Raw genomic sequence first — 144179 nt, 5'->3', positions numbered from 1 at the left:
GGGTATGAAATATCACTCAGAGACTTCCTGGCCTGATTCAGCCCTCTGATTATTACCCACTGCTGATACTCCAGGCTGGCAGTGATGAGATTGCAAAGAGGAGTGCCAAGGCGATTAAAAGGGACTTTAGGGCACTGGGTCAAGTGGTCAATAGGACAAGGGCACAGGTAGTGTTCTGGTCAGTCCCTTTGATGGCAGAGAAAAATGATGAAAGAAATAGGAGAATTCACATCATTAACAAGTGGCTCGAGGCTTGGTGTCATCAGCAAAATTTCGGATTCTTTGATCATGGGGCAACTTTTACGGCACCTGCTCTACTGGAACCAGATGGGATACATCTCTCTGTTAAGGGAAGAAGATTTTTAGCTCATGAACTGGCAGACCTTGTTGAGAGGGCTTTTAACTAGGTCTGAAGGGGGAAGGGGATGCATCTGGGCTGTCTGGAAGCAGGCCCAAGGGTGGTAAGCCTGAGTTAGGAGAGAAATCAGTAGCCCAGCTGAGGTGCATGTATACCAATGCATGCAGCATGGGTAAGAAACAAGAAGCGCTGGAAGCCATGATGCAACAGCAGAACTATGATGTAGTCACCATCACAGAAACATGGTGGAATGACTCACATAGTTGGAGCACCACACTGGAGGGCTACAAGCTCTTCAGAAGAGACGGGAAAGGGAGAAGAGGTGGAGGGGTGGCCCTTTATACTAAGGAGGCTTTTGATGCCATAGGTATTGAAACTTACAAATATGGAGTTGAATGCCTATGGGTAAGAATTAAGGGGAAGACCAAGAAGGCTGATATCCTACTGGGAGTCTGTTATCATCCACCCAACCAGGAAGAAGAGGTGGACAACTTACTCTATAAGCAGCTGGAGAATGTTTCAGGATCACCAGCCCTTGTTCTTGTAGGTGACGTCAACCTACCAGACATCTGCTGGGAACTTAATACAGCAGAAAAGGGGCAGTCCAGTAAATTTTTAGAGTGCATGGAGGACAACTTTTTATTGTAGCTAGTGAGTGAGCCCACCAGGGGAGGGACTATGCTAGACCTGTTGTTTGCAAATAGAGATGGGCTGATGGGAGATATGGTGGTTGGAGGCTGCTTGGGGCACAGTGATCATATAGTTATAGAGTTGTCGATACTTGATGAAATCAGGATGAACGTTAATAAGACTTTTACATTAGAGTTATGGAGGGCAGACTTTGGCCACTTTAGGAGACTTATTCAGAGGGTTCCTTGGGAAGTAATCCTTAAAAACAAAGGAGTCCAGAAAAGGTGGGTGTGCTTCAAAACAGAGATGTTGAGGGCACAGGAACAGACTGTCCCTATGTGCCGAAAGATGAGTCGATGGGGCCAACATCCAGCCTGGATGGGCAAGGAGGTTTCGAAGGAACTTAAGAATAAAAAGTGGATGTATCATCTTTGGAAGGAGGGTCAGGTCTCTCAGGAAGTATTTAAGGGGGCTGTTAGAGCATGTAGAAAAAAATCAGGGAGGCCAAAGCTCAGTTCAAACTTAATTTGGCAAATTGGTAAAGGATAATAAAAAATGTTTTTACAAATATATTAATGGTAAAAAGAAGGGTAAGACCAACCTTTGTTCTCTACTGGATGAGGGAGGGAACTTGGTAACTTCAGATGCGGAGAAGGCAGAAGTGCTTAACGCCTTCTTTGCCTCAGTCTTTAGTGGGAAGACAGCTTGTCCCCAGGACAACTGTCCTCTTGGGTTGGTTGATGGTGCCAGGGAACAGAATGGTTCCCCCATTATCCAGGAGGAGGCAGTTAGAGAACTGCTGAGCTGCTTGGATGTTCATAAATCTATGGGACCAGATGGGATCCATCCCAGGGTGATGAAGGAGTTGGCAGATGAGCTTGCAAAGCTGCTCTCCATCATTTACCAACAGTCCTGGCTCACTGGTGAGGTTCCAGATGACTGGAAGCTGGCCAATGTGACACCCATTCACAAAAAGGGTGGGAAGGAGGATCCTGGTAATTATAGGCCAGTTAGCCTGACCTCAGTACCCAGTAAGGTAATGGAACAGTTTATATTGAGTATCATCATGCAGCACTTACAGGATGGCCAGGGTATCAGACCCGGCCAGCATGGGTTTAGGAGGGGTAGGTCATGTTTGACCAACCTGGTCTCCTTTTATGACCAGGTGACCCACCCGGTGGATGCAGAAAAGGCTGTGGCTGTTATCTGTTTGGACTTCAGCAAGGCCTTTGACATGGTCTCCCACAGCATACTCCTGGAGAAGCTGGCAGCCCGAAGCTTGGACAGGAGCACTGTTTGCTGGGTTAAGAACTGTCTGGATGGCTGGGCCCAGAGAGTGATGGTGAACAGTGCTGCATCCAGCTGGTGGCCAGTCACCAGTGGTGGCCGTCAGGGGTCTGTGCTGGGGCCAGTTCTGTTCAATATTTTTATTGATGACATAGATGAGGGCATTGAGTCTTTCATTAGTAAATTTGCAGACGACACTAAGCTGGGAGCATGTGTCAATCTGTTGGAAGGTAGGAGGGCTCTCCAGAGAGATCTGGAATGGTTGGATGGATGGATGGATGGATGGATGGATGGATGGATGGATGGATGGATGGAATCCAATAAGATGACGTTTAATAAGTCCAAGTGGCGAGTCCTGCATTTTGGCCACAATAACCCCCTGCAGTGTTATAGGCTGGGGACAGTGTGGCTGGACAGTGCCCAGGCAGAAAGGGACCTGGGGGTACTGGTCGACAGCCAACTGAACATGAGCCAGCATTGTGCCCTGGTGGCCTAGAAGGCCAACGGCATCCTGGCCTGTATCAGGAATAGTGTGGCCAGCAGGAGCAGGGAGGTCATCCTTCCCCTGTACTCGGCAGTGGTGAGGCCGCACCTTGAGTACTGTGTCCAGTTCTGGGCCCCTCAGTTTCGGAAGGATTTTGAGAGGCTTGAGCACAACCAGAGGAGGGCTATGAGGTTGGTGAGGGGCTTGGAACAGAAGCCCTATGAGGAACAACTGAGGGAGCTGAGGTTGTTTAGCCTGGAGAAAAGGAGACTCAGAGGCGACCTTATCACTCTCTACAGCTTCCTGAAAGATGGTTGTAGTCAGGTGGGGGTTGGTCTCTTTCTCCAGGCTGCAACTGACAGAATGAGAGGACACAGTCTCAAGCTGCACCAAGGGAAATTTAGGTTGGACATTAGGAATAAGTTTTTTACAGAAAGGATGATAAAGTACTGGAATGGTCTGCCCGGGGAGGTGGTGGAGTCACCATCCCTGGAAGTGTTTAAAAAAAGACTGTTTGTGGCATTTGGTGCCATGGTTTAGTTGCTTTGTCAGGGAATGGGTTCGACTCGATGATCTTGAAGGTCTCTTCCAACCTAGTGATTCTGTGATTCTGTAACCACTTCCTTTATATAGAAAAGGTTACCACTGACATAAAAACCCTAACCCTCTCTCATCTTAAAGCAAAACACTAAAAATGCCTAAATTCTTCTGTTAAACATGCTATCCTTAAAATATAATAACCTAAAAGTCTCCATACACTCCACAGCTTTAAATTAACAAGTTTCAGTTGCAGAGTTTTCTAAGTACTTGACTCTTGTCACTTCTGTTTACAATGTCCATAAAATAATTTTCAAACCAAACAACACTAACTACTACTTTTCATATTTTTGCATAGCTAAATCGTTCATACCAACTCCTGTTGAAATTAATAGCAAGTTTCTAAATATTCCAAGTCTGTCCCTGCTATCACCAACTCACCATAACCAGATGTACTAACACAGGTAAAGTGTGCCTTTGACAAACAGAGAGGGGGAGATGCATATATTTCCACAAATGCCAGTATTCAATGGGTAACAACACTCTGTACCGGCTAGAAACCTTAGGAATAACAGCTCACCTGTGATTTCACCTAGACCTCAAAAATCAGACACTTAACAAACATTAAATACTACCCTTAGCAGTTTTTAATGTTTGTTGTAGTGTGTTGTTAAGTTTTTTATATTGCTCCCCCGTTTTATGTATTGTTTCCCCCCTTTCCAATGTAAAATGGTTCTGCCCTCCCCAGTTTTCCCGCCATAGCCCTCCTGACAGTTTTGTTGCTATGGTTACCCCTGCCCCTGGTTTTGTCAGTCAGCTAAGTTATGTGATTTCTCCTCCCTCATTTCTCCTTATAAGTGAACTTTTTCTCCTCCCTGGGCCCAGTCAATCACCCCCCACTCCTCCTAACTTTACAGAATCTTCTCCTCTCTGGGGGTTGTGGTTGGCTGTGGTCCCGGGGCCCCTCCTTTACTTTGTGTGTATTGGTTTCCCCTTTATGTCAATTATGTTAAGTTCATCCCTCCACCCTTCATGATTGGTTTAATGTAAATCCCTCCTTTGCACACCCACCCCCTTTATAACCTTGTGTCATTCCCATTTCTTGGTCTCTCCCTGGGGTTCTTCCTTCGGATCCTTCCCTGTGGTTACTTCTTGGATGTCATCTTGGCTCTTTCATTAAACCAGATTTAACCCCACCGAGAGTCCAGCTCCTTCTTTCGCAGTTGCCTAGGCGGTGAGACCAGTCCGTAGTGTGAGCACAGCCCGAGGCCCTCAGATGCCTAGGGGTGCTCGCACTGAATTGCAGCAGGGTGTCGGCCTGCCCACTGCTAGCCGGACACTGACCATCCCAGGTCAGATACACCCTCGCCGCAAATGTTACCTCTGATAGTTTTAAAGTTTTGTTTGCAATGCTCTAGTTATAAGTTTCAAGTAATTAACCTGCAGCGTGCCCCCTAGTAACATTGTACTTTAATAGCTCCTAGACATGATAGTAAAAAACTTATGGAACACACCAATAGCTAGAAAGATTGAGTGTAGCAAAAAGTTTTATATTTTAAAACAGAAAAGGCAAAATTATCACGACATAAGATGGACTGTATGCCTTATAAGAGGAAGAGAGGATTGGCTACAGAGAGCCAGTCCCAGATATGAATGCAAGCAGGTAGCTATTGGTCAATAGCTGTGTGGTAACCAATGAGTCAAACTCAGATTCTTTTGAATAGCCTATAAAAAGGGCTGTGTACACCAATAAAGTCTCTCTGCTTCATGAAAACCCCGATATGTGTCATTTCTCTGTCCCTATGCACCACGACACCAGGGGATATCTTCTGCTAATGGACCATCAAGTCTCACTGCATGACTGATAAAATTACATCACCCCATTGTGAGATGTTCCACCCAGGGGGAGGAACCAAGCATTCCTACCTGGATATAATTTGATATTTGGAACACCATGAGCAGCCTTATCCACAGGATTCCCAGAGGAGAAGAGCTCCATAATCACCACTGGACCTTCAAAGGAAGAGCAGCCCCTTCTACAGTATCACCGCTTCAACAGAACCACATCTATCCCTTCAACAGGACTGCTACCACCACCCTGACCAACAGGGTGTCAGGTTGTATCCTGACTGTCAGTTTAAGCCAGTGTTCTTTGCCTTTATTTTAATTTTCCTATTAAATTGCAGTTCTGACTTGGAATCCTCTGCTGGTTTGTTTTCAAAGTAGTACAAAGATGTAGGAAGATAAGCTGATGGAATTTCTGACTGACAGACATATAATTTTACAAACTATAAAAGCTACACAAAACTTTCACAAAGCAGAAGTTTTCTGCACAGTAATATGTAGGGCTGCTTCCCAAAGTTTGGATGCAAACTCCATGGTTACTTTTCCAGAAATTGAGTGAAAGGACTTTATGCGTACTCCATCATCAATTTGGTGGTAAGTTACATTAACTCCTAATCTATACTAATTCTTTGCTAGCTGTAATATAGGTACGTTTTATAATGCACTGTTATTTGTATCTGCTAGAAGTTCTTTGTTTTATTCTGTGTAGTAAGTCTGTTTAAAGTCTTCTGTCTGCTAATCTTGTGTCTATTCAATAAATAATTCATTTTACAATAGCGTTAATTGGCCATTCTTAAGAACTTGTGAGTGAGATCAATTTGAGGAGCAGGCCGCCTCAGAGCCACTGCCAGAAATCTAAGCCTAAGGCAGGATTTGTGTAAAAGCTCTTGTCTCCATTCATAACACTGTCTAATAGTTTATTATCTTTCTTTTATTGTGGTGACCAAAACTGCTAACAATATTCAATGTGAGGCTGCACCAGTGCAGAGCAGAGCGTGACAATCCCCTTCCTTGATTGGCTGTCTTGGTGCCCCCCAGGACACAGTTGGCTCTCCTGGCTGCCAGGGCAGTGCTGACTCATATTCAGCTTTCTGTTGACCAGGACCGCCAGGTCTTGTCATTATGTGCTATCATCACTTAAACTCCCACACTATGCACCAGTGTCTGGTCCCAGAGTCCTGTTGGACAAAAGTATTATTTCTTCCAGCTTTGAAACCATCAGGCCAAATAACCTATATCCTATCTACACCATCAGGATGAAAAAGTGTTCCAGCAAGAATATAGTAGTATTTTCACTGATCCTTAGTGAGAAGCACGTATTCAAGCATTGCACAACACAGCATCCAGATGGCACCTCACTAGCCACCTGATGCCTTAAGTTTTAGCTTTCATATTTTTCAGATTCTGTGCTGCCTTGGTGTGTAACTCTGAACTTCATATTAAGTGTTAGTAAGTTCTCTTCACAGGGTAGTTAGACTAAACAATCCTTTTCCAGCTTGAGAATAAAGGACAACTGTTACAGCCTCAGGCACAAAATCATAAACAATGGCAAATTGAAGACAGCAAACCAGGAAGATGGGACTTCATAACATGAAGCTGTAATTGGACAATTAACCCCAATATGTAAATGGACCAAAACTTATAAAAGTGTGAAAACTCGTGACCCTTTGTCCATCTTGTGACCATCTTGAGTCCATCTTGGGTGTTAGCCCTGGCCAGGCTCTTGTACTGCCCAAGGTGTATCCTTTAAGGCTTTTTGATAAATACCTACCATATTAACTCTGTCTAGTCTCTGTTCTAGATCAGCCTCTTTAGGCATCACACCAACACAGTTATTTGAAGCATGGCATCCAAATTGCATTTGAACTGGCAATTTGAGAACCCGGATATGCCAAAGCATTTGCTTATGTAGAAATAACAACTGACAGCCTTTGCATTGAGACTGATATATCATGACCAGGCCACAGACCACTAGATCTCTCATCTGCTCAGAGTCTGGTGCGACTGCTGCTAGTATGCTCTGCTTAGTCCCCCTGGCACAAGTCATGCTCTAAGCAGGATGATTCAAGTGAAGCAGTATTGTGGAATGTCCCTGTTCCTAAAAGACAGGAATTTGATCTTACCCTTCTTGTGTTGCTAATAACTCCTCCCTTGACCCAAACTCTGAGTCTACCCCTGTGATACCCTATAAAAACCCCACCACCCTTCCTTTGCCCCATCTTTCTGTCTACATCCCGTCCTTCCTCCCTGGGGGTAATAAATGGATTCTTGAGCTTTCTGAAATGAGGACCTGGCTCGTTTGTTCCCATGCCTGGCGCCAGCAGCTGCACCCTCCCTGGACACGACGAACCCAGTTGCAACGCACTGCAACAAATGGTGGAGAATGCGGGCAGCCAGTGAGAACAGAACTACCGGCACCCCGTAAGTCTTGCAGGACTCCCATCTTAAAAGGGACATGAAGGTAAAAAGCTTATGGGGAGGGGAATCCCCAGTAAGGGCACCAGCTTACTGGGACCGGGCAATGGGACTGACATCTACCGTCACTCAGCGAGATGCTTATGAACGGTTTAAGTTTTTTCGTTCTTCATGGGAGGGAGTTTTTAAGAGCTACAAGCGGCTAGTCTGCCTGCAAAAAGGAGCATTCCGTGGACTCTTGTCAACTTTCCCGACACATCAGCTGCATCTTATGGATGGTAAAAGCCCTGGAGGGTTCTTATGGACAGGTATGGATGATTGCATACAGCGTGGTGATGCTCTGAATCTGTAGTCCCCCCTCCTGTAAACCCCCATGTTTTTCAGTTTCTGTGAAGCTGCCCATATGTGATAGGTGAGTGAGTAATGTGATGATTGACTCTCACAATTAACAGACAAATATCATCTGTATAGGTTAAGAAAGGTTTTATAGATTTATTGTTATGTTTTACCCCTTCATGTTGTTATCAAGAGACAGCCAGGGTTGGGACATCTGGGAAGGTCAGCTTGTCACTATGGCGACAGCTGACCTCCAATCAGGATTTGAGGAAGAGAACTCCACCACTGGACAGCGAAGAAGGGGTTGATGGACAGAACTTTGGGAAGGGTTAAAGGTTTAAAAGGTGAAACCTCCATTGTGTGGGTGAGCATACGGTCAGGAAAATCCTTTGCTCCCGGCACCGTAACTTTTTCTCTATTCAGTCTTCTGTTGTATTTTTGATAAGGTTTAATAAACCTTTCTAGAATTATGAAAAGCGAGTAGCCATTTCTCATACATATCTTTCCGTACCCTTTTGTTCCTAAGAGTGCGGCAAGGAGTGAAAACTGCCAGGATGGCATGGAGTTGCTACCGTCTCTCTGTCATTCTGTGTCCCTCTCTGCCACCCTATCCCCCTTTCCCTGAAGGCAGAACAAGGGACGGAATCCGTCCAGAAGTGACACAAAAGTGCTACCGTCCTTTCGCTGTCCTGTGTCCTCCTTCGCCCCCTGTCTTTCCATATCCCCTGTTCTCTACTCTGGAAGGTGATGGCTGCGCTGTCCCGGGCCCTCTTTCTAAAAATGGCGCTTACTACGCTGTTTAAGGGTTCCCTTTTTCCCACCTAAGTCCTTCTTTTCCAATCCTGAACTTCCCCTTCCCCCCTACCTACCTCCTCCCTCTTTGTGCCACCCCTCTGCAGTTGGCCCCGCCCCAGGCCCACATGGCAGGGCTGCTCAACCCTGTGAAGAAATCAGCCAGCCTTGCCACCGCACCCCCAGCGCTGGCCCCGCTCCAAGCCCTACGTCTGGGACCCTCGCCGCTTCCCTCGCTTTGCAGTCATCATCATTCAAGATAACAACACCCATAACACCAGTACTAAAGCCGAGACCAAACACTAAAGACTGTGCCCCTCATAAAGAGAAGATCAAAGAAATGCACCCCTTCTGGTGAGAAGATCAAAAGGTAGAAGAGATTAAACTGTTAACTCATTAAGTAAAAATGCCTTCATTTAATCAAGTATCATCATTTCTGTTACTTTATCCTTTATGATTAAGTCTCAAATGCTTTTCTATTCCTTGGTTATTTAGCTTAATAATATTCAGTTTGGTTGTGTAAATTATTAAGCCATATTCCCGAGAATCCCCTTATGATAAGTTATTCAACATGCATTAATCAGTTTAAAAATGGGGGAATTGTGGAATGCCCCTGTTCCTAAGAGACAGGAATTTGATCTTACCCTTCTTGTGTTGCTAATAACTCCTCCCTTGACCCGAACCCTCACTACACCCCTGTGATACCCTATGAAAACCCCACGACCCTTCCTTTGCCCCATCTTTTCGTCTAGATCCCGCTCTTCCTCTCTGGGGGTAATAAATAGATTCTCAAGCTTTCTGAAATGAGGACCCATCTTGTTTGTTCCCATGCCCAGCGCCGGCAGCTGCACTCTCCCTGGACATGATGAACCAAGTTGCAATGCACTGCAATACAGGATCACCTCTATGCACTAATCTCACAGCCCAAATTACTCAAGTGTTGCAAATACTCATCTTATTAGACCTACTGACATACTAAGTGGTGTTGTTCAAAACAACACCTCCCCTTATAAGACATCTCCCCTTGAAGAGACTTCTTGTTTGTCTGAAATTGATACTAGCCACTGAGAATACAAACACACATTGTGGTACTTACATAGCAACACTGTTTTGGTACAGAAATGGACTCACACTGAAGAAGTTTGCGGAGAACTGTCTCCTATGGGAGAGACCCCACAGTGCAGCAGGGGAATGACTCCTCTCCCTGAGCAGTGGGAGAAACCACAGGTGATAAATGGACCATAACCCCCATTCCCTGTCTTCTTGCCTGGCTGGGGAAGGAGGAATGGTGGAGGGAAGGCGTTTTTAAGGGTTTATTTTACTTCTCATTACCCTGCTCTGATTTTGTTAGCAATAAATTCAATTAATATCTTTAATTTTTGTCTGTTTTGTCTGTGACAGAATTTGGGGAGTGATTTCTCCCAGTCTTTATCTCAACCCACAAATCCTTTGTTAGATTTTCTCTCCCCTATGCAACTGGGTAGGGGAGTGAGCGAGCGGCTTTGGTGCGTGCCAGGCATGTGGACTGCATCAATCCACTACATGAAGTTAAAATCTGACCTAGAAAGACAAGAATCCTTTTATTTTTGTAAACCGATGACCCTTCCGCTTGAACACACTGATGGGTAAGAGCGCAAATTGTGTTTAATGAAAGATTCTAAAGCAATTAGAAAAACCTATGTAGAGGAAGTATTATACAAGCTACAGTTGTATAGTCACATCTTAAAGTGGAGCAATGAAATGGGGTTTTTTTAACTGTTATTTAATATGGCTGTTACCCACTTCATCTTTTGCGTTAGTTTAAAACAATCTGGGTTTTTTTTAGTGGGCAGGGGAAGCTACAGAGGCACCTTCTGAGAGAGATGCTCGAAACTTCTACTATGCCCAGTAGAGCCAATCCCTGAAGGCTCTGACAATAGACATGTTGCTGGCCCAATTAGAGAAGTTGATAAAGCCTCTGTGATGACATATTTAAGAAGGAAAAAGATGTGCACAGTCCTTTTCAACTAACTAACTAATTCAACTAGTTGACAAGTGTCTGTTAAGGAAGGCAGGAGCCTCCCTTGAAATGGAAAATGTAAAACCCCTCCTTCCGAAATATGATTTTGAAATTAGGGAGCACTCAGGAAAAAATATGGGAATAGGAATAACAGCTGTTTATTAGGAAAATTAAAAATACAAATGCAATTGTACAAACAAAAGAAAAACAAATGACAGAGTCAGAATACAACCTAACATGCTGTTGGTCAGGATTTTGGTAGCAGTCCAATTAAATGGTGGCTGCAGTCCTCCTGGAGTGACAGATGTGGTTCTGTTGAAGCAGTGATCTTGTAGAAGTGTGTAGTTTTCCTCTGAAAGTCCAGTGGTGTAGATGGCCCTCGTCTTCCTCTGGGAATCCAGTGGGATAAGGCTGTCTGTGGTGTTCTAAATCTCAGATTATATCCAGGTAGGAATGCTTGGCTCCTCCCCCTGGGCAGAGCATCTCACAATGGGATTATGTAATTTTATCAGTCATGCAGTGAGACTCAATGGCCCATTAACAGAGGATATTTCCCCAGAGAGAGGATTGGTTGTGGAAGAGATAAAGAAAACTGCCGAATTAACAGAAGATAATTGCCCCACCTCTATCAGATGGCAATAGGTTACACACCCCCGGCCACATCTTGCAACCTAAGACATTATCCACCCCTTATTCTATTAATATCTGCATCATACCCAAATCAATAAACTCTACACAATGAAACCTTATACACAGTTCTCACTTAAGACTAGGTTTCCCTGTGGTACACAACGGGCTTCTCCATCTTTCTGCATTACCCACCAAGTGTAACCAGGTCCTTGAGCAAAAACAATGCCATGGATGGGTTTACATTTGCTTGAGGTGGGACTAATCCAAACAGTCTTTCCTAAAATACCATTCACTAGTACATGGACTTTATCTCCATCGACTGTGTGCAAGGGTTCAGACAGGACAGGACCAGCTCAATTGATGGACCCTTGGGTGTTGACCATTCAGGTAGCTTTTGCTAAGTTCATTTCCCAATTCCTAAAGGTACCCCTGCCAAGTGCCTTCAGGATAGTCTTAAGTAGTCCATTCCACCGTTCAACTTTCCCAGCAGCTGGTGCATAAGGGATATGATATACCCATTCAATACCATGTTCTCTGGCCCAGGTGTTTATAAGGCCATTCTTGAAATGGGTCCTGTTGTCTGACTCAATTCTCTCAGGGGTGCCATGTCTCCACAGGACTTGCTTTTCCAGGTGCAGATGCTGTTCTGAGCAGTAGTATGAGACACAGGGTAGGTCTCCAGCCATCCAGTAGTGACTTCCAACATGGTCAGCACATAGCGCTTGCCTCAGTGTATGTGGGGCAGTGTGATGTAGTCAGTCTCTCAGGCTTCCCCATACATATATTTGGACCACCACCCCACCATACCATAGGGGCTTCACCTACTTGGCCAGCTTGATCTCAGCACATGTCTCACAGTCATGGAAAACCCGAGAAATACTGTCCATGTTTAGATTCCCCCCTCTGTCTCATGCCCACTTACAGGTAGCATCTCTGCCCTGATGACCTGAGGCATCATGGGCCCATTGAGCTAGGAACAACTCTCCCTTGTGTTACCAATCTAAGTCTATCTTTGACATCTATATCTTTGCAACCTGATCTACCTGCTTGTTGTTTTGGTGTTCCTCATTAGCCCAACTCTTGGGGACATGGGCATCTACATGACGGACTTTCACAGGTAGTTTCTCTACCCTGGTAACGATGTCTTTCCAGTCATCAGCAGTCCAGATAGGTTTTCCTCTACACTGCCAGTTGGCCTTTTTTCACCTCTCCAGCCAGCCCCAAAGAACATTGGCTACCATTCATAAATTGGTATAAAGGTATAGCTTTGGCCATTTCTCTCTTTCTGCAATGTCCAGAGCCAGCTGATCAGCGTTGAGTTCAGCAAGTTGACTAGATTCACCTTCTCCTTCAGTAGCTTGTGCAACCTGTTGTGTTTGACCCCATACGGCTGCTCTCCATTTTCATTTCACCTGTACGATGTGACAGGAATCGTCAGTGGAAAGAGTGTATTGTGTTTCTTCTGCTGGTAGTAGGTTGTATGGTGGAGCTTCTTCAGCCCATATCACTTGTCCCTGCTCTTCTTCATCAGTGAGACCAAAGTTTTCACCTTCAGGCCAATTTGTAATTACCTCCATAATCTCAGGGCAATTCAGTTTTCCAATACAGGTGTGCTGTATGATGAGAGCAATCCACTTGCTTCAGGTGGCATTGGTGCCATAGTGGGTAGAGGGAACCTTTGCTTTGAACATCTACCCCAGCACCGGTAGTCGAGGTAGCAGGAGGAGTTGTGCTTCCATGCCAATCACCTCCGAGGTAGCTTGAACTCCTTCATAGGCTGCTAAGACTTCCTTCCCTGTGGGAGTGTAGTTGGCTTCGGCTCCTCTCTAACTTCAGCTCCAGAATCCCAATGGTCAGCCTGGAGTCTCCCCAGGCACCTTCTGCCACAGGCTCCAGGACAAGTCACTGTTCCCGGCTGCAGAGTAGAGCACATTCTTCACCTCTGGTCCCGTCCTCACTGGGCCAAGCACTACTGCATGAGCGATCTCCCGCTTGATCTGGGCAAAAGCTTGTTGCTGCTCAGGGCCCCAGTGGAAATCATTCTTCTTGCAGGTAACCAGGTAGAGAGGGCTCACAATCTGGCTGTATTCAGGAATGTGCATTCTCCAAAAACTTATGATGCCTACAAAAGCCTGTGTTTCCTTCCTGCTGGTCAGTGGAGACATTGCTGTGATCTTATTGATGACCTCAGTGGGAATCTAACACCATCCATCTTGCAACTTTACCCTCAAGAACTGGATCTCTCAGGCAGGTCCTTTGACTTTCCTCTTCTTAATGGCGTGGCCGGCTTCCAGTAGAATCTGGATGATCCTCTCTCCTTTCTCAAATATTTCCATTGATGTGTTCCCCCACACAATGATGTCATCAATACACTGCAGACGTTTGGGAGCTTCACCCTTTTCCAGTGCAGTCTGGGTCAGTCCATGGCAGACGGTGGGACTGTGTTTTCACTCCTGGGGCAGCTGGTTCCAAGTGTACTGTACATCCCTCCAGATGAAAGCAATTTGAGGTCTGCATTCTGTGGCCATAGGAATGGAGAAAAATGCATTAGCAATGTCAATAGTGGCATACCACTTTGCTGCCTTGGAATCCAGATCGTACTGGAGTTCCAGCATGTCTAGCACAGCAGCGCTCAGCCGCGGAGTCACTTCATTCAATGCACGATAGTCTAGAGTCAATCTCCATTCTCCTTCAGATTTCTGCATAGGCCAAATGAGGCTGTTGAAGGGTGAGTGGGCCTTACTGACCACTCCTTGGCTCTCCAGCTCACGGAGCATTTTGTGGATGGGGATCACAGCATCTCAATTCCTCCGATACTGCCGGCAGTGCACCGTCAAGGTGGCAATTGGTACTCATTGCTCTTCCACCCTCAGGAGTCCTACTGCAGATGGGTTTTCTGATAGTCTAGGCAAGGTGTTGAACTGTTTAATGTCCTGTGCTGTTGCATTGTGATTTCAGGGTTTACCTTGGAACCTCGGGTCTCTCCCCTGATAATTCCCTGCCAGGTGTGTCAGTCACCTCTCCTTTCCCCTGCTGAGTACTGTCTGTCAATCTCGGCATTCCAGAAAGGCGTCAAGTGACTGGCAGATTCAAAAGATGCCCTCTACCCCTGGGGGGACATTGGGCCATCCAGGTGTCCTTTGTCCTTTAAGACCTCCTCTCATGTACCTGGTTGGTGGGCTTCCTACCCCTTCCCTCCCCATCTCCCTGGGGTTAAAAGAGCCAGCAACCATGTGGTTCGGAGAGCTCTGTTGGAGCTGTTGCTGGGTTCCGAGGCCTGTGGATCTGAATAAAACTCTGGATCAAAACCCTCCATCAGAACCAACTCCTTTCCTTTGCTATCACCTTAAAGCTTCTCTGTCAGAGGTAAACTTGAGGAGCAGACCCTGTTATGGGGGAAGCTCCATCCTGCAGCCACCGGAGCTCCTGCATACCTGGACTTGTCTCCAAGCACCCAGCTGCAGTACAGAGCTATCCAAAGGTGTCTCTGGGGTGAAACACCACAGTTACCACTATTTGGTTAAGCACCAAGGGTCAGACAAGCTCAGGCACATCCCATCCAGCTATATTGGTATTATTCCGATACCCTGCCTCTACAGTAGCTCTTCCAAAAGCCCACCTGAGTCCCTTTGGGTCTTTGCAATAGCCATTCTGAAGGAAGACTGTTATGAACAAAAATTCGGTTAATGTTTTTTTTATGAGAAAAAGTTTCAAAAAGGCAGCCAGATCACTGGCCCTGCCCAAGTTCTGTGTGTTTTGTTATTGTAATCACGGGTCGTTGAGGCTAATCACTCCTTTTGTATCAGCAGAGCCTTGCCCGAGGCTAAGTTGTACCTTTCTCATAGTGAAGACACCTGAGAAGGTGGGGGGGGTTATGCAAAGTGACTCCAAGAGCACAATGCAGCATGGGTCCCCCACTGTACTGAGAAGACCCCAAAAACAACGAGCCAAATAAGAGTTGAGAGACTGGAGTGATGTCTGGATGTGAGGAGCAGAGCGCTAGGCCTGCAGAGATGCGGGAAACCTTCATCGTTCCTCACCCTGTCTTCGAGATCCCCCGGGCCAGGTCTGGGAGGGAGCGAGACCCGGACCGAAGCACCATCTGACGGGGACATCACGCCCTAAAGGCTCCCACGAGGACCGGATTCCCCCAGCCCTGCCCCTAGTGGACAGAGCTGTGCATATCCTCCTCCTCTGAGTCACCCTGGGAGACAACGGACGCTGCAGACCCGTCGAGCCGCCCAATCCTGAGCTGATCACTTTTAATAAAGGCATTAAAAAGGAGAAGAAGTCCCCTGGCCCTGTTTATTTCAGCTGGGGACTCTCGTCCGGAAAAGCCACGCCGCAAGAAGACTCAGGACTGGCCATCTTGGATCTTCAGAGGACAGCTGGCTACCAGGACCAGAGAGGGATCGGCTCAGGACAGCGACGCAGAGGAACACCGGAGCACCGGACTGGTGAGAAATCCGGTGGCAGGAGTGGGAGATGTGCACATGTGTGTGTGAGGGAGACAAGGGCCGGCAGCTGGACCTTCGAAGTGAGAGGGACCCCTCAGTACCGCGTTTCCTGACTCCTGCGAAGGGGCAGGCCAGAAACAGGGGAAAGCGAGTGGAATTAGCGTGAGTGAAGTCATCTCCCAAGGGGGAATAAAGGGCCCCCCCACTCCAGGCGTGCGGAATGAATTACTGTGTATGAGTGGCACGCACCCCAAAGTCCTGACAAAGGGAGGTCAGGCACTTTTGTAAGTCTCGAGAAGGATTCGAGTAAGATTTGTCAGTCCCGAGAAGGATTCGGGTGTTTCACAAGCCCTGCAGGCAAAGTAAGTCCTGACAAAGGGAGTCAGGCACAAACCCCAGCGAAGGAGGCTGTGGTTTGCTTTTAAGTCCGGATACGGTGAAGCCTAAAAATTGGCGGGTTAGGCGAACTAAAAAAACAGGCAGTTGTTTTTCCTGACTGAGGGAGTCAGGCACGACAGGGATTCTTGGCCGAGGCTTCGTGTGTTCAAGTCCCGATAGATGTAAGACCTGATGTTGGGAAGTTGGGCAATCAAGAGATTGGGCAGTTGTTTCAGTATAAAGTCCTGAGCATCAGGCAGAAATTTGAAGTTCAGTGGAGGAGGCTGAAGCTCCTCAAACAAGGTTTTTTTGAAATTCCCGGTCAGTAGAGGCACCTTTGGGACTTTTTTATTGAGACCTGAAAAATGGGATGTTGTAATAGTAAAAAGACCGGCAAGAGACTGAGGTATATACATCCCAATAGTCCCTTAGGAGAACTGTTAGAAAAATGGGATTCTATAGAGGCCACGGAGGGATTAGATAAAGTGAAAATGATCCATTATTGTATGGAAGTGTGGCCAGAATTAGAGTTGCAAGGAGGATGGCCTTGGTGTGGGACGAAGGATAAGTGGATGTGCCAACAATTAAATAATTATCTGACAGCTCGAAGAGATACTGATCCTGAAAAATTATTGTATGTGGCTTGCTGGTTAAAGAGTGCTGTAGGGGATGAAGGGGTGCGAATTTGTAAGGTACAGAGGAAAAAAGAGGGGAATAAACGAGGGGAAGTTAGAACTAGTAAAAGATGGAACCCCCTGGATTATTTGCCTCCTTCTGCCCCTCCACTTTATAATCCTCTTCTTCAAGCACCTCAAATGGCAGGTCCGGTTCCTCCCCCGGCTGCCATCTCATTACCACCTGCTCAAATATCTCCTTCTACCTCTTCAGCTTCTGCTATGATGAACCCAGTATCTCCTCCACTTCCTTCTGCACCACCACAAGTGCCTACTCCACCTTCTGCATTCTCCACCCCTTCTCCAGCTCCGCTTAATATCTACTCAGGTCCCTTTCCCCCTCCTATTGCTGTCCCTTTACCTCCTTCTACCTGGGAAACAAATGCCTCCTCGCCCGATAGACAGCTATCAGCAAATACACCTGCTGATGGGCAGAACGTTCAGGGTAACCCAGATGTCCCTCAAAGTAGTTTGGCATCTGAAGATGGGCCGTACTGTAGCACCAGATCCAAGACCTCCAAGGCGAAGAGACTCTTTCCCCTCAGAGAGGTTCCTATGGGAGGAGTAGCAGGAGGTGTTGGCTTTGTGAATGCTCCCCTAACTGCTTCTGAGGTGAGAAGATTCAAGAAAGAGTTGGGGCATTTAGTTGAGGACCCAGTGGGCATAGCCAACCAAGTGGATCAATTTCTAGGTCCAAATATCTACACTTGGGGGGAGATGAATTCCATCCTGAGTATATTATTTTCCCCAGAAGAGGTCCAGATGATTAGGGTGGCTGGCATAAGAATATGGGAGAAAGATAACAGTCCAGGACCCCAGGTGCCAACAGGTGAACAGAAATTGCCACTAACAGAGCCCAACTGGAACCCTAATCAGGAGGAGGGGAGGAAGGCCATGAGGGAATATAGGTCTTTGATAATACGGGGGATCAAAGAGTCAGTTCCCAAAGGAACTAATACCCAATTGGCATTTGAGGGTACACAGGAGAAAGATGAAGCTCCTGCTGCCTGGCTTAATCGCCTAAGGCGGAACTTTCAGTTGTACTCTAGAATAGACCCAGACACCCCAGAAGGTCAAATGCTACTAAAAGTCCAATTTGTTACCAAATCTTGGCTTGATGTAAGGAGAAAATTGGAAAAGATGGAAGATTGGCAAGAGAAGGACATAAATGAGTTATTAAGAGAGGCATTGAATGTGTATTTAAGGAGGGAGGAAGATAAAGCAAAGGCCAAGGCTAAGATCATGGTTGCTGTAGCTAGAGAAAGTGCAGGGTGGGCGGGTCCACCACCAGGAGGAGGCAAGGATAGGCCAGTACTGTCAGGTGCAAGAGGGATGGAGAGACCTCAAGGCTCTTCGAGAGAACGACATTGCTCTTACTGTGGAAAGGCAGGACACGTTAGGAGGTTTTGTAGAAAGCTCAGTCTCGATGTGGCAATAGCCAGGGAACAAGATAATTTAGGGAAGATCCTCAGAGGTGACGATTAGAGGGTCAGGGGCTTTACACTACAGGGGACCCGATGCAACATCTAGAAGAGCCCTTGGTAAACTTTAAAGTGGGACCCCTAAATGAAGAATTAGAATAGATACAGGAGCAGATAAGTCCTGTCTCAACAAAGTAACATCTGAAGTTAGACAAAAACAGCTAGGTAGAAAGGATATCCAATACCACAAAAACTGGCCAGTAATACTTAACTTGTAATAAGTGATGTGAAAGTAAAAGGTACCTTATTGTTGTCTTGTTGTGTGTGTGAGAGTGAGTCACAAAGTCAGCCTCAACTTCCTGGGCAGGTGGGAAGGGGGCAGTGGAAGTGTGTGTATGTGTGACCTGCAAACCAGGCTTGTGTCCCCCGGGCGGGTGGGGGCTGTGACCAAAAAATGGGTGTGACCTGCAAACCAGACTAGTGCTCCCCAGATGTGTGAGGGAGCCGTAGCTGTAAGAGCGTGAGTGACACGCAGACAGCCTCACAGGTGAATGTGCACCAGAGGCAACCAGAGCCAGGGCCCTTCCAAGAGGCCCAGGGATACTGAGACCTGTGGGCCAACCCCAAGGTGAGGGGAGCCACAGTGATTTTCAAGCAATAATGATCCAGTTTGTGTCTTGAGGGTGTGAAGGAATGTGTGAGAATGAATATAGACAAATTAGAATAGAGGTAATGTAGATTGTGCATTACAAGTTTTACCACATCTCCTTAGAGGGAAGTGTACTGTGTAGAAGAATGGTGTAAAAAAAATATATTTAAGTGTAAGGGGTTGAAAGAAGTATTTAAGCTGTAAGTGAAAGTAAGAAACAGAAGCAAGAGATAAATAGATAACATCTTGAAAAATAGAACAGAAAACCAGTGACTTAAATTCACAGAAAAATAGGGGAATAAAAATACTTTGGGAGTTAAGTTAGCTGAGAAATACAACTCCTTGCAAAATACAGAGTATGTAGAAGTTGATGAGAGAAACATGCAAGCTATGGAAAAAGAGAAATTAACCAATAACATTAAACAGAGAAAATGAGTTTTTATAAAATCATTAAATAGCAGACCATTAAAGCCTGTGTTTGAAAGTCCGTTTCAGGTACTCTTCCTTACTAATTCGACGGTGCAGACCAAAAGGAAAAGGTTGGACTCACATCACTCTCACCCCCTGGCATTGGACCAGGATTCAACATCAGTTTTTTTTCCCTCTGGCATTCTGGCATTGGACCGGACTGCACCCCATTCTTCCTCTGGCATTGGACCGGACTCCACCCCTTTCTCCGTCTGGCATTGGGCCAGAGTCCCAGTTTTTCCCTCTGGCATTGGACCAGAGTCCACATCACTCTCACCCCCCGGCGCTGGACAAGATTAATCTGCTTCACAAGCTAAATCACCTGAGTACACTGTGATTTAAAGTTGACTCTCAGAAGGAAGAGTCAAAAAGACTGAACTGTGTGGGAAAAAAAAATTGGTATCAGAGTTCTAATATTGCTTAAAATGTTTTAAGACTGTTCTGTGTAAACTATGTTGGTAAAAAGTTTTAAGACTGTAAATAAGTAATTCTGGTTAATTCCCCAATTTATTTCTAAAGACTCCAGGTTAATCCTCTACAGAACACTCCCCTGGGGGAAGCCAAAATTGGTAGGGAACAGACCAAGAGAGGTTTAACCAGAGAAACGGGTAGAAGGGACTCTAAAGAGCTTGGAAGCTTCTCCTCAGTAAAATTCCCCAAGAGGCAAGGCCGGGTGGGCAGGCTGTGTGAGATGACCCATACCGGACTCTTGGGAAGGGTAGTACTGATGGCTCTGATGGCTGGTGGTGCTCAGGGGAGCCCAGCTGAGCCGTGCAATGAATGCTACCAACCCCTCTATGAGGAGGAAGTGAGCTCATTGTTGAGAGCCCACATCAGTTCTAACCCTGATTGTGTTAACCTCTCCCAATTGGTCCTTTATCAGAAAAATAAGAGAGTGTATTGGATAGCATACAATACTGCCACTTTTAGGCAGCCACTTCTAGGAGAGTGCCCTATAGGGGAAGCCTGGTTGTGCTTTGAATGTGATGCTGCTGAAACAAGCTCAGCAGATCTAGTAAAAAGCAAAGAAATGGTGAAAATGGTAAGAAAAATTGTTTGTTACAAGTATCTATATGAGTATACTGGAAAAGAGATAAACTCCTTTTGGAACACATTTCAGGGGAGCCTTAAACCCCTAGATTTGATCTTGTCTGGCAGCTGCGCCGCTAGAGTGATAAAACCAATTTTCTTATTACCCAAAGAAATTGGATCAAGTTTGGGAGTTCCTATATATAATGATTTGGGAGAAATTAAACAGAACACGCACAGTAAAATAGAAATTGAGAAAATCCAAAATTGTAAAAGCCAAATTCGGATCCCAATATCTATGTTAAACAAAGTTATCTGGCTCCAGGCAGTATTAAAAATAAAGAATTCAATTATTAGGAACATTTCCAACGAAATAAAAAGGTTACCATGTGTAAATAATGAGGAACAAACTCCTACACTTGATCCCAGTGGGTGGGAGAACCTAAAGATTTTCAAAAAGGATGTATGGGAAAATACTTTTTCTCACTGTGTGTGTACTTGGAGGATTGCTCTTTTTACTATGCTTATTTATCTGTTTTAGTAGAATAGTACTTGCCGTGCAGACCAACCTGAAGAAACCAAGGACAGTAACAAGGTTAAGTAACCATGATTACCAAAGTGCACAAGAGATTTATAGTAGATTCAAAACAAAAATTGTGAGTTGATGCGAGCTTAGAATTTAAGCTCGATCAAAGAAAAAGAGGGGGGACTGTTATGAACAAAAATTCGGTTAATGTTTTTTTTATGAGAAAAAGTTTCAAAAAGGCAGCCAGATCACTGGCCCTGCCCAAGTTCTGTGTGTTTTGTTATTGTAATCACGGGTCGTTGAGGCTAATCACTCCTTTTGTATCAGCAGAGCCTTGCCCGAGGCTAAGTTGTACCTTTCTCATAGTGAAGACACCTGAGAAGGTGGGGGGGGTTATGCAAAGTGACTCCAAGAGCACAATGCAGCATGGGTCCCCCACTGTACTGAGAAGACCCCAAAAACAACGAGCCAAATAAGAGTTGAGAGACTGGAGTGATGTCTGGATGTGAGGAGCAGAGCGCTAGGCCTGCAGAGATGCGGGAAGCCTTCATCGTTCCTCACCCTGTCTTCGAGATCCCCCGGGCCAGGTCTGGGAGGGAGCGAGACCCGGACCGAAGCACCATCTGACGGGGACATCACGCCCTAAAGGCTCCCACGAGGACCGGATTCCCCCAGCCCTGCCCCTAGTGGACAGAGCTGTGCATATCCTCCTCCTCTGAGTCACCCTGGGAGACGACGGGATGCTGCAGACCCGTCGAGCCGCCCAATCCTGAGCTGATCACTTTTAATAAAGGCATTAAAAAGGAGAAGAAGTCTCCTGGCCCTGTTTATTTCAGCGACTATGCCCAGAATACACGGGGCCTCTGGGCCGGCCACAATAGGATGTTTTTGCCACTCCTTCCCAGTCAGGCTCACCTCAGCTTCTAACAGGGTCAATTGCTGTGATCTCCCTATCACCCCAGCAATGGAAACAGGTTCTGCCCCAACATGTCCCAATGGCATTAGGTTACTACAGGCACCAGCATCAACTATGACTTCATATTTTTCTGGCTCTGGTGTGCCAGGCCATCAGATCAACACAGTCCAAAAGACCTGGTTTTCCCATGCCTCTTCCTGGCTAGAGGCAGGGCCCCTCTAATCCTGGTTATTATTTCTTTCCTGGGTGTACATACTAGAGGTTCCTTCAAGGGAATCTGACAGATCATACCCAGCAGCTCAGTCATGGGAGTTTGAGGCTGCCTTTACTTTAGTGGAACTCCTTCGATTAGTGTTTCCCTCCATGAGTTGACGCACCTATACTGCCAGGACAGAAGTAGGTTTCCCATCCCACCTCCCCATGGTCACACAGGAAGAACCACAGGTCAGCTTGTGGGGTGTATCCTTTCTCTCTAGCTGGGGGACGTTGGGCTCTGACTTTGGGGCCTGTGACTCGCACTGGTGCCATATGGGAACTGTTCCTCCTCACCTCCTCCCTCACCACCTCTCTCCTCCTTTTTGCGGTCCTTAACCATGTCAGAAACATGAATCTGCATTGGGCCATTGATCATACTCTCAATTTCCAAGCTTGTTGGCAACAGAACCTACTGTCTCTCAGTTGGTATTGGCATCAATCGTTGCAATGAAGGTGGTGTATTGAGATGGCCCTAGATTTGCCATATTCCACAAGATTTGTCCTGTGCACCTGGCCTTGTCAGGGTCATTATCATGCTGTCCATCTCTCCCAAAGCATACCTCCAATATTGCCACTTCTCTCAGCTGTTGGATCCCTTCCCTCCAGGGTCTTCCAGCACATTCTATGGTGGTGCTCCTGCATTCTCTCCCTGTGGAAAAACCTTTCTCTTACACTCATTAAAAGCTGCTCCCAGAGGGAAAGGGACCCTGGTTCCCTTACAAAAATCTGATTAATACATGAGTCTGGGGTCAAGGGTCCCAAATTCCTTGCCTCACCACCATCCAGTTGCACACTTGCACCCATAAGGTCCCAGAGCTGGAGTAAGCCGGTTGTATAAGCCTCACATCCCTGTCGTACAGTGTCTTGGTGCAGATTATGGAGACTTTCATACATCAGGGACTTGGTGATGATCTCAACTGTTGGCTCCCCTGTGGGTTGTGAGGGCCCTCTTTTGTTATCCTTATCTGGGTGCTTTGATTTCATCTTGGACTTCCTCATTTCCACAGGGGCAACTACTGCTGGCTGTGACTGCCCTTGCAGTTCAGCTGGAACCTGGATGGTTGTAACATCTGTGGGTTCTACTGCTGCACCATTAGACTCTCCTTCTTTGAGGTAGGGGAAGTGTTTCTAACCAGCTGAGGAAATGTACTCCTTCAGCATTTGGCTCATTTCACGTATCTCCTTCACCAGAACCCCCACTCAATCCGGGTGGTTCATTTCTGAGGTGGGCTGTGGGGCAGGGTCAGGCTCTGGGACAGCAGCATCCTTAGTCCCCAGGGCAGTGTCAGGTTTTGGGGCAGCATCCCTGTTTTCTGGGGTAGGTGTCAGGGTGGTTATTCAAGTCAATCTTCACTTATCTCTGAATGCTAAATAGAACAGGCCTATCAGCAACACTAGCCATTGTATATCATTAGCGTTTAGAGAAGATTTGAACCCTTCAAAAACTGGTGGGGCAGATGCAAAGAGCTGGGTGAAGGGTTGGGAGAAATTTTCACCCAGTGCCATTTCCTCCCAGTAAGTACCATTATTAAAGTAACCCCCAAAAAAATACAGTTAGTGTGTGATAGCGCTGAATCCATGTGCCCGCCTTCCAGAGGAAGTTACAAATCCATTAGTTCCTCACCTTAGTAACGCATAAAGCAAAGTGGATAACAGCCACAGCAGTCTTAGTTATAGGACCCATGTTTAGATAAGGGCCTGCAAATGGGAGAAATATAGCCACAACCACGTGCCACCCAAACCAGGGTAAGCTAGACCACATGGTGACACTTAACGAGGTTTCTATATCAGCACAAAAAAATAGATTATTTAAGAACTGTTATTCCCTTTTTGTTTCTATGCCCTCGAGCCCCACATTAGGTGCCAAAATCTGTCTTGGTTTGAAAAGACAGGTGTCTGCTAAGGAAGGAAGAAGCCTCCCTTGAAATGGAAAATTTAAACCCTCTCCCTCCAAATTATTATAATTTTGAAATAAGGGGCTCTCAGGCAAAGATATGGGAATAGGAATAACAGTTCTTTATTAGGAAAATTAAAAATACAAATGCAATAGTACAAAAAACCTCAAAACAATACTGACAGAGTGAGAATACGACCTGACACCCTGTTGTTGGTCAGAGTATTGGTAGCAGTCCGATTAAATGGTGGCTGCAGTCCTCCTGGAGTGACAGATGTGGTTCTGTTGAAGCAGTGATCCTATAGAAGGGTGTTGTTTTCCTCTGGAGACCCAGTGGTGGTATAGATGGGTCTGGGAATCCAGTGGAGAAGAAAGCTGCTCCTCTGGGAATCCAGTGGGAAAAGGCTGGCTCTGGTGTTCTAAATCCCAGATTATATCCAGGTAGGAATGCTTGGTTCCTCCCTCTGGGCAGAGCATCTCACAATGGGATGATGTAATTTTATCAGTAATGCAATGAGACTCAATGGCCCATTAACAGAAGATATTTCCTGGAGGAAGGATTGGTTGTGGAGTAAAGAAAACTGCCCAATTAACAGAAGATAACTGCCCCACCTCTAACAGATGGTAATAGAATACACACCCCCAGCTACATTTTGCAACCTAAGACAGCTGCTCTAAACCTTTTGCCACAGTTCTCTGATTTTCTGAAGTTGCCAATAAAGTTTTTCTTCTTGTTTTGACCTCTTGAGACTATCTTGTTGGTATTTCTCCCATGCATGTAACTCAGAGTACATGAAAAAAAAACATAAGCCCTTTTAAGTGCCTCATCAAGTGACAATTTTGTTGTCTTAAAGTAGCAGAATTGAAACATTTCAGATAAAACCAGTTACTAGTTATAAATGGGGAACAGTTTTGAAACCAAGTGGAACTTAGTTTTCGTGGTCACAAAACACACATAATTCTCAGAAATTGCAAGTAGGAGCTTTCAAGTTATATAGTGACAGTGAGAATACAACTATATTAACATACTGCACTTGATATAACAAACCTTTTGTGCAATAGATGAGAGCTGTATTTCTAGATGGTACCTATTACTGAAACTTAAGCTTGAATTTCCAATTATCCAAATGACAAGAGCATTTGAAGTTACACGCTTAGGCATAGTTATAGGTGTATGCTAAGAATACCTTCCAAAACAGGAAAAGTGTTCCTTCCTCTCCATCCATACCTTATGTTCCCATCTTCATCTCCATCTGAACACAGTCCTGAGTAGGTGCTTTAGGTGGCTCTGCTTGAGCAGGGTTTTGGACATGACCATCTCCAGAGGTCCCTTCCAGCCTCAATCATTCTGTGATTGAACAACAGTCCTCTAACCTCCAATAAGCAGCTCAATAATAAGTATAAGAGATACATCAACTATATTGACTGATTCTATCAGCCTGCCAGAGACACTGAACTGATAAAAAACAGGTAGCTGTTCAACTAGATGCTTTACAGCAAGCCAAAATTCACTCGGTCAAAATAATTCTTAACAACCCTGGAGAAAACTGAAAAGAATTGTCTTGCTAATTACTTTAGACATAATAAGCCAAGGAAGTTGCTCTACTACTCCTCAGAAACAATACTATGGCAGTGTCACTGGTATCATTAGGAACAGAAAGTACACAGAAGAGTAGACAAGTTAAGCAGCCAGCTTACAGTACCATTTATTTTGATTTTGTTATTTTGAAGCCAGGAGCATGTTCCACCACAGCATACTGTTTTGAGAAATATTTAAGACAGATTGAATTCTAGCTCTGAGCAGTGTCTTTGCTAGTCTGGTTTAGGAAGCAAAAGAGAAGTAAAAATAGACTCAGAAGACAAGCAGATCAGAATGTTCATAGATACAAGAGAACAAGTGGTAAAAAGCCGGCAGATAGTAAATAAATAAATTCATTATCTTGCTGCAGGATCACTGGGCCACAAAGGAGACCATATAAAAATTGAGTTTTGATTGGTCATTTTTATTAATCCTTAACCACGTATTTAAGTGAGGCATTTCTTATTCTGTAGTTCAACTTTTTACTTGCAAGATTGAATAAAAAGCTGAAAGAAAAATGGAATTCCCCAGGACTCTCTTATCAGAAAAATTACCCAGAAAGATCAATGCTAAGTTTCTATAGCATGAAAAATTGTGTTAGAAATTTCACATGAACTGCCCTGTACTGCATTGAATGATTGCTGATTTGAAGAAGATACATGACATACAACAAACTGGACTTTAATGTTCCACAGAAATATTAATCCTCAAGAGATAAGCACATATACAGGTAAATAATTTTTATTATACCAATAATCTTCATGACACTATGCATCTCAAATGTGGAAGAAAATATTCTCTTCACTTGCCTGCTGAACCAGATTAGTCTAATTTAGGAAAAAATTCACTGCTGAGCAAAAAGCATAGTTCTATGATATATTAAAAGCTTCACTTTCAATCCAGCTGTTCACGTGACTTCCATAGAAAGGAGCTACAAATCTAGTGTCCACTTCAGTAAACATCAAATCAGTATAACAACTGCAGTTCAGCTTTGATTTTGAAGGGGGAAGTGAGGGGAAGGAGAAGGTATTATTCTGTCATGAGCTGAACAGATTAGTTTCTATGGACTATCTAGGCTGAGACATGAGTCAGCAGCAATAGTAGGATTCATCTTATTGAAGAGACAGGAATACCAAATTTTACTTACCATGAGACTCAGATCCCAACTTCTTAGAAGCCATTTAGAACCTGAAAAACATTTTAAAACAGCTTTAACAACATGTAGTACAGCATAAGCCTATGCAATTCTACACTGTCTTATCTCTAGATTAAGGGACATGTTGCAGACACTTGCTGTGTATCCTGTTCCCAAGACAGATAAGAAAAAACATTTTATAGCTCTGAAAATGAATTAGGCAAATAACTTAGCCCAGGGTATGACAATCTAACTGGCAAAATGAAGAAGAAAGGTCAAAACAGAGCCAAGAAGCAGCTAGGTTGATCAGAAAGGCAGTTTTCCAGATCACAGTGCTCAGAGGCTGCTCTGTCCCAGCACCATAAAGAACACCCTGCCTCCCCTAGCATTAAGACTAGCCCTTCCTACCGGAAATACCACACTTATTCTCTTCAGTTTAATCCTCACTGCTCTAAAAAGGGATACTATCATACTAGGTATGCAGTCAGCCAGCATGGCACTTGTCTTGACACAGTGGATAATGCACAACAGAGCTATATAATAAATGGTACCATTAGGAAGATATTTTTGGATACACACAAGAAAACAATGTTAACAAGAGGCCTCATTCACTGCCCACAGAATTTTATTAGCAGCTTAAAATTTGGATGCAAATCCTACATGGTCAAGATGTTAAACACAGAAGCGCCTAGCCAGCTTTTAACAGTCAGCCTGTCCTGTGAAAGAGCTGATCCAGCATGCTCATGGTGTGTTCAATAACATAATTGGTTCTTTTGCTATATTAGAAATACATCACAATACCTTTCTTAAGATACCACAGCATAATTCTTCAAATAAATTATTTTTAAAGTCCTCCTTGTGGCATTATACGTAACAAAGAATCAGAGTTTCCCTTTGTTTCTGAAGCCTTCCAGCTATATGAAATATCCAACAGCCATTTTTCCAAAACATTATCTGGTTGTTGTGGTTTAACGTAGTTTGGTTTTTAGTTAAGGAAAAAATCCATGAGCTACAGAAGTGATTCCCTGTAAGGACCTTGGCAGCTTCCTTCAGACCTGAAAGAACCAACCAGACAGCTAGTTTTGAATATTGACACCCTGTTAAAATCACTTAAGAGAGCTGAATATGGTTCTGTGAAATCGCATTTAAAAATGAACAAACACCGGGAAAAACTCTCTTGCTTCCAGTTTTTGAACAGGTAACTGGACGCTGGCCGAGCTAGGCTCTGCTCCGCGGCACAGCCTGGCCAGCTCAGCCCGTGTCACAGCTCAGCTGAGATTCTGCCACGAGCAAGTTCCAACCACGGGTGATGGGCCAGGCCGGCTCTGCTCGGCTTCGGGTGGAACCAAACCGGGCCCTGTTCCAGCCGTGAGCTGCCGAGCTATTCTGCTGGCACCGTGGAAAATCATGCGGCTAAGAACAGAGGCGGCCCAGCAGCCCCACGCAGAAAGCAGCCCCGCGGCTGGAACTGAACGCGGCAAGGGCCGGAAAACAGCCATGCAGTCAAAGCAGCCGCTGCCCGGCAGAGATCACATGACCACCCACAGGGCTGGGTGAGACATTAACTCATTCAGTGCACAGATGAAACTTGCAGACATCAATCCTCTCTCGAGTGAGAGAAAAAGGACATGGGGAAGACACGTAAAGAAAACAAAATGGAGACACCGAGGTCAGTGAAAAAGGAGTCAAATCCCAGATGGGAGGAGAATGAGGAGATGCCTTAGTCTTGGGCTGAAATTCTCTTGTAAGGCTTTGGTGAAGATATAATTAATACGCAACACTTTTTTCCTGTAATTCATGAAATGCATTGGGGGGATGTAGCATTCTAGTCATAGCCGTGAGCAGAAGCACCAGTGTTGAAGCAAGCAGATGTTGAAGTAGCTGTGATCTAATGAAAAGCTTGAACAGAGAGAGATGAGAAACCTGGCCTCAGGGATGGGAGAAGAAAACCTCTGTTCCCAGAGATAAAACAAAAAAACTTTTGTTTCTATACTAGAACAGCTCATCCTTAAAATTGCACCCCAATAAGCTGAGATAACCCATGGTGGTAGTTGCGGGAAGACTACCAAACCATGGGAGGGACTTCACCACTGCAGATTTCTGGCCGGCTGCTATTCGTGAAAATTAAAAGCATGAGAGAACTGTTTCTTGTGGAAAAGTCTCCATGGTATGGCATGAGAGGCTGCTCTCCCTAAGTAAACTGAAGAAAGATTATTTTAGAAGTGGTAAACTGACTGAAAATACCAAATTTTGTCTCTTTACATTGTCAGTGGGAAAAGAAAGAGGAGTTGGGGGGAGAAGAAGTGTTCTGAAATTTATTCTGATTTATTATTTTTCTTTTAGTTCTGTTAATAAAGTTTTCTTTATACCCTTTAAAGTTTTGAGCCTGCTTTGCTCTCCTCCTAATCCTTATCTCGCAGCAGAAAATGAGTAAATAATTCTAGTGGGTGCACTGGCGTTTGGCCAGTGCTAGACCCACTACACTGGTACACCCCACCAGCAGCAGACAGCACTCAAAGCACAACGTGGAGCAGATCTAACATTCACATCCATCATTCCCCTACCAAGATCTTACTCTTAGCCTCATTGTTTCCATTGCTGATTCTAACTACTTATGTTACCTTAAAGGGTGTCATAAGGTGAGGATTATACAGACATCTTAGCTATTCCTCCTGATAGCTGCTGACACATCTGGACGCAGGAAGAGCCAGTTTCAAGTACTTTAGGAAAGCCCCTTTTGCTGTGCTCTGTGGAATCCTCTGAATCCCTCCCCCTCAGGGAAATCCCCAGGGCCTTGCCTTGGAATAATATACCATAGTTTTCCTCACCTAGGCTAAAGAGAGGACCTAGCCCATGGTGCTCTGCAGCACTACTGCAGATCTACATTAGATTGCTTCCCTCATTGGCCAGTCGACACTGCCCACCCCAATTATTCATCCCTCATTCCCCCTGCAGGTTGCTGCCCTTTACCCTGTCCTTTGCACTGCCCTGTGCCCTCAGGTCATTGGTCACTGACCCCATACTTAAGTCTGTGCAAACCACACGGTTTTGTCTTTGCCCCTGATCCCTTCAGCACACTTTGGAATAAACCTTCACTGGAATACATTATACAAAGATCCTTCTTGCCTTTCCTCTGCTGAGCCATCTGTGGCGTGTGTGTGTGCATGGACTTGAAATGGCTGTTCTGGTGGTCTTACTCTGAGCGGCTTCTGAAGGAGACACTTCAAAGAAGGTTGCAGCATTTCTACCACCCTGCCACTCTGCAACAGTGCTCAAGTCCCTTTCAACATTTTGTTGAAATCAATAGGTGAACCAACCATATTGGCTAATGGAATTTCAACACACAGCTAAAGCCAAAGCTGTATGGAGATTACCTGGGTGCAACCAGACTGTGAAACACAGTGAGCAGGAGCTGGGCCATGGTCAAGTGAGTCATGCTGGACAGCTCCAGGTGTACCTTGTACATAAAAGTGTCATTCTGCTCAACATTTGTCAGGTTCCTCTCAGCACATCTCACCATCTCGGTCAACATTGGCGTTACGTCCAAAACCAATCCACTAAAGCCAGAGAACTGGTTTCAGCACTAGCTGGCAACTGCTTCTCAGAAGCAAACAAAACATAGCAGTTTCAAAGGCAGAAGAAAAAGGTGGTGAAACAGTGCTGAGCCTGCCACCTCAGGAAGGATGTTATGGGCAAAGCCACAAGACCACCCAGTACAGTTGCATGTCAACCACTAGAGATGAATGGGCTTTATTAGTCCCAGTGCCACAGAGGGGGAGATCAGACTGCAGACTACAGCACCCTGAATACCTTGAATACTACCTACACATGAAATAGGCTTCACCTTTCAGACACAGATCACACTGTCAGACAAGCTGCTACATTGCTAGTTCCTCTGTATGAGAGTAGCAATTAAGATGCCAACTTGATATGTTATTATCAAAAAAGCCAGGCCACATGTGAAATCATACAGACTCCATGTACCTCACTGGTCTTCTGTATGTCATTGGAGACTGTGAGGCACTGTCTGCAAGCATGTACTATGGCTGCCAATTGTTCACTACTATTATAGCAGAGTTGAACTTGGGAGAAGGCCTCTACACACTTTCTTTAATTTCTCCATGTTTGTCTTGCTTCTAGTTTTTACCTCAGACTGAAAAGCAAGTGCTACTTTTCTAAAGGATTTCATTTTTTTAATGAAAGTAACCTACTCACTTTGGCAACTCAATTGACAAGGAAGTTTTTTCAATGCAGAACCAGTTATCTACAGGCAATAGGGTTTATGCTGTCTACCTCATTTACCAGAAGTCTCTTACTCCAGACTGTACCTACATAAAGGACATTGAAAAGAAAATTCAAAGAGATAATTTTTACAATGGTAATTTATAACCCTTCTGTCGCAGACATCTTTTTCACAGAAATCCTTTCTTTCAGATTTCTGCGTCTTCTGGAGGGCAGAGGCCTCAGAAGAGAATGTAAACAATTGTTATCAGCTGCTGTGGAATGCAATGGGATGCACCTTGATTGGCTCATTTTCTATGTTTATAATTAAGGGCCAATCACCAGTGCAAGCTAGGGGACTGAGTCCCTGGACACAACTTTGTTTTAGATTCTTGCTTTCTATTCTTAGCTCTAGCAAGCATCTAGCAAGCATCTGCAACTTCTCTCTTTATTCTATTTAGTATAGTCATAATGTATTATATATGATATATCAATAAATCCAGCCTTCAGATCAAGAAACAAGATTCACCGTCTCTCTCTCACCTCCAGCGACCCACACAGGGCGTTGTAATACCCTTCTCCAGTAGGCCATTGCAAGGACATTTTCAGTTTACCATCTCACACACTGATCTTGGGCAACAGAACATTAAGTCACCATGACAAAATCAATTTACTCCAGGGACACTAGTAGCAATGCATAAAAATCCTGCAAAGATAAAGATGTGCACATCTAGCATCCAGGGAGGTTTTAAGTAGTATATCAATCTGGAGCTGCATAAATCCTTGGATGCATCCTCAGTGTCAAAATATCCCACATAAACAATAAGTATCTTGCTTTTGTCAGCAATCTTTTAGTAAAATCCTAGTGCAGACCAGGCATCTGCATTAAGTTTAAGGCACAGTGGGAAAAAAATATTCCTCTGCCATATTCAACACCTTATTTTAACTACAGAACTAGCTAAGGCACATAAATAGCAAACTAATCATGAAATGTACCATTTCTAGAGAGACAATCACACTGTAGATTCAAGTAACATTTGAGTTTATATCACGCTAGCTCTTCCTGATGCGCTGTGTGTGTACTTCTTAAGAGACCATTACTGCAGAAGGTACTGTCAAAATTGTTAAACACTGCACACAGTAACACTAGAACAGGCTGCCAGCCACATTTCATCACATTTCCAAAAAACTTTTAGTTAAAATAGTGTCTTACAACTAATCAGATTTGATAGGCTATTCAGAGACCACTATCATAAGCATCTTGCTGTTGCTCTGTCTTGCTGGCTTGGAGGGAAAAAAAAAAATTAAAAATTGTAGCCAGTTAGAAAGTTACTGATGTTGCTACTATGCTTCTGGGTCTGAACTATATTTGCTTTAGTCAAAGTTGCTACACTGTGCAGTAAAGGTTTGTTTACATTTGTTACTGCTCCTTTAGAAATTTAAAGGACTTGCTCCCAAAGCCTTACTCCAAATGAGTTAATGGAAGACTGCAGCCCTATCATTGTTGCCTCTGGAGAACAAAGTCCAGAACAGGATGCTGAAGGGCATCTGTGGGAATGGCACATAGGGGAACAAATTTTGGTCTGATGCTTTACTGCATGTTTTAAGTTGACAAAGAACATAAAACACCTTTCCTGATCTAGGGAAACAAGTTAGCTGCATAGTACTACAAGGTTTTCTTAAAGCCACCTACAAGCTCACTCCTATAAATGCAGACATCCTTAGCCTCATTCTCTCATTCTTGGTTCTGGCTAATTATCTGAAGAGGAGATCAGGAATACAGGTGCCTAAAATTATAAGCAACTTTAATGTCAGCAGCCACCAAGGCAACCTCTTCCCTTCCTGTATGTTCATTTTCCACTTAACACTGAGTCAACAGGGCAACATTTTTAAAACCAGACAATCAGAGGAACATGGCATACCAAAGCCCAAGATGAGAGCAGAGGATCTCAGAGTTATGATGATAAAAGGGGAGGAGGGGGACTCATACAGGGAAGCAACCACAAAAACAAACAAAAAACATACAGATGCAGAAACAGAGAAGTGACAAGACAGAACTGATGACAGAAACAACTGGCACAAAGAGAGAGATGACAAGTTGGAAAGGCTTGAAGGGACAACACAGGTAACCAAGACAGCCCACCTGACATGTCACCACTTAAACCTGAATGACTATTTACTTGTGCTGCCAGATAACAAGGAGAACATAGAGAAGTGTGACTTGGTACAGGCAAGGTATCAAAGGGAGAGTCTCATAAACAGATGAAGAAAAAATTTACTACCACGAGAAGCTGCTAGGAAGTTGGGGTATTTTTCAATTATAATTTTATTTTGATGTTCTTTCTACTGGTGTTTTCCTTGAAGTTTATATCTACATTCCTTTCCTACTGAAAGAGTTCTGACTGGTCAAATTGGAAGCATCCTATTGATAATGGTACCTGAAACACCTTTCTCAGTGATAACTCAAGCCAATTTAACTATTTGTTGAGAAGAATTGGTCTTTTGTTGCTATATCCTTCATTTTGGGGTGCAACTGTGTCTAGATTCCAGACCATATGAATTTTCTGAAGTAACTCCCACCTTCTGAGGAAAGTATTATGGGTCAGAGGAAATCAAAGTGCCCCAAGTTATCAACTATAATCAATGTAGCACATCTGTGATTTTCAGAGAAAAAAATCTTGCAATTTCCATTTTGCCTTCTGATACTCATTGTGTAGCCTAAGAACACACAACTGAGGATGCACCATTCACTCTGAAAACTACAAAAATACCCAAAAACCCCCAACTTTAAAGAGATTATTTTTTGCTGCCTATATTACATTCATTAACTATTACTGATTGTACAGTGAAAAGCACTTTAATTCCAGTGATTGATTTCTAATGCACCACAGGTATTTCAGATTTAGACAGTGGTTTAAGTTTTTACTGCAACTACTTGTTTCAGTGCAAGTGAAAGGCTAAACCAACATCAGCATTCTGTATATAATGCAAGACAGAGCAACAAGATGTTTGTAACAGTGGTCCCTGAATAGCCTTTCAAATCTGATTAGTTGCAAGACACTATTTTAATTAAGTTTTTTGAAAAGGAGGTGATGAAATGTGGCTGGCAGCCTGTTCTAGTGTTACTGTGTGCAATGCTTAAAAATTCTGTTTGCTGTATATACAACAAAACCAGAAGTAGACAGTGCCTGTTGCTAAGATAAAACAAAAGTCAAGGTTCTATCAAAGCATTCCACTTATGTAAGCATTCCATTATTGCTACACAATTGAAGTCTCTAAAACCAACAGTAAAAAGCTGATCAGTCTACTACAGTGCAAAACGGATTCTGTTTTCATTTATTGCAGTCTCCAAATGGATGACATCAGCCCAAAATCTGCAGCAACTGCTTCTACTTTGTACCTCTTACAATTCTGCAAACAAGCAGAGTCATCTACATGGAGATACTCCCCTTTCATAAAGCAGTGATATTGAACCACTGATAATAGCTCTTTGGATAAAGTAATTGTACAGGTATATTTGACACATTGCAACTACACCTCCTGCAGAAAAAAAAAGCAAACATCACTATGACCAGTCTTAACAGAAAAAAAAAAAGTTTAAAATTCATTTACTGCAATCCAAGAGATAAAGTACATTAAGGTTCTTGGTCTATTTTAAGATCAACAAGAACAAACCAGGCCATCCTTGAAAAAAATGCTGGTAGGAAGTTTCCATTCAATTTTCACTATTTGCTAGTGTGGAGGCCCTAGGGGGAATCCCCTAAGTTAGGGAGACACAAGAAGCTTCCCTCAAAGCTGTTACATCCCATTGGATCCTTCCCCTGTTCCTATGTCTGTTCCTATGTCCCTGAGCCACTCCTCCCTATTCCCTGATTGGCCCTTATCTTTGTACTGCCCCCAGACCAGGGTCAGCTCCCGGCCCCTCGAGGGAGAGAGCTGGACCCTGAATGTGTGTGCCTTGGACCCGAACATCTCACCGTGTGGCTGAAATTAAACATCTGTGGATATTATGCAAAGGCCCTTTTTGCTTCTTTACCTTGGACTTTACTAGCAGCAATTCAGGCTGCTACATGCTGGTTGAAGCAAATTTAATGACATGTCTCCATCTTATGGGATACAAGTGGTCACCTTACATTTAACCAAATGCAGAGTAGGGGTTACACTGACAACAGTGGAGTAGGGAAGGGATTAGATCTCTGTGGCATACACACTCTATGGATCAAAAACCCAAGCAATTGTAACAAGAGATCTAAGTTGGAAGGACAGTCCATAACATCAAACTAATTCAGTTATTTCCAGTGCAATGACTGAGGAGCAGAAGCACAGGAATCAGTAAAATAGCACTTTTAAAAATGTTTCCAGAATACATGAGTAGGAAAGACATGGAGAAGAGAGCCACTGAAGAGTAGGTCTGCATGCAGATCACATTATTGGATTACAAGATGACACTCTAGTGAGGGCAATAACATCCATATATAGGACTTCACATGCAGATGTTGGATAGCATCTTCCTAGCAGTGACAAACATTAGGAGAAATCAATTCTTCAAATTGTGCCATTGCTTAGCATGACATAATGGGCAACTAGATCTTCTGCTTCAGTACATATCGGTCAATGGGAAGTTAAAACAGAAGGCAGCCCTTCCATACACTCTCAGAGAAGCATGGCATCTCTCACTCTCTTGTTCCATATGGCTTCATTACATTAACGTTAGACACCTGTAGTTATGCAGCTATCTTCATGTCATGTCCCACTTTGGTCATATCGTCTCTCACAGAATCCTTCTGGACAAACTGTCCAGCACACAGCTGGATAAACACACCATGTGATGGGTGAGCAACTGGCTCACAGGTCAGGAACAAAGGGTTTTAGTGAATGAGGTGACATTAGACTTGTGACCTGTCACTAGTGGGGTTCCACAGGGCTCAATTTTAGGCCCTGTCCTCTTCAACATCTTCATAAATGACTTGGACACAGGACTGGAAGGGGTACTAAGCAAGTTTGCATACGATACAAAACTGGGAGGAGCTGTTGACTACCTCAAAGGCAGGGAGGCCCTGCAGAGAGACCATGACAAATTAGAGGTCTGAGCAATCACCAACTATATGAAGATCAACAAGGAAAAGTGCTGGATTCTGTACCTGGGATGAGACAACCCTGGGGAATGAGACGCTGGAAAGCAGAGCCATGAAGAGGGACCTGAGGGTCCTGACTGATGGCAAGTTGAATATGAATCAGCAGTGCCCTGGCAGCCAGAAGGGCCAACCATGTCCTTGGGGTGCATCAGGCACAGTATCACCAGCTGGTCAAGGGAGGTGATTGCCCTGCTCTGCTCTGCATTGGTGTGGCCTAACCTTGAATATCATGAGCAGTTTTAGCCACCACAATATAAGAAAGGTATTAAACTATTGGAGAGTATCCAAAGGAGGGCTGTGAAGATGGTGAAGGGCCTTGAGAGGAAGATGTACGAGGAGGGGCTGAGGGGAGACCTCATTGAGTGGGGGCCTGAATATATGTATAGTTATGGAGAGAGTCCCTGTTAAGATCTATGTGTGGGTCCTAGTTACTCCAAACGAGCTACAGCTGCAAAGTCCTTAGTTGGGCAGCAGCTGTGGCTTGTAAAGGTAACTGGAATAAATAGGGGTGGGTCGAGAGCCTAGGAGGAGCTCCTGAGAAAACACATGAAGGACTGTGCTGCAGAGAAGAACAGCTTGCTACAGTATGGGACTTGAGAAATATGAATACAACATCATTGCAGTCTACAACTTCCTTGTGAGGGGAAGAAGAAGGGCAGACACTGATCTCTTCTCTCTGGTGCCTGGTGACAGGACCTGAGGGAGTGGCCTGAAGTTGTGTCAGGGAAGGTTTAGGTTGGATATTAGAAAAAGGTTCTTGACCCAGAGGGTGGTTGGGCACTAAAACAGGCTCCCCAGTGAAGTGGTCACAGCATCAAGCCTGACAGACTTCAAGAAGTGTTTGGACAATATTCTCAGGTACAGGGTGTGACTCTCAGGGATGGTCCTGTGCAGGACTGGGAGTTGGATTTGATGATCCTTTTGGGTCCCTTCCAACTCAGCATATTCTGTGATTAAAGACACTGCACTTGCTAAAAGTACATACTATTTGGGCTGTTTAAGGATTTAAGGCTCTTAACTGATAATAGACAGCTCTATTCCTCCTTCAAGATCCTGATGGCATATTTGGGACATAAGTTAATTTGCCATACATTTCACCCAAAAATAAGGGGAAAATGCTACAAGGGTAAGAAAACACAGTACACTAATGCATCAATTTTCAATCACCAAATGACTTACCAGCCATATAAGTTTCCAATGAAGCTGAAGCTTTTATACCACACAAACCTCTAGAACTACAAGTTTCAGAGGCAAGAACATAAGAAAATTAAAATATACTTATAGACAGCCTCATGGTCAAAGCAGATAAGTGCAAGCTTTTTCTTTGGCCAGAGACTGATGTGTCGAACAAGAGTCTAGAAGTTGCACCTATTCTAAATTCCCATTTAACTGTTGCAGCAAATGGGTGACTTTGTTAAAATGGACCCTTTCCAAAAAGAGAGCCCTGTCACAAGAGAAAAGAATCTGCAACTAATATCTAAGGCTGGCCTGACTTCCAAACACAACATATAAGGAGATAACACAGGTTCTGACAACTCCAAGAACAGATGTGGATTTAGTGTAGTTCCTACTATTGACTGCTACCCAAGCAATTTAAAGATCATCTAAATAGATAAGCAGAAAAGAAAAAAGAGTTTACATCTCGTTTTGGCCTCGAGATCAGCTTCCCTAATGTAGAAGATACATCACCACCAAGAAATGGGTGTCATGGTTTAAGCCCAACTGGCAACAAAAGTACCACACAGCTGCTTGCTCACTTCTACCCCACCCTTGTGGGAACAGGAGGGGAATGAGAAAAAAAAAAAAAAACAAAAAACAAACTCATAGGTTGAGATAAGAACAGTGTAATAACTGAAACAAAGTTTATAATTATATTCATTAAAATGGAGAGGAAAGTGAAAGATAAACCCCAAGAAAAATGACTGATGCGCAATTGCTCTCTATCTACTGACTGATACACAGCCCATCCCTGAACATCAATCAACCTTTGGGTAAATCCTTGTAGTGGGTTGACCCTTGCTGGATGCCAGGCACCCACCAAAGCTGCTCTCCCACTCCCCTCCACACTGGGACAGGGGAGAGAAAATATAATGAAGGGTTCATGAGTTGAGGCAAGGACCAGGAGGTCCCTAAATACCATCATGGGCAAAAAAGGCCCTAATTAGAGATATTAATTGAATGTATTGCTACCAAAAACAGGGCAGGATAATGAGAAGTAAAATAAACTTTTAAGAACACCTCCTCCCCATCCCTCCCTCCTTCCCAGCTCTACCTCCTCCCTAAGCAGCACAGGGAGACAGGGAATGGGGGTTATGGTCATTTCATCACCCATTGTTTCTCCCACTGCTCAGGGAGATGAGTCCTTCCTTGGCTCCACTGTGGAGTCCCTCCCACAGGAGACAGTTCTCCACAAACTTCTCCAGCATGAGCCCATACCACAGGCAACAGTCCTCCCCAAACTGCTGCAGCATGGGACACTCTTCCATGGGGTGCAATCCTTCAACGACAGGCTACTCTATCATGGGCCACACTCTCCACAGGCCTCCCACAGGGTCACAGCCTTCTCTCAGGCATCCCCCTGCTCTGGCCGTGGGTCTCCTCCATGGGTTGCAGGTGGATCTCTGCATTCCCATGTATCTCCATGGGCTGCAGGGGGACAGCTGCTTCACCTGGTCTTCACCATGGGCTGCAGAGGAATCTCAGCTCTAGCACCTGGAGCAGCTCCTGCCCCTCCTTCTCCACTGACCTTGGTGTCTGCAGAGTTGTTCTTCTCACATGTTCTCACCCCATTCTTATTTGTCTGCAATTAGAACTGCACAATCACTTTTTTTCTTTCATCTTAAATGTTATCATGGAGGTGGTACCACCGCTGTCCCAGCTGTGCTCCCTCCCAGCTCTTTGCACAGCTCCACTCTGACAGAGCATGAGGCACTGAAAAGCCCTTGACTCAGGGTAAGCCCTGCTCAGCAACAGCCAGAACATCAGTGTGTTATCAGCATTATTCCCATACTGAATCCAAAGCACAGCACTGTACCAGCTAAGAAGAAAAAAGGAACTCTATCCTGACTGAAACCAGGACAGGGTGGTAAACTAGACCATTTCCCCCTCCTTGAAATACAATGGCAGCAACACAGACATTTGCATGATAAACCATGCCAGAAAATATAAATATGCTGTGCAATTCTTACATTTTAGGGAAAAAAAAGGAAGAAAATATGATCTAGCACTCATACTACTAGTGAGGGCTATAATAATCTAACAATGCAGTAATGAAACAAGTCCTAAATTTGATGAGCACAGCAACTGCTTTTAACTACTATTTTCCTATATCTTAAGTCTTGAATAGCAAATGCTTACCAGTTCTGAGAGCTTAAAATAATCAGATGGAAAGCATTTAGTAATTATAAACAAATTTAGCTACTTCAACTTAATTAGCATAAGACTTAATACTGCTCTGAATGAGTAAAATATTTAACAATGCTTTAACAATTTACAGAGTGTTTATAAACTAGGAATCTAGTTTTAATTTAGAGTTCAGAATTGATGAAACAAATCAAGTTAAACAAAAAAGCACAATCTCTATGTCTAGATTAAGCATGCTGCTAACACTTAGCATAACTGGTCATATGCATACTCTTAGAAATCCAACCTCACAAACTCAGGGAACAAACTTCACCAGTCATTTCAGTCATGACTTCATCTGCTGCTAGCCTAGAGATGCCAAATGGTGCAAGCACAAACATATACATTAGGAAAGGGCTTAAATCAAATCTTTCACATAATCTAGTAGATAGTTATCATGAATGCTGATCTTCAGCAACATAAACCAGACTAACCAGGAGCTCATAACTCTTTACTAGCTTCCATGAAAACATCTACTAATAGCTAAGCAGCTTAAGTATATTCAGACCATCTTCCAGCCGAAGAACTGACTGCTTCTTGTATAGGACTCATGTTCTTCTGATATGCCCACTTAAAATGTTACTCTGGTGTAAGAATTTCTGATACAAAATGTAGTTGAGAAAACATAAGCTCAGAATTTCCATTTTAACTCAGTTAGTTAAAAACTGTAGCACTACTAACGCAACATTGGCATTTTGAACCAATCTGCTTTCCCCTCCAGAAAAGATTTAAACCAATGTCAGAGAAATTATATTCTGCTTCCCCTTTTAAACACTTCCATGTTTCAAGTACATTGCAAGCTTAAAGGATTCCAAAAAGACCTTGTAGCCTTACAAAAAAGGGAAAACACACAAAAAAACCCCCCATCATTATCAAGTCTGGACATTAAAGCTGTTCTTTCAAAATTTCCCAACCACAGGAAAGAGAGTATTTCTTCACATTAAAGAAAATGCCTTCCCTATGCAAGCAAGGATTTGGAATAAATCTGATCATTTAAGCGAGGGAAAAGTCCCAACGTTCAGTTTCTCTTAGGAGACCTCATACAAGACTATACTGACTGCAAAAGGTCATTAGGGACACAGAACCCAAGGTTATTCAAACCAAGTCATGGGGTCAAAGCATGAAGCAATGAACTTGCTTACTAGAGAAGATTACCTACCTAAGTAGTTAACACACAACAACTGTGGGCTCACCCTTCTTTACCTTTTCTTCAAAAAATCGTTTTTAAAAACCTCTTTCAGAGCTTTTCAATTACAGCTCCATTAGACCTTCTTTACACTGACATTGATCTGAATTGCACAGATCAATTTTAAATAGATAGTCATGCCTTTAGGCATCATTGTAAAACAACAGCTGAAGCTTTGGAATTTATGATTGGAAAGACTGGGAGTTATTATGTTAGAAACAAAATGCCAGAGAAGGCTGGATAGCAGTTTTGTCTAATAAGTAAAATTAATCTGTTAGAAATTTAGTTTATCAAAATATTTAACCCAGCACTAAGTGTAAAATACGAGAACAAGTTGATGTCAAAAACTTATGATATAGACTGGAAATTGACAACAATATTGAATGTCCTGAATTATCAATCCCTAAAGTTTGTGGAAACAACACAAAATCATAACCTTATACAATTAAAAAAGAGAATAACTAAGATGATAAGTTCTGTGACATTATAGGACTTTTGCCACCAGCACCAGCCAAAACAGCTATGGCTGCCAGTGTGACAGAATTAGATGTAGTCTGCTGGATTGGTTCAGAAACCCGACTCCTATTCTGTTAGAGATTTTTGTCTCTAGGATAAGTACCAGGCACTGCAAAACACCATGTAAACAATGGAGATCGAACTTTTCCACGTGGTTTTGATGATTTTTTATCATTAATTTTTTAATCCATCAACATAAACTATACAGTAAGTCTCCCACCTAATCAGTGTACTCTTACAGTAGTCTGAAAATTGAAGTTTAATTCACTAAAGAGAAACTAACATTTATTCATTCACATATCTTATACATAAGATTTCCTTGGTTTTCCTTTTGAAGTTTCAAGTATTATAATAATGATGAAGAAAAAGAGAAAGGGGAATAAAACCCAAGAGAAACTGCACGGTTCAATTACCACCCACTGACCCATATCCAGCCAGTCCCCGAGAAGCGATTGGTAGCTCCCAGCCAACTCCCTCAGTTTATATAATGAGAATGACATTCTATGGAATGGAATATCCCTTTGGCCAGTTCAGGTCAGCTGTCTTGGCCATGCTCCCTCCCAGCTCCTTGTGCACCCACCCACTGGCAGAGCCTGAGACACTAAAAAGCCCTTGACTCAGGGTAAGCACCACTTAGCAACAACCAAAACATCAGTGTGCTATCAGCATTATTCCCATACTGAATCCAAAACCCAGCACTGTACCAGCTACTGAGAAGAAAATTAACTTTATCCCAGCTGAAACTAGGACAGTCTAAAAAGTTTAAATCACCCAATTGCAATGGTGATCTAAAGTATCAGTGACACTTTTGAATCACAGCTCTGCATGTACAAAAACCTGAAGTCAGTACAGTTGGTGGTACTGTAACGTAACGCCATCCTGGCACACGGCCTTGAAGAAATCGGTCCAACGGTGTTGTTACCACACATACCGTCTCAGTCTCATTCCCTTCCCCATAGCTAGTACAGCACCTCCATTAAAGGGTAACTTCAAAAGCAATACAGAGAGGCCGTGAGGGCGGAGCAAGACCATGCAGTAACGCAGCGCTCACAGGCTCGACCCCCTCCACAGCCAGGGGAGCAGCCCCCAAACATGCAAACCCCGGTCCTGAGAGGCCAGCGGCCCCGTAGCCGCCCCGCCTGCACGTCACATCAGCTAAATCACGGTGGGGTCGCGGATGGTCCCTCGCCCCGGACAAGGAGAAGCGGTAGCGACATTTAACCCGGCAGCGGGGCGGAGGGCCCGAGGAGCGGCCGGCTGCGCCCCTCACCCAGACCAGCATCTGCATTTCCATTCCCTACCGGCCCGCTCGTTACCTGCGCGGCACCTGGCGGTTCCAGCTGTCCCTGCGGTCACTGCCCACCACCCGCCAGTACGAAACGCGCACCGCATCACCACCCCCAACCCCTCAACCAGGAGAGGCCATGTTGTCTACCTACCCTCCACCTCGCCTCCTCAACGACACGCTGACGTCACACCGCGAGGTCACCTACTCCTTCCCAGCCAATCAGGAGGTGCTCACGGTGACATCACCTCAGCGGAAGAGGGGTGGGACGAGGATACTTTTATTTCCTTCTGCCTAGAGCGATGTGGAGGTTTTTGTGTCTGTTTCTGTCTGTTTCCGGCCCCGGCCCTGTCCGGGCGTTCCTCTAGCACTTCCTGTCCCTCTCCTAGCTGGGCACAGCGACAGACTCCTCCAGGATGGATGAAGGTGGCGAGCCGGGCCCTAAGGGGACATTTTGCTCCATGCGTCTCAGCCTCTTTCTTTAGCAGAGATGGCTGCCTCGACACCTGCCCTTGGTCCCGTCACGAGGGGCTGCATGCCCGCCCGGCAGAGCTGAAGAGGCACTCCTGCTGGATGCCCTGGAGCATAGCACTTTCCCCCAAGAGCAGCTTTGGCAGCAGGTGTTCAGTCTTTTGAGAGGGCCTTGGTACAAAATTAAGGCTTTTTGTTCAAAATGCAGGCGGTAGTTATGTGTGTGAGGGAGGATGTAGAGAGGAGCACTAATCATGGTAAATCACGACTGAAAACAGCTAAAGACTATTATCCCTTACGTGGTTTATCCTCAGGGAAAGCTAGAAAAGCTAGAAAGCCTGATAGGTTCTTTTCTAGGTTGTTTTGGTTTTTTTTTTCAATTTGACTTTTTGCAGCACCCTTGTCTTTGACGTTTGTTAGGTGAAAAGACACCAAAAAAAGGCATAAAAGAAATGCCATATTTTTCAGGAAAATAGTATGTTTACTGATTTTGTGTGACTTGAGACACCAGAGGGTTTCAGGTGGTCAGGAGCTGGCTTGCTTTTCAGTCTGCCTGTACATCACACTTTATTTCCCTGTTTTTCTTTTCTCCACAGTGTTGCTCATTGGTGATCATTTGGTTTGGGTTACTCTTAATTTTTGCCTCTATAAGCATAGGAAAAAGTTAATGATCCATGTGAACATAAGGAAAAGCACACATCCATCCACATCAGTTTTAAGGCAGCATAATCATACAAATATTTGTATGCCCTTTATTTCCCCTATAATAAGGGAGTTTCTTGGTGGAGAAGAGTACCTCAAAGTTTGACTAAGCACCTCATTGTGCACTGGGCTCTTGTATTCACTCAGAGAAGCCAGATGATAAAGCCAAGCTACTTAAAAGGGTCTCTTTAAGGAAAACCTGGGATGAAGTTTTGCAAAGTGAAGCCAGTGCCAGGCATTATTTCCTCTGGTCTAGCTGTGGAAGGGGAGGAGGAGGTGTTTTATGATTGTTGTATGGAAAATCATGCTATGAAAAGCCAGTGTCCATAAAGGAGACAGAGGAGTCTTGCAACTTTATTTGAATAAAGAGAGAGAGTCCACTGGAGCACATGCCTGTTATAGATACAAGTTATAATATTTGCAAATATTTGCAAATTTGCTTTTTGCAAATATTAAAATGGATTCTATGTGTGTGATGTTAAAGTAACTTTGTTATAAAGATATATTTTTTATTTCTGTTGTTAATTAAGCTTAATGAAATAGCTGATATAAGTATGCTTGTGTTAAAATGCCTGCTTGGATGGGATAACATCCAATGAACATATGAAGAAGACACCTGCTACAGATATGCCAACTATCAGCACTCACTGTCTGAAGACAGTGTGGACCAAGGCCCAAAAACTGGAGATGATAAGAGTGGACTGAAAACCACAACCAAGGAATATGCATGCTCTAAAAGGGCAGACCCAAGGAGGAGTCATGCTGAACAGTTCTTGGAACATGTAAACTAGTTTGGGGAAAAAGTTTACTATGCATAAGGGTCTATGAATATGTAACAGGCTGATGTAATTAGAAATTAGAATATATAAAGGGTGTTTCCAAGCTAGCAGGTGTGGTCTTGGCTAAGTGCCAAGATGCACTCAGCCAACCTAATACCCTTTGCTCTGTGGTCCTTGTCTCCAATTGTCCTTTATTAAACTTTTTAGATTTTCACATGCCCGTGGGGTTTTCTCTCTCTGGGTTTTGGTGGGCACAGCCTCCTTTTATCCTAAATTCCTGGCTGCATGTTGCCCCCTCTTCCTTTCCCCACTGGCTGAGGTACTAGGAAGGTACTGAAGCAGAGTGGAAATTTTTCAGAGTAGAAATCCATTTCAGATTTAGGTGAAATGTGCCTCTTTGAATTATTAAGTCTGTATCATAGCTGTTTGGTCTGCGTTCAAGACTGCCTGTTCTCGCAAAAAAATTATGCTCGAAAAACTGCCTCAGCCGAAGGACTGAGATAAGAGGGGGACCCCATGAACTTTGAAACAGACGGAGACCAGGGCTGAGGCTGCAGGAGCCTGGGCAGGATGACCCAGGAGTTCTTTCTGTACTTTCTGAAAAAAAAAACCAAAAAAACTAGCTGCAAGTGTAACGTGAAATCAGTTAAATGAATATGTATAAACCTATTGTGAAATTCTATGCATATGAATCAGAGTAAGGGACATAAAAAAGGATTGGGAGTTCTCAGGGGTGTTCATGTCCTTTAGGGGGAACAACGATCCCCAGTTCCGTCCAGCACTGTAATAAACATACCGGCTTTACAACTTTTACAAAGTTGTGGAGTTAGATTTTTTCTTTCTGCAAATCAGTAGAGCCTTCCCGAACCACCTACCTCATATTCCCCCTTGAACCTACTGTTTTACCCCAAAGTTCAGAAGTTCAGCCTTGTGTAGACCCCACTTGTCTGTTTCAGAAGCCAAGCTGTCTGGGCCCTGTAACAAACCTGCTGCCCTAAGTTAGTAGAGACATAAAGACCCATTTCAAAGACGTTAACACCCACACCTTCACCCACAGAATTGTTTGTAAAGACATTGGCACACATCTTCCCGATCACTGTGGTCAGATTTTCCCACAGGAGATATGTAGAACTTCAGATTGTGCATGTTACAATCAACAGGAATATGCTCACAGGCTGTCTCAGTAAAAGATCACTGTGCTGGTTTGGGCTGGGGTAGAATTAATTTGCGACACAGTAGCTAGAAACAGTGTTGATTATACAGGGCCTCTCCTATGCTTAAATTGACAGGGCCCGGGGAGGCCGCCAGCGAGAGCCGCCGATTCGTGCAGGGCAGCGGGGAACGGACAAGTGGCGAAGCTGGGAAGCTTCGCTCCGAGCTCCGCTGTGGGCGCCGCCCCGCCCCCGACGGGGCCACGCTGCCTGGCAGCCACAGAGGGTGGGCAAGCTCGCCGCTATCCTTCCTACGGTTGCTAGGAAACGAGACTCGGGAGGGGTGGGACAGCCGTCGCAGAGGCACGGTGTGACTGTCGTAAAAACATCTCGGAGAAAATGTCGTGAAGCGCAGTCGGGACGGTCTGTGACGAAGAGAGTGACCGGGCCTGGCTCCCGGCACTTATTTGCCCCGTACCCCGGTGGCCCCCTCCTCCTCTTGCTCCATGTGGTGCCCAGGTTGGGCTCTCGGCTTCTCCTCCTCCTCCTCCTCCTCCTCCTCCTCCTCCTCCTCCTCCTCCTCCTCCTCCTCCTTCTTCTTCTTCTTCTTCTTCTTCTTCTTCTTCTTCTTCTTCTTCTTCTTCTTCTTCTTCTCCTACTCCTATGGCCCGGAAAACAGTTAGCAGGAAGCGGAAAGCGGCGACGGCTGCCGCCGGGGGGCTCCAGGGGGAGCAGGTAGGCTGAGGGGCGGGAATGGGTGTATGAGGGCAGAAGTCTATATGGCGGTGCCTGGGGTGACCCTGACTGGGGGTCGCCGTGTCCCGGTGCCCGGTTGAGGTAGGGGCAAAGGGCGGGGTCTTTCGGTGCCTTGGGAAGGTGTCCTCGGGGGGAGATGGTGGGAAGGAGTAGTCCCGGCCACGGTGGCTGTCGGTGAGATACAGCGGGCAGCCTCCCCCCGTCTCTGCTCTCTGCCCCGGTAGCTCCGGGAGCTCTCTGTTCGGCCCGTAACCGCCGAGTCCCCGCCGCCCCAGAGCTGAGCGTTACTGCGAGGCAACGCCAGGCCGGGCCGGAGGAGGCCGATGAACGGCGCGGTCAATATCAGATGGCCCCCGCGGTGTCACCTCTAAACCTGCCGAGCTCACGCCAGGAGGCTGTCGGGGCTTTTCCGTTTAAAGTGCTTCTTGGCTTCCTCTTGTTTCTATAAGCTTTTGGTGTCCCAACGGTGCCGAGCCGGGGTGGATTGTTTTCAGTATTATGGCAGTGTTACTTCTTTAGCAAATATTTATGCTTGATTTTATGTTGCTGAAGGCTTTATCACAATTTATGAGTTAATCTTCGTGTATGGTATTATATGGGTAGTGTGGAAGGCTTTAGTATTTTGCTGAGAATATATTTGAATTTAGATGGCTTGTGTCTTAAGTTTGTTCTAGTCGCTTTATCTAAGTTTAATGCTTCTTTTCCACAGTATGGGTGGGATCACTCGGTTCACAAAAGGAAAAGACTCCACCGGGTGAAAAGGTCTGTGGTGTACTACCTGAAAGGTAGAGAGGTCAGGATGCAGAATGAGTCCAGCTATCACCGCTTGTTGCATGGATATGCAGCCCAGCAGCTTCCCAGCCTCTTGAAGGAGAGAGAATTTCACCTTGGAATCCTTAATAAAGTATTTGCCTCCCAGTGGCTGAACCATCGGCAAGTGGTGTGTGGGACAAAATGCAACACAGTAAGTGCCACCTATCTTTTGCTTCTTGCTGTTAATTATTCTACCCCCAAATGACACCATAACTGAAGTATGTAGATAGCCAAGGAATATATTAGGAAATAATTAGGTGTGGATTCCAATTTGTGCACAATTAATTTTGAATAAAGGTAATGCTTAATGATCACCCATTCTCATCTGAAAACATGGCACTATGCGTATGGTCTGAAACCTGAACATGAGGCATGCAGGATCTCATGCAGGATCTGTCTAATCCACATAGAGCGATTAACAACTCTTTGCAGCATGGCAAGCAACATTAGGGTTTGATCTTTCTTCCTGTCCTGCAAATGTAAAGTTAATGAATGATGTTAGCTTTGCTAAATGGTAGCTAACATGCCTGGCAAAACTTGCTAGTAAGACTCTATTTTTATTGTGCTCAGTCTTTTACCATTTGGTTTTATGTATGGTTCTGTGCTTCTGACTTGGGTCTGGAGCATCTCTCTTATGAGGAGAGACTGTGGGAGCTGGGCCTGTTTAGTCTAGAGAAGAGAAGACCGAGAGGGGATCTCAATTAATGCATATAAATATCTCAAAGGCAGGTGCCAAGAGGATGGTGCCAGACTCTTTTCAGTGATGCCCAGTAACAGGATGAGGAGCAATGGCCATAAACTTCAACACAAGAAGTTGTACCTCAACATGAGGAAGAACTTCTTTATGTTGAGGGTTGCAGAGCACTGGAACAGGCTGCCCAGGGAGGTCACAAAGTCTCCCCCTCTGGAGACATTCAAGACCCACCTGGACATGTTCCTGTGTCACCTGCTCTGGGTGGCTGTGCCTTAGCAGGGGGTTGGACTGGATGATCTCCAGAAGTTCCTTCCATCCCTAATGATTCTGTGACTTCAAAAAGTTGCTACAAAACTAAAAACTATGGTTAAACTCCAGATATTCTTCAAAGTAGCTAGAAATGTTCCAAACTGAAAAAAAAAAAAAATAGATCTTCAGGAATATTCTTCTGCTTTTCCAGTTTGTAATTTTTTTTCCCACTCTAAATCTGTTTTTAGTGTTTAAATAACTTCCCTTGCTGATGTATCTTTACATGCTTTAGCAAAATTGGAAATCTGTTCGGACTGTGTTATTGTGGCAGGGCATCCTCAACACGGGGAATAAAGAGCCTTGACTCCGTGATTGCAGAAGGCTGAACAAATGCTTTATTAAGCTAAGCTATGCTATACTATACTATACTATACCATACTATACTACACTACACTACACTACACTACACTACACTAATACTATACTACTACTATACTAAAGAGAAACCCGTGACCCTTACAAACAATCACAACACAGCTTTGACCTAATCGGTTAATCAATCAAAACCACCATCACCAGAGTAGGATTAAGAAGCTTCCTTTTGGTAAACAATCTCCATAACACATTCCACATGTGCACAACAACAGGTGCAGAGATTAAGATAAGAATTGTTTTTCTCTGAGCTTTCTCACAGCCTTCCCCGGGAAAAATCCTGGGAAAGTTGTGCCTGCTGCTCTCTGTGAAGAGAGCTATGGCCACACTCTGTCATGTTTCAGATTTCATATTTCCAAAGCATCCCTTTATAGGAAAATATTAAAATAATATAGTATGTGATTAATAAATGGAGGACATCATGCTCCTTAGGTAATGCTCTCTCTGCTGGAGTTAGTGGCCCAACTTAATTGGCTGAGGTTTCAATATCATATATGAAATTCTAATTGACTAAGTGCAAAATCCCAAACCTGTTCTTTGCAGGTTCATTAGTGCCACAAAAATGAATTGAGCATTGTAGAGAATGTATAGATCAAGCAGCTCTAAAATCTCAAAGTATATAACTAGGTGTGATTATTTCTTTGCCTAAAGTTTTGGTTTTTTGGGATTTTTTTTGTTGATTTTTTTTTTTTTTGTGAAAGCCACACTCAATGATCTGACCTGCAAGGGACAGTGTTTTTTGGTTTTGTTTGTTTTGTTTTTTCATTTCAGATGTTCTGTTATTATTCATAGTTACATAGCAGGAGGCTTTCATGCAGTAGGTCTTGAGAAGCAAGGCCTAGCTGTATAAACAAAACAGTCTTTTGACAGGAATTAAGTCTGAAATAGAATCTCTTCCTTCAGTTTCCATGTGTGTTCATTGCCTCGGTCTCAAGAGTATTTGGTTTTCTGTGAACTGCATGTGATACCCATGTCTATCTTCATAATCTGGTAGTTTCTGTGCCAAGTATAGTGTGGGTGGTAGAGATGCCCTTTAGCAAGCAAAGTCTCTCACTTCTCCATCCTTTGTCATCTGTCAACATGTGCTGTCTCCCAACCTCCTGAAATTAAATGTGGAGGTGTTTTGCGGAGAAAAGAAGAAACCTCACAACTTTATAAAAGTTGTAAAGTTCGGTATGCTTTATTACGACACGTGCCGGACGCAAGCCTCCCCAATAGGCAAGCGTACCTCTGAAGACCTCGGGTCTTCTTTTATCCCCCTCCCAAATGCATATGCATACAGTTTCACAATAAGTTCATACATATTCATTCCGCGTGACATTTAGCACTAGTTCTTCTTTATCAGAGGAATTCCTAGGTCTGGGGCAGATCGACCTTGCGGTAATTTCTGTTTTCCTTTCTCTGTCTCCTTGCTGTCTCTGGAATGCGGCCTTTCCTTCAGCTTTTGGCCCCACAGACCTCTCACCTCTTCCCGGCACTTCACCTAATTCAGAATGGATCCCCACTTTGTCTCATTCCCCCCTTTCCTAGGAAATAAGTAAATTCTTTTACTTAAGGAAAACCCCGCGACAATAGGTGTCTTTTAACGCTTCACCATGCACGTTTGACAAAGATGTTAGTACAGCTATTCGTTGTAGCATCCTACAGTTCCAAATTAACAATGTAATAGATAGTCCTAAACTTATCCCAACTAATATTCGTAAAACTACAATGGGGTGACACAACTTATTAAAGATTCCATTCGCAGTTGGTGACCACCCAAAGATCACATCCCACCAGTGATGATCCATATTTTGTTTTATTCTCTGTAGAACCCTGGTTATCTCCTTTGTATCGTGTTGGACAGTAATTAAGGTTTTCTTTCCACTTTCTTGGATTTCCTTCAGGATTTCCAATAAGTCTTGGTGCTCAATTGATTGTTTCACTAATGTAAGGTTCATCCCAATAGGGGTAGGTGGTAGTCTGTGATACATTGTGTAATTAGCTTTAATCAGCTGGTGGGATGTCACTGGGGCCAAGTACGAAAAATCACACCCCATAATCTTAACAAAATTACAAATACAGAAGTTAGAATGATTTTTACTAGACAGAATGACATCATTGCTATCAATATTTACTGCAGCACAGGCAGTCCTTAGACACACACACCCTTTTCCAGTATATACGAGCACAGTTCTCTGGTCAGTGACTGGATGAATTTCAAAGTGACAAATACTCTGTTCACTGTCCAAACACACATTCTGAGCATTAATAGTATTGCCTTCGCAAATGAATCCCATCTGTTCTCTAGTAATGCAGGATTCTAAGTTTACTGTCTGCCACTTTCCATTCATCTTTCGTGCCCATACTCTATGTTCTGAGGGATAGAGTATGGTTTTTTCATGGTTTAATCCTAGGGCGATGATGGGATGGATAACATAAACAGTGGCATTACGTATGGTAAGCACAAAGGCAGTTGCCACATTAGAAACAGGATCATAGGTGAAATTCACCATAGTCCACCAGGACTGAAATTTCCTTTCAAAATCAATTGCATTGTCCCACACAACCTTCCGAATTTCAGCTGGAAAATTACCTTCACCCCCTTCCCGTATGATCAGAGCTGCTGTTGCCTGCATCCATAACTGTGCTTGTATACAACTGAAAGCTAAGGACACATTATCTTGAACTGTACCAAGTGCTTCTACTATCAGTTTGTGGTCTTGGTCCCCGGCCGTTTCCCATTTTGACAGAACTTTCGAAATCTGCCACTGGCTAGTTCCTAATGCCAATAGAGATGACTGCAAGGGTTGCTTCAATTTTGTTAGGCTACCTGCTGCAGTGGCCAGTCTATTCATCAGTATTTCTGAATCAATTCCATTTAAAACTCCTAATCCTGTCCCTAATATGCCAATTAGATCCCTTCTTGTTCTGTTTCTGAGGTATGCCTGTTTTTGTAACCATGCTGTCCAGCCCCCAAATGAAGTTTTTAGGAAGGAGGAGCAGGCTGGTTGGATTTTTGAGATGTTAATTTGCATTATCAACTCCACACGTTTGAGAGACCATTCTGGATTGAATAATAGTTGCTGCTCACCCACATTCCTTACTACATAGGGGCCTACCCCATACACCTCAGGTTCAAGTTTGGGTTGAGTCTGAACTATTTGAGTCTTGGTGTGGGCTGTATAGGGTTCTGCTGTGGTAAAAGGTGTAGTATCTATTTTGAATTTAAATGAAAGCCCGATATCTTCCTGTGCCCAAAGGCAAGTTATTTCTACAGGCTGTATTAAGGTGAAATTACACCAGCAGTCTGATTCATTTAGGCTATCACAGATTTTCTGGCGTTCATGTACACCAGGAGAGGTTGAGACACTAATCTCATTTGGTCTCTCGTAAGCTGTCCCATTTATCATCCGGCATCCTACCTTAATTTCTTCTCCTCTGATCCCTTGAAGTGTCCACAGCCTCCGTTCCTGCCATTCCTGCTCCCCATATACCTGATCTCCATGAATTACCACAGTGGATAGGTTTAAATCCTTTATCTCAGAAGGTTTTCCCATGGATCCAGTATACTGATTAAACGCCTGGGACCAAGGCCATTCAGCATTGCTCTGAATAAAAGTACTTTCAAGTTCTAAAACCTTAGTTATGATTACATACAAAACAATTCTACAAACTAAAATATGAGCTACTCCCGACCGCAATATACTCATTTTGCCCGAGTAAGTTTTAGTCTCAGTTCATCGTCTCCTGGCGTCACTCCTCAAGAGGTTTCTGGGCCTTCTTCACCCGAGAGTGATGAATCCAGGCGTTCTGCTCCTTGATTTTGATTGCAGTGAAGGTGGTGAGAAGCACTTGGAATGGTCCTTCCCACTGTGGTTCCAAGGTCTTTTCTGTAAGAGACTTAACATATACATAATCTCCAGGTTGTATATTATGTACTGGCCCATCTAATTCCCTGCTCCGAGTTCCAGCCACATGTTTCTCAATTTCCTTGAGCTGTTTGTTTAAAGCCACCATGTAGGTGGCTAGTGTTACCTCTCCAATATGGGTGGACACTCCCTTTTGTATTCCATATGGTCTTCCATAGAGTATTTCAAAAGGGCTTAACTTTTCTTTAGCTCGAGGTTTCGTTCGAATTCGCAACAGTGCTATTGGAAGAGCCTGGGGCCAAGGTAGATTAGCTTCCTGCCCCAGTCTTATGATTTGCTGTTTAATCAAATGATTCATCTTCTCCACCTGGCCGCTTGATTGGGGGCGGTATGGAGTGTGGAGTTCCCAGTCTATGCCTAGGTGGCTACTAATCTGTTGTACTATTTTGGAAATGAAATGTGATCCTCTATCTGAGGATATTGTGGCTGGAACTCCGAAGCGTGGTATTATTTCTTGTAATAATACTCTGGTCACCTCTCGAGCTTTGACAGTTCTGGTGGGGAACGCTTCTGGCCACCCTGAAAATGTATCTGTCAATACCAGCAAATACCGATACCCCCCTTTCCTTGGGAGTTCTGAAAAGTCAATTTGCCACTGCTGTCCAGGCCCATGGCCTCTCCCAATCTGACCGAGTTTCGGTCTGGGGGTGTTTTTGGGGTTAGTCTGGAGGCAAAGATCACACTGTCGGGTCACCTGAGTAATAGTGGCATATAAATTCCTAGCAACAATTCTTTCAATCAGATAGGTGTATAGGGCATCTATTCCCCAGTGCGTTTTCTGGTGTTCCTCCTTTACTAGTGACCACAATAGATGGGAAGGGATTACCAGCTTCTTTTCAATGGTAGCCCACCCTTCTTGGTTATACGTCCCTTTTTGATCTTCAATTAATTTCCTATCTCTCTTGTTGTATTCTGGCTTACCTTCAAGGGAGATTTGTCCATCTGGAATAAGGGCTCCTTCAGTAGCTACCTCACCTTTTGCTGCTTCTTTTGCCTCTCTATCCGCCAGCTCATTTCCTTCTTCCAATTCTGAGCTCACTTTTTGGTGTGCCTTCCCATTCAAATGCAAAAATTTTTTGGCTGGCTTCATGGATGGGGAGGCAAAAGAAGGCATCCTTTAGATCTAAAACAGTAAACCAGGTTAGCTCAGGTGTTAGGCAAGTTAATAAAGTGTATGGATTGGCTACCACCGGATACAGATCTTCTGTTATTTTATTGACAGCCCTCAAATCCTGTACTATCCGGTATGACCCATCAGGTTTCCGAACAGGTAAGATGGGGGTATTGAAATCAGATTGGCATTCTTTCAGTAATCATAACCGCAGAAAATTTTCAATTATTGGGCTGATTCCTTCCCTATCCTCTTTCTTTAGGGGGTACTGCTTGATTCTCACTGGTTGCGCCCCCTCCTTGAGTTTGATTATTATGGGAGAGGCATTTTTCGCCCTCCCTGGCACATCAGAGGCCCACACCCCAGGAAATACCTGACTCAGTATTTCTTCATCAATTTCTTCCTTAATGCCAATAGCTGTCAGAGTTAAACTTAATAACTCTATGTATTTTTGATCATTTACCTCCAGAGTAATTTCCCCCTTTTTGAATGTAATGGTTGCTTGTAACTGTTCCAATAAATCTCTCCCTAAGAGTGCTCTTGGTGAGTTAGGCATGTACAAGAATTTATTAATACCCCATTGTTTTCCCAATTTATACCTCAAAGGTTTACAAAAATATGCCCTTTCAGACTGGCCAGTTGCCCCCTGCACTACAACATAATCATTTTCCACAGGTACTAAAGCCTTATTTAGAACTGAATATGTAGCCCCCGTGTCAACCAAAAATTCCACCCTTCTCCCTTCTTCCCCCAGCCTCATTGTTATAACCAGTGGATCCGCTGGGGTAGAATCCCCTGGTCCTCCTCAGTTGTCTTGTACGCGTGCAGCCATCTGCTGGTTAATCCTTCTTCGTTCTGGGCATTGGCCTTTCCAGTGACCAATTCTTTTGCAGATTGCACACTGGTTCCTGTCCAGCTGAGGTGGTCCCTGTCTCGGCGGTCTCTGGTTGTATTTCCTCTGCCTTTCCTCCTGTACCACTGCCACCAACCTTTTCATTCCCTGTTTATATCCTTCCTCCCGGTTACTAAATACTCTCCAGGCTTCCTCTAACAAGGCTTCGAGATTCCTCCCATCTGGTCCCCGAATTTTCTGAAGTTTACGTCTGATATCTCCAGCAGACTGCCCCAAAAATGAATTAACTAGTTGATTTATCCCTATCTCAGACTCCGGATCTAATGATGTATGACAACGCATAGCATCCCTCAAACGCTCTAGGAATTCAGATGGAGTCTCAGAAGGCCCCTGCTTAAGGGAATATAAGGCAGACCAGTTTATGGTTTTTGGAATAGCTCTTTCTACCCCTGTTGCTATCCACTCTTGATACTCTGTTAATTTCTTTACCTCTGCCGACACATTAGGATCCCATTCTGGATCTTGGAGGGGGAAATGTTCTTTTACGTCCAGCTGTGTGGCCTTACAGTAATCCTCTGCCAAATTCCCTGCTGTCTTTAAGATCAGCTGTTTCTCAGTCTCAGTGAAAGCATCTAGTAGCAGCTGGATGTCAGCCCAGTCTGGATTGTGTTGTTTGATAACATATCGTAAGCGTTTGGCAGTGAGTATCGGGTCAACACGATAATTCCTTGCAATCCTTTCCCATGCTTCTAAATCAAGGGTGGTAAATGGCACTTTGATCATCAATTTGGTCCCTTCTGGTCCCACTGCCTGTCACAGAGGGGCCTGTAGCACTACTTGCCTCCTAGTTCTAGATGCAATTGGACTCCCACGCGTAGGGTGGGTTCTAGTAGATGTGCCCTCCCCACCTGAGTCCTCCTCCTTTTTGGGGAAGTTCCCTTCCTCCTCATCCTCGGTTTCAGCCTCAATCTCCTCCGCCTCCCCCCCCCGGGGAGGAGCTGGAGGACCTTTCACCCACTCAAATGAGTCTCGTTCTTGCTCCTCAGAACGATAGACCTTATCCGATCTCATACACCGTTGTCCTATACTGCATGCTGAACAACAGCGTTTGATTTGCCCTCTCTTTGCCTTGTTATCTTTTTCGAGGGCCAAGACCAGTGGGTCTGAGGGTGATTTAATCCCACAGTCCTTTTGCCACTCTTGGTGATTCCTTAAAACAAAAAACATATCAGCATATGAAACCTCATCCCATTTACCTTCCCGTCTTAAAAACAACATTAACTGCAGTAAAGTATTATAGTCTAGGGTTCCAGTGGGTGGCCACCTTGCTCTGTCCCCTAACCTGTACAAGGGCCACCAGCGTGTGCAATACTGGATTAAATCCTTTTTATTCTCAGAGCCCCCCCGGCTAGTGATTTCCTTCCAGTGGGCCAAGATGCACCCTAAGGGGCTAGCCCGTGGAACTTCCTTGCTCTGGTTGGTTCCCATTATTTCCTTCTTGCCCTCTCTCGCTTCCACCCAAATCTCTTTTCACAGGACTTCACAGTAGCTTCCCAGTCCTCCTCCCACACACTCCAAGTGGCAGGTACCAGATGCGATTTTCCACACAAAAGCTTTAAGATCTTAGACTCTGAATCAGTTTGATGAGAAACCTCTAACTTACACTTGGGGCAAGTGCCCCGTCGCCTGCTGGAACAGCAATACCAGCGTTTCCCACAAACTATGCACTCTAATAACACCCACACAGCGTGCCAGCCCCTTGATGCACCAAAGGCTACTGGAAATTTCCCGCAAAGGCAAGCTATTCCATTTATTACAGGGAGCTCTAAATCCTCTACGGCAAGCTGTTCCCAGTCCAGACTTACGAGAGTGCCAGCTGAAGTCCGGTAGAGCCCCTCTAAATGAACTCGTTCGTCTCCCCTATCTATCCAATAATTCACCGGATTCACAAACTCCCAGGGGTCGAGTCCAAACCACTGAGGCAGAGGAACCCCTCGGGTTCGTCTAGCCACGGTGAGAGTGTACACAACCTACACCACAATTTACCACCTTTATTCAACAACCGTTCTCACCCACACTTTTCTACAGTTTACTCTGTTTTCCTCTGTTTTCTCTGTCGGGCGCTCCCCGCCCCCACAGCCTGCTCCGGCCGATGTTTACTCAGCCTCTCCAGCGGCGGGTAGGGCTTCCCCCCCCCGCGCAGCCTGCTTCGGCCGGCACTTACTCTGCCTTTCCGGCGGTGGGTAGGACTCCCCCCCCGCACAGTAGAGCACTATGGATCTGCTCTCTTTTATACAACATACACTTTATACACTTGCACGATTACAAACACAGCGCGCTGATCACACAATGCAACATACAGCCACACAGTGTCCGGACACCACTCACACACACAGGCAAAGAAAACATATGCGGGTCCAGCTCTGCCCTATCAGAACAATGGACCCCAATACACGCATACACGGGTTCACCCAGCCCACCCCCAGAGCTGCTAGCGGTTCCGCTCTATCAGAATCGATGAACCCCGTCTCTAATACAGTTTTCAGCTGCTCTATCAGCTGAACTCAGCTGCTCTATCAGCTGATCCCAGACGTCTCTGGGTCTCTGGGTGATTTACTCTCTTGCTCTTCTTCCTCCCCCCCGGGGGCCCCTCAGTACATACCGTATCTTCCTCTGCAGGCCAGCAGGTCCTTGTCTGTCCCAGCAGGAGGCAAGCCGAGACGAGCGGAGCCCCACCAGGAAAATCCTGGGGCGCGCCTAGGAGTCCGTCGGTCCCCTCCCTGCCCCTGCGGGGACAGAGATGGAGACGAAAAGTATCTCCTTCTCCTGCCTGGCTCGCCAAGAATGTTTTGCGGAGAAAAGATGAAACCTCACAACTTCGTAAAAGTTGTAAAGTTCGGTATGCTTTATTACGACACGTGCCGGACGCAAGCCTCCCCAATAGGCAAGCGTACCTCTGAAGACCTCGGGTCTTCTTTTATCCCCCTCCCAAATGCATATGCATACAGTTTCACAATAAGTTCATACATATTCATTCCGCGTGACATTTAGCACTAGTTCTTCTTTATCAGAGGAATTCCTAGGTCTGGGGCAGATCGACCTTGCGGTAATTTCTGTTTTCCTTTCTCTGTCTCCTTGCTGTCTCTGGAATGCGGCCTTTCCTTCAGCTTTTGGCCCCACAGACCTCTCACCTCTTCCCGGCACTTCACCTAATTCAGAATGGATCCCCACTTCGTCTCAGAGGGCAAGACACAAAAACTGACAAATGTGATTTTGGCACTGAACAATTATATCAAAGTGTGTGCCCATTAGATAGTGCTTCAGAGTTTCACATCAAGATGGATTGTCTGATTGTGTGATCTTGTCTCCAGAAATGTAGTTCAGTCAGTCAATTTGTTACCAAATGTCTGAAAACCGGAATGAGATTCCTTAACACCAGCTTTTTGTGTTAAAGAGGGCATCATTTATTCATGCGCCTGGAAGGGCATGGAGGATCACTCCTTCCTAACATGCCCCCCTGATTTCTACAAATGTGTTGCTAATATACAGTCACTACATGCATATTATAATTTGCCCATTACCATAAAAATCCTCCCCAAGTTCCCAAACTCAGTCCTTGTTTTGGCTGTAGCTGTATTCTTAAACCAGATGTCTCCTCTTTATCTTCTAAGGTCCTTGCTTGGAGAACAATTTCTGCATTCCTTGCTTCTCTGCTAAAGATCCACAGACTGTCTTCTCTGCTAAAAGTTAACAGTCACAGTGTCTTTCTACTAAAAGCTCACAGTTACAGTAGAAATTGAATTAACCTTCTTGGTATCAAATTCACTGGCTTCTTTTACCACTGCCCACTTCTCAGACGTTTCTTTATATCATGAATTGTTTCTCTGCACTCTTTCAAGTACGACATGTGAGGCCATTACCCACTTGCATTGCCTGTACAGCACAACCTGTGAGTAGGTTTTGTGCTAAGATCAGTGCACGTTCTGATCTCCACCAGAAAGCAGGCATACGTTTGATATCTTAGTGTTTAAAGAGTCCATGTTTCTTTTGGGTTTGGCATTTTATCAGTAAATATGTATTGCTGCAGAACAGAAGCCAAGCATTCTGTTAACGTAGAAAAAAGAGGTGTTTATTGTTATAAATGATCAAATTGTGAGCCAAAATTATCAAAAATTTAGTAAAGATTTATTAATTTGTCTGTGAGACCAAAGTTTGGTCTTCGAAACCACCACAGCCAAAGAGACAGCGTTGAGCCCGGGGTCGACACCAGGTGAACCTGGATCTGACCTCCAGAGTGTCAGAGTCTCCCCCTCGGTTCACAAATGCTGCCTCTTGCATCGAGGTTTTATACAGTTTATTTTGCCCGAGGCAAAGATGACCAAATTTCCTTTGTATCTCTTCACATGCATGGCTGTTTTTTTCCATGTGCAGAGCTGGACAAAAGCTAGGTCCAGGTGTATATTCAGTGACAATAGGCTCCGGGAAGCCATGTATTCAGATGTATCAGGGTGGAGTCGTTGACTATCTTGATAGATGCAATCGGCAAGGGATAATCGCTTTCCACTGGCTCCCAACAACTGGGGAAACCAACGATCATCATCGATCATTCTCCTGGGAGCCTCTATTCTTACATTAAGGTGTCGATTGTTATCTCAACGTGCTTCTGGGAACTAGTTGAATCTGAATAAGACAGCTGCTCCCAGCCGAGGTGGTCAAAAGACATGGTTTGGATTTCACAATATTTTATACATTATTAGCATGAATTATCCCTACCATATATTACATTTATAATCTAAATAAAAGTAAAGACTAAGAAAAATCAAAAAGTGCTACTCAGTGTGACCAGTGGGGGTATTGATATAATGACACTGTAAGCGTTGTCTTGCTTCTGTTAGCAAAAAGCAAATCTGAAGGAAAACAATAACATCGTTTTCCAGCTTGGCTGAGGGTGAAATTTTTGTCTGAAGTTGTACTTTTGCAGAATAGGATGTTCCCACATGCTAGTTCTTGCTGGCACCAATGTGTGTATGGCTGGGGAATCAGCTGGATCAGCTTCCTGCTTTGTGCAGATGGACTTTCTTGTAGGGTTAGTTTTACTGAGACAGATATGCAGCTGATCTTGTAGCTATCTGAGGGCTAGTTGCTGTCATGAAACTGTTTGGGTGGATGAAGAGGCAAGTGGATTCTCAAAGATTGGCTTAAGCCAATTGTGAAACTTCATCACAGTTTATTTTCTCTTAGTGACTCAATTTTTAGCAGGTCAATGTGTTATTCTTGGGTTTCTTTCAAATGGTAATATGAATTACAAGAATGTGCCTGTGATTTCTGAGAGCTGTATGTGAGAGCCGGGACACAGAGCATGTAAAGTACTTCCTGTATGAGGACTAAGCAGTCTTTTTCATGCATGTTCTTTATGTTTTGTAAATCTATGTCCATCCTGCTTGCATTATAAAAAATGCTGTAGCTCAAGGTGACACCCTTTGTTTGGTTGATTTGTATGATCAACTAAAAGATAGGGCTGCCTGTTCATCTGCTCTTGTGTATGCAGGGGCAGCAACAGAGGACACAAGAGTCTAAGTGCTGCCTTGAAATGACATTTAGTAGGGCTAGGGTTTAATTTTGCTGTATAAAGTCAATGCTTTCCGTTAAAGATGCATGGGAAAGGCGCTTATATTTAATTAATTGGTAACTTTGTTGGGTTCCTGTTTCTCCCCTCCCCTAAACTGTTGTCTCCAAAAGGCAGGTCATAAAATGGAATTATACTTGATGAAAGAGCCTGGCAAACTGTTCTGATCACAGTACTGTATATAAATTAAGGATGGATTTTCCAGTTCACACTTTGGTTTATAGATACTTGATTCCTTGCCACAGTCTTTACTTTTGGCAAGCTGATTAAGGAAGTTCCTTAGTTAATGAAGCAGGGCAGTTTCTAACTTGACTGTAAGCAGTTTGAACAGGGCATAGCTGCAGTGTTGCCTTTTTCCCAACCTGGAAATGAAACTCAAGATAATTTTAGTAAGGGGGAAATATAAAAGGGGATCTTTATTTGAAGGCCTTCAGAGGCAGTTATGGAAAGATGTCCACAAAAGCCCACCCCTCCCAGCGGTGAGTACCTATTTATACGTTTTAGGAAATTAGCATAATTGATAAAAAGCACCAATTAGGAGGGCAAGTGGTATAGGGGCCTGAGTAAATATATGTATTGCAGTAAAAGATCTCTGTATTGTATAAGTGACCCTGCCCCGATTCTAGTTATTGTAAATGGGCTGCAGCTGTTATGTCCTTAATTGGGCAGCAGCTGTAGCCCATGGAGGTAGCTGGGATAAAAGGGGGTGGGGTGGTCAGGGAGAGCCTTGGAGGAGCCCTGATGAAGAAGCAGGAGCAACACTGCTGTTGTTGGGAATTTAGCTGACTAGAGGCTGGAAAAGTACAAAGCCGTGGCTAATTCCAAATCCTGCACCTGCAAGATAGTGTGTCCTTGGGCCTAGCTGAGTATGATAAAGAAATGGACAGCGAGATGTGAGAAGTAGAGAACGTAGGCCCAAAGGAATGAGGAAGAGTTAATGGTATAGTTTAACCAATAGATTGCTTGGCTTACAGAATATTCATAAGCTTATTATTTGCTGTATAAGTGTTTGATGCTTTCTTCAATAAACTGGACCTGTGATGAACCATCTGGTGTCCTGGTCCCCTTCCTTCGACATGCTGTGAAGAGCTGCTGGTGAGAAAACCACTCAGAAGGTATGGGACTCTAAAAATATGATAATAACAATATGAATACAACAAAGTGGTGATTCAATTTCCCCCCAGGTTAAGCCTCTTCTCTGGAGTTCCCCCCTCAGCACTAGCTGTACTTTGTTCATGAAAATGTATCTCTGAGAGTTGTTCTTGGCCTTGATTCCCAGGAAGAACCAAGATAGCAATGGGGCCTTGTCCCCCCCGGGGCTTGGAGCTCTGGAATTTGTTTTGTCTTTCTGCCTAGGGAAAGGCCATAGAAAAGTACTGGGAAAACAAGTCACTAATACAATAGGCTACAAAGCTACAAATATATGTGTGAAGAATACAGAAAACATAAAAGAAAAGGGTAAAACCCAAACAGCATCAGCAGAGTAATTGGATGGGGATCTGTCGTGGTTTGACACAGGCACCCATGAAAGTCACTCGTTCACCCTCCCCTGCCACATCTGGGCAGAGGAGAGAAAATTTAATGAAGGGTTCATGAATTGAGATAAGGACCTGGAGAAAACAATTCAAGGGAAAAACAGGCTCAACTTAAACTTGCAAAGTGAATTTATTACTAACAAAATCAGAGGAGGATAATGAGAAGTAAAATAAGCCCTTAAAACACCTTTTCCCTCCAGCCCCTCCCTCCTTCCTACCAACAGTGCAGGGAGACAGGGCAAGGGGGTTTTGGTCAGTTTGTCACCTGAAGATTTTCTTCCACTGCTCTGAGAGGAGTCCTTCCTCTGTAAGGCCATGGGGTCCCTCCCACCGGAGACAGTTCTCCGTGACCTTCGGTCACTATAGGACATGAAATAAAACGACACGCATGCTGGAACCTCCAAGGTAAAAAAAAGTCTTGAAATAAACAGGGCCAGGAGACTTCTCCTTTGTAATGCCTTTATTAAAAGTGATCAGCTCAGGATTTGGTGGCTCGACGGGTCTGCAGCATCCGTCATCTCTCCCAGGGTGACTTAGAGGAGGAGGATAAGCACAGCTCTGTCCACTATGGGCAGAGCTGGGGGATCCAGTCCTTGTGGGAGCCTTTAGGGCGCGGTGGTCCCCGACAGGTCTTCCTGCTTTTGCTGGTTGTCTTAGCAGGCCCTCATCTCCGGGGACTACTCCCTTGGTCAGGGCGAGAGGCTCCGAAGGTGTTCCGCATCTCTGCAGGCTCAGCACTCGGCTCCTCACGTCCAGACATCACTCCAGTCTCTCAACTCTTATTTGGCTCGTTGTTTTTGGGGTTTTCTCCGTGGGTTTGGAGTCGGGGGTCACACAAAGAATGCTGGTCTTGGAGACACTTTGCATAACCCCTCCCCTCTAGGTCTCTTCTCCTCACTGTTTGGAAAGGTCCCCACCCTTCACTGCCTCAGAGAAGGGCCATTACCTCGCCCTAGCCAGGGCTTTTACTAATACAAAAACAACGACCCGTAATTACCATAACACAGGCAGCAGCCCAGCAGTAGTGGTATCTTTTTTTCTCACAGAAAAAAATCAACTGAATTTTTGTTCATAACAGTCCCCCCTCTTTTACTTTGATCGAGCTTAAATTCTAAGGTCGCATCAACTTGCAATTTTTTTTGTTTTTAATCTACTATAAATCTCTTGTGCACTTTGGTAATCATGGTTACTTAACCTTGTTACCTTCCTTGGTTTCTTCAGGTTGGTCTGCACGGCCAGTACTATTTTACTAAAACAGATAAATAAGCATAGTAAAAAGAGCAATCCTCCAAGTACACACACAGCGAGAAAAACTACCTTTTCCCATACATCCTTTTTGAAAATCTTCAGGTTCTCCCACCCACTGGGATCAAGTGTAGGAGTTTGTTCTTGATTATTTACACATGCTAATCTTTTTATTTTGTTTGAAATGTTCCTAATAATTAAATTCTTTATTTTTAATACTCCCTGGAGCCAGATAACTTTGTTTAACATAGATATTGGGATCCGAATTTGGCTTTTACAATTTTGGATTTTCTCCATTTCTATTTCACTTTGGCTGTTTTGTTTAATTCCCAAATCATTATATATGGGAACTCCCAAACTTGATCCAGTTTCTTTGGGTAATAAGAAAATTGGTTTTATCACTCTAGCGGCGCAGCTGCCAGACAAGATCAAATCTAGGGGTTTAAGGCTCCCCTGAAATGTGTTCCAAAAGGGGTTTATCTCTTTTCCAGTACACTCATATAAATACTTGTAACAAACAATTTTTCTTACCATTTTCACCATTTCTTTGCTTTTTACTAGTTCTGCTGAGCTTGTTTCAGCAGCATCACATTCAAAGCACAACCAGGCTTCCCCTATAGGGCACTCTCCTAGGAGTGGCTGCCTAAAAGTGGCAGTATTGTATGCTCTCCAATACACTCTCTTATTTTTCTGATAAAGGACCAATTGGGAGAGGTTAACACAATCTGGGTTAGAACTGATGTGGACTCTCGACAAGGAGCTCACTTCCTCCTCATAGAGGGGTTGGTAGCACTCACTGCATGGCTCAGCTGGGCTCCCCAGAGCATCACCAGCAATCAGAGCCATCATTACTGCCCTTCCCAAGAGTCCGGTATGGGTCATCTCACACAGCCTGCCCACCCGGCCTTGCCTCTTGGGGAATTTTACTGAGGAGAAGCTTCCAAGCTCTTTAGAGTCCCTTCTACCCGTTTCTCTGGTTAAACCTCTCTTGGTCTGTTCCCTAACAATTTTGGTTTCCCCCAGGGGAGTGTTCTGTAGAGGATTAACCTGGAGTCTTTAGAATTAAATTGGGGAACTTAACCAGAATTACTTATTTACAGTCTTAAAACTTTTTACCAACATAGTTTACACAGAACAGTCTTGAAACATTTTAAGCAATGTTAGAACTCTTGATACCATTTTTTTTCCACACAGTTCAGTCTTTTTGACTCTTCCTTCTGAGAGTCAACTTTAAATCACAGTATACTCAGGTGAATTAACTTGTGATGTGGATGAATCCTTATCCAATGCCCGGAGGTGAGTGGTGTCGACTCTGGCCCAATGCCAGAGGGAAAAACTGGGAGTCTGGCCCAATGCCAGAAGGAGGATAGGGTGCAGTCTGGTCCAGTGCCAGAGGGAGAATGGGGTGCAGTCCGGTCCAATGCCAGAATGCCAGAGGGAAAAAAACTGATGTTGAATCCTGGTCCAATGCCAGGGGGTGAGAGGGATGTGAGTCCAACCTTTTCCTTTTGGTCTGCACCGTTGAATTAGTAATGAAGAGTACCTGAAACGGGCTTTCAAACACAGGCATTAATGGTCTGCTATTTAATGATTTTATCAAAACTCATTTTCTCTGTTTAATGTTATTGGTTAATTTCTCTTTTTCCATAGCTTGCGTGTTTCTCTCATCAACTTCTACATACTCTGTATTTTGCATGCAGTTGTATTTCTGTTAACTAACTTAACTCCCAGAGTGCTTTTATTCTCTTATATCTCTGTGTATTTAATTCACTGGTTTTCTGTTCTATTTTTCAAGATCTTATCTATTTATCTCTTGCTTCTGTTTCTTACTTTCACTTAGAGCTTAAATACTACTTTTCTTTCAACTCCTTACACTTCGTCTATATTCACACTCATTTCTCATTCATTATCACCCACTCCTTCACCCCCTCAAGACACAAACTCGATGATTATTGCTAGATAATCACTGGTCCCTGTAGCCCCCCTCACCTTGGGGTTGGCCCACAGGTCTCAGTATCCCTGGGCCTCTTGGAAGGGCCCTGGCTCTGGTTGCCTCTGGTGCACATTCACCTGTGAGGCTGTCTGCATGTCACTCACGCTCTTACAGCTACGGCTCCCTCACACATCTGGGGAGCACTAGTCTGGTTTGCAGGTCACACACACTCACTTCAGTCACAGCCCCCACCTGCCCGGGGAACAGTATCCTGGTATTGCAGGTCACACACACACACTTCCACTGCCCCCTTCCCACCTGCCTGGGAAGTTGAGGCTGACTTTGCTTGTGACTCACTCTCACACACACAAGACAACAATAAGGTACCTTTTACTTTCACATCACTTATTACAAGTTAAGTATTACTGGCCAGTTTTGGTGCTATTGGATATCCTTTCTACTTAGCTGTTTTTGTCTAACTTCAGATGATTTTTCACTATACTATACTATACTATACTATACTATACTATACTATACTATACTATACTATACTTCTTAGTACTTTGTTGAGACAGGACTTATCTGCTCCTGTATCTACTCAAAAATTCAAATTCTTCATTTAGGGGGCCCATCTGAAAGTTTACCAAGGACTCTTCTAGATATTGCATCGGGTCCCCTATAGTGTAAAGCCCCTGACACTCTAATCGTCACCTCTGAGGATCTTCCCTAAATTATCTTGTTCCCTGGCTATTGCCGCATCGAAACTTATCTTTCTACAAAACCTCCTAACGTGTCCTGCCTTTCCACAGTAAGAGCAATGTCGTTCTCTCAAAGGGACTTGAGGTCTCTCCATCCCTCTTGCACCTGACAGTACTGGCCTATCCTTGCCTCCTCCCGGTGGTGGACCCGCCCACCCTGCACTTTCTCTAGCTACAGCAACCATGATCTTAGCCTTGGCCTTTGCTTTATCTTCCTCCCTCCTTAAATACACATTCAATGCCTCTCTTAATAACTCATTTATGTCCTTCTCTTGCCAATCTTCCATCTTTTCCAATTTTCTCCTTATATCAGGCCAAGATTTGGTAACAAATTGGACTCATAGTAGCATTTGACCTTCTAGGGTGTCTGGGTGTATTCTATAGTACAACTGAAAGTTCCGTCTTAGGCGATTAAGCCAGGCAGCAGGAGCTTCATCCTTCTCTTGTGTATCCTCAAATGCCAATTGGGTGTTAGTTCCTTTGGGAACTGACTCTTTGATCCCCCGTATCATCAAAGACCTATATTCCCTCATGGCCTTCCTCCCCTCCTCCTGGTTAGGGTTCCAGCTGGGCTCTGTTAGTGGCAATTTCTGTTCACCTGTTGGCACCTGGGGTCCTGGACTGTTATCTTTCTCCCATATGCTTATGCCAGCCGCCCTAATCATCTGGACCTCTTCTGGGGAAAATAATATACTCAGGATGGAATTCATCTCCCCCCAAGTGTAGATATTTGGACCTAGAAATTGATCCACTTGGTTGGCTATGCCCACTGGGTCCTCAACTAAATGCCCCAACTCTTTCTTGAATCCTCTCACCTCAGAAGCAGTTAGGGGAGCATTCACAAAGCCAACACCTCCCGCTACTCCTCCCATAGGAACCTCTCTGAGGGGAAAGAGTCTCTCTGCCTTGGAGGTCTTGGATCTGGTGCTACAGTATGGCCCATCTTCAGATGACAAACTACTTTGAGGGACATCTGGGTTACCCTGAACGTTCTGCCCATCAGCAGGTGTATTTGCTGATAGCTGTTTACTGGGCGAGGAGGCATTTGTGTCCCAACTAGGAGGAGGTAGAGGGACAGCAATAGGAGGGGGAGAAGAGCCTGAGTGGATATTAAGTGGAGCTGGAGAAGGGGTGGAGAATGCAGCAGGTGTAGCAGGCACTTGTGGTGGTGCAGAAGGAACTGGAGGAGCTGAAGGGGATGGTGAGGGAGTGGTTGCTGGAGGAGATACTGGGTTTATCATAGCGGAAGCTGAAGAGGTAGAAGGAGGAGTTTGAGCAGCCGGGGGAAGAACCGGACCTGCCATTTGAGGTGCTTGAAGAAGAGGATTATAAAGTGGAGGGGCAGAAGCAGGCAAATAATCCAGGGGGTCCCATCTTTTACTAGTTCTATCATCCCCTCCTTCATTCCCCTCTTTCTTCCTCTGTACCTTACAAATTCGCATCCCTTCATCTTCAACAGCGCTTTTTACCCAGCAAGATACATACAATAATTTCTCAGGATCAGTATTGCCTCGAGCTGTCAGATAATTATTTAATTGTTGGCACATCCACTTATCCTTTGTCCCACACCAAGGCCATCCTCCTTGCACCTCTAATTCTGGCCACACTTCCATACAATAATGGATCATTTTCACTTTATCTAATCCCTCCGTGGCCTCTATAGAATCCCATTTTACTAACAGTTCTCCTAAGGGACTATTGGGATGTATATACTTCACTCTCTTGCCGCTCTTTTGACTATTACAACCTACCATTTTACAGGTCTCAACAGTAAAAAGTCCCAAACTTGCCTTAACTGACCGGTAATTTAAAAAAAAACCCTTGTTTGAGGAGCTTTAGCCTCCTCCACTGAACTTCAAATTTCTGCCTGATGCTCAGGACTTTATACTGAAACAACCGCCCGATCTCTTGATTGCCCAACTTTCCCAACGTCAGGTCTTACATCTATCGGGACTTGAACACATGAAGCCTCGGCCTTAAGAAACCGGGTCATGCCTGACAACTGCCTGATTTTTAGTTTGCCTAACCTTCTAATTTTTAGGCTTCACCGTATCAGGACTTAAAAGCAAACCACAGCCTTCTTCGCTGGGGTTTGTGCCTGACTCCTTTGTCAGGACTTACTTTGCCTGCAGGGCTTGTGAGCTACCCGAATCCTTCTCGGGACTGACAAATCTTACTCAAATCCTTCTCGAGACTTACAAATCTGCCTGACTTCCCTCTGTCAGGACTTACTTTAGGTGCGTGCCACTCAAACACAAATATTCCCTCCGCACACCCAGAGCGGGGCGGCCCTTTATTCCCCCTTGAGAGACGACTCACTCACACTAATTCCACGTCCTTCCCCCTGTTCCCGGCTTGCCCCTTCGCAGGAGTCAGGAAACGCGGTACTAAGGGGTCCACTCTCAGGTCGAGGGTCCGGCTGCCGGCCCTCGTGTCACTCACACACACATGTGCACGTCTCCCACTCCTGCCACCGGATTTCTCACCAGTCCGGTGCTCCGGTGCTCCTCTGCGTCGCTGCTTCTGAGCCGATCTCTCTGGTCCTGGTAGCCAGCTGTCCTCTGAAGATCCAAGATGGCCAGTGCTGAGTCCTCTTGCGGCGTGGCTATTCCGGACGAGAGTCCCCAGCTGAAATAAACAGGGCCAGGAGACTTCTTCTCCTTTTTAATGCCTTTATTAAAAGTGATCAGCTCAGGATTTGGCGGCTCGACGGGTCTGCAGCGTCCGTTGTCTCTCCCAGGGCGACTCAGAGGAGGAGGATAAGCACAGCTCTGTCCACTACGGGCAGAGCTGGGGGATCCAGTCCTTGTGGGAGCCTTTAGGGCGCGGTGGTCCCCGACAGGTCTTCCTGCTTTTGCTGGTTGTCTTAGCAGGCCCTCATCTCCGGGGACTACTCCCTTGGTCAGGGCGAGAGGCTCCGAAGGTGTTCCGCATCTCTGCAGGCTCAGCACTCGGCTCCTCACGTCCAGACATCACTCCAGTCTCTCAACTCTTATTTGGCTCGTTGTTTTTGGGGTTTTCTCCGTGGGTTTGGAGTCGGGGGTCCCACAAAGAATGCTGGTCTTGGAGTCACTTTGCATAACCCCTCCCCTCTAGGTCTCTTCTCCTCACTGTTTGGGAAGGTCCCCACCCTTCACTGCCTCAGAGAAGGGCCATTACCTCGCCCTAGCCAGGGCTTTTACTAATACAAAAACAACCATTAACGACAACGACGCATAATTACCATAACACAGGCAGCAGCCCAGCAGTAGTGGTATCTTTTTTTCTCACTGAAAAAAATCAACTGGATTTTTGTTCGTAACAGTCTTATAAATGATCAATCGAAAAGCCAAATTATCAAATTACGAAATATTTTGTTTTCCACAACCAAAATATGGTCCTCAGTTAGATTGTGCCTGGGCCAGTCTGACCCTCGCTGCTGGGCCAAAGGCAGCAACTGCGGTGTATCACCCCAGAGATACCTTGGCTTGCTGGTGGTTGCAGCTGGGCACTGAACAAGTCCAGGCTTGTTGGAACCCCGTTTACCTCAAGAGGAGTAGCTTCAGGTGATGGTGAAGAGAAAAAGGAGATGGATTCTGCTGGAGGGTTTAATGTCCAGAGGTTTATTCCATGGTTACAGAGGTCTGAACGTGAGGACCTGCTCCAACAGAACCCAGACCGCATGGTCTGATCACCCTTTTAAGCTCAGGGATGGGGGAGGGGAGGTGCAGGTGAGCCACCAACCAGGTGAGAGGGGCAGGGTCTCAGGGGAAGATGACACCCAGACAGGCCAATGACCCCTGGGCCTGAGTGGCATCCTTTGAACTTGACCAACCACACGACGCCTTGCTGGAATGTTAAGTCTGAGTGACAGGACTCACTCAGCATGGGGGTAAGGGGGAAGGGAGAGAGTATAGGCACACCTGGGAAAATGACCTGGAAGGCCAAAATGGGACAATACAGCACACCACAACATCTCCCCCTAGTTTTGTTTAAAAAGAAGAGGACTGTGTTTGTGGTGCAGAATGATTGCCAAACCATGGTTGGTAAATCAGTTCTTCCTCTACAGGAGGGTCAGTGTATTCCACTGAGGCTTCCAGGTCATCCATTGGAGCACTGAGGGCTTCCAAATGGTAGACCTCAGGAGGGGGAGATGAGCTTGAAATTAACTTGAGAACCATGCGTTTGATTAGTCCAAAAACAATGCTAACAACCACAATAAATATAACTAAAATAAACAGCACTAAAACACAGTTTTCAGAATAGATCCCAACCAGCCTGAGAGTCCCCAGCCTTTGAACAGTCCATTCAGCCCGTTGTCAGTTTCTCTGTTGAAGTCCGGGAGCTTTTGCCAAGGTAGTCCATATGTGGTTTGGGCTGAGGGACTATGCAGGAGATCGCAGGTGGGATGATCACGAGTAGGACGAGAAGCAGGCTCGGTCTCACGGCATCTCGAGGCTACACACGAACAGTGGGATCTAAACTGGTACAAAAACTTGAAACAAACATACATTATAAACTATTCCAGATAGGAGGCTTAAATGGAATTTCCTCCAGAGAACACGTGCGGCGTTTTCTTCTCCAGGCAGCATGAGCAACCTGGGGTGCTTCTGTAGATTTCTCTGAGACCTTGGGAACATAGGGCTTTACCCATTTGGAAGGAACCCACCTTAAACCAGAGGGGGTGGACACACAGGCATATCCACGTCCCCAAGTAACCAATTTGTAGGGTCCCACCATTTTCCAAGTCTCAGGGTCCTTTACTAAAACTGGAGGTTTTTCTTTCATTAACTTATGATTGCTCCCCCCAAAGTGGCGTAGGATGGGTGGGTTCAGGCTGTCAAAAGAACAATTCAGAAAATTTATTGTGAATAGCGCCCTGGATAACCAGATGTGGGGAGGTTCCACCTTCAGAACCTGTTGTTGCTGGTCCAGGACCCTTTTAATATCACGGTGAGTTCTTTCTACAATGGCTTGACCTGTAGGGGAGTAGGGGATGCCAGTTTTGTGCTCTACTGCCCATTGCTGCAGGAAGCTCCCGAATTCCTTGGATTTGTAAGCAGGCCCATTATCAGTTTTCAGCTCCTTGGGGATGCCCATGAAAGAAAAAGCCTGTAAGAGGTGCTTAATAGCATCAATAGATGATTCTCCTGTGTGGGCAGAAGCATAGACCGCTCCAGAAAAGGTATCTACACTAACATGAACATATTTCTGCCGTCCAAAAGACTGTATGTGTGTTACATCTGTTTGCCACAGTTCACAACTGTTCAGTCCCCTTGGGTTTGCTCCCGTACTCACTGTAGGGAGTGCATGTTGTTGGCAATTTGGGCATGTGGCCACAATCGCTTTGGCCTGTTCTCGAGTGATGATAAACTGACGAACCAGGCCAGGTGCATTTTGGTGGAAAAGCTGGTGGCTGATTTTTGCCTGTTCAAAAACATTTGGGAGAGTGGCCATCACTGCAGGTGCAGCAAGAGCATCTGCCCTTCTGTTGCCTTCAGCGATAAACCCTGGCAAGTCAGTGTGTGACCTGACATGCATCACATAAAATGGTTGCTCTCGGTGAGTGACTAACTTTACCAGTTTTGAGAGCAATTCGAAAAGTGTGATGTTAGACACTTCTTGCAGTATTGCTTGATCTGCCCTGGATACTACTCCTGCCACGTATGCAGAGTCTGTAATCAGATTAAATGGTTCTGAGAGCCTTTCAAAGGCCCTAACAACCGCAGCCAATTCAGCAACCTGAGGTGAACCTTCCACCTCAGCAATGTCTGTCTCCCACTGCTGGGTTTGAGGATCCTTCCAAGTCATAACGGACTTGTGGGACCTCCCGGATGCATCTGTGAAGACAGTTAGAGCCCTTTTTAAAGGTCTCCGACTTAGAGCACTTCTCAGTTTTAAGGTAAATTGAACATCTTGTTCGAACAATTTGTGAGCGGGCCGCGCTACCGAAATTTGTCCTGAGTAGGAATCCAGAGCAAACTGCAACACTTCATTTTCTTGAAACAATTGTTCCAGTATTTTCATAGTATTTTGACCTGATTTTAACTCAACTGGAATGTGAATGCACTTAAAATCACATCCTGCTAACTCCCTGATCCGGGTCCTTGCTTTTCGGATCAGTTCCGCTACCAGCTCCTGAGGCTTTGTCAGTCTCTTGGACCTTTTGTGACTGAGGAAAACCCATTCTATGATCAAGAGAGTGTCCCTCTGGTCCCGGTCCTTTTTAGGTGTGTTCTTTGCCTTAGGTGTTTGTTTTTCCTCCCACTGGAAAATAATTCCATGGAGGTGTGGCAACTTACCTAGAATGATAAATTTGAATGGCAGGTCAGGCCGGCATCGGTTGGCCTGTCTTGTGGACATAGCAATCTGAACCTTTTCTAGAGCTTTCCGTGCCTCTGGGGTAATGGACCTAGGAGCACCTGGGTCCTCTCCCCCTTTCAATAAATTGAAAAGAGGGGCAAGGTCTTCATTAGTCAGACCGAGCCATGGTCTTACCCAATTCAAAGACCCACACAACTTGTGGACATCCACAAGGGTCTTGATCCTTGGATTGATTTCTAGTTTTTGAGGAACAATTGTCTTATTTCCAGTTTCTAAGCCCAAATACTTCCAAGGTGGCATCTGTTGAATTTTCTTTTCCTGGAGCTCGAACCCTGCAACAATCAATGCATCGATCGTTAGGTCAAGCGCATGTGTGAGTAAATCATCATTGGGGGCACACACAAGGATATCATCCATATAATGATAGATAGTGGCCTTCTCTGCGGCTGCACATACTGGGGAAAGCAGGGAAGACACATACCACTGGCAGATAGCTGGAGATACCTTTAATCCCTGAGGAAGAACTGTCCAATGGTACCTTTTCATAGGGGATTCCATATTAATAGAAGGAACTGAGAATGCAAAACACGGTGCATCGTCAGGGTGCAAGGGGATTTGGAAAAAACAATCTTTAATATCAATAACAGCTAATTTCCAATCTTGGGGAAGCATTGTTGGGGATGGCATACCAGGCTGGGGAGAACCCATATCTTCAATTACATTATTAATTTGTCGGAGGTCGCAGAGGAGTCGCCATCTCTTTTTGTCAGCTTTTTGGATGACAAACACTGGAGAGTTCCATGGGGACATGGTCTCCACAAGGTGGCCCTTTTTTAGTTGCTCTTGCACTAGTTCCTCAAGCACCTTTATTTTTTGTTTACTGAGCGGCCACTGTTTTACATCAACTGGTTTGTCTGTTTTCCACTTCAGTTTTTGGGTGAGGCGCTGTTGTTCAATGGCTGCTTTACAAATATGCTGTGGAGAGTCTGGAATATCAATTGTGACACCCCACTGGGCCATCAAATCTCTCCCTAACAAAGGTTCTGAATAATCCAACACAAACGGACGGATATTTGCCAATTGTCCGTTTGGTCCCTCAAATTGAATAATGCTTTTGGATTGTCTTGCCAATTGCAGGCCTCCTACACCTCGAAGATGACCGGCAACATTTTGCAAAGGCCAATGTGCTGGCCAGTCTTGTACTGGAATCACTGTGCAGTCTGCACCTGTGTCTACAAGCATCTCAATGCGTTTAGACTCCCCACCCCCACTGACATTACACCATAATTGGGTTTGTCTTTCCCAATAACTTGTACTCGGGCAACTGTGGGCCCTTGTTTTTTGATATTTTCAGGTAAAGATGGCACAGGGATAGCTTGCGCAACAATTTGTCCCTTGGGAAGAAACACGGGTGGGTGGAAACAATGCAGGCCGAGAACAAATTGCTCAGGATCTAAAGTTGTCATTCCTGGAGCAATTTCGATCTCTTGTGGTGTGTGTTTGGTGTCCCCAATGACGATGTACTTACAACGAATCCGGTTCCAAGTACCTTTCTGTTCAGGATTTACAGACACAAAATGCCAATCAGTGTCCTCCAGATGGAGTGACTCAGTCAGCTGCAACCTGTAAGGCTCATTGACAGAAGACGTGGTTAACACAGCATCACCTAAATCATACACAGTCTTTGAAGCACCTGCTTCACTTACACAAACATTAATATTATCGCACGCTTGATTTGTTTTGCTACCCTTATTCCCTTGGCCTGCTCTTTTTGTGTCTGCACGCCTGGCAGGCGGGCGCTCCCCTTTCAGTTTTTTTGTTGTTGTTGACCCCCAGGGAGGGCTTGTAGTTCTCCTCCCCTGCCATTTCGAAATTCATCAAATTCCCTTTTCAGGGGGCACTGGTTACTCCAGTGCCCTAGGTTGTTACAAAGTAGGCATGGTTTTGTGGGCTCAGCCATTGCTGGTCTCCGCTGCTGCCCAGGGTACTGCTGTGCTGAGGGGAAAGGCGCAGGGCTGGCAACGGCGACACGCTGGGGTGGTCTTGGCAGCAGCCTTAGTCTGGTGTCTTCAGCCACACTCATCAGAGGCACTTTCCTGTTACAGACTAGAAGCATGTCCTTTAACGTAGGGGTAGGTTCGAGAGGAAGGCTCAGGATTGCCGCTTGACACTGTTTATTTGCATTTGTAAATGCCATTTCTTCTAAAATTGCTTCCCTAGCATTCTCTTTTTTAACTTGTATTTCAATGGCTCTAGTTAACCTTTCTACAAATTTCAAAAAAGGCTCTGATGGTAGCTGTTTAATTTTACTATAGGGCTCAAAAGGCCCCTCAGGTTGTAGGGAAAAGAATGCTTTTTCAGCTGCTTCTTTTACTTTCTCGAGAGTTTCTGCAGGAATTGCAGTAGCTTGGATTGAGGGAGAAGACCATTGGCCCTCACCACAGAGGTGCTCAATGGTGATAGGGTTACCACTGTTGTCTTTGGCTGTGTTTGGATCAGCATGCAAGCCTGGGAGAGCATCATTCAGCATTTGTTTCCATGCTATTTCCCATAATTTGAATTCTGTGGAGGTCATGAGACAGGAAAAAAGCTGTTTTAAATCATGTGGAATCACTACAGTCCTACTCAATTCAGAATTTAAAAGGCCACGGAAATATGGACTGTGTGGACCATATTCTTTATGAGACTTACAGATCTCTTTAATCAATTGTCGTCCAAAAGGACTCCAATTAGCAGTTGGAGCTGCTCCCCCCTGAGCTGCAGGCTGAAAGGTAACAGGAGCCAGTGACAACATGGGACTATGCATTGAATCTGCTGTTCCCTGCTCTGTATCCCTTGAAACAGAAGCATTGGGATCACAGCTACAGGTTTGGGGGATGGCAGTGGGTGTGTCCCCACCGTGGGAACCCGGGGAGGGGGCGGAGACGCAACGGGTACAGGGGGTGGGGACAGGGGGCCGGCAAGGGGCGGGGAAACCGTGGGAGCAAGGGGCGGGGTCAAGGGGCTGGCAGGGGGCGGGGACACCTGGTGACATCACGTCAGCAGACGCCCCCTGGGAGGAGTAGAGGGGTGGAGCTGAGGGTATTGCAGGAAAGGGAGGGGGAGGGGGGAAGGTGTCACAAGGAACAGGAGGAGAGGGGGATGGGGCTGGAGTTTCGGGATGCTTAAGAGGATTTTGGGAAGAAGAAGACCAGGTTTGGGAAGATGCCACGTGGCATCCACCATCTTGTGGACCCCCTAGGGACTGGGGGCCATTTTGGACATCACTGCTCTCAGGAAAGCTAACTCGTGCTGTGGGTTTCAGAGGAGGGGACACAGGGGATTGGGAAAGGTTCCACGCAGCCTGGCCAGGGCCTTGTGAACAGGGCAACTCAGGCATTTCAACAGACTTTGGGCGTCGACTTCCCAATGAGTTTGATCTGTTTAAAATACCAAGTTTTGGGGAAAGATGTTTAGGGGTTTTAGAATTAGGAGAGGGAGAAACAGGGAGAGCAGAGGTACATGGCTTTACATTTGGCTTTTTCTCCATTTCCTTTTGTTTGAGCAATGCTGTTCGAATTTGTAAACTCCAAAACACAAATTTAGCTGAGGGGGCATTGCCAGATTGTCCTAAGGTTATCAATTCATTCCCAACTTTATCCCAGAATTGAATATTGTGGATTTCTTCAGGGGAGATTTGTGGGAAGTGGAGGAAAAGCCATCTTATAAACTGTTTCAATTTTCCCTTTGAAAACTTAACATTACCACTGTCTAAAATGCTAACAATATTATAAAACACTCCTTTTTGTACAATGCTGAGTTTCAAACCCATGTTAGATGTAAAAAGCAAAGTACTAAATCCCGCCAGACCAAAAACAAAGCTAAAATCAGCTACCGATTTAAAAAAAAAAACCACAGATGGAAAGCGATAACGAGCCGACAAAAGCTTCACAATGCAGCTGTATATACTGCTTTTAAAATTCCCGGGCAGCAGCAGCAGGGCACGCCCTGCCGAGCCGAGGCAGAAACAAAGCCCCCCCCGCGGAGCAGAGAGAGCAGCCACGCCACGTGGCAAGCCGAAACCGGGCCCCCCCGCGCCGCGTGTGCAGAGAACCCCCCCTTCCCCCACAGAGAGAGAGAGAGAGGGATCCCCTGCGGCAAGAGAGCCGAGAGCCCCCCCTCCCCCGCACAGAGAGAGAGAGAAAGATCTCCCGACCACGTGGAGAGAGCCGAGCCTGCAGAGCCAAGAGGAAGGGCAAAGATCTCCCGCGCGAATTCAAAAAGACAGCAAAACACGCGGCAGAAAGCTAATAGCTAGAAATCAATGAATTCCCGTCTGTGGGGCTGCGCAGCCAAAAATGCAAATGCAAAAAGGAACAGAACTCACGGCAGAGTCTGTTTTTGAGCTCCTGCCCTACCGAGAGCAGAGATACTCACCCAAAATGGAAGCTGTAGCTGGCTGGGTACAGGCAGGTCTCTTCACCGGAACAGGACCTCTCTGTAGGCGAGAGAGGCTCCCCTGTCCTCCCTCTGGAAAATCTGCTCACCAGAAAGGAGCTGGGCTTTCCAGAGGCGCCGAACAGTCCACGAAACTTCTTCTGGGAATATTCCCAAAGTCTCTAGCTGAGGGCGTTGCAACCAAAGCCCCTTTCAGCTGGGTGCACGGCTGCCAGAAGGTTCTCCGAGGTGCTGCGGGTCCGTCTCGGGCTGCAGAGTCGCTTTGCCTGCCTCAGGGACGCCAAATATTGGAAAAAAATGGCTCCCAATATTATCAGTTAGATTGTGCCTGGGCCAGTCTGACCCTCGCTGCCGGGCCAAAGGCAGCAACTGCAGTGTATCACCCCAGAGATACCTTGGCTTGCTGGTGGTTGCAGCTGGGCACTGAACAAGTCCAGGCTTGTAAGGGACCCCGTTACCTCAGGAGGGATAGCTTCAGGCGATGGTGAAGAGAACAAGGAGATGGATTCTGCTGGAGGGTTTAATGTCCAGAGGTTTATTCCATGGTTACAGAGGTCTGAACGTGAGGACCTGCTCCAACAGAACCCAGACCCCATGGTCTGATCACCCTTTTAAGCTCAGGGATAGGGGGAGGGGAGGTGCAGGTGAGCCACCAACCAGGTGAGAGGGGCAGGGTCTCAGGGGAAGATGACACCCAGACAGGCCAATGACCCCTGGGCCTGAGTGGCATCCTTTGAACTTGACCAACCACACGACGCCTTGCTGGAATGTTAAGTCTGAGTGACAGGACTCACTCAGCATGGGGGTAAGGGGGAAGGGAGAGAGTATAGGCACACCTGGGAAAGTGACCTGGAAGGCCAAAATGGGACAATACAGCACACCACAACAGTCCTCAAGAACCCACAGTCAAAGAGACAGCATCGAGCCCGGGATCGGCACTGGGTGAGCATAGGTATGACCTCTATTGCACCGGACCTCCCTCTGTTCACAAATGCCATTTCCAGCAGGGCTGTTTTATACAGATTTTTATGCCTGAGGCAGAGGCGCCCTGATTTCTTTTGTAATCCTGCATATGCATGAGAGTTTCTTTCACTGTGCAGGGCTGGACAATCACGATTTCCTGAGTAGTGGCAGGCATTGATTGTGTCAGTGGAAGTTGGGTATTCAGGTGTATCTTTCTGGTGACTTCTGTTATCTCGATCATCTCGATCAATGGTATCAGTTGAGCGATGATCACTCTTGAGTGTCTCCTGATTACTCCGGAGGATGACGATCATCTCGCTGGCCACATTTATACATCTATTGATGGGTAAACGGGGGGGGGGGGGGGGGTGCTGTTCTGCTGTCTTCAGGAATTTCAACATTCCGAAGTAGATATCTGTCTCTGGGCTGCTTGTGGACTCGTTTGGATTTTACAGTCTTATAAAATACATTCTCTCTTGAAGCATGAATTATTTCATAACAAATATTACAGAAGGTAAGTTTATTTTCTGACTCCAACATTTATAGACTTTCAAAAGTGACAGTGGATTGGAGGATGCAAGTGCAACCTCTCCAATGACACTGGACAAACCAAGTCCATCAAATTTCTCCTCCTCCAGAAAAGAATGTAAAACAATAATTATATACAGAAAATTGCGTGAGAAAGTTCATTACAAGAATGTAAACATCAGAAGGCTTAGAAGAACTTAAAACAGGGCGACAACCTTCTTCAGCGTGAGCCCACTATCCCGAATAGCAGCCGTACCGCACCTACTGCAACATAAATTGTCCCCTGCGGGCAGACAGTACTCCCAAAACTGCTGCGATGTGGGGCACTCTTCCACAGGGTGTAGTCCTCCAAGGACAGGCTGCTCCAGCTTGGAAGCAGGGGCCCCCTCTCTCCACCAGGTCTTCCACTGGATCACAGCCTCCTCCAGGCATCTACCTGCTCCAGCATGGGCACCTCCTCCATGGGCTATGGGTGGATCTCTGCATCCCCTGTGGACCCATGGGCTGCAGGGGGACAGCCTGCTTCACCATGGTCTTCACCACGGCCTGCAGAGGAATCTCCACTCTGGTGCCTGGAGCACCTCCTCCCCCTCCTTTTTCACTGACCTTGGAATCTCCATGCTGTTTTCCCTCGCATGTTCTCACCTCCTCCTCTTCTCTGACTAGAAGAAAAAAACTATTGTGCCCACTTTGTTTTGGCTTTCTTCTTAAATATGTTATCACAGAGGCATTACCAACCTCTCTAATTGGACCAGCTTTGGCCAGTGGCTCATCCATCTTCAGAGCCATCAGGGATTTGCTCTGCTGGACATAGCGGAAGCTTCCAGCAGCTTTTCACAGAAGCCATCTCTATGGCCCTCCCGCTACCAAAAACCAGGCCAAGCAAAACCAACACAGTGGTCTTCAGATCCTCTGCATCTCCAACTCTAAAATCCCAGGGGTCAACCTTGAGTCTCCCCAGTGCTTTCTGCCAATGGCTCCAGGAAGGATCATTCTCTCCAGCTGTGGTGTAGAGCCCATTTTTTTTACATCTTTCCCTGTTCTGACTGACCTGAGAGACTACAGCATGAACTGTCTCCTGTTTGATTTGCTCAAAGGCTTTTTGTTGCTCAGGGCCCCATTGTAAATAATTCTTCTTCCTGGTCCCTTGATAGAGAAATCTTATTATAATTTGGAATATACATTCTCCAAAATCTCGCAATGCCTAAGAAAGCTTGTGTTTCTTTCTTGTGAGTTGGTGGAGACATTACTGTTATTTTGTTGAGCACATCTACTGGTATCTGGCAATGCCCATCTTGCTATTTTATTCCTAAAACCTCTATCTCTTGGGCAGGTCCCTTGACCTTACTTTGTTTTATAGCAGAATAGTCTTTCAGAAGGATTTGGACTATTTTCTTACCTGTCTCAAAAACTTCTACTGTATTTCCCCACACAATGACTTCATCAATGTATTACAGGAGTTCTGGAGCTTCATCCTTTTCCAGTGCAGTCTGGATCAGTCCATGGCAGATGGTATTGCTGTTTCCACCCCTGGGCAGTTGGTTCCAGGTGTACTGGAAGCAAACTGTGGCCTGCATTCTGCTGCCAGAGGGATTGAGAAAAACCCACTGGTGATATCAGTTGAGACACCACTTGGCTGCCTTTGACTCCAGCTCTAACTGAAGTTCCAGCATGTCCAGCATGGCAGCACTCAGTGATTGTGTGACATTGTTCAGGCCACGAATATCCACTGTCAGTCTTCATTCTCCATTAGACTTTTGCACTGGCTAAATGGGGCTAATAAAGGGTGAGTGAGTCCTGCTCATCACTCCTTGGCTCTCCAGTTAAGAAATCAGCTTATGGGTTGGAATCAGGGTGTCAGTTATTGCAATATTACTGCTAGTTCACTGTTGTGGTAGCGATCTGCACCTGCTGTTCTTCAACCTTCGGTAACCCCACCACTAAAAAGTTCTCAGAGAGACTGGGCAGGGTAGACAGCTGATAACTTTCCTCTGTCTCCAGGGCATCTATACCAAAAGCCCACTGGTACCCTTTTAGATCCTTGAAATACCCTCTCCTGAGGTAATCTATGCTAAGGACGCAGAGAGCCACTGGGCTGGTCACAGTGGGCTGCTTTTGCCATTCATTCCCAGTCAGGATGATTTCAGCCTCCAATACAGTCAGATGTTATGATCCCTCTGTCACTCCAGAAATGCAAATGGGTTCTGCCCCTCTATAGCTTCATTTCATTAGGATACACTGTGCACTGGTATGTACTACAGTTTTGTACCCCTGTGGGTCTGATGTGCCAGGCCATTGCATCTACAAGTCCAGTAAACCCAGTTTTCCTTCTCTTCCACCTGGCTGGAGGCAGGGCCCCTCTAGTTCTGATCATAGGATTCTCTACTTACTTCTTCTAGAAATGGATTGGAATTTTCTTCTGTAGGATTGGGAGTAAGATCAGTCCTTCCATTCTGCCTGAGAAACTGCCCACTGTAGCTTGAAGCAGCAGCTTTCCTGCAAGAACCCTCTTTTGTGATTGTTTTTCCCTGCAATTCCTCTACCTGTGCCTCTAGGATTGAGGTAGGTTTTCCATTCTACTTCCTCATGCCCTCTCTGTGGTCCCACAGGCAAAACCACAGGGTACCCCATGGTGTGTACCTTCTATATCCTCTCTTTTGAGTAAGAGGATGCTTAATGGTAATAGTTGAGATGCTGGTCCCTACAGGTGTAGAGTAGGGCATAACCTCTTTGAGTTGGTGGAACTCCCAGGACAGTTTTTCCACAGCTGACATGAGAGAGGGAGAAATTGTCTTTGTATTCCCAGAGCTGGTGTCGTGGATTTGGGTTCTTCAGGGAATTTTTTTCCCATCTCAAAGGAGGACGTTGTGAGGAGAGGGGGTTGCCTGAGAAACAGCAGAATAGGCAGCTGGAATGACCATCAGGGACTCCAAAAATATCCGATGACTCATAGGACTACATCAATCCATTGTGAAACTCCCCGCCCTAGGGGAGGTACCACCTGAACCTGACCACATGTAATCTCAAGGTCTAGGGGCTTGGGACACCACCACCACCACTGGACAGATCCAGAGGAGAACCCGAACTTCCACAGGAGGACCAGACTTTCCATAGAACCACCCCTTTAAACAAGACTGTGAAAAATGCCAATCACTTGTTTTAAAATTTTAAAAGTTTATTAGTAATAAAATGGTTATAAAAATAGTAATACAAATTAGAGCAATAAGAATTTGGACAATCTTAAAATAAAGGACAATAAAAGCAAAGAATTACAAACATTCAGATGCTTTCCTCTTGAAAGCATAGCTTGCTAACAAAGCATTAACTTTTAAAAGCAATAGCCTGTTGCATATTCATATATCTCATACAAGATACATACATTCCTTTCAAACTAGGGATTTCTCTGGTTATTGTCAACTTTCCCCCCCTTCATCTTGTTGGCTCCTCAGTGTCTGGAAGGAGGTAGAAGGCGACTAGTTCTTTATGATAAGGAGACAATAATTCTTCTCTTTGGGATTTTAGTGTCTTTTTGCTGTTATCTCTGTGTGAAGAATTTCTGGATTATCTCATTCCTTTCTTGAACTAGTTAAAAAAAGTATATTGCATAGCATAGTTTCTATTTTAACATTATGTTATAGCCTAAAACTATATTTAACACACTACTGAAAAGGATTCATGTTGTTGTTGAGGCGGTCACGACACAAAGCAGAGACCACAAGCAGTCTCAGATGGCCACTCTATTATTGAACATGGCTGACCTTTTATACACTTTCCAATTGTTTATGCTTCTTCTACCCTAACTATTGGCTACAATAAATCAACATAACACTATTGGTGAAAAGTTACAGGAACTTCAACTAACTTTCTAAAAATACTTCGTCCAGCTGCAAAGTTGTCTTCTTATCTTTCTTCAATTCGTCACTTCTCTTGGTCTCCTTGGATACAGCCTTGGAGAGAGCTCCTTATCAGCTTCTTTTCGCTCCTTTAGCTAACAGGCCCGCTGTTAGCCCCTTCCACAGATTAATACAGTATAACTTTTTAACATTACACATATAATATTAATTTTAATATTTGCAAAAAGCCAATCATAAAAAAGCATTTTTCACAAAGACTGTGTACAGAAAATCACGCTATCGTTACAGAGGAGTAATGAGATGGTTGGCTCTCACAATTAAGGGGTGAACATTAGATGTATGTTAAAAGAAGGTTTGTAGATGTATAGTTATGTCATTCCCACCCCCCCCCGCCCCGAATTGTTATCACGGGATGGCCTTGGTAGTTGGGGCATTTGGGGAAGGTTGGCTTGTTACTATAGTAATACCTGACCTCCAATCAAGATGTAAGAAAGTGATCTCCACCACTAGATGGCAAGGAAGGAGCCGACTGACAAGACACTAGGAGAGGGTAGCAGTATAAACGGCAGAGCATCCATTTTGTAGGGGAGCATGAGGCTGATAGTCACGGGGGCTCCCAGAGCTGTAATTTTTCCTTATTTCGTCTTTTTGTTGTATTTTTTGTTAAGGTTTTATAAACCTTTAAAATTTTAAAAAGCGAGCAGTTGTTTCTCACACTATGAAAAGCTAGTGTCCATAAAGGAGACAAAGGAGTCCTGCAACTTTATTCAAATAAAGGAAGAGAGTCCACTGGGGCACATGCCTGCAGGGTTTTCTCTCTCGGGATTTCGATGGACACAGCCTCCTTTTATGCTAAACTACCAGCTGCATGTTGCCCCCTCTTCCTTTCCCCACTGGCGGAGGTACTAGGAAGGTACAGCCTTCCCGAACTGCCTACCTCATATTCCCCCTTGAACCTACGGTTTTACCCCAAAGTTCAGAAGTTCAGCCTTGTGCAGACCCCACTTGTCTGTTTCAGGAGCCAAGCTGTCTGGGCTCTGTAACAAACCTGCTGCCCTAAGTCAGTAGAGACATTAAGACACATTTCAAAGACATTAGCACCCACACCTTCACCCACAGAATTGTTTATAACGACATTAACACACATCTTCCCGATTATGCACTTGTTCAGGGGTGAGGTTCAAAAACATTGGAGGTGCTCACTGTCCTAGGCACTTGCCCATATTATCCTGCATACCCCATCACTCAGAACTAGTCAGCCTCAGGGCAAATCTCTGGGTGATGTTCTTAAATAGTTGTTTAATCTGAAAGAAGACCTGAACTATATGCAGCAACATGCTGGCTCCTAGCAAAAGGGCCAGGTTGGTTGCAAGCGTATTGAAAGGTTATTTAAAATCTTACACATTCTCAAATACTACTGTAATCATCCTGGAGGAGAAGGAAAGCAGGAAGGCAGGATGGATGTTGGAAGATGTATTCGAGGAGAAAAGGAAGAAGATGTAACTGTTAATAGTTCCCAATAGATGGCTCCTGAGGTACAGATAGGGTGGCAATGGTGAGGACACATACCAGGTTAGTTTCATGACCAGTGGTTCTATCATATCATAGGCAAGTATTATGAAGTACAACAAAATTATAACCTTGGTCCAGGCCTCAAGGATGATAAACATCACCACAGGAAGACATACTGCAAGTAAGTGTCACACAACACAACTCTGAGAAAAAGTGCAACAACTGTGAGAGTAAATAAATCAACATTGTGACCCATGACTATTAAACTAACATAATGAATGCTTATAAGAAATTTGTTTTAACATGCTCTGGTCAGATCTGTCATTGTCTCAATGCTTTGAGCCCCATTTTGGGTGCCAAAATGGACTGTTGTGGTTTAACTCCAACTGGTGGCAGCTAAGTACCACACAGCTGTTCACTCACTTCCCCTCCCCTTCCTTGGATGGATGGGGAGGAAAATTGGAAAAAATGTAAAACCTGTGGGTTAAAATAAGAACAGTTTAGTAATTGAAATAAAGTAAAATATTATTGTTATAATAGGAAAAAAAGAAATAAAATCCAAGAAACAGAAGTGACATACATTTGCTTACCACCCACTGACCCATGCCCAGCTGTCACGAGCCATCCTCACAGATGGGTTTCGTGGCGGTTTGTGATCTCAGGGTGCAAAAAGAACCGACACAGTACAAGGGGGGTTTGCAGAGATAATCAAAACAAATGCACCTTAATTGAAATAACCACAGCCAAAATGTGTTGGGGAGGAATTGGGGAAAAAGGGAAAAATAAGGGAAAAGAGGGAGGAAAAAGAAAAGGGTGAATAGCTACCAAATGTAGAACGGCGAAGTCCTTTGGTGTCTAGCCGATGGAGTTCACCAGGTCGCGTCCGAGGAGATCTCAGGGTTGCAGTTCATCTGGACTCTAATTATACTCTTTTTTGATGGAGGAAGGGGAATAGATCTTGAAACTGAATCAAAGGTAGTCTATTGTATCTTCGGAGGAAAGAATGGTATTTGGAAAGGGTACACAGTCCATGTTCTCAGCAGTGAGCGAGAGCCATTGTCTTTGTGGTCCACTGCTCACACCTGCAACATCCATCTTGCTTTGGTCAGCTTGCCTCCCCCCGCACACCTCCCCTGGGTTGGGGGTTTCAGTCCCAGTCCTTGGAAAGCATTGGAGGGGGCCTTCTCACATAGGGATTTCATGTCTCGGTTTTTCTCTGGTGAAAAGGCTTCTTACATCTCAGTTTGGCTGTCACGGTGGTTGCAAACAAGCAAGAGGGGTCTTCTTTGGGGGACCACCCCGAAACTCAGGAGAAGTCCAGCCAGGCCGAGAGGTGGGGAAAAATCCTAGAGCTATTGTTGCAAAAAGGTCAGAATGTCCTTCTTTCTTCTTGTTGAGCTCAGTGTAGCATACAATAAATACACCTGTGAAAACAATAACTTAGCAATGCTCTCAGGTCTCAGGGCCCTGCTTGACTTGTGACTTTCTCCTACAGGGCTAGACAGGGGGGTCTTTTCTTCAGTGGTCCCCCAATGATGATTGTGAGGCAGATGAGGGATATTTCGGACAGACTCTCACACCAGCCCATCCCTCAACAGTGATTGGCAGCTCCCAGCCAATCCCAACCCCCTGCTTTATATAGTGAGCATAATGTTCTATGGTATGGAATATCCCTTTGGCCAGTTTGGGTTAACTGTCCTGGCTATGTTCCCTCACAGCCTCTTGTGCACCTGCTTGCTTATACAGAATGGAAAACTGAGAAGTCCTTGATTTAAAGTAAGCACTATGGAGCAGCAACTAAACATCAGTGTATTATCAACATTATTCTCGTACTAAATCCAAAATACGGGACTATACCAGCTACTAAGAAGGAAGTTAATGTTATCCTAGCCAAAACAAGGATGGATGATTAAAGTAAAACCCACAATTATTTAATTTATTTGTTTTAAGAAGGAATGTATACATTTTTCAACCATATTTGCAACATTTGTGGATTCTACATTTAAAAGAATGTTAGTTCAAAATAGAAAGGATATTTGACCACCTTGGTTTTCTTATCTGTGTGATAATGATTTGTATCTGCTTTTTTCCTCCAGTTATTTGTAATAGATGTCCAGACTGGTCAAATTACCAAGATTCCTATTCTGAAAGATCGTGAACCTGCCATGGTGAACCAGCAGGGATGTGGTATTCATGCCATTGAGCTCAACCCCTCAAGGACCTTTCTGGCCACAGGTGGAGACAACCCCAACAGTCTTGCAATTTATCGTCTGCCTACACTTGATCCTGTGTGTGTGGGAGATGTAAGTGGGAGTATTTGGGGAAATTTTATTCTGTCCCAAGAATTGCTACTTTGAAGTGAGTAAGGTCAAAGCAAGTGTAAAATTTGGGAGTTTTGTAGTGGAGAGTGAATTAAATATGAATGAGTACATAAATATATGAGAGGATTCTCAGGGTTCTAAGTCAGATTTCTTTCTTATCCTCATTCAAGTCTACTTCAGATTACTTTTAAGCACTGAAAATGTAACAAAATCTTTACTGTCAAAGTCTAATTGGGGTGATGATGATCTCTGAAACTTAGCTTTAGTGAAAAAGCTCATTTGAGAAGTTGTAAAGATGATTCAAGGCTTTCTCTTCTCCAGTGCAGCTTATATATGTATTATTTCACAGGTGGAACTTGGCTTTGAGGAGTAGTTCTAACCCAGTGGCTTGTGGCACTTTGATAGACTTTGATACTGGTTTTATTTCTGAAACATCATGAGGCCTTTTTAAAACAGCCAATCTTAAAAAGAAAACGGCTGAAATGGGTATAGTGGTGTCCTGTAAGCACTTCACTCTTATTTTTCCTTTTTGATTCAGGACTTCGCATAGACATTAACTACAACAGCAGAGCTCAGGTCAGACTTTCTGCAGTAGCAGATAACCAGCTGCAGAAAGGCTTGAATCTGAAGATCTGCATGACTTGTTATTCGTGTGCCACTGTGACTGCAGTTTTTCAAGCAGAACTAGACCCTTATGGTCTTTTTTTTATACACAGGCTTCTCACCTTGTGAGTAAAAGATTCTTGAAAATTTAATCAGTAGGTCATATATTTCAAATATAATTTTTTTGTTTCTTTTTAGGGATGTGCCTTTGAGGAAATAAAAGTAAGCAGCTACTTTATAGAAGTAAAGAACACTGCTTTCAAAATGGAAAAAATCCAAGTCCTTAGAATTGAGATTAATTTTTCCTTGGTCAGAGATCTGTTTTTCTATTGCCTAATTGCTCTCTATTAATTATACATGTCAAAATCAATAAAAGTTAAAATTACTGTTAGGTACTTAAACTGCTACAGCTGGATAGTGGAATATTATTTATATGTTTTTAGCATAGGTCTTCTCTTTCTGAGTTTGCACTTAAGTATTCTTCACTTTGATATTTTTTTGTCTGCCTTGAGACCACTGCAGAATATAATGGCACAGAAAATTCGTCTTTTTTTTTTTCTTTTAGGATGGACATAAGGACTGGATATTTTCAATTGCATGGATAAGTGACACTATGGCTGTTTCTGGTAATGTTAATTTTTAATTTTTTTTTCCCAGAATTTTATACTGATGTACAGCACTTGATAGGTCTTAGGGAAGCACCTTTAGAAGGGATTTGAAACCATTTGGAGCTACTTTGCCTATTTAAACCATTCTTGATCTTAGTACAGAACTTAGCTTTTTTAATTTTTTTTTTAATTTGTTGAGCCCTGGTCTAGATTGTACTTTTTTTTCCTAGTATTGGAGGGAATGCTGTTGTCTTTACAGTAGGTGTTGACATGAGAGGGTGTCTTAACACAGTAAGTTCAAGGCAAGGATTCTACACCAGAATAATTTCAAGATACAGCTGAAGAGTACTAGTTTCCTGAAATTCTATGGAAGACTGATTAATGAAAACTCAGTTTGTTTTATCAAGCTATCAGCAAAATTGTGTGTGTGTGTGTGTGTGTGTGTGTGTATGTATATATAGGCACACATACTGTGGGAACTAATACAGAAGGTTCTAATAGAAAAGGTCAATTACTGACTTTTTAGTCAGTGTAGCTGGATAATCAGTGTAACTTTATAAAGTATTACTTACCTTGAGTAAAGGCAGCAATATGCCATTGAATTAATGTATTAGTTTACGGTCTTTCTGTGCTGAGAGGGTTTTGTATTCCATTCAAGGAGGTGTCAAACTGCAGGTGACAGAAAATCCTAATAGTCTCATATAAAAATCAAATGCTCCAACTGATGTTTCAGTAATATAAAAAAAAACAAAAGCTAACCCTTGAGTTGATCCTTGCAATTCTCTAACCCAAATATCCGCATTAAAAAACCCACTAAGTGACATTGTGTAGGGAAGAAATGGAGGTACATGTCAAATCTATCAGAGCTGACTTAAACGGAAGTGAGTTGCCTGAACACCAGAAGGGATGGGTATAGGACCTTGGATTAAATCTGTATTGATCTTTGAACCAAAGACATTTAACTTTCTTCATCCAGTATTGTTGGTCTTACTGATTCATATTTTGTATCATTATCTTCAAATTCAGTCAAAAAATAAAATGAATTCTTGCTTGTTTGGCCTCAGTTCCTGTGTTACATTCTTTAAACAAGAGGTTGAATGAGTTGAATTAACAGTATATTTTATTTAAATTGATGCAAATTGTGGTTTTAAATATATGTTTCTGTTCAGTTCACTAATGTATGTGTACATATCCATAAGCATACTGTCAGAAATCAAACTGTCTAGAATTGGTATAAACCCCACTGAGTTTTCTTGTAGGTTTTTGTATTGGTTTAACAGACTGTCAATCTCAGCCTCAGTAAGCCAGGCTCAGGCTGAACACATAGGCTATTCAATTGCCTCTGAGTTTATTCTACATGTGAATCTCTAATGGTGATTGTTGTACAGGATCATGGTTTTTTGATGCATCTCAATCAGATTGAAAACAGATGAGGTGATCTAGCTGATTGGAAACCATGTAGACAAACCAGTTGACAATAAGTTCACAATGTTATGAACTTAACACCTCAGTAAAATCATGATTTTGTTAATAATAATTAATACATAGGCACCAACAGTGTGTTCAGTTAGATTAAATAAATCTAAAGTATCTTCTTTTTAAGACCTCATTGTTTATTGCAGTTCATTTTCTAAAAAGGATAATTATGTATATTTGAAGTGCTGTTATGGACTACTTATTCAGGTTCCCGGGATGGTTCGATGGGTCTCTGGGAAGTTACAGAGGATGTGTTGTCCAAAACTGATGCCAGGCATAATCTCTCTCAAGTTCCTGTCTATGCCCACATAGCGTACAGGGCTCTGAAGGATATTCCTAAGGAGAACACCAATCCTGACAACTGCAAAGTCCGAGCATTGGCTTTCAACAATAAGAACAAGGTCAGTAAGATAAGCAAGACAGTTGAGTAGTCCTAATGTTAGCGTTCAGGAACACATAATCACGGAATGATTATATGCAGATGCTTTTATTTAGAGCTCTGGGTGTCAGGGGTACACAGACCCAAATCTGACTCTGACATGGTTTCGGGCTGAACATGTTTTATATTCTATCGTTATATAACATACATATTAATTATTAAACTTACATGATTCTCTTGTATACATTGATTTCATCTAAGCATGGATTTCTCGTGATCCCCCTCAAAACTCTAACATAGTTTCTCATGATTCTTTAAACAATAATTATATCTAATCACATCTAACAATTATATCATTTATCATATACTGACTAGACAGATGCAGTTTCATATGATCTAGCAAATACAAGGCCTAACATTTCCCAGGCCCTACCTTTAATATTTTCCAGAGCCTACTAAGCCTTTCTTTCTAGCTCCCCGAATTTTCTGTGATTTTAAAATCTTTTACTATCACTAAAACTGTCCATATGTATTTGAAAAAAAAGTCATATAAATAAATTATACTAGAGAAGCAACCTGGAGTGTGAGTTTGTAAGGATATCTATAATACAAAAACTAACTCTTACTTTTTTTCTTCTTTTTTTTTTTCTTTTTTTCATAATAGGAACTGGGAGCTGTGTCCTTGGATGGGTATTTTCATCTTTGGAAAGCAGAGCACACACTATCAAAGGTGCTTTTCTGTTGGTGTAAAACTTAAAACATTGCTTTGCATTGAAGGCTATTCACTATTCTTAATTTCCTATAAATGCTTGATGAAAGAGCAGCAGTGTTTGTAAAACACTGTCCTGGTTCTGGTCAAGACAGGGTTAATTTTTGCAGCAGCCAGGAGGGGCACAGCCTGGACCCTGGGGTTATTAACTACCACCTCACACCAAGTGTAGAGGGAATGGAAGGGGGTGGCATTTTTCCAGTTTGGCTGGGGTGTATGGTTGGGTGGTGCCAGGTTCTACAGAGTGAGCAATCACTTGTGAATCATTCGCTTGTGTTGTACACACTGCTATCAGTATTATTCTTATTTGGTTTTTTTTTTTTTTTTATTTTGTTGCTGTTTTTATTAAATTGTTCTTATCTCAACCTGCGATCTTTACCTTTTTTTGCCTCAAATTCTCCTCCCCATCCCACTGCAGGGGGAAGTGAATGAGTAGTGCGTGGTCTGGGGTGATTCAATGGGAACACTAAATTGGGAAATACCATTCCTAAACTATGACAGTCAATTTGGCATCCAATGTGAGGCATGAAGCACTGAGATAACAACACATCTGACCAGAGCAGGTTGGAAACAAATTCAATCTAAGCATTTGTATTAGGTACAGAGCCACTGGTCACAACTTTTGCTTGGTCTGTTCACATTATGGTACCTAACCCTGTATATATTCCCCCATGTACTCCTCATGGTGCTCTTTTTCAGAGCAGGGAGAGGGATCAGAATTGCTTTATTGCTGTACTGTGGGATATCAGTTTATGACATGATAACATCAAGGGCAATGAGGGTCATTTAGGATGTGTCTTGAGTGCTGCTCTCCTGCATTTGCCTTGGGTGCTACCTCTGGGATTTCATTAATAATTGTACTGTCTGTAGGGAGAACAGGGGAGGATGATTTGGCCCAGCTTTTCACACCCTTTTCCTCCTTCAGGTTTGTTACAACAGCTTGTGAGAATTTTGAATTTCCTTTGGATGTTAAGGAAGGCGCATGTTCTTGTTGCTATGTCTACTCAGTACATGTTTAGAATTATGAAAGAGACTTCTTGTATGGTCATTCAGAGATCTACCCGGAGGGTGGATAGTCATGAGTGGCATGGAATGTGGGAGAAAATGGGACGGTTTCGGAGGACTTCTGTTCTCCAATGGTTTGGAAGTTCACCCCTTAACAGGACCCTGATAAAGTGGAAGAATATCTGAAAGGAAAGTGTTATGGTGATTCCAGAGAGGTACAAAGTAATGCGATGTGCTGGGCCCTGGCTACTGTTTACCAGATACCACTCCTCACTAGACAGCACCCTCAGGGGGAGGAGGAGGAGGAGGAGAAAAGCAGAGCAACTGCCACTGTGGCCACTCAAACTGCAACTGAACCAGAGGAACAACACATGCCAGTAGCAGTCATACCTATACAGAAAAAGAAATGCAAGACCAAATCAGTTTGCATAGTGAAGGATGAAGAGGAAGTAGGGCCCTCAGAACAGGAGGAAGAAGCAGGGACAGAGGTAATCACCCAATCCCTATCCCCAGGTGAGCTGCACGATATATGAAAATATTTCAGCCACCAGTAGGGTGAGCCCCTGGTGACCCGGCTGCTCTGATGCTGGGATAGCACAACCCACAGTTGAAAATTAGAGGATAGTGAAGCCAAGCAACTGGGATCCCTTTCCAGGGATGCAGGCATTGACAACAGCATTGGAAAAAGGACAGAAATCCTCAGCCTCTGGAGGTGACTCCTGTCAAGTGTGAGGGAAAGATATCTTTTCAAGGAGGATCTGTCAGTGCACCAAGACAAGTGGAACACCATGGAGCAAGGTATCCAGTACCTGAGAGAATTAGCTGTGCTGGAGGTACTCTATAGAGATTCAAATAACAAGCAGTCCCCTGTAGATCCAGATGAAGTTTAGGGCACACAACCCATGTGACACAAGTTCATATGGGAGCATGCCATTGTCATATGCCAACTCATTGGCAGTGATGTCATGGACAGGACAAGAACAAACAGTGGATAATTTGGTTGCCCAACTCTGGCAATATGAGGAAAGTCTCTCTTCCTCCCTTTGGGCCTGCATCTCAGCTGTCCAAGGACTTCCAGCAATTTAAAGAGAAAATGTCCTGTGCCCTGCCAATACAGGCCAGAGTCTCTGCTATTAAGAGCAAGCATGCCCCTTCTCAAGAGAGAGAGGGAATACAACACAAGGTAGGTAACCTCTGGTTTTACCTGCATGACCACAGAGAGGACATGAAGAAGTGGAATGGAAAACCCACCTCTGCCCTAGGAGCTATGGGTACGTGAGTTGAGAGGAAGTACAACCACCATGGGTAATTCTTCAAGGAAAATTCTGCTTCAGTTTCCAGTGAGCAGGTCCTCCCTCAGACAGAAGGGAAGGTGCTGATGTTACTTCCAAACCTCTTGAAGGGACCTGTGGTTGATCATATTTATAAGAAGTGAGCAATGAGTACCATGACCAGAACTAGAGGGGCCCTGCCTCCAGCCCATTGGAGGAAAGGGATAATCAGATCTACTGGACTATTTGGATATAATGGCCTGACCCATCAGACCCACAGGAGTACAATGCTTTAATTTACACTGGTGCACAATGTACCCTGATGGCATTGAGATATGTAGGGTCAGAATCTATCTCTATTTCTGGGGTGACAGGGGGATCCCAAAACCTGACTATACTGGAAGCTGAACTGAGCCTGGGTGGGAATGAATGGCAAAAACACCCCATTGTGACTGGCCCAGTGGCCCCGTGTATCCTTGACATAGATTACCTCAGGAGAGGGTATTTCAAGGATCCAAAAGGACATTGCTGGGTTTTTGGGATAGCTGCTGTGAAGACAGAGGAAATTAGGCAGCTGAATACCTTGCTTGGTCTCTCAGAGGATCCTTCTGCTATGGGACTGCTGAGGGTCAAAGAACAGGGTACTGATCACTATCACAACAGTGCACTGTTGACAATACTGCACCAACCAGGATTCTGTGACCCTCATCCACAAGATGATTCGTGAACTGGAGCACCAGGGAGTGGTCAGCAAGACCCACTTACCCTTTAATAGCCTCATGTGTCCAGTACATAAGTCCAATGGAGAGTGGAGACTGACAGTGGATAATCATGGCCTGAACGATGTCACACCATCACTGAGTGCTTCTGTGCCAGGCATGCTGGAACTTCAGTATGAACTGGAATCCAAGGCAGCAAAGTAGTGCCACCATCAATATTGCCAATGTGTTTTTTCTACATTCCTTTAGCAGCAGAGTGCAGGCCGCAGTTTGCTTTTACCTGAAGGGGCATCCAGTACACCTGGAACCACCTACTCCAGGGGTGGAAGCACAGCCCCACTATTTGCCTGGACTGATCCAGACTGCATTGGAAAAGGGTCAGACTCCAGAACACTTGCAATACGTTGATGACATCATCATATGGGGCAACACAGCAGAGGAAGTTTTTGAGAAAGGGGAGAAGATAATCTGAATTCTCATAAAAGCATGTTTTGTCATAAAGCAAAGTAAGGTCAAGAGACTTGCCCAGAAAATTAAGCTTTTAGGAGTAAAATGGCAAGATGGACAATATCAGATTCCAATAGATATGATAAGCAAAATAGCAGCTATGTCCTCACCAACCAGCAAAAAGGAAACAAGCTTTCCTAGCACTGTGGGTTTTTGGAGAATGCATATTCCAGATTACAGTCAGATTGATTGTAAACCTTCTCTATTGCATGACCTGGAAGAAGAATGATTTCAAGTGGGGTCCTGAACAAGAACAAGCTTTTGAACAAATTAAACCAGGAGAGTGTTCATGCAGTAGCCCTTGGGCCAGTCAGGACAGGACAAGATGTGAAAAATGTGCTCTATACCACAACTGGGGAGAATCATCCTTCCTGGAGCCTCTGGCAAAAAGTACCCAGAAAGACTCGAGGACGATCCCTGGGGGATACAAAGGATCCAAGGTCTGTTACACCCCAACTGAAAAAGAGATACTGGCAGCTTATGAATGGGTTTGAGCTGCTTCAGAAGTGATTGGCACTGAAGCACAGCTCCTCCTGGCACCTTGACTGCCAGTGCTGGGCTGGATGTTCAAAGGAAAAGTCCCTTCCGCACATCATGCCACTGATGCCATGTGGAGCTAGTAGATTGCTCTGATCACACAATGAACTCAAATAGAAAACCGCAATCATCCAGCAATCTTGAAAGTCATTACAAACTCACCTGAAGGCAAAAATTTCAGAGAAGAAGGTGGCATGCTGAAGAGGCCCCACCATATAATCAGATATCAGAAAATGAAAAGCAATGTGCTGTCTTTACTGATGCTTTCTGCCATATTGTAGGGATACATCAAACATGGAAAGCAGCCATATAGAGCCGTACATGGCGAGTTGCAGAAGCTACCAAGCAACAAGTTGGATCAAGTCAGGTTGCAGAGCTGAAAGTCATCCAGCTGGCTTTAGGTATCACTGAATGAGAGAAGTGGCCAACACTCTACCTCTACACTGACTCGTGGATGGTAGAAAATACTCTGTGGGGGTGGCTGGACCAATGGAAAAAGACCAATTGGCAGCATAAAGGGAAACTTATCTGGTCTGCTGAATTGTAGCAAGACATCACTGTTCAGGTAGAAGTTGGCTTTTCAAACATTGGTATACACATTTAGTGAAGTCCACCTGGTTAGTTAACTAGAGCCTCTACCAATCAAGCTGGCTCTGCCCTATCAAAACCTTCATATACCATAGAAGGGGATAAAGTCCCTGTGGTGCATATGAGAAATGTGTTGGGGAAGACAGTTTGGATCAGTCCTGCCTCAAGGAAAGGCAAATCCATCTGTGGGATTGTTTTTGCTCAAGGACCTGGGTGCATTTGGCACGTAATGCAAAGAGATGGGGGAATGCAATGTGTACCTCAAGGAGATTTGATTTTTGGGTGAGAACAGCCTGTAATGTTGAATTGTTTAATATTGGTTGCTGAATGCCACTGCCACTGTGTGCCATAACTACCATGGACAATGAGGATCGATTGCTCCAGATACACCAGTCATGAGCTCCTGATGCAGCAAACAGCCAACAGCACACCAGTCCTCCTGTCTTGGAAGACATTTTGAATGGACAGCCATTGACTAAGGGAATGGTACCCATGCTTGTGTGTTACAGGGCTTGCAAGAGTTTTTCAGGGTGAAGAGAGAGACGAGAATGTTGACCTCATGTTCAGAAGGCTGGATTTATTAGGCTATGATATATATTACATTATAACTATACTAAAAAGAAAAAGAGAGAAAGTTCTCAGAATGCTAGCTAAGCTAAGAATAGAAAAGGAATGAATAAACAAAGGTCTGTGTCTCAGCACAGAGTGAGACCCAGCTCTGCTGTGAGTGGTCGGTAAATCCAAACATTCACTCAAGACCAATCACGCATCCACCTGTTGCATTCCACAGCAGCAGATAACCATTGTTTACATTTTGTTGCTGAGGCCACAGCTTCTCAGAAAGGGGAAAAATCCTAAAGAAAGGATTTTTCACAAAAGATGTCTGTGACACTTGTGTGTGTGTATATATCTATAAGTTGTAGGATCTGGGTGTGATTTAGATGGTATAGAATAAGGGTTGGATGAAGTCCTGGTTCTGTCCAGGACAGGGTTAATTTTTGCAGCAGTTGGGAGGGGCACAGTCCAGACCCTGAGATTATTTAATACCACCTCATGTCATGGGCAGAGGGGACAGTGGAGGGTGGCATTTTTTTGGTTTTTCTGGGGTGTATGGTCAGGTTGTGCTGGATTCCGTGTAGTGAGCAACCGCATGTGAATCGTTCACCTGTCTTGTACACTCTGCTTTTAGTATTGTTGTTATTACTGTTCATTTTCTTATTTCATTGCTGTTTCTAGTAAATTGTTCTTATCACATCCCATGACCTTTACCTTTTTTTGCCTCCAATTCTCCTCTTCAGCCCACTGCAGGGGGAGGTGGGGGGGAAGTGTGTAAGCGGTGTGTGGTCTGGGGTGATTCAGTGGGAACACTAAATTGGGGAATACCATTCCTAAACCACGACAAACACATAAATCTTTAAGTAAAATGCAATGTCCTAAATATTAGAACTTGGGGAAAGAAACTTCCCACTCACCTTATTTTTAAGGGTGAGAAGTGCTCTTAACTTTCTGCCAGTTCTGGGTGAGCTGAAGTGAGCTGTTCCATAGAGAGTATAATTGATACTTAATTAGTAGCCTTCATAAAGGAAGTTGCACTTATTTAAGTGTAATTATAGATCAAACCCACAAATATCTATACTACTGTATGAAGTAAGCTTTTTCAGCTGAGATCATGTCTCTGTACACCTGCTGAAGAAATACCAGCTTAGAAAGATGTAAAACAATATGCCAAAATGTCCATTGTTCTTTGCATAATACATGGTTCAGCCTTTATCATCTCAGTTTTGTTCAGATAAGGCATCTAATCTTCAGGGGTTGTTTGTTCTCTGAGTCAGGTTGCTTTTCTCTTAAACTTTTATAGTTGTGATGAACTTATTTTTAGCTGCATTTTGGGTTTTTTCACTGCAACTCCCTTGAACATAGTTTACAGAATTACAGAATTGTTTTATCAGTGTTTTTTTTTCTCTTATCATAATGTGTTGATTTCTCTTTCCTTTGTTTCTAGTTACTTTCCACAAAGTTGCCATACTGCAGGGAGAATGTGTGTTTGGCTTATGGTCCGGAGTGGTCAGTGTATGCAGTAGGATCACAGGCACATGTCTCCTTTTTGGATCCAAGGCAGCCTTCTCACAATGTAAAATCCATCTGTTCCAAAGAACGAGGCAGTGGTAAGAAAATTGTCAAAGGGTGCTTCAAATGGTTTGCTTGCAGAAGTAGCTTTTAAGACTGCAGTAAGATAAGCTTCCAATAAATATGAAGGCTTTTTCATGTGATAGACTAAATTATTAATACCATATATAGGTTTTGTTTTTATGACATTATTCCTTGAGCAACCAACAAACCAAATGTAAAATCAACTCTGAAATCTAATGAAGGACAACATCAGTGTTTTTATGATCAACTAAATTGCACGCCATCTAAATATTACTGAACTTCTAAAAGTATGCATTTTACTTATTACTGAACTTCACTGTGCATTTTACTTCTGCTTATTTTTTACTGCGTCTTATTCTGTTTTACTTAATTTCAAAGCAAATCCAGTCTTTGCACCACCTTATACTGTCTATTCTCACATTTTTCTCTGGGGACAGAAAAAAACCCATGTTGTCTGCTCTGTCCTATCATATTGGGAGTCAGTGCTGTGAGTGAATGCTTGCTTTGTCATTTTAAAGTCATGAGTAAGGCACTTAATTGTCAGTGTGTGTTTATTTGCTTTAAATATACAAAAGCTTACTCTTAAAAAAAAAAAAAGTTTGCAGATTTTAGTGCTGTTTTCCTTTTCTGATGTGAATGTAGCATGTCCAATTGAACCTTACACCTGGGTCAAGCCTGGAGGTTTGTAGGGTACATGGCCACATATGCTTCTTCCCATACCCTTTATTTTCAAGCATGAGAAGGCACTGTGTTGTGATGCCCATTTGAAACCATATTAATCTCAGAGTAATAAGTTGCTAGTCCTTATTTAACCTAACTCTAGGCATTCATCTCTTCATTGGGCAAGTTTATTTTAAAAAATGCATGTAGGCAAGGATTAGGAAATTTTTATTTATGTAGTTACTGGACTTTGAACAGTGCTGTCTAGATAAATGTCAGGATCTGCTTCTTTTAGATACAGAAGTTTCTATAATATGAGAAAAGGTCATTTACCAGCTCATGTTTGTCACTTGAACATCTTGCCAGCAACACTCCTGTTGGAACTCTAGTTTGGGAACCCTTCATCACTCCTCTATCATCTAACAAAAATTCTACAGTACCACTGATTTCCACACCCATAAAGAAACCCAAAGTCCACAATCTTCTGTGGGCGAAACACAAGGGTTGGAATCTGTGCAAGCCACATCTGTGTGACTTCTTCTCTGCTTGTGTAGTGGTCATAGTTGCCTTGCACTTGATAGAGTTTCACATTCTTCACTGAAATCCACCTGGACTCTGCACCTGTTAAAACACAAGCAAACACGTGTCCCTGCAGGGACTGGAGGATTTTCTCAAAATCCTGGAAGTGCAGAACATGCCATGCTATGAGAAATAAAGTATTGATCAGTTCTGTTTTGCAAAATTGCATCGAGACATGTAAGATAATGACATAAGTTGCTATTACTAACACTCTTTGGTTATGAGAATGAGGAAACAGAGCAAAACAATGCATGTAGTAAAGAAGACACTAACAGTAATTAGGAATAAATCAGATAATGCACATAATCAATAACACATGTGAAATGATATAATTACTAAGCACTGCAACACTGAACTGTCATCCCAGAGTCTGCAGCAGCTGATAAACCTCAGATCAGTAGAGAATTGGAACATCATGTCCAGATAATGATTCTCCAAGCTCACTTTAAAAGTAAGTTCAGCTGTCATATAGAGGGTCAAATTTCCAAGCCAAAACTACTTGAATACTTTTTTATGCAGAAAACATCTGAGTTTATTGTCAATCATCCCATCTGAGTAGAGCTAGAGCTTGGCCAGAGCCCAAACTCTAATTGGTGAGTGTCACTTAAAACATTTTAAAACAAGGCTCTTAAAAATAGCAGTTATGAGTAAAAAACCTTAGGGTTAAAAACCAATCAAACCATCAAGTAATTTAATCCCTCCCAAGTTTCCTTCAGGATAGAGGTTCTTTGAACACAGCAAACCTGTTCTTCAAAGATTTGAAAGTGGTCACAAGCAGGATTATGAGCCTGGATCTGGACACTGAGAGTGTGAGGGTGGAGGAAGTGCAGCTGAATGAGAGACTGATTACCTAGTACGAAACCAAAACCCAAAGAAAGAAGTTAATGTTACAGCTGGACTCTCTGCTGGAGTACTTCTGTAATAATAACTGAAGAAAGCCACGAGACTAGCAGTCTGGATAAAGAAAATGTATAAGCTGTTAGAAAACAAAAAGCAGGATCCTGAAGAGACATGTGTCTTGTAGGTGATCACACAAAAGGATGGTAAAACATATGAAAGCCGGCTGTAAATACCACAACAATACCTTAATAATAATTCTTATTACAAAAATCAGTAAATTCATATTACATAGTCAATATATTAGCAGCAAATGTTCAAAGGGGTTAAGACAACCCTTTTTGAAGCATTCATGTAATATTAACAACAATCTCTATTTATCAGTATTACCTATAGAAAACAGAAATAACAGAGGTTACAAGTTCACTACCAGCAATCCCCAAACATCAAATCATTGGGGAATCAGCTGATGACCCCGCAGATAGGATGTGATTGAAGTTTCCCAAATGTTCTGTCTTCAGAGAAATTTTGGGTAGTTGAATCATTACTAATACTTGTATCTTTACACAGTGGTTTCACTTGCTGGGAAACACTTTTCACGGTAAAATATGTCCATCTATGTCATATTTGGAATACCACTGATTTGCATAGTGTCTCCCTTTTCTGCATCTTGGGCAATGATTCAGTGCTGTCGCATTTCCTACAGACTGGGCAATATTTTGTTATATGTCCAAATTTCTCACTCTTGAAACATGGCCTTTTGGTGAGTTCTGCTGCTATTATTTCTATGGAATTATCTTGTTGAGGAGTTACATGGAGAGCTGCGAGGGTTCTTGAAAGTCTTTCATCCTGTGCTTGAAGGAGTTTCCCGACCTGTTCTCCCCAAATACCTGCTTGGATTGCTGCGATGTACTGAGGTGTGCCCACCTTACTGCATGCCTCTATCATTTCAGTCATGGTTAGTTGACCAGGCATGGCACTAATTATATGTTTGCATTCTGCATTGGCATTTGCGAAAGCAAGGCTTCGAAGTAGATGTGGCTTTGCCGCTTCATCACTTACTTGTCTGTCCACTGCTTGCATGAGATGATAGATGAATGAAGTGAAGGGCTCAGAAAGACCTTGCTTTATTTCTGTGTAAATGCCTTCTGGAGTTCTAACTGGTTGAATTTGCAAAATTGCCTTTCGTGCCGCCTCTTTAATGTCCGCAATCGCATCTCGAGGCAACACGGCTGACTGATCTTCATGTTTGTCATGGGATTCATCTCTTGCTAATTGAGCCAGTGTGAGAGCTGCATGTGGTCCTCCCGCATAACTATTTCTCAGTTGAAGGAGAGCCCTCTGCCATCTTGCATTCCACAGCAGGAGTTGTGAATCTGTAAAAATTGTTGAGGCAATGCACCTACAATCAAAAAGTATCAAGTCATAATTGTTGAATGCACCTCTCAAAAGCTGTTTGAAGTATGGGGATCCCAAACCATTATTTTTCACTGCTTCCATCAAATCTTTGACAACATCATGATCCAGAGGTTCCCATCTAGGATTTTCATTTCATCTCGCGTATCTCACTGGCAATGTGATGCTATCTGTGTCTGCTATATCAAAGTCTCTTTCTTTCAGTGCTTTCTTCCTGATGTCTGCCCAGTTTGTTGAACCGGACATATTTCTTGAGACATTTCTGTTAAATGGAACCATATCCATGCCCATATTCTGTGGATTTGTAATCTGCCAGGATGTACCTTCTGGCCTGAAGGTTGCATGCATTCCATGCATCCCTCACCCTCCTGTTTGAGGCATGGGGAGGGACATTTGTGGTGGTGCACACAGGGGAAAAGAGGGTGCAATGGCTGAACCTGCCATTGGTGGCATTGCAGATGGTACCGATATAGATATGTAGCGAGTATTTACAAAGGATGCAGAAAGGGTGTTGCCATCTTGCCCTGGAAAGGAGGTTTGAGGAAAGTGTGCACCATGTTGTGGTAGGAATTCCTGAGCACATTCCCTGACCTGGATGAAGAGCTGCCACATGAAGTCTTTTGAAAATGGGAAAAGGTGAGGGCGAGTCATGGAGCTGGACTGTTGCCCTGGAAACCAAGCTGTTGGGGCAGGCATGTGAAGTACTGGAGTGCTGCCTGTTGTGGTCCAAAAGTCGGATGGGGCCTGTGATGGTACAGGAATGCCTCGTGAGGCTGTGATGGTTATATTTTCGCTGCTGATATCTTGAGCTGGTGGGTTTTGTGCTCCTAAATCACTCATGGCTTGAGCTCTGTTCTCCTGACCAGTCTTTGGAACGTATGCTGCAGTGTTGTGTCTTGTCCCGACACTTCCCATTTACCTGGGAATATATTCATCATATTCTGTTCACCTGAGAAGGGAACTGGAAAAGGTACTTAAGGGGCTTGGCCTAACTGTGTTTCAAGCAGAGGTTCTGAGACTATGATATTTAGTCTGTAGTGTGGTTGAACTTGCTGCAGTGGTACTGTTGTTCCACTTGGTGGCACTGTTGCTGCATAGTTTGGTTGCGAGGATCCCGATCTGGGTCCAGGCTCCTCTCCCTGGATTGCAGAGGGACTGGTTATTGCAGCTGCAGTCGCCGCCGGTGCCGGTGCTGCTGAGCCGTGCCAGGGCTGTGTTCGGGCTGCAGCAGGCAGTCCCGAATCTGCAGTGAGCAGTGACGAGTCTAGGGGCACAGCCATAGCTGTAGGTTCTGGCAGCCCCCACAGCGCAGCTGCCGCTTGGACGAAGGAAGGAGGCCCCGGGCACACTCAGAGGCTGGCAGGAAGGGGGGGCGAGGGGGGGATGACGTCGGACCCACTCGATCCTGCCCATTGTGCCGTGGGTTGGCTCAGAAGCGAATGGGGATAGAACTAAGATGATGTCATCGGGCTCCGAGCCCGCCCCTGCTGAACGGGGGGACTGGAAAGACGCCTCTGACGTCATTTTCAGGGCATGGGAGGGGGCAGGAGCTGTGGGTGGACCGCGAAGTGGCAGGGGCGTTGCCACAGAAGCTCCGGAGGCAGGCTTAGCTGCCTGGAACGTCCCCCAAGGTGGGGAGGGGGGTGGAGAAACGTGTGTTCTGGATCCCGCTGCTCCCGAGACATGCGCAGTTGTAAATGATTCGAAAAATGCCATATCTGCCTGATCCGATGGTCCCAAGAGCAATTTGAGTTTTGAACGGCCCCGAGGTCCCTCCTGAAATAAACAGGGCAGAAGACTTTTTCTCCTTTCTAAAGCCTTTATTAAAAGTGATCAGCTCAAGATTGGGAGGCTCGACGGATCCGCGGTCTCTCCGTCATCGCTCTGAGGGCGACTCGGAGGAGGAGTGTGCAGCTTTGTCCACTAGGGGGCAGAGCTGGGGGTCCCATCCTCACGAGAGCAGTGAGGGTATACTCCGTCTTACAACTTTCGGGTTTGCTGTCCTGCGGTCCTGGCTCCAACTGAGGTCTTTGCTCAGGGCGAGGGGCAACAAAGGTTCTCAGCATCTCTGCAGGCTCGGTACTTTGTTCCTCACGTCCAGATATCACTTTGATCACTTAATTCTGTGTTGGCTCGTTGTTTTGGGGGTCTTTTGGTAAGTTTGGTGGGGTGGCTTTCCCATGGCATGCTGGTTCCGAGGTTATTTTGTATGCCCTCTGATGTCCCTCCCTCATGTCCCCACCTTTCACTGTCCGAGAAGGGCTATCAACCTGGCTTTTAGGCAGGACAGTACTGATACAAAAGGAGTAGTTAACGAAAACAACTGGTGATTACAATAATTAACAGGTAGAACTCCACCTTATCCATCGGGACAACTCCGTGCCTGCATTCACAGGGATAATGCATAACGCCTTCCTCTTGTGATTCAGGGGGGACAGTTTTGCCCGGGACTAAGGGGGGGGGGGAGGAGGGGGGGGCTGTGGAGGCTCCTGGAGAGTCTTTGCAGCTTCGGAGGAAGGGGCTGCGGGCCCTGGCACTCCCGCCTGCAAGGGAACACCCTGCAGCCCCTGGGGTGTTTGCAAAGTACCTTTTGCAAGAGGTTTTTGGCATTTTGCCTCATGAATTACCTCATAAACAACTCTGCAGATTGACAGAAGGCTCGCAGCCTTCTGGTCTTTGCGTGTCGCAGAATGATAGAGTTCCATATTAACATCCTCCCATAGATCTGGGTCAAATAAATCTGTAACTGTAACATTGGGGAATTCCTCCCTCACCCAGGAGAACACAGTTTCCAGTTCCTGTCTAGAGACCCGGACTGGATGCTACCTCATCATTATCTCTAGATTATTAATGTTATAAATTATCAAATCGGTAGCCAAATTTATGAAAAATTTAACAAAGATTTATTAGATCAATAACAAAAATAGAAATTTCGAAAAAAGAAAAAAAACCACAACAGCCAAGACAGCATCAGCCCCGGGTACAGGCGCTGGGTGACCTAGGGTTGCGGCTGACAGAGACAGCATTTCCCCAGAGGTACCCCTGAGTGCTTCCAGTGGCCAGCCTATATACAGTTTATTCTGCCTGGGGCAGGGATGACCACATATTTCTTTGTGTCCCTTCACATGTAGAGTTGGATCCATACAGGTGTAGGAACAGACAAAGGCCAATCCAGAGATGCAGACGAATGTCTGAGTATCCAGGCAGAAGCTGCATTCACATGTACTAGGATGATACCAGTTCCTGAGTACCGTGATGAAATCATGTCCAGGTTCAGGTCGCATGAGCTCCTCGAGACATTCCATTCCAGGAAGGTCCAGATGCTATCTCCCAGGTGTAGGTGCCAGAGGAAATCCTCTGTAATAGCCCGGGATCGTCCCATTCATACGGTAACAGACCTGATATTATCTTAACGCTGTCCTGGAACTGGTTACAATAAGAATAGAACTCTGTTCCCAGCCAGAGTGGTCAGAGGCATAACTCTGAATCTTCACAATATTTTATACACATATATATCTACTTCTACAGCATTAATTATCTCTACCATATACTACAATTAACGACATCTGCCTCTGTTTTCGAGACGTTACCCCCCATTTTGGCTCCTTGACAGCTTAGCCGACCCTAATGGGTCTGTCATCCTTGGGTATCTGTCCGTGCTCCAACCAGCAGCTCACAGAAATATGGCTCCCTTGTACCGGGTTTTCCAAGTGTCCAAGACGCCGAGATATTCACCTCTGGAGGAATTTTTCTGGCTCCTGGCTTTCATCAAGGAGAGTCCTGGCACAATCTCTTCCTGCCGAGTTCGCACTTTTACACAGGGGCACCAGTTTGTGGAAACCCTCCCCGAGGATCCCCCTGATGGAGAGACCCCTTCAAAATTCTGTGCCAGTATTGAGAGACAGATGGGACTTCTGTTTTTTTCAGTCTTCAGGTTGTTGTTTATTTTTCTCTTATCAGAAGTTCAGCATGCTGTCTGCATCTCAGACTTAGCATACAAAGAGAAGGCACCAAAAATCACAAGACACACAGGTTTGATATAAAATTTTGATAGCTGAACCGAATTTTATTTCTATATATCTTTTGAAATAAACAGGGCCAGGAGACTTCTTCTCATTTTTAATGCCTTTATGAAAAAGTGATCAGCTCAGGATTGGGCAGCTTGGCGGGGCTGCAGTCTCCCGTCGTCTCTCCCAGGGCGACCCAGAGGAGGAGGATAAAGCGCAGCTCTGTCCACTAGGAGCAGAGCTGGGGAATCACGTCCTCATGGGAAGCTTTAGGGCGTGGCAATCCCATCCGATGTTACTTTTCCCGGCGCCGTCCCTCTCAGTCTCCCCGCTGGGGACGACTCCCTTGGTCAGGGCGAGAGGGACTCCGAAGGTGTTCCGCATCTCTGCAGGCTCAGCACTCGGCTCCTCACGTCCAGACATCACTCCAGTCTCTCAACTCTTATTTGGCTCGTTGTTTTTGGGGTTTTCTCAGTACGTTTGGAGCCGTAGTCCCCCACAGCATGCTGGTCCTGGAGTCACTTTGCATAACCCCCCCCCAGGTCTCTTCTCCTCACTGTTCGGGAAGGTCCCCACCCATTACTGTCTCGGAGAAGGGCCATTACCTCGCCCCAGCCAGGGCTTTTACTAATACAAAAACAACCATTAACAACAACGACCCGTAATTACCATAACACAGGCAGCAGCCCAGCAGTAGTGGTAACCTTTTTCTCACAGAAAAAAATCAACTGAATTTTTGTTCATAATATCTTTTATTTTAAAGAAAGCAAGCAAGCAGCTCTGGGTGGCTGAGGAGTCACTGCTCCACTCACAGCACACACCACTACAAGTTCACCAGAGTATATATACTGTTTTTAAGCCTACAAAGCATTTTCCAGTGTGCTTGTATTAGTCCAAATCAACAAATATTAATAAGCTGGGGTCAGCAATTTCATAATCTTTCCACGTGGTCGATGGCTTCCTGTCATTCTTGTGGTTGTCTGGAGGGAGGTCTTACTGGTGTCTGCTACATGATTTTTGTCAAGTGCATCAAGGTTTTTATTATACATACGCATTTAGTTGCTTTGTTACAACATCCCTTAGCTTTACCACAACTTCCTCTATTTTATTCTAAGCATCAGTCATCTTGCTACCTCACCTCTTTACTCTACTATACTTCTATTTCAATGCTTTATTTGGCTATTCGGTCAAAAAGTTTCAAAACTGTTCTTTTTAGTTATCCCAGGGAACACATCCACTTTCGACACAGCAGATACAAGCATTTTCTGATTCCATTGCCAATTGACACAAATCACAAAAACATTTTTCACAGGTCTTTTAAAGCTATTTTGTCCAATTAACTCCTAAAACGTACTTTATTTCTACCTTTCTACCAATTACTAATTACTTGTCTGTCCACGCAACATCTGCATTGCAGTTCTTTCTAACCAATCACTCTGTGCCACCAACACTGCAGAAAATGGAGTAGATGAAGAACAACAAGGAGATCAGACAATGCCCAAAATCCCCCATCTTGTCTTCTATCTACCTCCATACTAAAAACCCAAAACTCTAAGTTTTCCACCCTGTGATATTACACACTTCTAACCAACTACACACCCGTAGTCTCGGTGCTATCAATCAATTTTGGAAGCCAGTTCCATGGCCTCAGGTCAAATGCAGTGCTCTCCTGGGGATCAGTGCCTGTCAGCACAGAAAGTCTCAGCATCCAGGGTTCCAACAGTCACCCTTCAATATCATAAGGAAGAAATACCAGGACAAGGGAGTGTGGTGCCCAGTGGTGACTGGTGGCTAAAAACTTCTGTCTTTAATTATGTGATCATCCCTGCTGAGGGGATGACCTATGTGTAGAGAGTATCTCTGGGGTGCTAGTTCATGTCTAGAGAAAACCTTTGTTCAATACTGTTTTCTATTCTGCAAAGTAGATTTTTTTTTTGGTGTGTGTGGGTAGTGGTGGAGGCACTTAAGTAATATTAATTCCCAAAATAGTGAGTGTTTCAACTTTCTGTTGATCTCACTGGGACTTGAAATGGTGCAACACCTCTAGAAAGTAGGCTGTTTATTGATTTGCAGACTAAAATCTGGGTTAACTTTTAAAGTGCTTTGAAGTGTTACTTGAATGTGCTTTCAGCTTCTAAATGCAACTGCTGGACATGGTAAGTCTATATTAACTTCAGTTCATTAATGTTGTATACAAAAGCAGATCAGAGAAATGTCACTTAGTAAGACTGAAACTGAGGGTGTTTTTTACCTAGTATAACCCTGTCTCCTCTATGTGAGAAGGTAGCGAATGTTTTTTAGTGCATCTTGTAATAGTTGCTTTTCTTAGCAGCTATACAGGAAAGTGCAGGCCCTGGACTGTAGTTCTTGATCTGTGAGAGTGACTTCTTTCTGCTTGATTGGCCTGCAGAGCAATGTTGTGTGCCTGTGACTTTATAATCCTGAAGGCAGCAATGTTAATGCAGTGGACAAAGCTTGCACAGCACAGATTGTGTCTACTCTTTGTGTAGGATGTGCTACTGCATCTTCATTTCCTTCTGGGATTTTTAGAGCTCCCTGCCTCTGAGGAGTAAGACTCAATTTGTTGACCCAAATAGTCCAGGCCTACAGGTGGTAGAGTGCTGGAAATGTAGAAGAGCTTACTGTGATAAGTTCTAGGCACGGGTGGTGCTTTTAGTTTGATGGGAATGATCAATCTGAGGTACTTCAGCCCCTTAGGAGCCAATTTGAAGTGCTGTTCTTGAAGGCCTGTCCTAAACATCCACTTAGTAGTGAGTACAAAATGGATTCCTTCAGTTTTCCTTCAATTTTTTTTTTTTTTTTGTTAGAGAAAGATTCACAGTTGGTTTGTATTTTATAGCTTTATTAATTAATTGCATTGAAAAGTATATGCCATCTCTTTCATATTCCATCCAAAGCAGTTAAGCAATAGAAGCAATAACCATGGGAATATAGAAGACAAAAAATTGATGGACTAAGTCCTTGAAGAGGAGGCAAAACAAAGAAGATAATACCTTTCTTATACAGGATGTTTAATGATGAGACAATCAACCCCCAGTTTTGACTGGTTCTGTGGTGAGAACTTGCCCTAATGATGAACTTTGCTCATTATAATAATAAAAAACACATCCCTAGCTCAGGCACCCTCTACTCACAAAAAGACCACTACTCATCGAGCATGTGCCATGATTTCTTGGGACACTATGCCTTTAAATCGCAACAGAGAAAGGATAAGCCAATAGAAACTTAGGCAAGTAGTGACTTAAGTAAGATGTGCTAATAGCCTAATGTAACTTTTTAAGTAGGCCTTTGTGTGCCTCAGTGTGCTGGTTTTGTGGATCTACAACCCAGTACCCCTTTCTGGTCAGAGCTGTAAATAAATAAAATACATTGACTCTGTGAGGATTGGCTTCTTGCACACCAGGAGAAAGAACCTGGTTCAGGACAACAATGAAGAGGAAGAGATGTCTCCCAACTTGCTCAGATGCATTTTTAGTTCTCTGAATTAGAGATTCAGCAGGTGTGAGACTTGCACAATGGTTTCCCACCTATTAAGCCTGCAGCCAAGACTTCACCTCATATCTAGAACACAACAATGTGACCTTGCCTGTTCTAAGTGTGTTTAACAGATGCTGGTGGCTGTGAATGTAACATCAGGTTGTGGAGATGGAAGAATGAGGATGTGTTTCTAGTTAGGACTCTGTACAGAGGGGAAGGGTAAACTACATCTACACCCCTTGGATGTCTGCTGTCACATGTACTGCTGGTTATATTCCAGTATGTCACAAGTTTTGTGACATTTAGCCCCACTTGGCACAGTGACAGCAGTTGACACATGGATGTATCTGGCCTAACTCACTCTTTTCCCTTCCTGTTTGAATGCTTGTTTAGGCTGTAATTCAGTGGAACTTTAAAGAGGGCTTAAAAAGCTGTAGGGTTTATAACCTGCCTTTATGTTGCACAACAAAGAGTAGCATAGATGTGGTGGGGTTTAATCTGCATAGAAGAGTTGTTTGTGTTAGAGTACTTATACTGAACAAACCTTTTGCACAATAGAGATGACAGGACATTTTGCAAATACATTTTCCTACATACAGAATCTCCTCAAGACTATTTCCAAGGGAAGGAAGCTTAATCTGAATCTTAATCTGAAGATGAGGCTTCAGATTAAGATTTTGTGAAAACAAAATGTATTATTTTGCTCAATTTAATAGCATAAATGAATTGTGTTAGAATGTTTTGTTTGGATTGGAAACTTGTAGCTTCCCATGTGCTGGTGTAACATGGTGGTGCTTTGCTTGTAGTATTCTTAGTCTGTTTTTATTGCTGGGTAAAGTGCTAAAAGTACTAGCTATGAAGTAAGGTGTGCTGGTATGAGATTATTTGAGCAGGGACAGCCTCAAAATTATTTAAAATCCTGATCTGTCTTAGCAGCAAAGTGACAAGTGCTTATACTTGCTTACAGCTAGCCTCTTGACCAGCAAAATGCACTTGATAGCAGCTGGAACAGTAATTTTTCTCACATAGTCACTTATCACATCTTGGCAGATAGCTAGATAGGGTGTGAGCTTGTGGAGGGAACCAGTGTGTTCTTTCCTCTGTCTGCTGCTCACATACTCATGGTGTGTTCACTTAGAGGCTTGTGAGCAAAACAAAACTACTTTTGATCCTAAATGGCTTGTGATATTTGTTTATCTGTCAGAGCTGGGGCCTGCTGAGAATTAAGCTTCTTACTATACATCATCAGTGTATCTGATGGCATCAGAAAAGAAGTAGTATATGTAATTGAAGCTGCTGTTTCAATAGCATCAATGAGATTTGTCTGCACTGCTCCATAGCAGTGTGTGGCCCAAACTTGTGTGTTATGGAGAATACTATTAGTAGGTAGTTCCTCTTAAATAAAATTTTAGACATCAAGAAGCAGCACCGCAGAGCCAAAGCATCCATTTTCATTACTGCATTGTATGTCCCTTCTCTTTTTGACAGGTATTCGATCAGTGAGCTTTTACGAGCACATCATCACAGTGGGAACGGGGCAAGGTTCCCTATTGTTTTACGATATCCGAGCCCAGAGGTTCTTGAATGAAAAGCCCTCACATGCCTGCTATGGACAGAAGCAAAAATTAGGAGGAAGTGAAATTTTAAAGTTGACTACTGGGAAAGGTTGGCTGGTGAGTATCTTGTAGTGGTAGGAAACCCTTTACACAGGAGTTTACACTGGTTATTTTTGTAGTAATGGAAGCTATTATATGAAATTTGTCCCAGTCAAACAGTGATCATGTAACTAATAACGGTAATCTTGAAAAGCAAGAAGTGCTGCAGTATTGCTCTCTATAAAAGCTTTATGAAAGGATATTGAATGATTGGTTGCTCAAGTGTAAGGCATACTGAGTACTTTTCTTATGCACTAATTCATAAATGAACTAGATTTTATATCTTCATATTTTCTAATGCAATCTAACTTCTAGTTTTCAGAACCTCAAACACAAAATTCATTGTCTTCCTTTAAAAATGTGCTACTCTAATGTGGTACTCAAAGCAAGAGAGATTTAATTGTGTGCAGTATTAGAAACTGTCCTCCTGAGGTAATGCCATGGCAGGCACTTGAGTTCAGTTTCCTGTATGTTATCATAAAGCAGTTAATGGCTTTGTCAAACTTTTCTCCATTATCCTTTGCATCACTGTGATGTAACTTTAAAAACTGATGAAAATATCTTCCCTACCCTTCATCTCCCCTCTCCAATGTTTGGCCCCAATGTCCCCAGAAAAATCTTCAGGACAACATTGTTATTGATCTGTCTGAAGCTTCAGGAGTATTAACAGAGAAGATCCCTTTTTAGGCTCTGGAAACAACCTTCTGCTTTTGTGAAACAAGGTTTTTGGGTTTGTTTGGCAGCAGTAATAATCTAAACTTTCCTTTAACAGAATCACGATGAAACCTGGAGAAATTATTTTTCTGACATACATTTCTTCCCAAATGCTGTTTATACCCACTGCTACGACTCATCTGGAACGAAACTCTTTGTGGCAGGAGGCCCCCTTCCATCAGGACTTCATGGGAATTATGCTGGTCTCTGGAGCTAATGATAACTCTTCATAAATGCTGATCTTGACACAGATTTCTACTTTTCTTTACCATTTTAAAAACAAAATTGTGTGATGCCATTGACTTCTGGTTTAAATGCAAGTTATTTTTAGGCAATTTTCTGTTGGTCTCCAACAGTCTTGTACATGTTTTTGAACCATTATTTTTGCTTTAACCTGCTTAGTCTTTTATATGAAGGCGTTTTTAAATCCTTTTTTATTGTATTTACTCCAAATGACTCTTCTCCCACATTTAGGCTGTCTTAGCCACGTGCCTCCTTGCCTCCTCCTCTTTGCTGTGACATAGGATTCCTTCTTCTAGCATGGTTGCTGCTGGACTTTCTGTGAAAGTCTAGGGGCTGTGTGTCTTCAGATATTTTGTCAGTTCCATTACCTGAAGTGAGGACTGCTTGTAATTTAAAAATATTAAAAATATTTGTAAGAGATAAAGTAGTAGCTTATCTATAGAGCCTGGCCCTAGTCTGGGTTAATCTTAGTTTTTAAAAGTACAAGTCTAATGACACAGTTTATACATAGAGGAGTATGGTCATTTTAATATGTACTCATTGGAGCCCAGGGATAGATTCCTCTGGGGTATTGCCCATCAAGCCCAAAGTGCAGGAGTTTTAAAAAATGCATCTGTATTTGAATTGCAGTTTTCAGCAGTGCCAAAAGAAAATTTATCCATTGTTCCTTTTCTGCTTCTCCCAGTAATCAGCTTGCACAACTGGAGTTTGTATAGGCTGTTCTGCGGTGTGGCTATTGCATGATGACATTACATTGAGGGCCTGCAGAGGTGCTGAGAGGAAATGAGGGCTAGGGACATGAGTATTCTTGTCCTTCAAAATGAACTAAATCGATCAATTTTTCAGATGAGTCAAGATTCCTTAGTATGCTGCTGTGGTAGCTCATGGGTTCTTCATAAACTGCCTAAAACCCAGGACCTCTTTTTGTCCCAGGTTGTGGAAGCTTTTCCCATTTTAGCTGTTCTGTTTGGCCATCTCCTCTAATATGCCAATGGAATAAATAAACTGGGTTTTTTTCTCTGAGGTTAAAGAGTGCATCTTGGACTTGTCTAATGCTAGCTGGAATCTTTCCATGTAGCAAGATAACTTGCTGTTAGCTCACATTGAGCTAGCAGCATCTGTTGTCATCTTGCTTGCTGTAGGAGACGCTCAGGTTTCCTTGAATCCCCTGCTGCCTTCTGCGATCAAACTCCCACAAACTTCATGTGGGACTGGGTGGGGAGAATAGGTCCAATGCCCTTCAGGTCCAACCATGAAGCATGTGCATTCCAGGGTGATGGTCTTACCTAATACTCACTAAAATGCAGGACTCAAGGGTACTCCTCCTAGCCTTTTGGCAGGCACCAAGCTTGGCTTGTCACTGATACCTCTGTCCTCTGCTGGGATGAATGCCTTTCCCATGCCCTTGTCACCAGTGGAGCAGAGTGTGCCTGTATCTCACTGCTGTGGTACCAAATAGGTAGTTGGCTGAAGCTGAGAAGAATGATAAAGCTGGGACATGATCTGTTCTTCTGTGTCTGCTGGAGATCACAGCCACCACTGTAGAGTAGCTCTAATCCCCAATGTGCAGTTCCTGCCAGATTGCCTAGAACTAGTCCGCATGTGTCATTGTGGTCCCTCTCATCTTTGTACTCTATATTTTCATCAGTAATGCCAAGCAGTGAGACTTGGGCTTAATTTCTGGTTGGTAGTGGACACTTGGATGAAAATCCTGCAAGGAATGCAGTTCCCTCCCATCCTGATGAAAAATCCTGTTGTCTCCCAGACATTCACCTGTCTCAGAAGTATAATTTACTCACACTGAGCACTGACATGGGTACTTCACAAACAGATCTTTTTTATGGTGTTTCATAATTCTACTTCCCTTGTGGGTTGGTTGCTTAAACTGAATCAGTTCATGGTGAAATTATAAACTATGGAGTAGCAAAGGAGCTACTATTTTATTTAGAGCTGTTGGTTATTTTTTAAAGATGTAATGGTGCCTGTGTTGTTCTGTGATGGCAATTTACCTCTGGTTATTTTAGGGGTTTTGAAAAGTGGAAGTATACAGAGAAAAACAAATCTTGGTGAAGTATGGCAGGATGTGTATTTCTGGGATTATTCCTCCGGCTACCATGTAAGATCATGCTGTCACAGGGAACAATTTCTGGTTAGTTGTTTTGTTTGGCTTGGTTTGAGGTGCCTTTTTTCCCCCCTCTTTTCAAAAGAAACTAGACACTTGACTCTGAGTGTTCTCTAATTCTGCTGAAACAACTAGTTAGGTGCTTAGTGTCACCAGTGCCAAAGGAAAACTACTGATCTGGAAACCCTAGCCCTGATGTTGATCTATAAATCTGACACATATTCCAGATCTGGGTGAAGGGGCAAAAAGGGTATTTTTATGGACTAAGCTCTAGCCTCTAAACATGGAGGCTGATCTTTCTGCAGAGTCAGCAGAGTCTCTAGGTTATTGAAGAGGTCACCGTGGCACCCCTGGAACGTGTCCCTCTCTGCCAACTGATTACAAATACCTCAGTGTGTGGTCCTAAAGCTTGGTAGTGTGAGTGCCCTTTTCCTCACTTTTTTTCTGCATAAGAAGCTTTGGACAATTCTCAGAAGAATCTGGACAATGATGTAAAATTTCTGAAGTTTCATATGCTTCTGTGTATTCTGCTTTCGTGGTGCTTTCTTGCAAAGATAACTTCTCATGGGGAGGGAGCCATCCTTGTTGCTGTATGAAAATCCCCCCCAAAAAACTGGGAACAAACTAGATAAAGTGCTGCAAGAACACAAATTGGGCCAGAGAGAACTTAATTTCTAGCCTGTTTTGTAGCAGCCACAGGGTCTGCAAGGCCTCCCTGGTTGTCAGTTGCCTAAGATAAGAAATGCCTAGTCATGATGACTGGACCAAAGAAGCCCTTCTTCCACCTTCAGACCCTTGTTATCTCTCTGTAAGACCATAGGTCATATTCGCCTTGACCCTTACTATTGGATTGTTTCCCAAAACCCCTATACCCTATATAAACCCCTATTTCTGCGCTGGTCAGCAGAAGAGCTGTCACTGTCACCCTTCACAGAAGCTTCCAATAAAGACACATCTGTGGAACCTCATACAGCCTTCTCCTCTCTCTCCCCATGTCTGCTGAGGCACTTAGCAAGCAAAGAGCTGAAATCACTAAAGAGCTGAATTCACCAAAGAGCTGATCTCACTTAAGAGATGAGCTGCTTGCTAAGATTGCCTGCAGCTGGGGGCCTGCCTGAGGGACCTGGACAGGTTGTGCTTAGCAGGACTTTGCTATCCGGACACCTACAGCAGCCAGGGTTGGATAGACCCTGAGAACCCCCTGCCATAATACTGTTTCAGTGGTTTTAAATGCTTGTAGAAATATAGAATTATAGATGTTACGTTTCAGAGTATTTTGTGGTTGGTCATATGTCACTTTTGGTCTAGTCAAGGTTAGAAAAAGAGGCAGAGAAAGGTGATGATATGCCAGCTGTCCAAATAGAAGTCATAGGAGAAATGGGATGAAAAGACAGGTTTTCTTATTTGAATTGATTTTTTTGCCCTACTGGTTTAGAAATCAGTTGAAATCCAGGATCATGGTGTGAGAAGCAGTGGTTTTCCATTGAAGTGCAGGAATGACTGTACTATCTCTCATCTCTTAATGGAGGCAAGTTGAGTGCACCCTGGTGTTCAAATAGCAGATGACATGAAATGCAGTCTGGTGACTGAGTTGTGCTCACTGTCTTGCTGTGCTTTGCTGAGACCCATTGGCATTTGCATTTTCAGGCTGTCTTTTTGAATGTTTCTTAACAAGTTCCCTCCCTTGCTCTTTCCCACCCATCTGAATGTTCTGTTTGGGGTTGCCTCCTCCACCCCAAATCATCCTAGCTTTTTACTGTAGCAATATTGTGATGTGTTACTCTTCGAGCCAGGTCTTATGAGCTTTCAGCGAAACCCATCACACCCGAGATAGCTCAGCTACCCAGAAGGGTATAAAATTAGCAGGATGGCTTCTGAGGCAGTGTTGGAAACAGGAAAAGGTTTAATAAAAGGCAAAATAACAAAGCTCTTATGGAGAAAAACCGAGCCAGGGGCAAGAGGTCCTTGCTCCTGCTAAAACACCCCACAAAAGTGATTATTTCCTTTGTTCTCTTCCTTTTCTAGTGAATTACCTAGGCGGGACCTCTTGGCCTCTGTCCAGTCCAACAGCCCCAGGTCTGAGGCAAAGTCCCAAAGGTCCTATGAGGTGTCTTTGTACTTAATTTGGGAGAGAAACTTCTGGGCTTTTTGCCTTTTTAAGCAGACAAAGAATAATTTGGTCACTCCGTCAACAGGGGGCACATTCCTACAATATTGTACTTGCAGAGGTGACCTCTGTTAAGCAGAAATGGGCTTGCTGGCATTTTGTCAAGCCATGCTTGAGACCTTTAATTGGTTGGGTTTTTTTTAACTGGGTAGACCTTTGAGGCTTGCTCAGACCGGAGAACTGGGTAATTGCCCTAGTACATGTTTCACTAATGGGAGGATTACACAGTAACAGTCTATTTCTGGGGGGGAACAGACTCTAGTTTATCTCACATTAGGCACTTGAAGCAGAGAAAAGATCTTCTGTGCTGCCAATGAGTGTAGAAACTAGTTAATTTTATTGCTCAGCTCTTTTCAGTGAACTACCATGCTAATTTGGGTATCTTTGGGTATTGCATTTTCAGTATTCATAATCACAGGTAATCAAACCCAGTGACTTAACTATGGGTTCAGTAGTAAAATTATCCCTGGTTGACTTGACTGTACAAGGGAGAAAGATGGAGAAATTACCAGGAATGAGGTGACAAATAAAATCATAGATTCTACTGGGTAGCAATGTCTCAGTAACAATTGGGTGTTATGTGATAGACCTTCCTAAGGAAGCAGAAGCTACTTTGCAGTACTGGCTTGAGCAGAGAAATGAGGGTGGTGTTCACCCTCTTCACCTTATTTCTGATAATTCCTCCATTTTTTTCCCTTGTACAGTCAAGTCTGATAGGGAGAATTGGTAGTGCTCTCCTTGGGTGCTTTCTGGGATTGTGATAATGAAGTGAGTCCATTTGTTTGGTTCCCCTCATCTGTGCTGCTTGTGTTAGTCCAAGGTGAATAAATTACCAAATAACAGTTAATAGGTGTTGGATCCTAGTCTCAGTTGTTCATTTTCTACATAGATCCATTTTTAAGATCATAGCAAGAGTACCTAGTGATCTTACTTGACTTAGTCTGTCCACAAAGGTTACATTCACATTGTGGGCAACTTGTGACTTCTTTAATGAGGGGAACTCCTGAACTGCATTATGGGGCTATATTTGCTGCCTCTATTTTAAGTCTTTGGCTGCTTTTTGTATCTTAATCCTTAAGATATTTATGTTCAGTTACTCTTCTCCAGAATTTCATCCTCTTCCTTCACCTGAGCACTTGCTTTGTATATACCTTGCAGCTGCAAAATTAACAGATTACAGTTATGATCCAGCTATGTCAAGTGGTGGTTTGGTGTCTTAATTTCTGCCCCTCAGATGAGAGGCACTTACGGACCTTGTGAATGAATATCCCTCACCTGGTGCAGATGTGAAATAAAGCAGTCTTTGATAGAGATCATCTGTTTTCTTTGCTTGCAAGAAACCAAGAACAGATGAACTGTCACTGCATCTTGGCAAAGCAGCAGCATCTTTCAGCAGCCAGGTGGGAGCTCTGAGATCTATTTCTGGTGGTCTGATAACTTTATTTTCCATAAATCTACATTTTCAAGGTGTATGAGAAGTTCTTAGCTTCTATTGCAATTGTTACTGCGACTAAATTACTGAACTGAAGTACAGCTTGTTCCTAGGAACACCATTGCAGAGCTATGTGTGATGCAGGTCAAGCTGATCCTCTGGCCAGCCCATGCTGAGCCCTGGACTCCTTTGCTAGCCAGGCATATGCTCTCTAGCTTAAAGCCAAGTGAAAAATCCCTGTGTGCCTCTCTGGCCACCCTTCAGCCAGAACCTCAACTTAAAATGCATTTCTGAGTGTTGCAGTACCTTCAGTAACTTAGTCTCTGAAGCACAGGCACCAGGAATTTGTCTGTGTTGCAGACAAGGGAGAATGGAAATGAGAATATAGCCATATTTTATCTGAAGGAATCTCCTGTTTATGCTCTCCCTTGCTTCTGCAAGTGGACACTTCAGTGCATGTTGAGGATGGGCAAGGGGCACAAGAAAAATGGTAAAAGTCCAAGAGTGTTTGATATTGCTCTCAGAACTCCTGAGGAATTAAAAAATATAGAGGGGATACTTATTCATTGCTCAGGAGGTACTTGTAAAAGGGCTTAATCAGAAACATTTTCAGAGAAATCAAGTAGATATCCCCATAATTCTTGTTTCTTCATGTTAACTTTCAAGGATTTAAATTGGGAAGTATCTTTTTGTTTGTGATGCTGGGTTTCTTAATGTGGTACTTGTGGTACTTGGCTAATTAGGAGAATGCTTTTGACAGAAAGGAATCTTCCCAATTAAAATTAAGTGCCATTTTCTAATGGCCTTTCCCTCTAGTATCCTGCTGGGAGTGTTGTGGTCTAAGAAAGCACAGACAGACCTAAAATGGAGTGCCAGGGTTGGCAGAGTTAAGAAAATCTGGTCTGCCTGATCATTTCTGTACTTAAAAAACCACCAAGTAAAATACTTGATTGTATACAAATTCTAGTCATTGGACTGAAACTGAGAGGGTGTATACAACCCTTGCAACATAGTGTGAGGTCTCTGTAGTCCTAGAAATTGATTTTTTGACCTCAGAACAAAAATGTAGGCATCAATATGTTGTTTTTTTAGGAACTGCTTTTCCAGATTCCCTTATTAAAAGGGAAAATTCAGGTGCTGAATCTTAAAATCTCATTAAACTTATATTTTTTATTTGCCCATTCACCTGGTCTCCTTTTCTTTTCAAGGCCTCCCACAGTCTCAAGGTATATGTATATTACTATGACTCATCCAAATTATGCCAAAACAGTCTAACTAGAGGTTAATGTGCCTTCCTCTTCTAGTACCTTGATCTTTGTAAAGTTATCTCAAACTCATCACTCTCTTAGGGTTGGGTACATGCACTGTCTTTTTCTAAGATGTATGTGTTGAAGTTGCAACAGGTTTGTACTGTTACTTGTGGCTTGTTCCATTTGTGTTAGGATGTGGTGTTGACACAAATCAATACACTGTTTTTTCTTGGTATCAGTCTTACCTGTGACATCTATCAGTGCGTGCTTGTTGTCACAATCTGCTAGTACAAGCAGGGGTTGTGATGGTTCATTAACTGATCTCAGAGTGCAAAAACAACACAGGAAGGGGATTTCAGTATTAATCAAAACAAATGCACCTTTTATTGAGTGCCCACAGCAAATGCGATAGAAGGATTAGAAAGGAAATAAAGGATAGAGAGAGAAAAGGGGGGGGGGGGGCTATAGCTACCAACGGAGAGACTAAATCCTTGTGGTCCAGCCAATAGATCCGTCTTGTCACATTGGGGAGAATCTTGGAGTCTTTGGTTAGTTCAGGGGTCTTTTATAGTCCTTTGCCAGGAGGGGAACAGGTACAGGACAATGGAGAATAAGTCAGTTGAGAGCAAGTACAGACAGTCCAGTTCAGGATCCATTGTTTCAGGACTGGTTTCCATGGGAAACCAGTCGTGGTCCAGCAAACACATCTGCAGGTAACACTTGGCAGACATCCCACTTCAATCAGCCCAGTACCCCCATGTTAGAATTTTAAGGGTCTCAGTCCTTGGGGGAGGGGCTTCAATCTCCATCCTTGAGAACGGTCATGAGGTAGATGAGGAATTTTCTGTGGGGGATCACCAAAGTTACCTCAGAAAGTTAGACTTTCTCTAAAGCAGGTGGTATCTGGCTGAGAGGTGGGGAAATTCATGGGCTATTGTGATGAGCAGGTATCATGAAGCAGGTGTAAGCATACAGAGCAGGCCGGTAATTGCTAGGCCCTGCTCAAAGCAGTGTACGGTGGCAGCACAGCAAGCACACCTGCAAACAATCACTTAGCAAGCATCCACCTCAACCAGGCCAGAACTCCAGTCAGGGTCTTCAGGGTCTTAGTCTCTGTCCTTGTGATGATTGTGAGGCAAATGAGGGAAACTTCAGACTGTCTCTTACACTTCTATGTTAATGTGTACACAAATACTGGCTCTTACCCATGGCCTATGATGTATATGATGCACGAACTACACAAGATGTTTTAAAAAGTGCAGGGGTCACAACTTCTTGCCTGAGGGTATGATGTCTTACAGTGAACTGTTTCTAATGGGTTTTTTTCCAAATATATTTAATAAGATCCAAAGCCTTTGGAAAAAAAAAATCAGGGCTTGCTGACACTTGTTGGCTTTTGTTCTGAATCCAGAGTCTGATGTTTATTAATAACTCCTGAAAATCCACCCATCTAACAGCTTTTCTCAGCTTGTTGTTTCTTTCATGAGCTGTGTCAGAAACAGCACTGGATCCTGAACTATCACAGAAGCTGTCAAGTGAAATAGTAACAACTCTCTTCAAATATTACATTGTGCATTTTTAATTGTCAGGTAAAACTGTTCAAAATTATTGATGCAACTTGCAAATGGAACAGTGGGAAATTGCAGATATGTAAAACCAGTCTCTGCACATGGGGCTCAGTGTTCAGTTACCTTGTAAATTGTTTCTTCTCTCTGAAAAGCGGGGGTTGGTATTTTTCGTTTTTATTTTTCATACAAAGACATTACACATTTGGCTTTGTTTTCTAAATTGGAAAAGGATATATTTGTTCTTAATCTGACATCTGGAGTTTGGGCTAGGTTTCTGTCTCTTATGCAGATAGAGAATGCAGTGATTGATACAGAATGTCCCTTCCCAGCTTTAAGGGTAATTCGTTCATAAGAACATAAAACAGGAACACTTCTTCACTTACTGTGGCCTTCCATGGACATGCATATCCATTATTAACTGAAGTACATTACCACACTCTGTTGATTCGTGAGACTACCTTTGTATTTAGAATCAGCATCATTAGTCATCAGTGTATTGACATTAATAAATGGTCACAGAGCTCTAATGTATGTGTATTTCCTGTGCTAACTGCATCTGTTTTCCCTGTACCCCAATGCAGACTTAATCTGGAGTTCTCTTTTTAGTTCTTGCTAACTTTGGAGTTTCTTCAAATTCAGCAAGGTCCTGCTTTTACCACAGTTCCTTTTAAGAGTAGAACAGATTGGTTTAACTTTGTTTTCTAATCTATTGGAAAAAAAGGCTCCCAATATTACCAGTTAGATTGTGCCTGGGCCAGTCTGACCCTCGCTGCTGGGCCAAAGGCAGCAACTGCGGTGTGTCACCCCAGAGATACCTTAGCTTGCTGGTGGTTGCAGCTGGGCACTGAACAAGTCCAGGCTTGTTAGGACCCCGTTTACCTCAAGAGGATAGCTTCAGGCGATGGTGAAGAGAAAAGGAGATGGATTCTGCTGGAGGGTTTAATGTCCAGAGGTTTATTCCATGGTTACAGAAGTCTGAACGTGAGCAACTGCTCCAACAGAACCAGGACCGCATGCTCTGATCACCTTTTTAAGCTCAGGGACAGGGGGAGGGGAGGTACAGGTGAGCCACCAACCAGGTGAGAGGGGCAGGGTCTCAGGGGAAGATGACACCCAGACAGGCCAATGACCTCTGGGCATAAGGGCATCCTTTAAACTTGACCAACCACACGACGCCTTGCTGGAACGTTTAGCCTGATTGACAGGACTCACTCAGCATGGGGGCAAGGGGGAAGGGATTAGACGTATAGGCACACCTGGGAAAGTGACCTGGAAGGCCAAAATGGGACATCACAGCACACCACAACACTAATCTTTAGCACTTTCCTCCCATTTCTTCTTAGTTCACCTTTAACAGTAATTTCAAAGTTGCTTGCCTAGTCTGAAAAATATTGAGTCATAATAAAAAGAAAACCTGCTGCCCTGTGTAGAAAGATCGCTCTGTGCTTTTACCATAAACTTCAGTGTCTGGCTGCCTACCTTGGAAGAGGAGACTCCATTCCTGCATACTCTACAGAAGCTGAAATTCTCTTGCATTCATATTATAAAGTGGATGTCAGCAGATCAGGAAGTGGATGTGCTCTGCATCTGCATCCAGTTTGTTAGACTGATCAGTGGTGCTTTAGTCAACTAAAGAACTGGCATCTTTGGCTGCTACTCGGTGTTATAACTAAACTGAAGGCAAAACTGAGGGTGCATTGGTGACTTTTTTGCCGACTTGGTCCCATTTAAAGGCTTTCTCCACAGACTTTTTGTCTTTTGCATATTTCATGGATGATGAAAAAACTTTGCTATTGTAGGACTATGAGATTGACTCTGTGCTCAAAAGGCAAAAGTTATTAGCTTTGGCCAGCAGTAATGCCAAAGGCTGGCTATGCTCAGAGATGGGCTGGTAATAGAGTGTTTGAGCAATGGAAGCCTTGAGAGTTCCACAACAGTCCTTGCCAGTCTTTCCCAAGGACTGTTCAGCACTATCCCTATATAAAACCAAAATAGGGATTGCACTGAGCAGTGAAACCTGCTGAATTTCCTAGATTTGAGAGATACACAGGAGAGAAGAGTCCAGGTTCCATGTGTTTTAAATATAACTTTAAACTAATGCAGCTATACTCTCAGATCAGCACCACTTCCTACCTTTCCCTCCATTTAGATGGGAATTAAAAAGTAAATTCAACAATACATGATCTGGTTGTGTGCTTGCAAGTGGAACATGGGGTTCTTGAAATTTGAGAATTGAAATTTCTTACGTGGAAGAACTCTGTGGGTGCAAAGAGCTTGGATCTTGGATTACAGTTCTGCCAGCTTGCTAAATGCAATTAAGTACTCTGGACTCTTCTGAAGAACTGATCATTTTAGGTCATCTGTGTGTTGCTTGACCACATGGACAATGTAACAGTGATTTTTACAGCTTACTTTCCACATGTCAGTCACAACTCATAATTTGCCATGTGGAGGAAAATTGTTAATTTGATCTGGAAATGTGGACGTGGAAACAACATGGGCAGTGGGATTGAGGGCACCCTCAGCAAATTTACTGATGACACTGAGCTGTGTGGTGCAGTCAATATGCTGGAGGGAAGAGATGCCATCCACAGGAACCTTGGCACACTTGAGAGGTGGGTCTGTGCGAACCTCATGAAGTTCAAGAAAGCAAAGTGCAAGGTCCTACTACTGGGTCATGTCAGTCCCAGACACACCGACAGGTTGGGTGGAGAAGTGATTGAGAGCAGCCCTGGGAGAAAGACTTGGGGGTGATGGTTGATGAAAAACTCACCATGAGCCGACAGTGTGAACTCACAGCCCAGAAACCAACAAAATTCTTGGCTGCATCAAAAGGAGCATGGCCAGCAAGTCAAGGGAGGAGATTCTCCCCGTTTGCTTTGCTCTTGTGAGACTCCACCTGGAGTACTGTGTCCAGCTCTGGGGTCCCCAACATAAAAAGGACATGGAACTGTTGGAGCAAGTCCAGAGGAGGGCCACAAAATTGATAAGAGGACTGGAGCACCTCCCCTACCAAGACAGGCTGAGAAAGTTGGGGCTGTTCAACCTGGAGAAGAGAAGGTTGTGTGGAGATCTCTTAGCAACCTTCCAGTATCTGAAGGGCCTACAGGGATGATTGAGAGGGACTCCTCATCAGGAACTGCAGACAGGACAAGTAGTAATGAGTAAAAATTGAAAGAAATTAGGAAATTTAGGCTAGATATTGGGAAGAAATTTTTTACTGTGAGGGTGATAAGACACTGGAACAGGTGGCCCAGAGAGGTTATGGATGCCCGAATCCTGGCAGTGTTCAGTGCCAGGTTGGATAAGGCCTTAAGCAACCTGGTCTAGTGGGAGGTATCCCTGCAGGGATACCTGGCAGGGGGGTTGGGACAAGATGATTTTTAAGGTCCATCCCAGCCCCATGACATACTATGATTCTATGTATCTATTAAGAGCCTAATTTTCCATCTTGCATTGACCAAGTTACTGTGTTCATATACCAGAAAGATGTTGCTCTTTGAAAAAGCATGTTAGTGTATGTGGCAATGCCCCATGTGCTTTTTAAATACCTAGATCTGTACATTCTCATCTGAGTATTGTTAAGCATGCTGTAGTCTGGCATACAGGTCTTTTACTGCTGCCCTGTTACATAGATAATTGTAATTAACTGCAGTTTGATTTTTTCTACTACTTGAGGTTGCATGATCTGAAAATTGGTGAACAAAAAGTATTTGTGCATCTTAGTATGTGTATCTCTAAATAAAATGTATTTGAATAGTTTGTTGGCTTGGCTGATGGTTTCCTTGATTTTGTAATTATCCCACTGCAAGTAAAACCAGGGCAGTTGGGTTTCTCCTTGTAACAGTCCAGCTTCTCTGTTGACATGACGGATTCAAAGGAAAAAAAGTAAACTGTTGTTTTTCCTTCACCATTGAGTGGATTGATATCCCAAGGGTACATTCTCAACATATTCCTGTTTTTCATAGCTTATACATCAGTCCTGTTCTCTGTATAGCTGCAATAACACTCCTTGCTTCTATAGTAAATGTATCTAATGGCAGAGTTGGGACTGTTACGCTTTTCAAAGCATGTCCTTTCTGTTCTCTTCTTCTGGTACCTAATTTGTTCTGAGGCAAGAGTTTCCTTTTAACCATGTTATTTTTTCTAAAAAATATTGTACAGCACAGATACCTGTAGGTGGACAGTTAGGTCTAGGACTAAGGGTTTTAGGGGAGACCTTATGTACTGAAAATGCAGCTGTTGCGCTAGATCTTTCACCATATTTTAATTGCCTAGGAGAGTGAGGCCTCTGTCCAACTGTCCTATTTCCCTGTCTCCTCCTGTCTGCCTAGAATTGGGAAGGTTATTTTTTGGAGAGGAGGAATGTCCATAAAACATCGAAGCTTTATGTTGAAGGTTAAAATCATGTGCCTAAAAGCAACTTCTGCATCCCCATCTTCACACTTGACTTCACCCCACGGTGCTAATTTTCATGGTCATGGACAAACTGCAGCTTTGTATGCAAGCTATGGGAGACCATGTGTCTTGATTTGCCATATCCGCTCTGTAGTATTGTAGTAGGCATTACAGAGGAGAGTCTAAAAAGCATGTGAATGTTATCCTGCCATCCTACTGGCCTTATACCAAAACTGAGAGATGCAAAAAAAGAAACACTCATGGCCCTGGAGACAGGCAGGAGATGATGGGTTAGATGTATGGTGGGAGGAAGATAGAAGGTGTTGGTAGTAGTGGTTCCTGACTTGCATCATGTCACAGCCATGGATTTGGATGAGCTTGTGCCAACCCCTCAATGCAGAAGCTGTATCTGAACTGCTTGAGCTGTGCTCTATTCCTAGAGGGTTATTCTTGGTGCTGCTTCCCTTTAACACAGAACAGGGCCCCTGTCAGGCTGATGCTTTTGTTTATACCCCTATACCTCATAGGAAAATAAGAAGACGGTGAAGGGATAGTTTAAGCTATAGAAAAGGCCCTGGCAATCAGGGTTACTAACTCTCCAGTTGCATCGGATGATCCATTAAGTACAGCATTCAGATGATGTGAGGCCTGTCAACTGTCTTGTGGGACCAAAACGGATTGGGGATGGGTGAGGGCCTCAGGAAGTATCAAGACAGTCAGTACTCCTCAAGCTCCTCCTAGATGTGTGTCTAGCTTAAATCTCAGCAGTAAAGAGTCCAAATTTTCCCCCAGAAGCTAATTCTTGCATTCATTTATATCGTTCCATTGATTTGTAGAAACAAACTCCACAACTTTTGTGAAAGTTGTAAAGCCGATATGTTTATTACAGCGCTGGATGCATGTGGGAATCGTTCCCCTAAAATGACATGCATACCTCTGGGAACTCCAGATCCCCTTTTATCTCCCTCTCAAATACATATGCATGTAATTTCAGAATAAATTCATACATATTCATTCCACTGATTTCGAGTGACACTTGCCACTAATTCTTCTTTATCAGAAAGAACTCCTGGGTCAGGTTGCCCTGTTCTGTCTGCCCCTCCCTCCCCCCTTATCTCTTGTCCTTTGGCTGAAGCAGTCCTTCCAAACACAGGCCCTTTGTGAGCACAAGCAGTCAGACTAAACAGCAAGCTACAGACTTAACTCAAAGATGTACATTTCACCTAAACCAAAATGGATTTCTGCTCTGGAAAATTTCCACTCTGACTCACCATCCCGTGTCTTGCAGATCCCCTTGCTTTCCTATTCACTGTGTAGATGAAGCAGTTTGTGGGGCTACTCATCTGTTTTTGTTGAAAGGGATTTTAAGTCTTTCATGGCAATGGTCTTCACTTCTTATACTGAACAGTCCAGATTCCCTCAGCGTTTTCTCACTGGCCATGCTTGGCATGTATGTGTGTGGCCATTGTTATTTCTGGCTGTGGAACCAAGATCTATTGTACTCCTTGGCCTTGTAGTATATGATGGAGATAATTCGTGCTATTAATGTATAAAATATTGCAAGATCCAAACTATGTCTTTTGACCACCCTGGCTGGGAGCAGTGTCTTATTCATATACATCTAGTTCCCGGACTACGCTGAGATAACATCGGGTTCTTTAATGTAAGAATAGAAACTTCCAGGGTGATAATCACCGGCTTCCCTGGGTCACCAGGACCACACAAGAGTGATTATCGCCTCGAAGATTACATCTACCACGATGATTGACCACCCTGTTACATGTGAATACTGACTTCCCCGAAGTTCTCTCACAACATCTAGACACCTGGACTGGACCTTTGTCTACCTCTGCACGTGTAAAGCCCTGGTTCTGCATGTGAAGAGACACAAAGAACATTCAGTCATCTCTGCCTCAGGCAGAAAAAAACTTTATAAGAACTCGCTGCGCGAAGCAGCATTCGTGAACACGGGGAGACTCTGACATTCGGAGGTCAGATCTGTGTTCACCCAGCACCGAACCCAGGCTCAATGCTGCCCTTGGCTGTGGTGGTTTATGACGACCAAAATTCGGTCTTGAGGACAAATTATTAAATCTTTGCTAAATTTCCTTATAAGTTTGGCTCTCGATTTCATCATTTATAACAATCTGGTGACCCCAACATGATTTGATATTGGGGTTCGGGACCCCCTTCCCACCCGGGAGGCGCCCCGCTGATTTCAGCGGCCCGAGCGGGATTGGAGTCCGAAAAACCAATCAAATTCACAAAGAACTGAAACTGGAGCCACAGCCAAGGGGGATAAAACGGGCCCAATTCTCAGCAAGCTCGGAATGATCCAGAGAGATCTCCAAGACCCAAGGTTTTTTTTTTTCACTCAGAAAAATCGACGTGCACGTAGAAATCCACATGGGAAAAGGAACCGTAAATATCGTGTGGTTGAGTGAAGCGTGACCGGACGCATGTGTGAGACGTGACTCTGTCACGGGGCGAGTGTGGACCCCACGATCGCAATTCCACCATCCCGCGAGGGACGTGGTCGGTCACGGGGGAAGCAGGAGGCTTTGCCTGACATACATGAGACCCGAGGCTCGGGGAGAGTCTAGGGGGAAAACCAGTCACGGTTGAGATCAGGAGGGGGGAAGAGACGAGCCTAGAAAATTCTAGGAATCTGTCTGCCTTCTGATCCGGAGGAAACAGGTAAAAATCAGTCTAAAAAGTCAGCAGAATGGTTCTCTGCTCAACTGAGTCAGGCTGGTGGCTTTTCGCAAACCGGAGAAACCAACATTGGAAAAAGAAACGGGACCCGCGAAAGACATCCCAACGAAAGGGAGAAGATAAGAAAAATCATAGAAATCCTTGAGAAAATGGGGTTGGGAAAGAGCAGACTCCAGAGAAAAACCCAGGAAAAACCTCCCCAGGGTCGCGGGAAAATTCTACCAGAAATCCCAACAGATAGTCCCCTGGGATGGATGCTAGAACACTGGGATGAAAGCCCGAGGAGGGTGGGGAAGTCCTAGGAGAAAGTGGTCCATTTTTGCATGGAAAACTGGGGAGGGAGGGAGATCGGAAAATATGTGGTTTGGCCGATTTTTGGCACGTTTGAAGCGTGGACTTGTGAGTCTTTGTATGACCACGTGTTCAATCGCCGCCTGTGGGATCCTGAGGAAATTGAGTATGCCAAAATGTGGAGGCACGCTTGTACGGGGCTATACCCGATACAAGCTCTCCGGCATGCAGCAAAAGCAAGAAAGGAATGGGAGCCGTTGGAAAATCTTCCACCCCCTTACCTTGTGTCCCTGCAACAGCCTGAACCCGTGCTGGTACAAGCAGTGCCTGAGAATGCCTCCCAAGGCAAGGGTTCAGCAGGCTCAGGCGACGGCACCGCCGCCACCACCAGAACAGGCGGCAGCATCCGCTTTCCCACATGGCCAAGCGGTGGCGGCTCAGCCGCTGCCGCAGGCTTCTCCAAAAACCAAGGAGAGAAAGGTAACCATCTCTAAGGATATCTCTCCCCCGGCCCATCGGACGAGGCGGCAGACAAGGAGGGCAACCATGCGGGACAGTGGAGATCAGTAGGAGACGCCCGGCATCTTCCCTTTACAGGAAGTGCCGACAGCTCCGAGGGTGATTGGGTATGTACACACCCCGATTGACACAAGTGACGTGAGGGTGTTCAAAAAGGAGATGGGAAAATTGATGGATGATCCTTTGGGGGTGGCGGAAAGGTTGAATGAGTTTTTGGGAACCAGCATCTACACCTATGAGGATCTCCAAGCGATCCTAAGATCTCTGTTTAACAACGAGGAGAGAGACATGATCCGGCAAGCTGCAATCAAAGATTGGGAAAAGAGAAACCCTACGGGGGGGCCGGGGAGGAAAGGTGGCCAAATCAGAAACCATCTTAGGAAGCCCAGACGAAAGAGGGAAGGCAGAAAATGAAAAATTTGAGAAATATGGTCATTCAGGGTATCCGGGAGGCAGTACTGAAGGGGCAAAACATGAGCAAGGTACTCAGAGAGTGCCAGGGGAAAGATGAGACCCCCATGGAATGGCTGGAGAGGCTCCGCAAAGGTCTGAGAATGTATTCAGGAACAGATCCCGACTCTCCGGTGGGGATGGTGTTGTTGAAAACGCAGTTCGTGGCAAAATCTCTGGAAGATATTCAGAAAAAGCTAGAAAAGATAGACGGGTGGCAGGAACAGGGATTGCAGGAACTGCTTTGGGAAGCCCAGAAAGTCTACATGAGACAGGATGAGGAGAAACATAAGATCCTAAGCCACGTTTTTGGTGGCTGCAGTAAGGGAAGCACAAAAGCAGGAGCAAGGTAAGGACGTGGCGAAAAAGGCGCTGGCGAAGAAACAGGGTTTGCCACAGGGGAAGGGTCCGAGCAAACAAAGGCGGGATTTTGAGTGCTTTTACTGCAAACAGAAGGGACACATCCGAAGGAATTGTCCCAACAAAGCCAAGGACCAAGCAATGTTTCAGGAAGATTAGAGGTGTCAGGGGATTTTCAGTTTGGGGTCCGGAACACCGAGTGAGCCCTTGATAAAAATAAAAGTGGGACCCCACAGGGAAGAGATGTGGTTTATGGTAGACTCGGGGGCGGAACGGACAACGGTGCAACAAATACCAAAGGGGTGCTCTCTGAGCAACGACTCCATGATGGTAAAGGGAGCAAAAGGGGAACCTTTTGAGGTTCCAATCATAAAATATGTAGAAATGGAAACGGAAAATAAAAAGCGCAAAGGAAATCTATTGTTGGTTAGGGATGCTGATTTCAATTTGCTGGGGCAGAACATCATGGTTGCTCTGGAAATTGGGTTGGCAGTGGAAAAATCCTGGCTCAAGGTGAGAATTTACAAACTCACCATCCAAGATGAGGGAAAGATAGACCCAAGGGTGTGGTATGTTCAGGGGGAGGCTGGGAGGCTGGACATAGAGCCGATACGGGTTGAGATTGAGAGACCAGAAGACCCGATACGGGTCAAACAATATCCCATCTCCATGGAAGGGAGAAGGGGTTTGAAGCCAGTGATTGACAAAATAATAAAGAAAGGTATCCTGGAGCAGTGCATGTCCAGACACAACACCCCAATTCTGGTGGTGAGGAAAACAGATGGCAGCTTCAGTCTGGTGCAGGACTTAAGGGCTGTGAACCAGAGAACTAAGACTTTGTTCCCCATGGTTTCAAATCCTTACACTTTGTTGAGCAATATCTCTCCTGATGACACTTGGTACAGTGTAATTGACTTAAAGGACGTTTTCTGGACCTGTCCTCTAGCTGAGGACAGCTGCGATTTTTTCGTGTTTCAGTGGGAAGACATGGAGACAAACAGAAAGCAGCAGCTCAGGTGGACTTCGTTGCATCAGGGCTTTGTGGACTCTCCAAACTTATTTGGACAGGCACTTGAAGGGGTTTTAAGTAATTTTGTACCAACTGAAGGGACAAAATTGCTACAGTATGTAGATGATTTGTTGCTGGCAGGTCCAAGGGAGGAGGTTGTAAGGACGAGCACAATCGAGCTTGTGAACTTTTTTGGGGGAAAAGGGGTTGAAAGTTTCAAAGTCAAAGTTGCAATTCACAGAGCCCGAGGTCAGGTACTTGGGACATTGGTTAACCAAGGGCAAAAAGAAACTGGACCCGGAAAGGGTGGCAGGGATTATTGCCTTGTCAGCCCCGCAGACAAAAAGGGAGGTCAGGCAGCTTTTGGGGTTGTTGGGATATTGCCGGCAGTGGATTGAAGGGTACAGCGAAAAGGTGAAGTTTCTATATGAGAAACTCACCACAGACCGGATCAAATGGACAAAGACAGACGAAGAATTCAGGGGAGTCAAGGAGGCACTCATGGCAGCACCACTGCTGAGTCTCCTTGATGTGAGAAAACCCTTTCAGTTTTTCGTGGATGTGAGCAGTCACACAGAACATGGGGTGTTGATGCAGGACTGGGCGGGGGTCAGGAAACCTGTGGGTTGCTTGTCCCGGCTTTTGGACCCAGTGAGCAGGGGCTGGCCCACCTGCTTGCAGGCGATTGTGGCCGTGGCTCTGCTGGTGGAGGAGGCCAAGAAGGTAACCTTCGGCGCACCTCTGGTAGTATTTGCATCGCACAACGTGCGGGGCATACTACAGCAGAAAGCAGACAAATGGCTCACTGATGCAAGGTTGTTAAAGTATGAGGCCATTTTGATTCACTCGCAGGACTTGGAACTGAGAACAATGACTGCACAGCACCCTGTGCAGTTTCTGTTCGGGGAAGCTTCAGAGGAATTGATTCACAATTGTGTGGAAGTGGTTGAATTGCAAACCAAAATCAGGGAGGATTTAGAGGAGGAGGAATTGGACGAGGGAGAAAAGTGGTTTGTGGACGGATTGAGCAGAGTAGTCGAAGGAAAAAGGAAATCAGGATACGCAGTTGTGGATGGGAGAACGGCAAAGGTGATTGAAGCGGGTCCCCTGAGCGCGAGTTGGTCGGCACAAGCATGCGAACTGTACGCAGTTCTGAGGGCATTGAAGGGGCTGAAAGGGAAAAAGGGAACGATTTTTACAGATTCAAGGTATGCCTTTGGGGTGGTTCACAGGTTTGGGAAAATTTGGGAGGAAAGAGGACTGATCAACATGAGGGGAAAGGGACTGATGCACAGAGAATTAATCTGGCAAATCTTAGAAGCCTTAAGGGGGCCGGAGGAAATTGTGGTGGTCCATGTAAGGGGACACCAGACCAGGAATTCAGTTCCGGACCAGGGGGAACAACTTGGCAGACCAGGAGGCTAAAACCGTGGCATTGATGATGGTGAGTACCCCAGAGATCGAAGGAGCTGAAGTTCCTGACGATCCTCCTCAACCCTCCCAAAAGGAGATCGAATGTTATGAGAAGATCAGAGGAAAATTGAAGGAAGGTAAGTGGAGATTACCTGATGGGAGAAAATTAGTTTCCAGAGGTATTACCAGAAGGATTTTGCGAAAATTGCACCAGCGAACACATTGGGAGGCACAAGCCCTGGCAGAACAATTTTTGAAATTTTTCGGGTGCAAGGGAATTTACGAATTGGCCAAACAAGAGGTACAAGGGTGCCTGATTTGCCAGAAAGTTAACAAGTCAACAGCAAAACAGGCTGCCCTGGGGAGTTGTCCCGTTGTGTACCGACCATTTGAAAGAGTTCAAGTTGATTTCACAGAGTTGCCAAAAGTGGAGAGGTTCAAATTTGTACTTGTAATTGTGGACAAATTGACTCATTGGGTGGAGGCCTTTCCCAGCTCACTGGCAACGGCTCAGACAGTGACGAGGAAATTACTGGAAGAAATTTTGCCCCGATATGGGGTGGTGAATTGCATTGATTCAGATCAAGGAACACATTTCACATCGAAGGTTATTAAGCAGATGGCTGATGCACTAGGCATCCGATGGGAATACCACACTCTGTGGCATCCTCAGAGTTCAGGACAAGTGGAAAAAATTATTCAGACTTTGAAAGCGCAGTTATCTAAATTAATTTTAGAAACGTGGATGTCCTGGTTGAAATGCCTGCCTTTGGCACTGCTTAATATCCGAACCATGCATCACTCAGAGATGGGGCTCTCACCATTTGAAATGTTATATGGGATGCCATATAGACATGGAATGCCGGTGGGACACCCCAGGTTTGAGGATGGTCAGATTCAACCGTATCTGGTTGCAATCAACAAGAATTTGCAAGAAATCAGAAAACAGGGGATAGTGGCCCAGAGTGCTCCTCTGGGATTCACTATTCACAAAATCCAACCGGGTGACAGAGTGCTTGTGAAAGTGTGGAAGGAGATGCTTCTCTCTCCTCGCTGGGAAGGTCCTTTTCTTGTGCTCCTGACAACAGACACGGCCATTTGGACAGCGGAGAAAGGCTAGACACATGCGTCTAGGGTGAAGAAAGTCGAACATCAGGAGGAAGCGCCTGAGTGGAGAGTCTCTTCTTCCCCAGGTGACTTGAAGCTCAGACTCCAACGTCCTTGTAAATGACCGATGGCGAGCGGATAAGTTGTATACCGTCTGACTGTGTATGCTATCCGTTTATACACTTTAAGTGTGAATATTGTCAAGGGATTTTTGTCATTCATTGTAGAAGGGGACAGAGGCCAAAGGGGCTGTGTACTCAGTGTCTGGAGGAGGAGCTTGAGTTGACTGACCATATCCTAACCTTAGCCACCAATTTGGGAATCATTGAATTGGACTCACAAGAGTGGTTTCACATTTTTCAAAACGGGGTGAGCAAGAAGCTTAGATCACAAGCAGAAGTTTTGGATGTGGAGTGCCGGAAATCCATCAGGGTACCGTGCAGTTCCGATGCAATCAGAGTGTCACAGTGGGGCGCCTTTAAAAGGAGGTATGCAGCTAGGTCCGAGGGCGTGTTCCCCGAAGAATACTCCTGCTGCTGTGAAGATGGTCTTCCTCGCCGCTGGTGGCACCCCAGGGGGCAGAGGCAAAGGCAGAGGAGCACGCCTGGTGGGAATCCTGATAGTCGTGTGTGGGACGCAGAGTCTGCGCACTGAGGTCCCAAGGAGAGGCAGAAACGAGAGCTCCGCAGATGAGTGTGGAAATTGCACTCAGGTGGTCCCAGTCGCAGGGGACGGGGGACACTCATCATACCAAGCCTCAAAGGAATGTCTCAGGGAACCTGGCAGGTACTGTTGGAAGAATGGCACTCGGGTGAAATTGTGTGGAGACCGGGATTTGGTGTATCAATCCCGAGGCCGGGCTAAGGAATGGGCAGTCAGATAAACACAAGCATCAAATGCGAAAACGAAGTGTGGAAACAATGTTAATCCTCATTTGTAACCAATGTACCTGAACCATGTGGGTGGAGGGAAAGACGGAATCAATCTTTATCGCATATCACCAGGTGAATCCATTGTGCTATGACAATGCGAGGCTGGGGATATGCATGATGAACGGGAAAATGTACTGGATGGTGAGAAATGCTAAATTTGACAGCAAATTTACTTTGAACAAAGACCCACTCATATTGGACTTGGCACAGGCGAATGACAACAGGGTGTGCCTGCAATATGATCGGGTTGTCTGTTTCACGAAAAATAAAAATGATGAGGATCCTGAGGAGAAAATGAGAGAGATAACTCAGGAACTGAGGTGAAGGGAGTCAGAACTGAGGAAGAAAAGAGTTGAACAGGAAAGATTGAAAACACTGGGAGAACAATATGAAATGCTGGAAAAACAATATGCTGATGGGGAACTACCTTCCCCAGACAGGAACTTGTTCATTGATTTGATGCAAGAGATTGCAACTGAATTGGGATTGTCAAATTGTTGGATTTGTGGGGGGGCTGAAGTCTGCAGAAAAATGGCCTTGGAAAGGGGAAGGTTTGGTTCCAAAACAGCGCTTGAAATGGGACAATCCGAGGGTCTCAAAATTGGCACAGAGACCTGAGGGGTGGATTTTGGACCAAAGGGTGATTGGAACGATTTGTATCAGTCGGGAAGGAAGGGAGTACACTGACATGGTGGGATACACTCCTTGTGTATCTACCTTGATGGTGAACTCAGACACAAAAAGCAAGGTCTGGCAACCAGCACCTCCTTTGGGGTACTGGAGCTGGAGGAATTAAACAAATTGTGAATGGGACAAAAGAATGGGACTGTGTTGGATCAAAAATCCAGGAGCCAACCCTTTCCAATCCTTGGAGGGCATGAGGGAATACTGGGGAGACCCAGGGAAAATAAATATTATATGGAAAGCCCTGGATGGAATTTATTGGATCTGTGGAAAGAAGACATACAGTGAGTTACCCCCAAGGGTGAAGGGATCATGCACCTCAGGCATGATCCAGCCGGTGTTCTTTACTCTCCCATGAACAAAAACCCTGTTACATGTGAATACTGACTTCCCCGAAGTTCTCTCACCACATCTAGACACCTGGACTGGACCTTTGTCTACCTCTGCACATGTAAAGCCCCGGTTCTGCATGTGAAGAGACACAAAGAACATTCGGTCATCTCTGCCTCGGGCAGAACAAAACTGTATAAGAACTCGCTGCGCGAAGCAGCATTCGTGAACACGGGGAGACTCTGACATTCGGAGGTCAGATCTGTGTTCACCCAGCGCCGAACCCAGGCTCAATGCTGCCCTTGGCTGTGGTGGTTTATGACGATCGAAATTCGGTCTCACGGGCAAATTATTAAATCTTTGTTAAATTTTCTTATAAGTTTGGCTCTCGATTTCATAATTTATAACAGCCTGGAGCCTACAGCATCTCCATGCTGCTGCTGTCGACAGCTTCTTTTCCCATATGCTACAAATGCAGTGGCAGTGGACATTATCCCTTTCAACATTCAAACTGCTGCCTGCCTCCAACTCCCAGCCCAACTTCTGCAGGTTTGCTTGGATGTCATCACTTCTCTTCTTGGGTGTATTTTGTTCCTGATCTTTGTGATGAGATCTTAGCTCTTGCCAGCTGGTGGCACCACTGTGGCAGAACAAGAAAGCCAAAACAAGATAGTACTGTGGGAATAGTTTCACACTGTTCTGTTAGTTCTTCCTAGCCATAGCTGTACTCATCCTGTCTGCTTCTTAATGGAGGGTCAGGATAGTCTTTCTCAATTCGAGGTTCTTTCAAGGTTCAGTAAATGGATTAATAAATGAAGGGATGCCAGGAACGCAGTGCTTGAACTGTTCTTTTGACAAGGGCAGCCCATTCTGTCAGACACTGAAAGGGAGCAAATTCAGAGTATATTAAAAAACAAGTACCTTTGTGCTTTGTCTCCCAACCTCCTCTGTCTGTCCCAAGCCTTCACGTCTGGCAAACAAATGGCAGGATGGCTTCAGCCCCCTGCAAGGCTCAAGGGACCATGCAGTCAACATGGCATTTGGGACCTACTGATCAGCTGCTCCAAAGTACCACCCTACCTAGAGGGTCTTACCATTCCCTCTTCATTAAGGTGTACCACGAGCTGGGAGTGGTAAGAAAGAAGCCACAGGCCTTGAAGTGCTGAACTGCAGTCAGAAGGTCAGATTGACAGTTGCTTGGACTGTTTGTGCCAAAAACATAAACAAAGCATAGGTTGTGTTCCAGGGATGCTGAAGTTTCAGCAGAAAGATTTTCGGCCCCTATAATTGGTGCCTGTGTTTTTTTCCCTGTGTTATCAAGTTTCCCTGTTTCAGGGGTTTCCTCTCTCTACAGACCCACTTCAGTGCCTCATGCATGTTCAACATTAGGTACATGGACTCATCTACAATAGAAATTTCAGAAATTCTAGATAACTGGAAAGGATGTAACTAGATTTAAGGTTGCCTTTGGGGAGACACAGACTGGCACTGTTGCTGTAAAACTCCTCCCCATATAGCTGCTGTAGTCTCGGTAAATATTCACCTAGGGAGCAATGGTGGCTAATTTCTAAATGTATATGAACACTAAAAGAGGTCTCAGAGCCAAGAGGGTGAGGAATAGTTGGTCAGCACTAAGAAAAACACCTGGGAAAGCACAATCTATTTCTTCGTGTGCTATGATGGCAGACTGCATCCTACTGCTGGACATCATGCAGCAACCAGGCCAGCAAGGATGCCAATAGAGAGCTATCCGGCTATAGAAACTTCTGATTTTGTTCTCTGATAAAACCACTTCATAAGAGACTTTTCCAGTAAAGAAATTGTAGGAGTAATGATCTTAGGAATCTTTGGAAGAAATTTTTTACTGTGAGGGTGGTGAGGCATTGGAACAAGTTGCCTAGAGAAGTTGTGGATACCTGTAGTGGTTTTGGTTCACCAACTTGAGATTTCACCAATTTTGAGACTTCCTGGGCAGTGCACCAATTAGTGTGGTGGGTTTCAGTGCTGGCCAATCACCAGTGCACTCATTTCCTGCTGTGAGGTGGGATTAGGAGAAAGGCAGAGCAGGCTCAACACTTTAAAAGGATATAAATAAAATTTTATTATCAGTAACTAAAAGAAAAAAGTAATAAGAATCAAAACAAACCCTTCAGGATACCTCTCCTCCCCCCACAACCTTTTCTTTTCCATTGACAATGTAAAGAAACAAAACCTAAAATTTCCAGTCAGTTTACCACCTGTAAAATAGTCTTTCTTCAGTTCACTTAGGGAGAGAAGTCCCTCTTATTAATGTTATGGAGACTTCTCCACAAGAGGAAAAAACAGTTCTCTTGTGGCTCTCAATTTCCTCGACTAACAGCAACCCGGGAAAACCTGCCATTGGTAAAGTCCCTCCCATTTTCCACAAGCATTCTCACAGCTTGTTTACGGGCCATGTTGACTTATGGGGTATTGTTTTAAAGATGAGCTGTTCAAAGGCAAAAGTTCTCATTATCTATCTCTAAAATAATCTTCATCCCTGGGAACAGAGATCTTCTTCTGGGGGCACAGGAGAAGGCACTCTTCTCTCTTTCACTGTTTAAACTTCTCATGGGATTACAGCTACTTCAACATCTGCTTACTTTAGCATGGAGGCCTTTGCTCAATATCAATTTGAACCCTTCATCTCCCCATAGTTTCATGCATTATAGGGAAAAAGAGTCTTTTCTCCATAGCTTACAAGAGGATTTCAGCCCCAAGATCAAGGCATCTCCTCATTCCTCCCATCTGGGACTTGACTTCTTCTTCACTGACCTCAGTGTCTTCATGTTGTTCCTTTACATGCTTGTATCTTATTCCTTTCTCTCACTCGAGGGAGGATTAAGTCACTGAAAAGGTTAACATGTCACCTGGGCCCTGCAAATGGTCACCTGACCCACCGGTAACTTGTCGCAGGGAGCTGCAGCTGGGCTGTGTCAGGATCGGCTTCATGGTTGGTCTTTGGTTTTCTCTGCGTTCAATTCCAGCCACAGGACCACTCTGCACAGGCTACAGGGCTGCCTCTGGTCTCAGCCATGCTGGGGGGAGGGGACCTGGCAGCAAGATCTTAACAGCCAGGGCCAGCCCTGCTCCGGCCAGGGCTCCACAGCCTCCCCCACCTTCCTGCCTGGCAGCTGCTGAGGCCCCAGCCAGGCCAGGATAGGGCTCGGAGTCCCCCGGACCCCCGGAGAGGGGGTCGGTGCCCCCTTTTCCCCCGGCACGGCCACCCAGCTCGACCTGGATGCGAGATGGGAGTCTGGCAGGCTGTTTTACCTGTCCCAAGGCGGGAAGCAAAAGAAGAAGTTTCTGGGATTCTTTTGTGTTTAACATGTGTTTTTCACAGAGGCGCGTCCAGCTTTCTAGTGGCTGGAAGCTTTGCATCACTTCCTGTGAAAAACGCCAATCACTTGTTTTTAAAATGTTAAAAGTTTGATAATAATAATAAAATGGTTATAAAAATAGTAATACAATTAGAGTAATAATAATTTGGACAATTTGAATTAGGACAATATGAGACAATAGAAACAAAGAGTTAAGGACTTCTGGGTACCTTTTTCTGGGCAGCATAAGCCTGAAAAAGGACACCCGTTAACAAAGGGTTAACCCTTAAAAGCAATAGCCGGTTGCATATTCATACATCTCATACATGATGCATAAATTCCATTCAAATACAGGATTCTGTCTGATCATCGTCACTTTCTTCCTCTGAATCCTAACGGCGCCTTCAAGGTGGGAAGAAGTTAATTTATTCTGATAAGAGGGCAATAAATTCTTTTCCTCTGAAAGGTTTAGGTGTCCTGTGGCTACTATCTCACTGCAAGTCTTTCTTTAAAAAAGTATCCTACATAGCATAGTTTCTATTTTAACATTTTTTATAACCTAAAATTATATTTAACACACTACTTAAGAGAATTAATACTTTCTAACACAACACATATTCATTTTAATATTTGTGAAAAGCCAATCATAAAATACTCTTTTTTCACACTTCCCTAAATGTCTCTCATACAAAACCATGACAATACCCCATCCCTGAAAGTGCTCAGGCCAGGTTAGACAGGGTATGGATCAACCTGGTCTAGTGGAAGGTGTCCCTGCCCATGACAGGGGGTGTCGGAAACTGAAATGTTATCATTTATGGCTTAAACATCTTCATGAAGGACTTTTGCCTTTTATAGCAAAACTGTACAAAAGCTGCAGAGAAAACCACCAAAACCCTGAATGGGGCCCTGCACTACTTGTTGATGGAGATAAGATAAAGTAACTCAGGAGGAGAAGAATACATTCACAGAGGGATCAAGCTTAGCACCTTTGGGATGGAGACCACAGCCCCAGGGCTATGACCTGCCAGGTTCCCACAGACCCTCACACCAAAGGATGGGAGGGAGAGGGGCTTTGGGTGTGTAGTGAAAAAGCCTCTGGTTGGGGCAGTGAAGGCCCATCCTCCACTGTGCAAAGGAGCTCAGCTATGGGGCCCCTTCACCCTGGTAAAAGCTGCATCCATGTGAAGGACAGCAGAGGGGGTGTCATGGCCCACCAAACAACCCCCCAAAAAGGTCCCCAGACCCTGCACCAGACCACTGCAGCATGATGCAACAGATCCACAGTTTTGGTTTTAATCATGTTTTTTGGGTATATTTTGAACCTTTCTGAGTTTCATCCATTTTATTCACAAAGACTTCATTTTCCTTACTCTTCTGTGTTTAAACCAGTTCATAACAGGAGGGTTGGAACTAAATGACCTTTGAGGTCCTTACCAACGTAAACCATTCTATGACTGATATTGGTGCATATACAGTAGACTGCTGCTGTTGTACTTTGAGTGCATTTGGTTTTGTGTTGCATATAGGTAATACCTTACAAAAGAAAGGCCTTGTAAAAATATGGTTTAGGCCCTGCTACTCTGGCTAAGTGAGCAGCTAGCTTGTAACTTCCCATGTGAAAAAATCATAAGAATTAAAGTCAGTTTGCATAACAATCTATTATTGTGATTGAAAATAAGTTGCGCCTGCAAAACCAAGAAATTTGTCCCATGAGAATCAGTGAAGAAAATATGTAAACAATCTAGAAACAGAAAAATTTTATGGGCATGCATGTTGCAATAGGACACAAAATGAACAACACACACACGCCGAAATGTCCAAGGCAAAAAAGGGTAGTTTATTTCCGACTCCAATATTTATAGACTTTCAAAAGTGACCATGGATTGGAGGATGAAATTGCCACCTCTCCAGCCACAGTGGTCAAACCAACAGTCCATCAAATTTCTCCTCCTCCAGAAAGGAATGCAAAACAATCATTATTTACAGAAAAGTGTGTGAGAAACTCCATTACAAAAATGTAAACATCAGAAGGCTTAGAAGAACTTAGAAGAACAGGGTGACACATGCAAAATGCCATTTACTGACCAATGAACTGAGTGTCAGTGTATTGTTTACCAATTAGATCTAACACGGTGGCTTCTGATAATCCTATAAAAATATGAGCTATGCAATAAAGATTCAGCTTTTCTGCATGAAGAAACTGAGTCCCGTCTGCTTATTACTGCAACAGTTTTGGGGAAAACTTTTAGTCCTGTACCCAGGCTTCTCCACTTAGCTTAGGGGAAGAGAAACATCCAGAGCTTCAATATTCTGCACAGAGCAATAGAAAGTGACTACAGGGGAAAATCTGGCTCATATGACATGGATTTTCCTGTCACCTTTCTCAATTTACTAACATACTCTTGGAATAAGAAATAGTCAGAGAAGTCAAGTCATATCCCCTAATGCTTGGTTCCTGTATTTTCTGCATGACAGAATAGTTGAGATTGAAAGGGACCTTTGGAAATCACCTGGTCCAATGCCCTGCTCAAAGTAGGGTCAACTAGAGCAAGCTGCCCAGGACCATGTCCAGTCAAGTTTTGAATATCTCCAAGGATATAAATGCCATAACCTCTGTGGGCATCCCGTGCCAGTGTTTAACCACTCTCACAGTAAGAAAAGTTTTATGTTTAAATGCAATTTTCTGTTTTTCAATTTGTGGGTCATCACTGAGGAACACTGAGTCTGATTTCATCTTCTTTAGTCACTGCCATGAGATAAAGGACTCATAAGAACCCCCTGAGCCTTCTTTTCTCCAGGATAAACAATTCTCGCTTTCAGCCTGTACCTGTATGTCAGGTGCTTCAGTCCCTTAATCATCTCAGCAACACTTCACTGGACTTCCTCCAGTATGCCCATGTCTTTCTTGTATTGTGGAACCCAGAAGAGGACACAGTGCTCCAGATGTGTCTCACCAGTGCCAAAATGGTGAGAGGAGGGGAAGGATCACCTCCCTCAATATGATAGCAGCAGTCTTCCTAATACAGCCCAGGATGTTTTTGGCCTTTGCTGCAAGGGCACATGGCTGGTTCATGTTCCATTGTCCACCAGGACTTCCAGGTCCTTCTCTGCCAAGCTGCTTTCCAGATGGTTGGATCCAGCCCACACTGGCATATGGGGGTATTGCTTCCCAGGTGTATAACTTTATATTTTCCTTTGTTGAACTTCATGAGATTCCTGTTATCCCATTCCTCCAGCCTGTTAAGGTCCTTCTGAATGGCACCATAATCATCTAGTGCATCAACTACTCCTTATGGGTTTATGTTATCTGCGAACTTCCTGAGGCAACGCTGCTCCACTGTCCAAGTCATAAAGATATTCAACAGCAGTGGTGGCAAGACCAAACTCTAGAATACACCACCAGTGACTGCTCTCCAGCTAGACTTTGTGCCGCTGATCACAACCCCTTGAACCCAGCAGTTCAGCCAGTTTTCAATCCACCTCACTGTCCATACACCTAGTCTGTTGTATTGGGTTTTCATGACAGTTTTGGTAGTGGGGATTACAGAGGTAGCTTCTGTGAGAAGCTAATAGAAGCTTCCATTTCTAAAAGAGCCAATACCAGTTGGCTCCAACTTGGATCCACCAGTGGCCAAGGTTGAGATAATCAGCAACAGTGGTAGTGCCTCTGGGATAATATATTTAAGAAGGGAAAAAAACTGCTGCACAACAGCAACCAGAAAAGAGAGGAGTGAAAATAAGTGAGAAGAAAAGCTCTGCAGACACCAAGGTCAGTGAAGAAGGAGGGGGAGGAGGTGCTCCAGGTGCCAGAGCAGAGATGTCCCCCTGCAGCCCATGGAGGTCCAAGGTGGAGGAGATATCCACCTGCAGCCCATGGAGGACCCCACACCAGAGCAGGTGGATGTGCCCAAAGGAGTCTATGACCCCATGGGAAGTCTGTTGGAGCAGGGTCCTGGCAGGACCTTGTGATCCTGTGGAGAAAGAAGCCTACACTGGGAAAAGGTTTGCTGGCAGGACTTCTGACCCCATGGGGGACCCACGTTGGAGTAACCTGTTCCTGAAAGACTGCATCCCATGGAAAGGACCCGTGCTGAAGCAGTTAATGAAGGACTGTAGCTCATGGGAAGGACCCATGTTGGAGAAGTTCATGGAAGACTGTCTCGCATGGGACTGACCACACACTATGTTTTGGTTTGAAAGACAGGTGTCTGCCAAGGAAGGCAGGAACCTGCCTTGGAATAGAAAATGTGACCCCCTTCCTTCCAAATTATTATAACTTTGAAATTAAGGGGCTTTCAGGCAAAGATATGGGAAAAAGGAAGAACAGTTTTTTACAAGTATGTATATGTATAACAAGGCAAACAAACCACAACAGCAGCAACAACAAACAAAACCACAAACCCAATAGCAGCCTTCTCTTGGCTGCAGGCACTTCCCCTTCAGTGCAGTTGCGGTCACAGCCGGCAGAGGCATTGGTGGCTCCAGGCTGGGCAGGGCAGGGCAGGTGCCATGATTCCCCCCACAGCTGCAAGGGGCGCTGTGGTGCGAGCTCAGCTGCCTCTCTCCACGTGGGCAATGGCGGATGTGCAGACTGAAGAGATGCAAAAGGGGCTTCCTATACAACCTCACAGGAGCAGCCGATCTCAGTGCCCCTCTGTTTTGTGGGGATAAACAAAAACTCCACAACTTTGTGAAAGTCGTGAAGCCGGTATGTTTATTACAGCACTGGACGCATGTGGAGATTACTCTCCTTAAAAAACATGTGTACCTCTGGGAACTCCAGATCCTTTTTTATCTCCCTCTCAAATACATATACATGCAATTTCACAATAGGTTCATACATATTCATTTTTACAAATTTCACATGACATTTGCCACTAGTTCTTCTTTATCAGAAAGAATTCCTAGGTCAGGTTGACCTGCTCTCACAGCAGTCTCTGTCTCTCTCTGTCTCCTCCCCCTTATCTCTGTCCTTCACTGAAGCAGTTTCTCTGAGCCTAGGCTTTTATGAGAACAGGCAGTCAGACTAAATAGCTATGTTTTCAAAATACAGACTTAACTCAAAGATGTACATTTCACCTAAATCAAAATGGATTTCTACTCGAGAATTTCTACTCTGTCTCACCTCCAGGTGGCCAAATGGGCTGTAGCAGGAACCTTGGAGCAGCAGCTGGAATGGCAGAGGCAGGCACAACCAGGAGTAGCAAACAAAAGGTAGCAGAAACTCCGGAGCCATGCCCGAAGCTATGGGCTGTCCATGTGTTGGGTTACAGTGTATTAAGAAGCCCTGAAGCAGAAGCAGAGAACAGCGAGGCTGGGCAGGGAGTCGCTCCCATGGATAGCTCACCAGGGATGGCTGGTCCCTGGGTCAGGTTGCGCAGAGGGGGCGGCCCCCAGCAGGGGAGGGGGCATTTGGGGCCATGGTTAGGTTGAGGTGTTAGGGCATGGGTTAGACTCAATGATCTTGAAGGTCTCTTCCAACCTAGTCATTCTGTGAATTCTGTGAATTCTGGGGTGCTCCCAGGTCCCGGCATGGCACACACTGGCTCTGGGCTCCAAAGCAGCAGAGAAGCAGAGAAGCAAGCCAGTAAGCCCAGTCAGTGTTGAAGGAAAAAAAAACAACAAAAAGAAACAGGCAAAATGTACAAGGCAACAGTATGTCCAGTCAGAGACACCACACTATGTGGCCCACAATCCGATCACCCCACTGGAAGAGAAAACTGTCCCTCCCCTCCACCCATCCCATACTCCCAGAGACGGGGAAGGGGCGGACAGTGACCACCCCCAGACACAAAACAAAAATGGTATGGAATAAAAACACATTCCCAAGACATACTGGAGCAGGAGCAGAGTATGAGGAGGAAGGAGCAGCAGAGACAACATGCAATGAATGTTGCCGGGCTTGCAAGGGTTCCTCAGGGGTGAAGAGATAGAGGAGAATCTTGACTCCATGATCAGAAGGCTGGATTTATTATTTTATGATATATATGTTACATTATAACTATACTAAAAGGAATAGAGAGAAAAGTTCAGAAGCTTGCTATGCTAAGAATAGAAAAGAAATGAATCAACAAAGGAGCTCTCTCTGATTCTGTCCCAGAGAGCTTGGCCCCTGATTGGCCCTTAATTGTAAACATGCAACATAGGCCAATCACAGGTGCACCTGTTGCATTCCACAGCAGCAGATAACCATTGTTTACATTCTCTTTCTGGGGCCTCAGCCTTCCAGAAGAGGGAAAAATCCTAAAGAAAGGATTTTTCACAAAAGATGGCTGTGACAGATGAACTGACCACAACCTGTGTTTGCCATCCCCCTGTGCTTCTCGAGGACAAGGTAAAAAAAACTAGGGAGTGAAGTTGAGCCTGGGAAGAAGGGAGAGGTGGGAGGAAGATGTTTTTAAGACTGTTTTTTTTTTTAATTTCTCATTATCATACTCTGTTATTAATAATAAATTCAGTTAATTTCCCTAAATCAAGTCTGTTTTGCCAGTGACAGTAATTGGTGAGTGATCTCTCCCTGTCCTTATCTCAAGCCATGAGCATCTTGTTATATTTTATCTCCCCTGTCCAGATGAGGAGGGGAGTTGTAAAATGGCTTTGGTGGGCATCTGGCATGCAGCCAAGGTGAAACCACCACATCTGTAATTCATCAATTTTGTCTATGAGGCTGTTATAGGAAATGCCATTGAAAGCCTTGCTAAAGTCAAAGTGAACAACATCCCCTCCCCATCTATCAAAGCCATCATTTCATAGAAGAAAGTGATCAGGGCAGTCAGACATTACTTCCCCGGTGTAAATCTATGCTCACTACTAGAAATCACCTTCTTGTTCTCAATATGTTTGGAAATGGCTTTCAATACTATTTGTTCTATCAACTTCACAGAGCTGACGGGAGGCTGATCAGCATGTAGTTCCCCAAGGTCTTTCAAGATCACTGATTTGTTCCTGCAATGGCCAGTTGCTGCATCTACAAACAGCCTTTTTATAATTGAAAGCAGATGACTGACATTTAACCAGAGTTGGCAAATACCATGGACATGCTATTCAAAACATTCTCCTAAAATATCACAGGCTAAAAATGCTTGTAATTTATCCTAAGACGAAGTTTGCAGGAAAGCAGCAAATGGTACAATATCCAAGCTTCTACTTAACGATGCTCTTAATTACCAATCAATTACAGAAATATTGATATTATCTGGAGTTGTTGTATTGCACTAGTTATTTAGTTGTTTTGCACTGGATTCTGTATTATTGCACAGAATAGTATGTTTGTATCCTCATGGGATTCCCCTCTTATATCACATGGTCTTCCCCCTGCCCCAAAGGCCCCAGTGGTGATGGTTTGTTTACTCCTCCCCTCACCCCCTCTTCACTTGTATCCCATTGGCTGTGGTCCTCTTCCTCTGTCCCCCATTCCCCTGGGTTTAAAAGTCTCCTACCATGAGGCATCACTCTCTTCTTTTTCCACCTTGGGAGTCACCTGGATGATCTGGTGTCTCCTGTCAAGGAAATAAAATAGGACTTTGTCCCCATGTGGAGAAGAGTGCTTCTCATCTTTTGCCTTTCATCCTATGTAAGATCGTGTGGGCTGAGGTCCATAGCTAGCCAGATTGGACCCGAACAGCCCACCAGGCACGAATTTTACATGGAGTAAGGGTTGTTTGAGATTCTACTAGGCCTATAAAAATCCAGCTGATAAAGGCAGATGCTCTGTAAGCACTGCAAGAGGCACTGTGCAACATGGTGCAAGGATGTTTAAAAGTCTCTATCACTGCAGCTGAGCTAATTAGTCATCCCAGAATTGTGAGAAATGATACTCACTTTCAAAAAATGTAGAAGGTTTATTAAAACCTTATTAAAAATACAATAGAAGACTGAATAGAGAAAATATTACAGCGCTGGGAGCAAAGGATTTTATCACCATGTGCTCATTCACACAATGGATGTTCTGCCTTTTAACCCTTTAGCCCATCCCAAAGTCTTGTCAATCGACTCTTTCTTCGCTGTCCAGTGGTGGTGATCACTTTCTTACATCTTGATTGGAGGTCAGGTGTTGTCATAGTAACAAGCCGACCCTCTCAAATGCCCCAACTACCCAGGCCATCCCATGATAACAGTGCAAGGGGGGAGAAACTTAACTATACATCTACAAAACTTCTCTAAACATATACCTAATATTTGCCCTTTAATTGTGAGAATCAACCATTGCATTACTTGTCTATAACAACCCCCTCCCCTTTTCCTTTTCTATAAGTCACCTGGCTCAAACAATTAACTCAAAAATATTTTTCTCTCTTGAATGAGTCATACTAGCATCTGTTGATGTGGGCAAGGACAGTGGGAACCGGAGAAAAAAATCTCAGGTTTTCCCTAGGCACACTTATTTGAAATGGACAAAAGGGCATCACAGAGGTCCAGTATGACTTTGGTTCCCATTACAATGCCTATGGGGTTGCTACCCATAGTAGGTTTGATCTTAGTGGCAAGTACAGA

At 44.4% G+C, this 144179-nt stretch overlaps 1 protein-coding gene across 1 annotated transcript; it reads left to right on the top strand.

The window, feature by feature from the left end:
- Nucleotides 1-46205: 46205 nt before the first annotated feature.
- Nucleotides 46206-109572, top strand: LOC134431499 (DDB1- and CUL4-associated factor 12-like). Its single transcript, XM_063179508.1, has 9 exons — nt 46206-46277; nt 47008-47262; nt 85152-85358; nt 86545-86605; nt 88271-88464; nt 89107-89172; nt 95841-96003; nt 108475-108659; nt 109414-109572. Exons 1-9 carry the CDS (start codon nt 46206-46208, stop codon nt 109570-109572), a joined length of 1362 nt encoding a protein of 453 aa, XP_063035578.1.
- The last annotated feature ends 34607 nt before the right edge of the window (nt 109573-144179 follow it).

Source organism: Melospiza melodia, chromosome W (assembly GCF_035770615.1).
Source record: "Melospiza melodia melodia isolate bMelMel2 chromosome W, bMelMel2.pri, whole genome shotgun sequence".
In the NCBI taxonomy this organism is placed as follows: domain Eukaryota; kingdom Metazoa; phylum Chordata; class Aves; order Passeriformes; family Passerellidae; genus Melospiza; species Melospiza melodia.
This window is presented reverse-complemented; position numbering and strand designations above follow the sequence as displayed.

Coding starts and splice junctions, on each gene's coding strand:
- LOC134431499 (XM_063179508.1), top strand. CDS start 46,206: ATGGCCCGGAAAACAGTTAGCAGGAAGCGGAAAGCGGCGACGGCTGCC. Junction 85,359..86,544: donor ATCCTGTGTGTGTGGGAGAT/GTAAGTGGGAGT, acceptor TTTTTCTTTTAG/GATGGACATAAGGACTGGAT. Junction 89,173..95,840: donor CAGAGCACACACTATCAAAG/GTGCTTTTCTGT, acceptor CTTTGTTTCTAG/TTACTTTCCACAAAGTTGCC.